Source organism: Phalacrocorax aristotelis, chromosome 1 (assembly GCF_949628215.1).
Source record: "Phalacrocorax aristotelis chromosome 1, bGulAri2.1, whole genome shotgun sequence".
In the NCBI taxonomy this organism is placed as follows: Eukaryota; Metazoa; Chordata; class Aves; order Suliformes; family Phalacrocoracidae; genus Phalacrocorax; species Phalacrocorax aristotelis.
In genome coordinates, this window is record NC_134276.1 from 12,223,953 (window position 1) to 12,361,338 (window position 137,386).

At 43.4% G+C, this 137,386-nt stretch overlaps 4 protein-coding genes across 4 annotated transcripts; 2 read left to right on the forward strand and 2 right to left on the reverse strand.

The window, feature by feature from the left end:
- Positions 1–835: 835 nt before the first annotated feature.
- Positions 836–9,322, reverse strand: LOC142051804 (high affinity choline transporter 1-like). Its single transcript, XM_075081360.1, has 8 exons — positions 9,057–9,322; positions 7,916–8,029; positions 6,183–6,338; positions 5,587–5,735; positions 4,928–5,071; positions 3,783–3,936; positions 2,682–2,899; positions 836–2,241 (listed from the first exon to the last, which is right to left on the reverse strand). The coding sequence occupies exons 1-8, from the start codon at positions 9,232–9,234 to the stop codon at positions 1,720–1,722; spliced, it is 1,635 nt and encodes a 544-aa protein (XP_074937461.1). The 5' UTR covers positions 9,235–9,322; the 3' UTR covers positions 836–1,719.
- Positions 9,323–14,126: 4,804 nt separating this feature from the next.
- On the reverse strand, positions 14,127–31,087 carry LOC142051812 (transmembrane 4 L6 family member 1-like). The gene is made up of 6 exons (XM_075081373.1): positions 30,987–31,087; positions 27,781–27,963; positions 23,061–23,126; positions 17,543–17,688; positions 16,599–16,785; positions 14,127–16,097 (listed from the first exon to the last, which is right to left on the reverse strand). Exons 2-6 carry the CDS (start codon positions 27,949–27,951, stop codon positions 16,077–16,079), a joined length of 591 nt encoding a protein of 196 aa, XP_074937474.1. The 5' UTR covers positions 27,952–27,963; positions 30,987–31,087; the 3' UTR covers positions 14,127–16,076.
- Positions 31,088–48,263: 17,176 nt separating this feature from the next.
- On the forward strand, positions 48,264–81,266 carry HEPHL1 (hephaestin like 1). The gene is made up of 20 exons (XM_075081897.1): positions 48,264–48,433; positions 57,583–57,827; positions 58,626–58,838; positions 60,677–60,856; positions 61,861–62,115; positions 63,147–63,315; positions 64,040–64,179; positions 64,348–64,479; positions 67,157–67,368; positions 67,811–67,961; positions 69,171–69,383; positions 71,046–71,259; positions 72,876–73,015; positions 73,725–73,865; positions 77,191–77,297; positions 77,745–77,967; positions 78,702–78,841; positions 79,461–79,620; positions 80,905–80,985; positions 81,064–81,266. Exons 1-20 carry the CDS (start codon positions 48,264–48,266, stop codon positions 81,264–81,266), a joined length of 3,489 nt encoding a protein of 1,162 aa, XP_074937998.1.
- A 3,573-nt stretch (positions 81,267–84,839) lies between these two features.
- On the forward strand, positions 84,840–110,977 carry PANX1 (pannexin 1). Its single transcript, XM_075081387.1, has 5 exons — positions 84,840–85,114; positions 95,227–95,366; positions 104,682–104,905; positions 105,914–106,584; positions 108,618–110,977. The coding sequence occupies exons 1-5, from the start codon at positions 84,934–84,936 to the stop codon at positions 108,701–108,703; spliced, it is 1,302 nt and encodes a 433-aa protein (XP_074937488.1). The 5' UTR covers positions 84,840–84,933; the 3' UTR covers positions 108,704–110,977.
- The last annotated feature ends 26,409 nt before the right edge of the window (positions 110,978–137,386 follow it).

A 137,386-nucleotide genomic window follows, 5' to 3' on the forward strand; every position in this document is an offset into this window, starting at 1 on the left:
CATCCCACTGTGGAACGGTCTTGGTCCACCAGACTTCAGGCTAGAGGCCAAACTCACTAGTTAGCTTTTCTTCTGATGCATTGAACATTTATGCCAACAAGGTATCAGAGGCTTCTCTGTACAGACCTGGTGGCTGGAATCTTTTGGGATCTTGCCCTCAGGATTTCATGTTCCTGCAGGCAGGTTCAGGATCTGTTTCCAGCACCTTTCTGTCATTACACTCCTCTGAGTTCTCACACACCAGTTTGTGTATGTGTCCCACACCATTCCACCACTGTGCTTGGGTAATACCTTCACATGAATTATTTAACCAGGTCTTTTAGAGAAGACTCATTCAAGAGTGTCTCTGGCACCTCCATTTTTCCAGCTGGTTGAGTTTTTGTAAATAGTGGCTGTGTAAAACTTTCTTATCCAGTAATTAAGGCCTCCTGCTTCATCTTGGTCATCTGCTTCTGCCCTACCAAGTCATACGAGAGGGGATGCCCTCTCTTCAGCCACGTGGCTGCAGACTGGCTGTGTGGCCTGAGACCATGATTGGGGGAGGCATATACAAAAGTTTTTTGTGGTATCAAGGAAAGCTTTGTAAAGCATACAAAGAATGGTGCAGAACTGATGTTACTGCTGGATTGCTGTGGTGGTTGCACTACATTCAGTAATCTGTGTTTTTATAGGTTTGATGCACTCCCCAGGAACAATCATGCTAAAATTCTAGCTTTTGTAATGGTGTCGTGGTTTAACCTCAGCAACTAAGCTCCACACAGCCACTCACTCGCTCCCCCCCTGCCAGTGGGCTGGGGGAGAGAATCAGAAGAGTAAAAGTGAGAAAACTCAGGGGTTGAGATAAAGACAGTTTAATAGGTAAAGCAAAAGCTGCACATGCAAGCAAAGCAAAACAAGGAATTCATTCACTCCTTCCCATGGGCAGGCAGGTGTTCAGCCATCCCCAGGAAAGCAGGGCTCCATCACGCGTAGTGGTTACTGGGGAAGACAAACACCATCACTCCAAACGTCCCCCCCTTCCTTTTTCTTCCCCGAACTTTATATATTTAGCATGATGTCATATGGTGTGGAATATCCCTATGGTCAGTTGGGGTCAGCTGTCCCGGCTCTGTCCCCTCCCAACTCCTTGTGCACCCCCAGTCCACTCACTGGTGGGGTGGGGTGAGAGGCAGAAAAGGCCTTGACTCTGTGTAAGCCCTGCTCAGCAGTAACTAAAACATCCCTGTGTTATCAACACTGTTTTCACACAAATCCAAAACAGCTCCCCACTAGCTACTCTGAAGACAATTAACTCTACCCCAGCCAAGACCATCACAAATGGGAGCAGGTTTGCTCACCTTTTTTTTTTTCTTTAATCAAGAATACCCAATCTATTAAATATTAGTTTGTCTCCTTTGTGGTGAGAAAAGTATTTGGCTTGAGAATGTCATAAATGTTGGAGCATGATTTGTAGTCTTGCTTTCGGGTGGGGTACCAGGGGCACCCTGAAGCAAACACTGCTGGGGCCCAAGGTGCCCCATGGTCATGACCACAAGATCATGCTCCATCACCACGCGCCTTTAATCACTGGAGACTTCGAGCTCACACATTCTCCTTGGATGAACAGAGTGCGTCTTTATTACCCTGTGTGGACTTTAAATAATTCATTACTGAAGAAAGCAAAGGGAAGAGCAATGCTGTTTGTGCCGTACGCTAATTGCTGAAATGCACCGTGACCTTTCAAATGAGGCTATTCAAGCTATTCTTTTCTAGAGCAACTGTTGGCGAACCCATCTGCTGCAGGGGGATGAGGGTGCTGGTTACCCCCATGATATTGCAAACATCCCACCTGCGGGCAAGGAGGTTTCTCTGAAACAAAACCACAGGCAGGTAAGAAACAACAACAATCGTCCCCAAGGTGAGAAGCATGGTGAATGTTTTAAAGGGGAAGAGCTGACTGTAGGTCCCGTTCACCAGGGAGCAGGATGAGTAGCAGATGATGGGGGTGATGTTCAGGGCAGGCTCCCCTGCCAGCAGTCTCAGGAGGAGCCCAACCAAGAAGCCAGCAGCCGAGCCATAGGTGTTGGTGCTGGGAATGAAAAGGGCACAGCAGAGCTGGGGGAAGAGCAGGGCATATACCAGCTCCCCACTGAGGAACCAGAGGTCATAGACAGAGCTGGAGTAAAAAGCCAGACCAGCAGCCCCGGCCCCAAACACCAGCATGGAGGTCCTCATAGCCCATAAGACTTCCATCTCCATAGCCTGTAAAAGAGAGATCATAATATTACAGACAGGGCGTTTACTGGTGGGGTAACCAGCACTTCCCTGTCCTGGGCTGGTTCTCACCAAGCCCTCACTGCCTTCAGGCAGTGCTTGCCACCAGCAGCTGTCCAAGCCAGGCACCCCTGGAGATGGAGCTGCCCTCTGTAATTTTAAGGGTTATGGGTTTATGCTGTTTCCGTTAATATCCTAGTCCAAATTTTACACCAGTCATTTTATAAAGAGTAAAGTTCACCAGTGTGGGTATTTGTATCCCTACCAAGGATATGAACACCCCTGACCTATGTTTGAAGCTCTGGCTCCAGGACTCAGTTCAGCAGCTGAAGGGCAGACACCTCTAATCACAGAACTGGAATTGAAACAGTCTTGAAACAAAAGCACCTTTTCTGACACCAAAACTACTGAATGCTGTAACCAAGTACCTTTTTCCTCAGGATTTTCCTGTAGATATTGTGAGTGAACATGGAACTGGCAGAGAGAAGAGCTGAATCTGCAGAAGACATTGTGGCAGCAGCGATAGCTCCCAAACCAGCAATGGAGATGTATGCTGGGCAGAGATAGTGTAAAACAAGTGGCAGTATCATCGCTGATTCCCCTCTCTCGAGTGGACTTGGAAGACCATAGCTTGTCTGGTTCCAGTCTTTAAAACAGAACAACAAAAAGTCACAACAAACCCTTCATTGACATCTCTGCTGTCTTTGAAGCTGCCTTTCCACAGGGAGCAGTCACAGCAGGGCTAAGGACTGAGATCCACTTGGTATTTTAGGACTTGGATTAATTTTTTGGATTCTCTTATGGTCTCTTGTGATTCCCCTTAGCATGCTGCAGCTCTCACTAGATGAAAGATTTTCCTTTTCTCCAGTAGCATCTATAGAAATAGCTGTGCTTTGTGTGTTTCCAGAACTGTGACAGTTAAAGGTCAACCTTCTAGACCCTGCTTGTGAGAAGGGAGTTTTGCTGTGATGCCCCTAGTGACAGATGAATTAATGAGTTCAACTGATTTCTTTAAACGTTCAGTGATCTGGCTGCTCTTTAACCCTTGCTCACAGCCAACACAGGACTGATCCCTGGGCAGGGCTTCTGAGTTTACAGAACTGAACTTCTTGATTCCTTCAAGCAGGTTTTCTTCAGAGTCTTATTAACAATCTGTAGTAATATTGCTAGGTCTTACATGCAGAAGGCATTAACAGAAGCAAGCATAAGATTTATTGGAAAACAGGATTATACAGGGTTTTACAAGTCTGCCTTTGTCTTTTCTCAACACTAGGTCCATGAAAAGCCATTTCATCATAATGAAAGAGCTTTAAACAGGTTTGGGGTTGTTTAAATGTCTCTAGGTAGTTATGCACTGAACTTGAGAGGGCTCCACATTTCTGGTACAGACCACCTAGCTTGGTGGCCAGGGCTACGCTTTTAGGCACACAGGGCCAGGTAATTTGAAGTCTAAATCAGGACTTCTTTAGATCCCATTTTAATCACCTTTGACAAAAAAATCTTCATTATTCAGAGACAAACAGTTTTACCTGTTGATGCTGCAACTGCACCAATGAGCACAGACGGGATGGCCATTGAAAAGCACCCAAGTCCAGAGAGGTAGGAGATGAGCCTTGCCTGTCCTGGCGAGGCAGCGGAGAGCACTCTTTGGAAGTAAGTTTGCCACGGGATGCTCCCAAGCACCTGAAACATTCAGATGTTACCAGTGGTACCCACCAGGCTGCTCGCTGCTGTAGGGCATCATCCATCCATTCAGATGGATGGTAATCTTTACTGTAATAAAACTCTCATCTCAAGTGCATAAACGTAGCCCAGTTTTAACTATTGAGGATGATATTTCTGATGGTTGAGGGTGTCCTTTTCCTTGACTTTTATTGTGATGGATGTGAAATGTTGAGCAAAACAGGTTAATGATTTGGCAGACTGAGAAAGGTGAAAAAGTTTACTTGGCATAGTTAAACAGGCACAGAAGAAGGAAAAGAGAATAGAGTTTTCCAGGGATGCAACTTTTGTAAAAAATCTACCCCAACTTAGCTAGAGTATAATCTAAAATTAAAATTAAAGACACCATGCCCATTTTCTTTTCAGGCAAATTTCATCAGATAAAATCTGAATTCTGTCCTCACCAAACAAGATTAAGCTTCCTTGTGTCCCTATTACCAGTCTAGCAAGAGCATAACAACCTCCTGTAGTCTTGGCTGTGTTGATAGCTCAAAAGTTGAGTTGTGCAGTGGAGCCAATGGCACCATGCTTGCTGATGACCTGCAGGTGAGTAATTTTAAATTTTTTTTCAAATAGGGGGAATTTTACATAAGTATGTTAAGAACACACTATTGAGGCTGCAAGACCGACCTCTCAAAAGGTAGGAGATGCCTCATTTAGGTGCCAGGAGTGGAACTAGTTGCCTGGATGGTCTTAACTCAAGAGGTACATTCCTTCATGTGGGTAAAGGATGGAGTGTCCCTACTGCTTCTTTCCATCCCACAGCTGAGCCCTGGATCTCCCTGGTCCATTCAGTGTGCTGCAGAGTGGTTGAGAGAAGGCTTTACACATCATCCTCCCCTGCCAACTGTGCAATGTAGGGCTCCTAGCTGAAAGAACCCGCAAGTTTTCCAGACAGGAAGTCCCTGCACAATCCCTTCTCCCAGCCACCTGTCCAAGAAATACTCCATACCAGGTAGAAGAAGTCATCCAGCCACCTTCCAAGAAATTGGTTTTCTATCTTCCCAGTCCAAGGGTCTTGGTAAGACTGATGAGTTGCAGTGTAATAAATGCTTTCCGTTGCAGAGTTCACCAGGGCAAAGGGGATACAGACCCACTAGGATAGAAACGGAAATAATTAACCATTTCCCCAAGGTCCTTGTTCTTGGAGATTTTATTCATATATCAAAATTAAGGTAGATATAGAACATAAGATTAAACATAAGATTAAACCCAGACTAAGAGTCTTCCTTTCCCCCCTTCCTTACTCTAAATCTACATGTTTCTGGTTCATGGCATCATCAAGAACACGAGTCTGTAATTTAGGTCAGTTGGTGCTTTCAGTAGACAGATCTCTCTTCTTTCCAGCCAAGATTGTTCTGGACAGGTTCTGCAGACCTTACTTTTAAGCAGCCACATTCAGCCAGCAAGGGCAATAGCTTGTGTAAGCTCTGCCTGAAATGCATAAGGACTGTAAGATGTTTCAGGAGACCTGTTCTCATGAAGAGGAACTGGAGGGCAAGGGCCAGTATTAGTGGAGTTATTTTTGGTCTGAGACATACTGAAAAGAAAAGCAGGATTATTTTTCCCTGTAGTTAGGAAATTGGTAACAAAGAAATGCACAGAACTTGCCAGGCTGAGGGTAATGAAAACCAGCTGGATGACATCTGTGTAGGCAACAGAGTAGAGGCCTCCCAGTAGAGTGTAGAGTATGACAGTGCATGCTGAGATGATGATAGCCAAAGAACCTCCAATATCCAAGATGACCCTCATTGTTGCTCCTGCAGACAAGGACAGTGGTCAAGTATTTTGAGACAGATTTCATATGTGGAGAATACAGAATAAATAAGGATGGTCTACAGAGAGTGAGCAGAGTGAGGACTCAGGAGAGCCCATGTTCCCTTTCTGCTCTTGCTGCTACCTTGCTGCATGGCCTTTGCTGAGGCACTTTGCCTTTTTACAGCTGCTCCTGCACAGGCAAGGGTAAGGTACTAACTCATATTGCCAGACCTCTCTATTATAACATCATGAATATATACCACTGTAATTTGTTTTAAACCTAAAAACCTGTTTTCCAGAAATAACAAATGCTTGTGTATCTCTCACAAGAGCAGACGTGAAGCACAACTTTCCACAGTTTAGTCCAACACAGTTCCCAAAAGTGTATTATACTCTGATAGTTGTGCCACATGACCTTTAACAAATATAACAGCAAAGTAAGTATTTACCCAGGGATGCCAGTATAGCTGCAAACCAGAACACCTCTCCCAGTAGCAGTGGAATGAAGAGTAAGCTTCCCATCACGTTTCCATAAGTTTCTTGAAGGGGATCCATCACTGTCACATAATTCTTGGATCTCATTGGATTTACAAAGAAGAAACCACCTATCAGAAGTGATGACATTTTGGTAGAATTTTACATGTATTATATTCCAGGAAAAATGTAAGAATACTATGGTATTTGGGTATCAGACCCATACAGTGAGTGTGGAATTCATTCATAATGGATCCTAGAGAATGATGCAGCCAACAAGACACCAAGGCCTCAATTCACTTGCCTAAATATGGGGTTTAATCCATCTGAGAGGTCCCAGGTTATAAAGGGCATCTGCCTACAGCTGACAGATATGACCCTCCACTTTCGGCATACTTGCATGTTTCTGGAGTGGCTATTGGAGGCCAGGTAGGACCCCCTAGGGCACCCCCAAAGGCATAAGATACCTGTCTGACTGTAACAGGAACTTAGCTCAGAGGACACCCACATATAGTCTCCTGTCCAGCTCCAATGACCTACCAAACTAAGACACAAAGTTTTCTGAAATGCTTCCTGTGGAAAAAATCAGTAGGCAGAGTGAGGCATTGAAGACAAATATTTGGCTAAAGAAGAGACAAATTTTTGTTGTGGTGCAACATGTTGATATAAGTTCCTTTTCTGGTTACATTTTCTTTTTGGTGGCTTCTTTGTCTCTTCCCGGAACTATATTGTTTTAATCTGCACATCGAGCTGAGTCCCACCCACCTTCATCTAAATATTAGACTCCAGACGTACAGTCGTCTCATTAAAACCAAAGAATACGTATTGTGCCTAACCCTGAAACCAACAGGACTGCTTGTCTGGGCACTGCTGACCTGAGTAAAGATTGCAGGATCAGACCTGCACTCCTCAGTTTCATTAGTAAGAATTACTCACATAAGAAATGCTGGCAGTATATTTCCAAGCCTGATTCATATTCATGTCAGTTTGACTCTTTTCTCTGACTTGGGAATAAAGTTTATCGTTCTTTTAGAAATTCCTGTGCAAGGTCTGCACAGTTCTCCTTGCTTTAGTCATCCTGTATCCCTAGAGAGTTATGGTATAACTCAGTGTCAACTGGAAGAAGCTTTGGTCTTGGCAAGACTGCTGAACTGTGTGTGTCCAATAATTCTTGGAATTAGAAGTGGCAACTTAGGTATAGGACAGGGCAAACTTAGCTTAGTTTCAATAAAATAGGGACCAGCTGTAAAGTGGGATAAGCTGGATGCACTACAAATTCATCCTGAGATGACACTACTCAAAAGAATGCAATTTGGTGGAAAAATCAAGATAGTATTATTTCAACACACAGAAATGTTAAAGAAAATATTAAGATGATACTAATACTTTCAATAGTCTGTGAATAAGAGATCATGGTAAAAAAAAAAAGCAACATGCACAGAGCCACATGCTTCTAAAATTCTCAGATAAGACTTTTGTCCTATAAATTGCACCAAGCAGGCAAAACTCTACACGAGCTCCAAGCTACCCCAATTTCTTATGTTCCAGTTTAGAGGACAGCATTCTAAATGCTTATTCTGGATCTATGGGAGACTGAAGAAACAAAAACACCTTTAAAATGTACTCTATACTCTGTTACTCATCTTAATATACTCATATGATTTATTTTTTTTAAAGCTTATGTGTCCTGATTACGTGAATTATTTACCAATAGCAAGGGACAAGGCAAATCCCACAGGTGCCTGGACCCACAGTAGTCCTTTTGAAGGCAGGTAGACGATTTCAGCTGTGCCATTGATATATGCTCCTCCGACCCAGGTGGCTATAAACATGGAAAATGGAAAGGTAAGAACTGCGATACATACTCTCAACGAGTCTTGTAGAACACTCTGAGAGCTTGTAAACCTTTTTCTCGTATAAATATTTAATCACACTTCTATTTTCTTTACAGAGTTTTCTCCCATACTGAGATGTGCTGCTGTGTACAGGTAACAGAATTTCACCCTAAATGATTTCCCAGATTCAAGAATGAATATCTGTGTGTGCATGGAAAACCTCAATATTTAAACATTTAGAGGCAATTTGAATATACTAGTTTTTAATGTCATTTTTCTCAGTGGAAGACTTTTGCTAGAGCAAACAGACTTGCCTTTTTTATTCTGCCGTGGCTGATAGACCACCCTTCATGAGCACCACTTACACAGTCTAAGAAAATAGACAGTAGGAAAAAAACCTACAAGCAGGCATTGCAGTCAGAATACAAACCTGCAACACAGGCTTAAGTGTCTTAGCCAGGCAAATACCACTTGGGGAAGTCTTCACAAAAAAACAGGACAGGGGAGCAAATTTCAGATGGTGCCAGGCAGCAAGGACAGAAAAGGGGAGCAGAGGGCAGCAGTCATTGGGGAAACATTTTCTCTTTGGATAGAGGACAATTCTCACCATGAGTAGCAAGTAATTCCACAAAGAACTGGCTTGTTCCAGGAGTAAAATTTTTCTGTTATGCTGGATAACAGAAACTGGCTCAAGATTAAGACCACAGTCCTCTAATGAAAAGTGTTATATTCTTCAGTCACTCTTAAATTAAACTCTTTAACTCTTAACTAAACTCTTAAATTAATCTCTTTAATTTAAAAGAATCTACATAAACATTACGTTCTGCTCATTGTGAAGAGGTTTGGAAGAATCCATCCCAAAATGATTCATGAAACCATACTCCTTTAAAGCCACACTTAGGTAAATCTGCCCTGACATTAAAGGAGTGCACCTGCTTTGAAAGACAAGTCCCCAGATTTATGTAATGCATGCATTTTAAGTGGAATTTTTAAAAGTCCTTTGAGAAAACTTACCTGTTGCAGTAAACAGTCCAATGAAAACATTTATATTCCTGCCTCCAACTATGGCCATTTCAGTTGGGTTTCTGTTCTGCTGGTCCTTTTTGCTTTTCCAAGAAGCCCAAATTCCAGTCGCTAAAGTTAATGTAAAAAACACAACCAAAGATACTAAGCCTGGTACATTTAAAGCCATTTTCTGTTGCTTAATTTAGATCATAGAGAGGAATAATGGCTTGATGATAATATTCTTTAATCAAGTCCACAATCAGAAAAAAAATAGAAAAAAATCAGAAAAAGTAGTGCCGCCTTGTAAAGAAACTATTAGTTTGCTCTACTTTGTAAGGAAAGGTGCCGTATGAGACAGACCCATAAACACAAAAGTCTTGAGAATTGGATGCAGAGTCTGTCTTTGGAGGACTACTGGAAATTCTTCAGTCTTCCCCTTCTTCAGAACATATATAAACTTGTTTTTCTGGGGAGCAGAGATTAAGACATTAGGAATTAGTGTTGATAAGAGCAATGGAGCACTGGTGTGAGGGGTAATACTAGCTTGGCTTAAAGGAGGGGAAATGTTATATTTTGTCTGATATGCAATGGTATGAAAATAATCTGTATTTCTCTAGGTTCTAGGCACAAGGCTAATGCAGAAGATAGGACTAAGAATTTGTCTGTTTAAAGTTGACTGAACTAAACCCACAGTAATAATCAAAATAAACCTAGGAAACAGTAAAAGATTTACCACTGATCAGCTGAAGGAGCTGCACGCTGATATTCAAAGCAAGTGCATAATCATTTCACTGCTGGAAACAGGCAGGAGAGCAAGGTGTTGTTAGACTCTGCAATAAAATTACAGGAAAGATACAGACTTTTTTAAACTGCTTTGTGAAGCTCCCTTTAAACAGACATAATTCTGAGAAAAACTCATATATTTGTTAGGGAATTAAGTCAGTTATATTTATTATAGAGTTGCCATACTGATATCTTTTTAGTTGCCCTGTGAATCTTTTTCATCTGTCCAACCAACTATGTAAAAACTGCCTGATTCAGGACACATGTTTGGCTTTCCTGGATACTCACATTCATCTGTGAAGCCGGTAGCTCCTTTCCATGTGGAAATCACAGATTTCTTCTTCACAGATGCACTATGAGCAGGAGTTTAAAAGCCCAAATCTTTAGGAAGGGTTTCTGCAGTGTGCTGTCTCCTGCAGACAGCCAGGAGTAGCTGTCCATGGAAATGACAGTGCCACAGGTTAAGCATGTCCAACGGGCAGGTCATGGTAGGAACACAAGGGCACATGGGCAATGGCCATGGGAAGAAGCAGGGAGAGGTGCAGGAACCCCATGTTTTCTGTGTCACCTCTCTGCACAAGGGAAAATAAAGTTTTTGGTAAGTTATGCAGTGGTTTGGTGGGAAGGCTGTATAAGAAGTGTTTAAAAAAACGTGAAAATTTAAAGATTAAAAAGTGTGACATCCAGATGATTATTTATCCTGCCTTAGGAGAAATATTTGTTTTATATTTAAAATCAAAAGCTATTTTGACTGAGTAAGGGGTTTTAACTTTGACCCATTTATTTATGTACAACAAGGGACACTGCATTTTAAAGGCACTTTTTCTGGGTGGTAATTAGAAGCACTGCCTTCCATCTTAAATGTACCTGCTACACAGTTGTAAGAACTGCAGCTACTACTTGGCACCACTGGTTTCTCTGGGTTGCCTTCCTGCTCAAAATGGGATGTTTCAAAAACTTTTAAAAGACTGTTTACACAAGGACACACACTTAAGCTGTTTTCTGTGAACAAATGTTTTGCAGCACGTTTCCTAGGCAGGAACAGAACAGAAGGTGCATGTGGCTGAAGGTGCATGCAGCTGGGTCTCAGCCTGCTCTGCAGCCAGGCACTCCTGGGAGAAAATGCCTGGCGTTGCATCCTTTATGTGGGGTCAGCTAAATTCAACATGCCCAAAGCAAGATTTGAATTTGTTCTTTGACATCTGGAGACACCGTCTGGACTGACTGCTTTTTATCACCTCTTGAAAAAAAACACCCAGTAAAAAGCAGCAGGCATAAAAATCTGCAGGGAAACTTCATTTAGAGACCCAGAGGGATGGAGGGCAGATGTGATAGGACAAAAAGTAAATGAAAACATCACATGATGGGATGAAGGAGACTTAGAGAAAAAGTATGTGTAAGGTAGTTTATCTAAAGCTGGAGTGGTTTTAATGATATACAGTGCATGGAAGAAGGATTGTAAAAGCATGAGGTTGTATCAAGACCAATTCCTCACTGAAACTGTTGTGCTCTTTTGCCACCGGATGACTCTCAGCTAAAGCATCAATTTAAAAAAAAAAAAAAAAAAGATGAAATCTCACTAATGGAGGGATGTTTGAGGTGGGCTTCACCTCCCCATCCATGATGGAGGGCTGCATCTTTGGATGCCAGCTGCTGCACTGCTCTCTTCAACGTCCCTGCGTAACCCATGGGGAGAAATATATCATTTTAGGAGGTGATTCACTGACCTAGTTTAGGTCCTGTGGGGCAGGACAGGGTGAGGGTAGATCTCAGTCTGCTGGACTCAGGGCTTCTTTTAAGAGTAGTGTCACTGTACCCAGTAGATGTTTCAGGGCTTGATTCTGATGCTCACATAGAGATGGCTGGTGCCACCTGAGATGCTCTAAAGACTCTGAGATGTCCACAAGGGCAAGCAGACATTACAGAGCCCCTGTGGGAGACACTTTCCCTTCTGGAGAAGTAGCCAGGATATTCTAGTATATCTCCAATGGTTCTGAGTATCTACTTGGGGGATACTCAGCTGAGCTCTTACTCTCCTTATTACTTCACCTTGATGGAAAAAACTCTGACATGGATGCTTGATAAAAATAGAGGAGTGCCTGGAAGAAAGTGAGGAGTGCTGTGTACCAGGCAGGTTTTCTATCTATGGTGGAAATTATCTGCACCATGGTGAGCTCATACAGCTACCTAGCTTTGAAACTAACTGACAGGAAGAAATAAAGATGGACAAAACAGTGACCTCTGATCCTAAGATAAAGCTCTTGCCCTGCCTTTCTGGGTTAAATGTGCTACATTATTGATGACAATCTTTAGACGGCCCTCTGTGGTTCGTGGGCTCAGGAGGAAAGGGGGCTGTGAGGTAAGAGAGGTCCAGCAGGGAAGGGTGCTTCTGAAGGTGGTGGTCCCCTGTCAATCCTCTGGAAAGGGACAAGCACAGTGAGCTGGTGCTCTGTAGGAAATGAAAGAAAGTTCTCTGAGAATCTGGAAAGGTAGTTTTTGGTTGTTTTTTTTGTTTTTGTTTTTTTTTTAATTATTATTTCCTTTGGGATTTTTTTAAAGTTTCTTTGCAAAGAAGTGGTTGCCTGTGAGGAGCTGGTGATACGGCAGTAAAGCAGAGGCTGTGGCACAGGGAAGTCTGCGGGGACCAACCTGTCACTGGTTTGCTTTGCTCTGCTCACCAAGAAAAACCAAGCACTGGGGCCTGAGGCATCTGAGCTATTTGCATCAAAATGATCTGTCAGTTCCTCTTGAAATGAGACGGTATGAAGTAGTCTGTGGTTTCCAGCCCAGGTATTTGAATCATGTCCTTGATCCTGGCAGCTGAAACATCATGCCATTTGTCTCCAAACATTTACAACTTTTCACATGGAGTACTTGGTCTAAAGTTTGATTCCTATTCCAAGTCAATCCCAGGAACACTTTTTCCTCACGTTATAAGTATTATCTCTTCCAGCCAACACAGATGTGCAAGTTGCTGAGCTGCTTGAGTTTCAAATGCAAAAGAGAGAGGGATAATTTGATTAGGAAGTAACACATTTTTACTCTTAAGAGAACCTGTGTGGTGAGACTGCACAGTGAGTAACAAATATAAAATTAAACAAAGATTTTGTCATTATCCTGTGTGAGGTTTTGACCATTATTTAAGATTGGTAGATTTAGAGAAGAAAGATTGGTAGGTAGGTAGGTAGGTAGGTAGGTAGGTAGGTAGATAGATAGATAGATGGATGGATGGATGGAGGATGGTTGGATGGATGGATGGATGGATGGATGGATGGATGGATGGATGGATGGATGGATGAATAGAGATAAAAGATAGGTATAGAAGAATATTATGAGTTCCTTAGTTTTACTAAATTCTTCCTGTATACAATACGTAAAACATTTCAGAGACAGATTGGCTCTTTTCCTTTGTTAGGAGATTTCACTGAATTAATTCTTCTCATTTTGGAAAAATCCAAATTAAAATCCATGGTAATACTAATTCTGAAACATGATATTTTATCTTTAGTCAAGCCAACTCTCTGTCCAAACTAAAATGATTGCTATTAGTATTATGGAGCCATTTTCTTACAAGTCTCTCTGTAGCGCTTGGTGTGAGGAGCTGCCCCTGTTGCAGTGTGCCAGCCTGCTCCCAGAGAAGGCTCTGGTGACACTTCTGAGAGCTCAGGCTTTGACACACTTGTAAAGGCAATTTGGGGGATCAGAAAAGCCATGAGCTGAAATGATTTCACCTAATTTTAGCCACCTTTAGGTATCTTGGCTAAATTAATTTTTAGCATCCTTGTGTTTGCAGGAGACAGGTGTTTGCTTTGGTCACCCACACCTCCGTGTTTCTACCTCCAGCTGAGCTACTTGGGTGTCTAAAGATCTGTGAGGGGTTCTCAGGTGTGACACAAGACACATGGGAGATTCTTGCCACCTTGACAGGCATCTGGAGGCTGATCAGGATGCTTGTTGCACTTCAGATGGCACCAGATGCTCCTGTCTAGGGTGGACAACTGAATCTTGCCTAGAGGAGCTATTCCTCCTGCCTGCTTTAGGCATCTCTTTCAGTATGGGCTGGGGAAAGGCTGCCCCTGTCCATGGACTATGTGGCTTGATGCCTATCCCAGAAAAGGCTTCTTTTCAGTGGTTCACATTAGAAAAGATGAGTTTCACTCCACTTTCTGTGTTAGTCCATGTCTTTTCCTACCAGAGCTAGTCTGAAGTCACAAGTCCTTTAGGTCACACAAATTGAGCCAGAAAATAACTTCAGAATAATGATATTTAATATTTACATATATCAGTGAGGCCAGTGATTGCACAGTTGACAGGACAGAGACACTAAACTTTCCCAGGGCAGGTCAGCTTGGAATGAGCAGATGGCAGCAGTACAGTGCATTTACCTCCCTTGCTGGAGGTGGTGTGTGCCAGTGGGTACCTCTCCCTCTGCTGGTGCTGGCACAGCCTAAACTGGCTTTATCATAGAGACGAGAGTCAGGGAGGCAAAACTAAGGGATGAGAGTAGGGCTGATTGATATTTAGGGGTTGCGAAGAGCTCATAGAGACCCTCTGCTGATGAAGGGGTCTTGGTCTGGCTACATGCTGAATATCCTTCCTTGTAGCTGCCTCCTTGACTCTTCTTGGTTGGCTTTATTTTGATGTCCACTTTTTATTATAGTAGCACTGTCCAGGCTTCAGTGCTGACAATGAACATGAGCTTTTGAAGCCACCTGGCAGGTTTGGATGCACCTAGTCATGATTGCAGACTTCAACAAATCTTCTGCTTTTTTTACAGAATGTACTTTTAAGTTTTATGGTCGAATTTCCTGCCTCTAGGGGTGAAGCTATGCTCCAAGGAAGTGTATATATGCTCCTCACCTCAGCACAACTGGGATTTTCTTCCCCATTTTGTATAAAGGGGTTTGTGTGCTGCATTAGAGGACAGCACAACCAACCATGTGTATCTGCAACAATTGTGTTCAAATACCTTGCTCCCATGCTACAATGCAGAAATAGGAACAACTTTTGACGGATAAAACATAAATGTTTCTCTTTGAAAAATACATTCAAATATTCATAACTGCATTCATGCCTTCAGGATGGATAAAGACTATCTTAAAGTTTGGCTGACTCAAGGAATTCAGTGGCATGTCCAAGAATTAACCTTTGAGGAAGTCACCGAAATGATGGAGTTTCTGAAATTTGCCAATCAGGGACTTTAGCATCAAGGGCTTGATCTTGAGCGATGATGGGGAGTTACGCAGTTCCTTGCTGGGATTACTGTTGCTGTAACACTAAGACTGATGCAATTTGTTGCCTTTTAGATTACATCTCTTATTTGTTACTAAGCTGCACATAATTACTACCTTTATTTATTTAATATTTATCTTTGCCAGTTAATTGCTTGTCCATGTGATCTATTCTAGAACAGCCCTGCAAACCTGTGTGGAAATTGGTGAGACTCATATGCAGTCTCGTGAGGGAAAAACTGGTGCTGAGGTTTTTCTCCTTTTAGTTAAACTGGACATTGTTGAACTCTTGCTCCAAACCCTACTGTCTATATTGACCCAAATGGCCCTCCAGGGCTATGATGTCTCTCAGATGCACCTGAAGAACTGATGTAAAAGTGCGCTGGACTTTGTCGAACAGGATAGCAATCTACCAAATGAGCACAAGGGGTTTTGGCTCCAGGGTGGTTGAGGGAGGCTGAAAAGCTGTGTGCTTCTGTTGCCTCTGCAGTATCACAAATGCGGCTTGATAAACTCTCTACACATCCTAATTTAAAACTGGCAGTGCCTAGGTAGCAAGTTAATAGGAACAGACAGGTGAGATCAAGGTGGTATTTGGAGGGGATGGGAGGTTATTTACATCCAGCCAGAGAGACCCTGCTTTGAGCAGCTGATAAATGCATATATTAACAACAGTTCAATTTCCCATATACACAAGGGGGCAAGTGGTGAGCTTTGATCTGGGGACGTTTGTGTTTTATGCACAAGTACAGCAGTCAGGACCAGATAGAGTACTGTTTTTGCCAGTACCTGAGATTTAGTAAGAATATTTAGAGAGAAAAATTTGGAGTTTCAGATCTAAATGATCTCGTCTTTTTCCACTTTGATTTCTTTATAAAATATTCATTTGCCTCATGAAACTCCTGAACATTTTGGGCTTTCTTTGTCATCGCCCCATAAATATAGCACAGCGCACTATCCTTATTGTGTATGAATCGGAAGCTTGGGGCTTGTTCTGGCATTCCCTGTAGATCATTCACATTCCAGAAATATTTGTCTGAAAGGCAATGAATGAAAGATGATTAATTAATATTCCAGAGGGATATCAGACTTACTGCAAGCATCCCATACAATGAAAATGAAGAAGTGGTGACAAATGAAACTTGAAAGAGGTTTTTTTCTATTTTGTAAAATGACATTTTTACTACTGTTGACCAACTAAAATGACCTCTACTTCTCATCTCTCTCACTTACAGATGCTGGGGGGTCATTGCACTTTATCAGAAAGACTACTTGAATGGGAACACAACCATACAACTGAGTATGTCAGTGCATCACACTCCTCCACTGTTTTGAAACATCTAAGGACCAGGTTATCCCTGACTACAATGTCAGGGAGAGAGAGAGAGTATGCAAATGCATCTATACTGCCTCAGCTCCCTGGAGGAGCTTATTCAGGGGCAGTGCAGATCTCTCTGATCATGTACCATTCCCAGATCCTGACAAATAAAAGTGGTAAGAATGTAAAGCACTCTGATATCTTTTACTGCATACCAACCTTTCTTTTCCTCATACATGAGCCACATATGAAGCTGGTGAGTCCACTGATGAGTTGAATAAAACAAAGAATAGCTTCAATTACACCAATGGCCAGGAGAATAGAAAAAAGGATGGTATTCCAAAGGACAATGTTTTCAGGTTCTTTGCAAATGCTCCACATTGTCTGGTTGAACAAATAATTGTCTCTGTGGTAGAGAAAAATAATTGGCAATGAATTAGAAAATAAAAATTCAAGAATGCTTTCTGTGTTTTCTGGTATTACCTTTTCTGAAGTTGATTGCACAAAGTGAGTCTCAAATTCTACTATAATTGGTAAAAGCTGGTGATTCTCTTCATAATTGCCATTGCAGAGGTGCAACTGATGTCTAGGGAAGAGACCCACATCTGCACTTTGTTGCATGCACAAGAATCCCCTTTTTGTTTTATGGCAGTGCTAATAACTAAAGGGAAAGAACCCTAATGGTTTTAAAATATGTCTCCATATTCTCCATTCCTGCTGTAGTATCTCAGCCTAGTCCATCCATCATCTCTGGCTCTGGCTTGAATAGTGTGGTTGCCAAGGTTAACTTTAAAGAGTTAGAAAAGATTTTTGCTTTGCTTTTCAGAATTAGGTAAAGTAGACTCAGCAGATTTATGTGGCATACTGATTGCACATTTCCTTCTGACTCCAGTGGGAGTCACAGCTCAGCAGCCTTTTGAAAGCGTAGTGCAACTTGCACAAGGGGCTGCTGACAAGCATAACAAAAGCAACTTGGAAAGCTTGCCCAAAGATGATCCTTGGTCAAAGAGCTGACCAGCCCGAACATGCTGGCTCAGAGAAATGTGAATTTCTTTGTAGACCAGGTGGACCATCAGTTCACTTTGGAAGAATTCAAATTTCCTATAGAAAGAAGGGGGGGATTAGGAAAAGCAAAGTTGGAGGAGCCTGTAAGTCATACTCACTCCAGAGTATCATTCCTGAAAGGGTAGAGGTATTCTCCATCACCTGTGTCGCACAGAGGGCCCCCTATCAGCCCCAGTGAGGAGATGACCGCACAATACACTCCTCCTGTGAATCCCAGCACAGCCAGGACCACTGACAGCAGCATCTGAAAGGGAAAAGACCTTCAACATCATATGCACAGAGGCATTGAACAACATGTAAAGCTTACACTTAATAGGGAAGGAAACGATCTTTATTTCTTACTATATGCTGAAACTCATAATAATAGTATAATATTTGTGGGAATAAAAAATAGTTTACTTTTTCTGACTAGTGCAGCTATCTTAGATGTGAAAGGATTTCAGACTGTATTTGTTTTGCTTTTAGAAGCAGGTAAGCCCAGAGCTTTAATTATTCAGAGTTTTATACTTGACAAATCAATTATGAAAAATCTTGTGGTCTTCTTTCAAGAAGTCAATAGGAAGCCAGTACTGGCTTCATGTGGTCCACATCATGTGCCTTGGCATTTCCACCTCTTCACCAAGAGCACCTTTCTCAGCCTTTGTATCAACAGAAACTAGCAAGCAACTACTGAACCAGGTATGAAAGCAACAGAAGATGCATTAGTTGCTTTTGCTAATTGATGAGGAATGAAATAGAGCCTTTCTTCTTGCTGCTTTCCTTCATTTTGCAACAGCATGATATGTGGTTACCACTGCTCATGTTGAGAATTGTAACTGTGCTGCATGTGGCAACAAACCAGTGGTGACTTCAAATTATATGTAATGCACCTGTACGTTTTACATTGGCCACTCCCACAGAAACGTTACCTTTACTCTGTTTTGGGGTAGTTTTCTATTAATGGCTGGAATGTATCTGGTTGCTGCTTGTATATAGAAACAAGAATTTCAGGTGGGTGCTACTGGTGGTGTATCTGAGACAGGATTCCCACTAGCCTTGTTAAGAGTCCCTGCCAGTGGTTGTTCACAACTCTGCCAAGAAGGAGAAGAGAAAGGGAAACTCTGGAGCAGACTGAGAGAGCCAAGGGAAGACCTGGGCTAGGGGCAAGGCAGCAAGACTGCCTCGGAAGCAGGGCAGAGGCATGGCTGAGGAAGCACATGGGAAACACTCCCATCCAAGACTTGGGTTTGAAGCCAAATACCTCTGGCAACGTTTCCCTGTTGCCAGCAAATAACAGTGAAACCTAAGAGCCCATAAGGAAGGTAGAAGCCTTCTCCTAATGCCAGCTGCTTCACAGAGTGCTGCATTACAGAGTCAAATGGAAATATCCACCATCCACATTGAAGATTTGTGACATAATCTTGAAAAATATTCACTGTCCAAACTTGTTCAAGCTGGTGAATGCAGTTTCCAACTTGCCAGCCAATTACATTACTGCTTTCCATACAACATTGCACGCTGCCAGTGTGTATGAATTGACTCATTTTGTGGATCCTTTTGCCTCTAAAGCAATCCTTGACTTAAAAGTTGCTGGGATTTCTCATGAGATTTATTTCATCATAACTGATTAATAACTCTGTCTTTTTGCAAAGCTGGACACTCTTTTTTGTCTTTATCTGCATGTTGGCTGAGTTGCCTCTCAGCAGAGCTTCATTGTCAGCAAAATGTAGGTAATTTAGTATATTGTCTCAGACCAAAGCAGTGCTGGGTTGTAGCTGATGCACTGTCTCTCAAAATAAGATCACCAGCCATGCTTCACGGTGAAGGTGAGTGACTGATACTCTGTCTGACACTCCTACCTATGCTGAACCACTTCTCCCCACCTATTTTCTCATTTACTTCAACTGTGCATTCTCCAACTTGGTTGAAGGATCTTAATTATGCTAATGATTAGTTTTAGCACAGTATGGGTATCCCAAAAACAATTACAATAGAAAAAGTCAAATGGTCTTTTGCTACTACTATGCTTTATGATAGTGATTAGTACTAGTAGTACTCATCAGTGCTATCTTTGATGACTATTCTTTGACACATGATTTTCTCATTTGAAATCTGCTGGCTGTGTGGCTAGCTTCATCTCAGCTATTTCCTTTACTGTGCACACGTTTATATAGACAAAGACTACTTGTCACTGAAAGGGGAGTCTGAAGTTGCTTCAGCTGTTAAACTGGCTTTCCTGGGCAGTTTCCAGACACACAGTGGCATTTCCCCATTGTATTTACTCTTCTGGAAGCTTGTCCCATATTCTATGGAAAAACAACAATTTTATTAACTATCACATAACCTCAACCTTTCAGATTTTCCCTAGCTGTACCATCTTCATGTATCACTTCTTTCTGAAATTTTTTATTTCCCAATTTGTATCTTCAGTTGCAACATGAGGTCTAAGGTGGGATGCCTGAGTTTGTTGAAATTAGTTACCCATGGTGTTGTCCTGTTTTCTACCTCTTGCAAAGGTTTAGCTGATTATTTTTGCTGATTTTCTTTTAATGTTTTCCCTGCTTTATCCTTCACACAATTGGATTGTCTCTGGTGAGCTGATGAAGACTTTTAGCATTCATTCTTTGAGAGTTTGCATCAGCTGCTTTAATGAAATTACCAAGTTCCTCCTGTCCCAGCTTGTGCTGCTCTTTATCGCTGTGGTTCTTGTTTCATGCACATTTCTTCCTTCTCTGTTTCTTTCTTTGGAGGTGTTGGTGTTTTGTTTTGTTTTGTTTTGTTTTGTTTTTTAAATGAATATCCTGTCTGGCTATCCAGATATCTTTGCTTATCTAAGTTTGTTTGTCTGGAAAGCAGCTATGGCTATTTTTGTTCTACTAGTAACTGTTAAGGAAGGCTTAGGGATAAGTACTAGAGTCTGTTTGCTGATGCAGCGACAGAAGCTGTATTTGGGGAGGTCTTTTTTCCTCGTTGTGCCAGTGCAGTAGATACCTTCAGATGTGTACATGCTAAGCTGCAAGGCATGGAAGCTTTCTAAATCTGTTACTTTCCAAAATCATTACCCCATAGTGCAAGGACAAGAAGCCATTTAGGTATGTTTGCAGGCAACAATTTAAAATGGATTAATGAAAAAGCTTACTCAATGCAGCACATAATCACTGTGAACTGGAGAACTCAATCAGGTGAATAAAAGGACGAGAAATTTAGTAATTATTTTTACTGTTGTTGATACTTCAGCAGCGTGTAAAAGCCATGATGAAGGCTGAAACTATTAAACCAGGGATTGAACAAAATATAAAAGAACAGAGTCCCTACCCTGAGGAAGATGGCTATGTTCTGATTGAATAATAATTCTGAACAGTATTAGTTCTCTAGCCGTTTTTTTTTCCTTATGAAAAGCAATGCTGAGTATTCAGTGTAAATTATAATTTTATACCTAAGGACCCCAAAGCAAAAAGGTAGACAAACTAACCTTTGGATTACAGAGGCTCCTGAATAGCTCCAATGTGGGCTATTTCTCTGCCAGTAGGTAGAAGTTGGTGGACAAGCCACCAAGAGCTGGGGACCCCATATCAGGTCCCCCCAGACCCACTTTGCAAGGAGATCTGGGACCTTGGGAAGCTGCTGCCATCATGCATGTTTGAACCAGTCCCAGGGCTCCCCTGCTATCCTCTGGGATAACATACTTAAGAAGAAGAAAAAAACACCAAACCCTGTGCAAGAGCAGCCAGGAGAGAGCAGTGAGAATATGTGAGAGGAACAACTCTGCAGACACCAAGGTCAGTAGAGAAGGAGGGGAAGGAGGTGCTCCAGGCGCCAGAGCAGAGATTCCCCTGCAGCCCCTGGTGAAGACCATGGTGATGCAGGCTGTCCCCCTGCAGCCCATGGAGGTTAGCGGTGGAACAGATAGCCACCTGCAGATTGTGGGGGACCCCACGGCAGAGCAGGTGGACATGCCCCAATAGAGGCTGTGATCCCATGGGAAGCGTGTGCTGAAGCAGGGTCCTGGCGGGACCTGTGGCCTTGTGGAGGAGGAGCCCACAGTGGAGCAGGTTTGCTGGCAGGACTTGTGACCCCGTGGGGTACCTGCACTGGAGCAGTCTGTTCCTGAAGGACTGCGCCCATGGAAGGGACCACACTGGAGCAGTTAATGAAGAACTGCAGCCCGTGGGAAGGACCCACATTGGAGAAGATCCTGGAAGACTGTTTCCCATGGGAGGGACCCCATGCAGGAGCAGGGGAAGTCTGTGAGGAGTCCTCCCCCTGAGAAGGAAGGAGCAGCAGTGAGAGTGTGTGATGAACTGACCGCGACCCCATTTTCCTGTCCCCCTGTTCCACTTGGCGGGGAGGAGGTAGAGAAAATTAGGAGTGAAGTTGAGCCTGGGAAGAAGGGAGGGGTGGGGGAAGGTGTTTTAAGATTTAGTTTTTATTTCTCATTACCCTACTCTCATTTGATTGGCAATAAATTAAACTAATTTCCCCAAGTCAAATCTGTTTTGCCCATGGCAGTAATTGGTGAGTGACCTCCCTGTCTTTATCTCAGCCCATGAGCCTTTTATAATATTTTGTCTCCCCTGTCCAGCTGAGGAGGGGAGTGACAGAGCAGCTTTGGTGGGCACCTGGCATCCAGCCAAGGTCAGCCCACCACACATGTCCCTTGGGATGTTAACATACTAATGAAGAATGTTATTTTGGTATTATGAATAATTAACTTAAATAAAACATCTTGAAGAGGTAAAAGGCTTCTCATGGATCAAACTAAACATTAATAGAAGAGTACAGAAGAGACATGCTTTATTGTATGGAAGCTCTCATTCCAGGGTGCTTCTGGGAAGGAAGATAAGTCAGTTTCTAATTCAGTTTATTCTTGCTAATAATGATAGCCACATAGAAGTCTGTGCCCAGGGCTTGAGGTTTAATGGAGATGCCTGTATTACATGTTGCTTTATAATATTCTTAATTATCAAGGGAAAAAGTCTGTCTGGCCTTTCTTTGGATGACAAAAAGCCCAAATTGCCTTTGCACCTTTCATGTGCATAATGCTTGGGCAAATGCTATGGGGTCAAAGCCTTCTATGGGGAGCAGCCTCCAGGAAACAGAGCTTGGTCCTTAGTGCCAGCAGCAGCTCAGGCTTATAGCATGGGCCTGCAAAGTAGGGGACCTATCTGCCCATGCAAAGGTAAGCAGGGATGAACCTGTGGAAAAGCAAATTGCCATGGAAGGGTATGGAGGAAACAGGACCAGATGAAAGCATAAGGAATAGGGAGCTGTCTCTATCTTTAGGATAGCCTTGAGCAGGAGGAAGCTGGAGCTGCACTTTATGTTGGGTGAAGTAGCTTTGTCCCCCTCTGCCCTCAGTGATGTGGCTAAATGCTCCAGTACCTGCCCTGGCTGAGTATGATTTCCCTCATATCAGTGGCTGTAATATCATAACATTCTGGTTGGCTAACTGAGCTCTGAGCTCTCAGCCCCAGCCCAGGGACGCTGTAGATCAAGCTCTTCTTCTGCATTTCCCTGACAGGGCTGTTGATGGTGATGTGGTGGTTTGTCATTGTATGTTCCCACCTGCCGAATAGCCATTTAAGAGCTATTGTGCAAACCCTATAGTGCCATTTCAACACATAAATATCCACTTACCCCACATCTGTTAGCGCAACATCCTGCTCTGCCTGCTCCCAGCATCATGAATGCAGGCAAAATAACCTGTGAGAAAAGCACAAGCTTATTTGGTGTGCAGTACTTCTGTTGGGGTGGTTTTAAAGTCTAGGAGCTGGGGCATCATATTCCTCAAATGCAAGCCACCTTCTGCCTTTTCTCTGTGAGTTACAGCTGCTTAGATGTTGGTGCTTGCTGAAAAGTAACTCAGGAAGAAACGTGGGATTACAGCTAGAGCTGGCTGGCAAGTTTCTGGTAGAGTAATTCTGTCTGCTAAAGCTATACTGCTTCTTTTCAGCAGGGGTTTGTTGTTTTTTTTTTTCAGGAACAAACATGTCAGTTTGAGAAAACAGAATTTCTGCTCAGGAAAGAGGCACCACTGGAGTAAGAATTATGCCAGTTTAAATCTTCTGAGCATCCTGCTCTGGATTATAATTGGGAAATCAGTCTTAAACTTCCTGAAATACATCTGACACTGGCTCTTTTATGCTAAGCTTCTGGAAAACCTACAAAATAGACTTCACTCAACAGGGAACTCCCAGGACACATCAGCTTTCTCTATGGTAATTATCAGGTGGAGTTGGACTGATACGATGGAGTCAAAAATCATCTGTGTCTCAGGATATGATACCACCTTACAGAGGCACTCTGAAGATAGGAAAAGCTGCATTTAGTTTGGTAGCTAGAGGGCAAGAAAGTTTTTGTGGGTCTAGCTGTGCAGCCAGAGCACTCCTGCTGCCTTATGTCTGCCCACCACTGCTTGTGCAGTGCACTGAAAGAGCAACACAAGAAAATGAGTATTTGAGAAAGTAGGAAATTATCCCAATGAAGTTAATGAAAGGAGAACCCCCTAAACAAACAAATAAACAAAAAATGTAAAAGCTGTAAAAACAGCCTGGCTAGATGTTGGAGAGATATTGTCACATGTAGGGTAGAAAGAGCAGAATGTCCACAGTGAATGAAGCCCGGGTAATTTATGTGTGCAGTATGAATATCTCTGTTAGACTGTATAGGACAGTGTTGTGAAACCTGTTTAGATTTGCAGGCTCCTAAATATTTTTCAGCAGATTTTCTCTCCGTTGCCCTTTATGTACACTCCAGAGGCAGCCTCCAGCACCTGCAGTTGTTAACGGACCACAGCTGGAGGCCTGCTGATGTAACGTATTGAGGTTAAAAAGATATTCCTTTTCCTGGAAAGAAGTCAGCTTTTAAATAATTCAGGTGGTCCCCAAGGCAGCTTCAGCCCCAGCATGCCACTCTCTGGCACTCAGAAGGAGAGCTAATACTTCTGCCCATCAAATCAACACTCCCTTTCCTCCAGGGCCATCTTTCTTCTTTGGAGGTTTCCCATCTAAGCTGTGAACACCTTTGTGTTGTTTATTAGCCTGGCTCAGGATGAAGGGTTTGCTTGGCAGCTTTCCTTATTTGCAGTGCCTGATTATTTGGGCCCAATGTTATTCAATATCTTTATAAGTGATCTGGATAACGGCATCAATTGTAGCCTGATGAAGTTTGCTGATGACACCAAGTTGAGTGGGGAAGTAGACACTCCAGAAGGGAGAGCTGCTCTGCAGGAAGATCTGGATAGGCTGGAAGAGTGGGCCAGCAAGACCCTTATGAAGTTCAACAAGGACAAGTGTAAGGTCATGCACCTGGGAAAACATAATCCAGGAGTGCAGCACAGGTTGGGATCCACCTGGCTGGAGAGCAGCTCTGTGGAAAGGGACCTGGGGGTGCTGGTGGACAGGAAGCTCAGCATGAGCGAACAGTGTGCTGCTGCGGCCAAGAAGGCCAACAGGATGCTGAGTTGCATCAAAAAGGGCATCGCCAGCAGAGATAAAGTCATTACCCTGCTCTACTCAGCGCTTGTCAGGCCACACCTGGAGTACTGTGTACAGTTCTGGTCCCTGCTATAAAAAAAGGATGTGGCCAGGCTGGAAGGGGTCCAGAGAAGGGCTACCAAGATGATCAGAGGACTGGGAAGCTGCCATATGAGGATAGGCTGGGAGAACTGGGTTTGTTCAGCCTTGAGAAAAGGAGTCTCAGAGGGGATCTCATCACCATGTACCAGTACTTAAGGGGCAGCTACGAAGAAGATGGAGACTCCCTTTTTGCAAAGAGTCACATGGAGAAGGACAAGGGGGAATGGACACAAGTTGCTCTTGGGGAGATTCTGACTGGACATGAGAGGGAAGTTTTTCACAGTGAGGACAGTCACCCATTGGAATAATCTCCCCAGGGAAGTGGTTGACTCAGCCACGTTGGACACTTTCAAGAGTCGTCTGGACAGGGTGCTGGGCCATCTTGTCTAGACTGTGCTCTTCCCAGAAAGGTTGGACTAGATGATCCCTGAGGTCCCTTCCAACCTGGGATTCTGGAATTCTGTGATTATAAACACCTGTCTTTTGACATGGGAATGAGAATTTGCTAGATTTGGCTGTCGTCAGTAAAATGAGGGCTGCACATGAGCCATGGCTCAGTTAAGCACTTCCCAGTGTGGCACATAGGCTTTCCATCAGGAAAGACGTTACTATGAGGCACAGAGCCAGTCTTCCTCTCTTTACACCCTAAACTTTTGAAAGAAGGAAATTGAGAGGTTTTCAAGTCAAAATTCCATTAGAGAATCAGCAGAGGAGGAGGAAAGGGTGGGGTTGGCTGATCAGCCAAAGAGTGCACTGATGACCTAGGTATCAGCCTATGGATGAAGTTCCAATGTAGAGGCAGGTTTTCTGGCTTGCAGAGCCAGGCCAGGCTGTTATGAAATTAATCCCACAGTCCTGGCTCCAGAGGCTATGTCTTGGCTACAGGCAGGTTCTCCAAGGTTGGGCAACCTGTTGGCATGACTTTCCTGAGTTTCCTTTGGGGAGAAGCTGGGTGTATGGGGGAACACAGTGCAGCCCAGTCTGGCCTCACTGCAGAGTCAGGGTATGGCCCAGGCTCCAGTCATGGGGCGCTCTTGCTCATTGCTTAGCTCCCTAGGAGGCCCATAAGCCGGTCTCATTTTTCCATGCTTCCAGCACCTGGAAAATGGAGCTGATGATAATACTTTCTTTCCTCTTCTCTTCACCTGTGGGCATTTGTCATGCTGTTTTCTGGAAAACATGTACACCGAGCAGCATTGTTTGTGGATCAATACTTCTAATGCTGTGTTTTGAAGGTCAATGCAAATTTCTCCTCCCTCTCCATACATTTTTGATGTATGTAGTGCTGGCCAGAGGCAAGCCTCTGTGGAAGCTTTAAAAGAAGGCACATTTTCAATGAGCCTGTGACATCTCATTCCTAACATCTGCCTTTCCTTTCATTGAACGCCAATGACTCCTGGGCTTGCAGTGATATGAATTTTCCATAGGTCTCTCATGCAGTTCCACTTTTTCCTTTAGGGTTCCTTCCACAAACGCATGCTTACGTTCAAGCTCAGCATGAGTAATAGGCCCAAGTGGTAGCTGGAAGAAGAAGCAGGCAAGCTGCTGGTGGAGAACAATTTATTGAATGACCTTATACCGTGTTTCTGCTTTGGGAAATATGAGTCTGAACCACATCCATTGTAGCTTTTTCATAGACATAAGTGGTAGCTGCATCATTGCCTGACTGTGAATGAGATTTGCTTTTCTCTAAGTTAATTATTCTTAAACATTCTTTTTATTGTTTTTTTTTTTGACGTGCAGGTGGCCAGCTCTGTGCCAGTTTACTGTCTGCCTAGGCTGCATAACAGCCAGTACTTGTCATATGCATGTTATTTGCTTGGCTTTTTATCTGCACTTGGGTGAATAATTGGAAGAGTGTAAAGGGAGCAAGATTTCTAATGAATTGGAAAGATCCATATTCCCAAACATGTTCATTTCTAGTTATGGGTATTCATATAAAAGTGATCTTTCCTGAGTAGTGGAATGGAGAACTGGCTACAGAAGAGCACATACAAACCAGATCAAACCCAAAAGGAGGTAGGTGGGTGTGTGGGAACACAGGGGCGTTTGAGATTTAAGCCATCTGCAGCTCCACACTCATTGAGTGTTAGCTGGGTCTCTAATGAACACCTACTGAAACACATTTCTATCCCCCCCCCCTTTTTTGTGAATTATGTGAGCACAAAATCACTTAGAGGAGTATCAAGGAGGTGCAGCCAATAGTGAAAAGTTTACCACCTCCAACTGAGATTAGGTCCTCATCTTTGCTTTGACTCATGGAGACATGAACACCCATGTGTCCCTTCTCCATAGTGAGAATTCAGCCTTGTTGCTTCCACCTGACTTGGAGTCCTGACATTTATTTCAGGAATAGCTCGTATTCCTATGATTAGGGACTTTTCAGTCTTGAATGTACTTTCTCAGTGCTGATCCCCAACTTCCAGGGGGAAATTTTTCACACTGAGGACAGTCAACCATTGGAATAATCTCCCCAGGGAAGTGGTTGACTTGGCCACGTTGGACACCTTCAAGAGTTGTCTGGACAGGGTACCGGGCCATCTTGTTTAGACTCTGCTCTTCCTAGAAAGGCTGGACTAGATGATCCCTGAGGTCCCTTTCCAACCTGGGATTCTGTGATTCTGTGATTCCATGATTCCCAGTTAAGCTGCTCACATGTTTATGCAAAAAACACTACTATGACTTTTTCTTTGTTAATAGAGGTTTTCTTAGCCCTGAATTTGAAACAAAACAAAGCAAAAAACACCCCATAAGAAACAGTAGCAACACTCCTTTCTTACCAGTATCCCAGCTCCCAGAATGCCATGGAAAAACCAGACCAGGTCGGTTATCTCACTGAGCTGCAGAACTCGTCTGTTGGGGAAGTACAGGAGGATGTTGGAGACTATGGCACATGCCGCCAGTGGGAACAGGGTGATCCCAATGCATCTCGAACACTTCCTTGTGCACATGGTAGCTCTCTGCTGAGGAAAGATGGAGGGAGGTTTGGATTACTGCAGCACAGGGAGCATGGGATTTCAGCAGTTTTCTTCTTTAATGAAAGAAGAATAGGTTTTGAAGCAAGGAATGTTCCAGTTACACAGATGTTCATGTTACACAGATAATCCTGTTCTACAGAGCCTGTTCCCTTCAGAGACTTTATTTAAAACAGAATGATTAAAAACTGGAATGTTTGACTATATTTATTTAAAATCCCCAGGACTAAACGTGTTGGTATGAAATGAACAGAGTATTTCATTTTAGTTGTTAATGGACAATTGTCTGTCTATTTGGAACATCAGTAACACAACCACAGCCACACAAACTGATACCCTGGCTGGCAGACTTCATGGTAGGACTAAGGCCTTGGGTGGAAGGGGAGGTGGCTGCACTGGATTGTCTGGGACCACTGTCTTTGGAAGCTGATTTGAAATCTTTTGCAGTGAAGGTCGAGAAGAGCAGGAAATGACTACCAGGAAGGCCATAGAAATATTTAACACTGCCTTGGTACTGGGGCAGACTGGGAAGCCTCACCAGGGCCCCTGCCAGCTGCATTTTCTCTATTTCAGTCTAAACTACACCGTCAGCAAGAATTGGAGAAACTTTCATTACTGTTTCCTGTGACGTGCTTATTCTGCAGATAAGGGTAGATAAGGCTGTGAGTTACAGGGCTGTTTGGCACCCATGCAAAAATATCTGAAAAACTGGAAGCACATCTAATCCTGTGGCTATTTGCTTAACAGCAGGTCACAAAGCCATCCCACATAATTTTCAGAGATCTGCCATAACGTGCAAAACAGCAGTTTAATATTTCACAGTGGACAGGCCCTACTTTTAAAATCAAAGTATTGTAATTTAAAATCAAAGAATCAACATAAATGAAGCACCGGTTGAAAGGGATCTCTGCAGGTCACCAGTCCAACCTCCTGCTGAAAACAGGATGACCATCAACACTAGGTTGCTGTGTCAGCCATGGCTTTGCATAGCTGAACCTTGAAGCCCCCCAGGGATGAAGCTACCAACATCTCTGTGGGTGACCTGTTGTACGGCTGCCTCAAACTCTTGGTGAAAAGGTCTTTCCTCCCAAGCCGTAAATGTGACTATTTCTCCTCATTATATCCTCTCCCATCACTCCATCACCTCTGTCACTCCCTTACAAACTTGATGTAGGCTGCTATTAGGTCCCCCTTCAAAGTGAGCAACCCCAGCTCATAACGCACTCACGCTGTGATCTCTAGCTGAAGAGAAAAGGCTGATCAATAAAAAAGTGGATCCACAAAAATTTCTCCACGTCAGGTTGGAAATTCCAGACTATTTTAACTGAGATTATTGAACTTTCACACTGCCATTAACTTTATGGCATAAACTAACCACAGCTTCTTAATGATGTTTTATCATAGCTTCACTCCAGCTCAAGGCTTTCAAATGCATAAAAATACAAAATGTCAATCTGCAGGTTTCTGTTCTCAGAGAAAGCTGACAGTTCATGACAAAGGTGCTGTTGCTTTACCATGAGCAAATTATAAAATGTAAGAGAAGGAAGATAATCTGGATACACACCATTTCAGTACACAAGCACACCCATGCATGTGCACATGCCTACGCTTGCTACATGCAAGTAGTTTTTGTAATAACCAAGGCAGTAAACAGTGAAATGTCCCTCAATTTAGTCATGTACATTGGCTAACCTGAAAGTTTTGTGACAGAAATTGGTGTGGAGAAGGTATTAAGCGGGCTAGGACTACAGAAATCAGTTGAGGTTGGGCTCCCAAGCAAAAAAGCCCAGGTGAAAGACAGTATGAAGATATTTGAGAAAGCCAGAGGCAGGCTGAAACCAGCTTCATTGACAGAACGAAGACAGCAAAGAGGTGAGGTAAGGCACACAGACAGACCGATGTCCTCAGACCTCTGTAACTGAGAGGGAAAACACTGGCTTTATGGGGTGCCATATATTGCTGTGAGGTAGCTGTGACTGCCAGAGATTTCTTCTGTGTTGCATTTCAACAGAAAAAAAATTTGCATTGTTCTCTGCTGGTAAGAGTTTATTAAGGGCACTGTGTTTATATGCCTTATTTTCTGAGCACTCTACAATCATGTTATACTTTTTAATACAGGTTTAAAACAAGTTAACTGGCATTAAGTTATTCCAGAAGGGAGTGTTTTTAACGGAGGTTCTTCTTGGTTTACAGTAATTTCCTATTGTTTATATAGTGCTCAAAATTGGGCAGGGCATTTGCAAGCCCCAGCTCAAAGAGATAAAAATCTAAGCAGACTAAAAATGTGCAAATGAAAGATGAAGCAGGGAGGGAGTGGAGGGAAATGGAAAGAATATTGGCTATTTCACCCATCTTTCTCTCAAATGCCCGATGGATTTGCTATTTTTTCATGCTGTGTTCTGCCTGTCTGCTTTCCCATCCCATTCCAGCTTTTGCTTTTCCATACATTTGCCCAACTTCACCTACTTTCCCCCTCCGCTTCCCAGAGAGAGGCAAACAAGCACAGGCACAGCCTGGCCTCCTTCTATAAAAGCTAAGTCTAGTAGGTGAGTTATAAATTCTCTTCTGCATCTTTCACACATAGCTGGAGGGCCCAATTCTTGCCCGATGTGAAGGAACATGAAGTTTCTTTGCCTGGAAGAACTGGGGTTTACAGCCCATTCTCTCTGACCTATCTCAATACCACTTCAAACCGCAAGGAGAACTTACCTAAACATCAATCACCAGACCTAGTGAGAGCCTCTACCATCAAAATCAATGGCACTTTGCTGCCTGTGTACATCAGAGAATCTGACTGTGTTATTACAGCTTAGGAAAACACTCTGGATTGCCAGAAACACTCAAAACACATTATTAATTCAGCAAACAAAAGCACTTTCTACAGTTTCATTAAGCAAGGCAGCCACATTATTATTTATTATTAAATTAGAGCACGCTTCTAATTTTTAACTTGGGTTTTAGAAAGTTTTGCTTTTTAATGCTGAGGGAAGCAGGTAAATACCTTTGCTTACCTTCTATTCAGGGCTAAGATCGCCTCCAGTCTCCAGAGGTCCCCACAGCCAGCTTCAGGCTTTCCAGTTCCCCTCTCCTGGAGCGTGTGGACTGAGGGAGACACAACAATGTTTTCGGGCAACAGTGCCTATTAAACAAATAGCTGTTTCTCTCTGGAGAATGAGGAAATACCCCAAGTTATCCCTGGTTGGCCAGTGCGAGGTTGGCGTGCTACCCAGTGTTATTGATTATTTTAAGGCAGTGTTCCAGTGGTCAATGCCTCGCCCCCCTGGGACATACAGATCCAAGAGTTGTAGGCCTTGTTACTGCCACAACCATTTCAGCCATGCACAGTTTGGCAGAAGAGGAAAGGCAGGACACTGCAGGAGTACAAGCAAGTGAAGAGGAGCAACAAGCACGTGGCACAGCAAAGTATGGCAGTCCGTGTGGAGTCATCTGCACAAAAGTTGGTACTGGCTTTGCTCCAAAGCGTGCTGCTGGGAGAACTGGGTGGGGAGACTGGGGACGAGAAGGGAAGGAAAAAAATTCTCAATAAGACCAGGGAAAAAAGAGGGAGAAGGGCAGAAAGGCTGGAGAGAAAGGAGAGGTGTGACCAAGAGAAGAAAGAAGGAAAGAAAAACAGAGTTCCAAGGATGAAAGCATGGAAATACGGAAGAGAAACTGAAGACCCACCTTGGCAAAGGAGAAGAGAAAGGTAGAAAAGACAGTAGCGATGGGCCAGAAAATGAAAAACACAGCAAAGTGTTTGAAGAAATGTTAAAATTAAGCTGGGAGAAGATTCATACTGAGAAAAGAGGGATGTAGCCATGTTCTTTTGTAGAAAATGTAATAGTAATAACTGTTAAAACAGGTTGAAACACTAAAACATATAAATACATAAGTTACTCAGTAGGTTAGATTTGTCCCCAGTCATGCTGGGAATATGTTCAGCTCTCTCTTCAACTGAAAACATCCACTCTGGCAGGCACCTGCTGTTGCTTTGTTCTCAACATCCAGATGGAAGGGTGACGTAATCACAGAAACATCAACAAAAGGGGCATGGAGTAAAAGCAAAGATGCAAAATATTCTACCCTCCACCCCAACATTTCTCATCATCATTCACATCTTTGGAGAAAATTTTTAACTATGAAAGAATGGTTGTGTAGGGTGGAATTAATCTCACATCACTGTAGTTGTCCATGAGGTAGATGTTACCCTAGACTGCCTTTTTTCCTAGAGAGAGAAACAGACACTTTTAAGGAAAAATTAGCCAGACCTATTTTAGGAGCTACTGTAGGGTTACAATAAATCATTAAATGGTGAAAGAATCTCAACATTTGTTCAGACCTAAATGTTGGCATCTGTGGTCAGATGAATCCCACCCATGAGGACTACCAGTGTGGCAGGGTGGCTGGAAAAGCACAAGGAAAAGCCTGGGACTTCAGTCCCCAGGTTGCATATTTAATACCACCAGCATCAGAGGACGCAGGGGAGGTTGTCTTCATCACTGACTCACAGCTAGTGAAAATCTTAAAAAGCCCATACAGCAGTCTCAGGCAAATGAACTTCATTACAGTACAAATGGCAAAAAGGAGGGAAATTGAACTGAACCCACTGAACACAACGCCCCAAACTTCGACTAACATTTCACCATGTTTTAGGTTGTGGTGCTTCAACCCCAAGAAAAAGAAACAAAGTAAGTCTCAGACAATCTTCAGAAAGGGCAAAGGCTCAAGGTCTAATGGCATTTAAAGAATTTAAAGAAATAAATTTAGAACAACTTGAAAACTATCAGCAATTTGCACTGACAGATGGGGCACCTAGGGGGTACCTGCCAGGCACCGCCTTTCCCATCCTCACATAGCTAACTCTCTCCTTTGGGCTCAGCATCCTTGATTCTAATTCGGCTTTCCTCTGATTTTGCCCAGCTCATAGCCCTTCAGGGCAATGTGCAAGGCTCACCTCTGTAGTTTCTCATCTGTACTGTGTTCCCAGCACTATACATTCCTTTACTGACCTTTTTAAGTTTCTTCTCTTCACCTTCCAAAGCCTATCCCATAGGCCTACCATACTTGATTTATCACTTATCATTTAGTCTCTAGACTGGATACCTAGACTTGACTGTCTTAATCTCAAATACCTCTTAGTGCCCTTCTCCACTGTATGCTTAGTAGTTTTTCAAGCAAGTGCACAATGAGCAGAACTGATATTATATTAGTTTTATGCTTTTCTGTTTGCCTACAGCAATCTGTTGTCTTTTATTATACTACATAGTTTTTAAGCTCTTTGGGACAAATTCAGTGTTTCAACATACGTTTGTGCAACACTCTGCACTCAGGGGCTTAACCAATGACTAGTGCTTCTAGACATTACAGAAAAATAAAAATAGTGGTAAGCTATATTAAACACATTTCTCCTACTGCTTCAAGAATATGTTTAGATTCGCTGTTGCTGAGTAGGATCTAGATGCAGTTTTTGATGAGAACTGACCTAAATTCTTTTGAAGAGTGCAGAGGTCTTCAGTACTTGTGAGATTTAATGAGATTTCACAGTACTATAAAATTATGACCAAGGGAAAAACTTATTTCTCATTCCTGAACAGGATCTTGGTGGTTCATTCTGAAATGCAGACCTCTGAGTGCAAATGATGCCACTCAGTCTCTGCGATTTTGAACCAGTGCTCTGGCCTGAAATACTGCTCATCGTGGGCTACAGAGGGAATGACAAGAAGAAGAGCACAATAAAAGCCTGTATTAACTCCAGAGAGCCTGACTCCTATCTGTTTTTCTGAAGTGAAGTCCTAAAGAAATGAAAAAAACCCAGAAGCAATAAAATACTTAGGAAAACTGAATTTTGACTCTGAAGTGTTTAGTGGCAGAGTGTATACAATTGTGTACATCTATTTTTCCCCCTGCAATATTGATTCTGAAGGCAATTAAAGCATTTTGTGTTCCACTGATCAATGCCTTCTGATTATATTGACTTACTGTACATCATGTCTGGTCGTCCTTTTATTTCTATCTTTTTAGCCATAAACTCTTTATTAATTTTCCATTTACACATAGCAGCATGGGTACTGAGAGAAGAAATGTAAATATGTGAAAAGTCCTGTTCAACATGCTAGAAATGAAAAGCATTCCAGCCTTACAATTTCCCTGGGTGGTGCAACATGTGAGTTAGAAAATGAAGAATTACAGCCCCGTGCAGGTTTTTGAAGGGCATATCTGACTGCCCACTTACTCTATTAATAGATCTGCGCCATTTGGAGTGCAGCTGCAGCGCACTGATGAGAAAATGCCCTTTTTGCTGTTGATACAGTGTGAAAAAAGGAGCCAGGCAGCTCTGCTCTCATTTATTCCAGTACAAATCTTAAGTGGTTCCTCTGAAGTCAAAGCTTTATTCCAGTACACAGTGATCCTCCACTCAGTTTAATTTATTCCACTTTGGCACCATGACACAAATTATCTCTTGCTGTTGTTTCATATTACACTTTGCTGTTAATGTTCTCTTCAACTGAGGGAAAGGGAGGTTGATTTTCCTAAGGAAGGATCAGGAAGCAAACTGCTGTTAAAGAGGCTTTTTCTAAGATGTACTGGCTCTGAGAAGGTTCATGAGCTTGGGCATTGCAGATAACACTCCCTGCTCTTGCAGCAGGTACCCAGGTTAACATGCCTGCCTGTGTCCAGGAGTGTGCGGATGCCCTGTTAAGGTAGAAGCAGCAAAGTGAAAACAGCAGTACCATTGTTATTCAGGTTTTCCTTTATCCAGAGTATCCAGACCCATATAATCCCAGCCAACAAAGAGCTGATCACATGGCAAGAGCACCGAGGAAGATGAGGAACAGCTCAGTGCAAAAAAGGCTCAAGTCTTGAATCTGATCAGAGATGGCCATAAAAAATAACATTGAATAATTGAGTGGTGCAGGTTATGGTGCTTATATTAAGAATATGTATGAGTCTGAAGAGGTGGAATGGAAATTGTTCTGGATCGAGTTTGAAATAGGCTCTCTGCACTCTTTGGGGGTATGTTCACTGCATGGTACCATCACACACATGTAGTCCTAACACACAGCTTGTTCTGGATGTGCACTTCACAGAAACAACAGATTAAATATCACATAGATGGATCTTCTCTTCTATTTTACCCATTTTTCTGATTTTTTTTCCTTCTTCCTTTCCCCTTGTGTCTCCTTTTTATGCCCAACTCCTCCTACATACTTAGACTCTCTCACCTCCCTGAGATGACATCCAGAGTTTTTGCTAAGCAGTTTTCCTCTGATGATGGTGCACACATCATTGACTCTGGGACAGCAGTGCCACCATAAATAGACAGTCCTTTACGAATAAACCCCATGGTTATCAGTGACTCTGTGAGCCCGGGGCACCCCAGGGTTGCACAGCCAACATTCTACAGAAGTACCTTCTGGGAGGAGGGTGAAGGTGCCAAAACAAGACCTAGTGAGCTCTGCCCATCCAGGAAAGTATTATCCACTGCTTGCTTGTGTGTATTAATGTATGTTAATCTGATTTATCATGAAGCTCATTTTTTAAATACCTGAGTGTCTTGTCCAGGGACATCATTGTGCCAGCCTGTTTACTAAAATAGCAGTGAACCATGACCTGTGGCCAAGGGTTGTTTGTGCTCCTAACACAGAACAATACTGTCACTACCCAATATTAAAATAATTAGAGGTTTGTGCTTTCATTTTGCTGGTCTCATGCAACACTTCTTTCTGGCTTTGGCTGAAAGGCATTTCTTGTATTTTGTCACTGGGGTTCGTCCAAGTGTGTGCTCAGGGTGCAGGTGAATTAGGAGGTAAAAGCAGCACCCGCTGGAAAATGCCCCTATTTACCTGACCAAATGGGAGAGATGTTACTTCTTCTGGTGATCCTTCTCCTTTCCTCCTAACTTGCCTCTCAGCTGCCCTAGGTCTCTCAGAATGCCTTCAGTAATGAAAAGCAAATATTGGGAATATATTGAAGAAATATGTTTGGGTTGTTTTTTTTTAATGCTCATTGCATGTTTTAGAACTGTTTGACATTGTCAGGAGTGAAGCTTTCTGTAGTCCAGGGTGGTGGTTTTGGTTAGACTGAGAGACACAAGGCTCGGCCAGGTAACTTGTGAAGGATTAAAAATTCCCATGCAAGGCTGAGGCACCTGGAGTAGTGACTCCCACTACAATGAAAGAGGACAGTAACAGCCAAGAGGCTAGAAGTGATCATTAAGTGTTTTGGTTTATAAGGGGGACCACCTCTTGTTAACCATCCCCATCTGGTTTTGTGCCAAAACAAAAACAAAAAAAAGAAAAATCAATACTAGTTTTGTGTGTTCAGCTGTAATATTTCAAATGTGTACATGAGGCTAGGTTTGTAGCCCAAATTACTTCCTGCTAGTAAAAGTACTTGCTACTTACTTTGCCTGTATCAGAGAAATTGATATATGTGGAAAAATTGGATAACCTTAGGAGATACAGCTAGTCTTCAGCTCCTGAGGTCAGTCTGTTTTGTCTAGGTAGTGCTGGCTGGTTGAAGAAAGGACAATCCATCCCCTTGCTGACCCTGAAGTTGTTAGTTTGGGCCCACTGTGGGACAGAATAGTATTTTAAATCTCCACATATCTTATGTAGCAGAAGGGCCCAAGGCAATTAGGGCAATATTTCCCAAAATGGGAAGTGCTTTTGGAGATTTCTTAGCACTGCTTGGGTTTTCTGAAAGCTTGCACAGACAACCACATCAGAAAATTTCCCTAGAAGTGAAGCAATCTCCATCTTCAAGCTATTTACACTTTTCTGCTCATATGTTCACTGGAAGGCAGTTTCAAGGCTTTTTTTGGGGGTAGGGCGTTGTTGAGGAAGGTGGACTGCAAGCATTTTTGTTTGTTTAAAAGTAGGTACCAAAAGGAGACATAATTAAAGGTCCTTTCTGAAAAGGTGTGAGCTGTCTGCCTCTATCCTTGGAGATATATCATCTCTGTCCTGGGAAATATTCAAAAAGCGTCTGGGCGTGGTCCTGGGCAGCCTTCTCCAGATGGCCTTTCTTGAGCGGGGGGGTTGGACAAGATAACCTCTGGAGGTCCTGTCAACCTCAGTTGCTCTGTGATTGTGTGTCTCTGTGAAGGACTGTGAATCATCAGAGAGGGATAGCAGCACAGTGCTGGTGTGGCTCAGGGCCAGCTGCACTGCCCTTTGCACTGAGCACCATGGTCACATTAGTAGAGCTGGCTTGAGTCTGCAGCTCCTCCACAGCTGGCACAAAGAAGACATCAAAAAGCTGGACTTAAAACTGTCTGGCATATGCTGCTGTCTTTCCTTGGTGGTGTAATCCATTTGTTATATTAGGGTGTGTGCCCAAATTGAGGTAAGAGCAGGATGTGCATTAACTCTGCAATGACAGCAGGTCTCCAGAGGCTGGGGAGAAAGGTAAGAACCTAGGAAAGTATTAAGAGGGAAGATACTGGGTGGAAGCAGGATCATAAAAGAACCAGGTGAGAGGTGAACCCACACACATTAAAAAAAATAAAAACCTGGAGGGCCTCCTCCAGTGGGCACATCTTGCCATGTGCAACACCAGGGCTTCGTGCCTATGTCTTGCCTGGCAGACAGCACAGGGAAGCAATGAAACACGATGTCTGTGGCCATTAGAGGGAGCTTGGTGAAAGCCCAAGGATGAAATGCAGACCTGAAAAGTTGAAAAAGTGCATGGAGGACAACTGAATCAGCCTTTAAACCTATTTTCAATATCCTTATGATGCTTGTAGTACTGTATATAGTTATTATGAGATAAGGATGCACTTCCTTATGACCTGCCAGAAATGTTACTGCCTTTTCCTCACAAGAATTGCTTTTTGAAGGAGGCTGATATTCTTTTAAGAGTAGTTTAATAGTTTTATATCAGCTTGCATCAGGCATCCTCATCTTACCATGAGCTCACCAAAAAATGCAACTGATGTTGTCCCAAGCCTGTTCACCAGCTGATATTGAATGAACAAGATACTTTTACGTGGGAAAAAGCAAACAAGAAAACCATATGGATTCATATAGCAGTCAGAGGAAGGCTCAGTGGCTGCTGGATTCACCGAGGACATTGTGGATCCAGATACAAACTTGTTCCACAGATGAGCTGAAACTGCCTCTACTGGAGGCGAGGGATGCAGATGCCAGATTGCTGGGCTAGCCTGGTACTCCCTGGCCCAGGATCTGCCTCCGTACCTTTCACGCTCTGAAGGAAAGGTGGGATGGCTCAGACTGGTGAGTCTCACCCCAAAGCATCCTGGTCATGCCTCCCACCCGCTCCACGAAGCTGGCACCAGCCCTTTTGCAGCCACTTGTGGGAGGTTTCAGCATCTGGCTGGGAGCCACTTGGGTTTTTTGCTCCTCTATCCATCTGCCTGTCTAGTCAGGCATCTGATAAAGGAACAAATTATTGTAGGGCATCTCATCACTTCATGTAAACTCCTCTGTGGTGTGCACCCAGCCCCTGGCACCCTGGGAAGAATGAAAACTAATTCTGAGAGACTCACTGGGCACCTGGGAGGGAAGAGACATGAGCTGCCACAAAGCCCATGCTCACTCCTTCCTGCTAAGCAGCTGATTGACAGCTATCTGTTACCACCAGGAATTTGTCTCACATCTACAAATACTTTAACTTGTTCTTTGAGAATTCTGACCTTTTTTTTTAACGAGTGAAATATTTTCAGTCCTCATGGCTGCAAAGAAAAACTTCAAAGCTTGATCTGCTCAAAAATCAGAGGCCAAATAAGGAGAATTAGTGTTTACCATCTTTGGTAAAAAAACTTTTCCGTTTCTGGGAGCCTGACTTGTGATTTTTAAATACGCCAGAATAGTGATATTGTGTGTTTTGGCTAACAGGGCACTTTTGAAAAGCAGCTGTGGCAAAAAAATGCTCTGTGGTAAGTCGCTACATGCATCGCTTTTCTCTGGGTTTGTGCTCCTTTCCTCACTCTTTGTCTGGTTTATCTGGCTGGTAAGATTAGGAGCACTGCAGGGCAGGGAGGGTCCCTGTCTGTGTATTTGCACTGTGTCTTGCCACTTGTAAAGGAAGCAAGTAATCATCACCCTTGCTGCTTTCATGTCTACTTGCACAATAGAAATAATTAATGGTAATAGTAATGTTTTGCCTATCTGCGGCTCCTTTCATCTGAAAACCTTAAAGTGCTTGACAAGCATTAACTAAATTAGCTTCTAAATACCTGGAGAGAGAGTCAGATATAATGATCCCCACTTTGCAGATGAACACACATGAGAAGCAAATGCTAACTGAGTGCTTACAGTTAGTCAGCTGAAACCAAGTTTTCTCCACTGAGAGAGGTTGCTCAGCACTTCTTGAATCTCAAGCTCTTTCTCAGGTGCCCAAAGGTGGGTTTTGATGTCCACTTTTTTACTTCCAAATCATACAGACTGTGGACCTGCGTGATCTGCCCCAGGACAGAGACAGAGAGGTAGAGTCACTTGGTAGGCAGTCCTGAGGGGCAAAGAGGTCCAGGAAGGCTGGACATTCTTCAAGGAGGAAATCTTAAAAGCGCAGGAGCAAGCCCTCCCATGTGCCGGAAAACAAGTCATTGGGGAGGAAGACTGGCCTGGTTGAACAGAGAGCTTTGTCTGGAACTCAGGAGAAAAAGGAGAGTTTAAGAACTTTGGAAGAAGTGGGAGGCGAGTCAGGAAGACTACAAGGATGTCGTGAGGTTAGGCAGAGAGAAAATTAGAAGGGTCAAAGCCTGGCTAGAACTTTATCTGGCTACTGCCGTAAAAGACAATTAAAAATGTTTCTGTCAGTACATTAGCAACAAAGAGAGGGCCAAGGAGAATCTTCAGCCTTTACTGAATGTGGGGGGAAGCATAGTGACAAAGGATGCGGAAAAGGCTGAGGTACTTAACGCCTTTTTTTGCTCTGTCTTTAATACTAAGACCAGCAGTTCTCCAGGTACCCAGCCTGCTGAGCTGGAAGAGAGGGATGAAGAGCAGAACGAAGTCCTCATAATCCCAGGGGAAATGGTTAGTAACCTGCTACACTACTTAGGCACACACACAAGTGTATGGGGCTGGATGGGATCCACCCAAGGGTACTGAGGGAGCTGGTGGCAGTACTCACCAAGCCACTTTCCATCATTTATTGGCAGTCCTGTCTAACCAGGGAGGTCCCAGTTGACTGGAGGTTAGCAAATGTGACGCCCATCTACATGGAAGATCTGGGGTACTACAGGCCTGTCAGCATGACTTTGGTGCCAGGGAAGGTTATGGAGCAGACCATCTTGAGTGTCGTCATGTGGCATGTACAGGACAACCAAGTGATCAGGCCCAGTCAGCATGGCTTCATGAAAGGCAGGTCCTTCTTGACTAACCTGATCTCCTTCTATGACAAGGTGACCCGCATAGTGGATGAGGGAAAGGCTGTAAAGATTGTCTACCTAGACTTTAGTAAAGCCTTTGACACCATTTCCCACAACATTTTCCTGGAGAAACTGGCTGCTCGTAGCTTGGACAGGTGTACTCTTCATTGGGTAAAAGACTGGCTGGATGGCCAGGCCCAGAGAGTTGTGGTGAATGGAAATCCAGCTGGCAGCCAGTCACACATGGTGTTCCCCAGGGCTCAGTATTGGGGCAATCCTGTTTAATATCTTTATCAACGATCTGGATGAGGGGGTTGAGTGCACCCTCAGTAAGTTTGCAGATGACACCAAGTTGGGCGGGAGTGTCGATCTGCTCGAGGGTAGGAAGGCTCTGCAGAGGGACCTGGACAGGCTGGATTACTGGGCTGAGGCCAACTGTATGAGGTTTAACAAGGCCAAGTGCCGGGTCCTGCACTTGGGTCACAACAACCCCATGCAGCGCTACAGGCTTGGGGAAGAGTGGCTGGAAAGTTGCCCAGCGGAGAAGGACCTGAGGGTTCTGGCTGACAGCTGGCTGAACATGAGCCAGCAGTGTGCCCAGGTGGCCAAGAAGGCCAACAGCATCCTGGCTTGTATCAGAACTAGTGTGGCCAGCAGGACTAGGGAAGTGATTGTGCCCCTGTACACGGCACTGGTGAGGCTGCACCTCAAATAATGTGTTCAGTTTTGCGCCTCTCAGTACAGGAAGGTCATCAAGTGCATGGAGTGTGTCCAGAGAAGGGCAATGAAGTTGGCGAAGGGTCTAGAGAATGTGTCTTATAAGGAGCGGCTGAGGAAACTGGGGTTGTTTGGCCTGGAGAAAAGGAGGCTGAGGGGAGACCTTATCGCTCTCTACAACTACCATAAAGTAGGTTGTAGCAAGGTGGGTGTTGGTCTCTTTTCCCAAGTAGCAAGTGACAGGATGAGAGAAAATGGCCTGAAGTTACATCAGGGGAGGTTTAGATTGGATATTAGGGAAAATTTCTTCAATGAAAGTGATGTCAAACATTGGAACAAGCTGCCGGGGAAGTGGTTGAGTCACCGTTCCTGGAGGTATTGAGAAGATGTGTAGATGTGGTGCTTAGGAACATTGTTTAGTGCTGGACTTGGCATTGCTAGGTTAATGGTTGGACTTAAAGGATCTTAAAGGTCTTTTCCAACCTGAATGATTTTATGATTCTATGATCTTGTGAAGTCCTGTAGGAGCTGGAGGAGGCATTGCAGGCACTGTGATTCATGAAGTTTCCCATTTAAACTACTAGTCTGGCCTGGGAAAGGAGGAAGCTCTGCTTACACCATGTTGGTATTGCTGTGAGCAGGCAAAGCCAGGGTGACTCTATCTGAGTTAGTCCTGATTTCAGGTGGACTCCAGAGCAGAAACACTCCAGCTCAGACCCAGGTGTGGCGCAGCCACATTTGCATCATGCTGCCTTTCTCTTCATAACCCTTTTGGGGAGGGAACTGCCTGTTTGGAGGCAAGTTTGGAGTTGGCAAACTTGCTCAGTCTCGTATGTATGGTGTGGGCTTACCAGGCTGCATCCCTGCCACAGTGTTCAGAAGCCTGTACTTGCAAAGAAAGATGCCAAGAGCGTAGACTCAACTCCAGGGTATTAATCCACAGTCATTTCATCTCCTGCAAGTCTCTGTTAAACCAAGGGTGCTCTGGATTATACCCAGCAGGGGAAAGGAAAGACTAGGCAAGAGCTGGGCAGAGGACAGAAGAAATCCTCAGTAAGGGCTCTGTAAAACTCAGTTCTAATTTGGAATGATAGAAGGAAGGCAAATGATGTTTTGGAAGACCACAGCAAGCTCTTAAAGGTGATAACTGGGTTGGTGGAATGGACAGTGTTTTTTCCATAGACTGTGGAATTTCTAATTCTGTAGAAATTATTTTCCTTTTTAATACCAGGCCTGAAAAGTTTCTGCTCCATCCAATGGTACTCTGGCTGTAACACAGACTTCTTCAAATAGGAAGCAACAGAGTCACTGAAGAGCAGTAGGGCTGCTCTTTATTACAAATCTTTGTAGACACAGATGAAAGACACTAAAAGTGTTGGCAGCCATCTGTAGATCCCATAAATCACATCATTTCACTGTGGGCAGCCATCCAGGCTTCCACAAGATCATCACATTTTCCCCACTTGCTCCTTTTCAGGCAGAGAAACTGGACAGAAGTTGTCTGGACAGCAGGTAACTTCTGCTAGTTCCTCCACCTCACACAACACCCTCCCATTTAATCAGCAGACCCCAAGCAAAGTGGCAGAAGTCTGCTGGGAATTTGGAGGTTTATGACACTCTTGGGGATGGCTTGCAAGGCAGAGGTGAGTTTGGAAGCCACTTGTGCAGACACAATAACATCACTTCTTTCTTTTCTACCTGCAATGCTTGATACCTTCCTTTCTGTTACCTGCTTTAAATAGCCCTGGTTAGTTTTCCAGTGCTGGGGTTTCTTACCACAACTCCCCTATTTACCCAGACAGAAAATGGGGCAATGAGCTCATAGGAAGAAAACAAAAGGGCCACATTTCCTCTAGAGTTAGTAAGTAGGTCAGTGCCATGAGACATAATGGGACAGGATCCCATGATTCCCACGGGGCAGCTGAAGGAGGTTGGGCAGGCAGCAGAGCTGCTCAGGAGACAGCCAAGGCGGCCCTCTGCACTGGCACTCTTGCAAACAGGCAGAAAAGGTGGGTATAAAAGGGTTTCAGCAGGAAACCAGGTCACAGAATCACTCCCACAAAGAGAGAAAGTCCGATGAGACCCCAGTCTCCACCACCCTTGTGCACAGAGGGCTCTCGCTTTGCTTCCACTGCTGGATGGGAAATGAGGAGACTGACCTGCCTTCATGCATGAGTGCCTGGAAGTTACCTAGTCTTCCTCTTTCCTCATTTGTATAATAGGGTTAATGAACAGGCTCTACCCCACAGTGATGACGTAAAATTAAGCTCTTTCATGTTTGTTAGTTGCTACAATGGGCAGCACTATAGAAACCCATAAATAATGTACCTTGAAGTTCTGTTGAGGTATTAGCCTTGTTTTAACCGTGGAGATATTACATGAGTTACCACATGCAAGAAGCTTCTCTTAATTAGGATCAAAACTTGCTTTTTTTAGCCTTGCTGTAATGGCTTTTGAGGCTGAACACGTTACACTTGCCCAGTCTATTTGGCAATTTATTATAATCTCTTCAAACTTGCAGCTCCTTTCAGCACACTGTTAAACGCCTTCCTTCTCACTCTTGCATCCCTTTACAATCTTTGAATTTAAGTATCTTTTTCTCCAATGTATACTTAATTTCTCTAAATTCAGCTAAATTTGTCTAAATTCAGTCTAAGTTCAACTACGGTATCATCCTTTGTCATCAGTGTGGCAGATACAGGATTTGGCTCAAACCCATGATAGAAAAGAAAGGCCCTGTGGACTGTTTCTGATATAACAGGAGCCCTCTTTTCCATTTCATACCCTGGGTCAAGACTTGTCCACAGCTGGTAATACACCAAAGCAACTGTTCTGCAAGGAGAGCGTCTGCACAGAGATGTACACAGGAAATTATTCTGCCCTAGTGGTCTCCAGACAACCATTGTGGTAAATGCCAAGTGTGACCCTGAGCTGGGTGCATGGAGTGGGCCCAAATGGCTGGAGGGCAATACTGGGAAGCCATGCGGATGCTGACATGGGAATCTGGTGGGCTGGGTTCAGTCTCTGTCCTGCCACGAGGATTTATGGGCAGACATGAGTCAGGGCCACACTGGGCCACGTGTAATATGGGCTACAGCTGCCTTTCTAATATCCTCACTGTTCACAGATCCTTGTAACTATTCTTGACAGCAGCTTTTTTTGTCCGTCTCCAGCTATTTTAGTGCTCAGACTTGGAGTGGTCCTGGGAAGTGCTGTGTATGACAAGGAAACCTTTCTCACCAAATAGAAGTGGTGGAAGCCTTCAGGCCAGATGGTTTTTGAGATTTCAAATCTACCAACGTGAACTCAAAAGATTCCACTAATTCAGATACAATTGGTGTGACAACCCAAGACTATAATATGAGGTTTACCTTCTGCTCACTACTTCTGCAACTCAGAAAATTATTAGAAAGCACAAGTGAAATTGTTTTTCACAGATATACTATGAGGCTTTTGTATTTAATATGTGTTCTTGGCTGGAGAGTGTGGGAAAACCCAGGAAGGGGAAGGATGGCTTGGTTAAAAGGGTGGTGTGAAACTTCCGAGGGTGTAACTCAGTTCCCAGCTTTACCACAGACACTCTTTGTCGCCTTGGGGTGGTCACCAGAGGCACAGAGCTCCAGGTTTGGTGGCAATAGCAGCTGAGGGTAGTCTTATGCTGGAAAGAGGGAGACTAATTCCCGAACCTGGATTGCAATGCAGACACAAGCCAACATAGCAGAGGGACCAGGAACAAGTGTGTATGAATGGGAACTCTACTGCTATCAAGAAGCAGCAGAGGGAAGAGGGTAGTCAATCTGCTTGAACATCAGCTCATTATCTGCTCAGTGAAGAATGCAAGCTGGGTTTCAGTAGTAGGCAGTCGGAATGCAGTGCTTATCTCTGAACTCCTGTCACCTAATTTCAAGGAACTGAGGTATAGTCAATGCAGAAGGTCAGCACATCCAACATTGCTCTTCATTGACCTTGTAGCCATCACCAGGTTAATTTAGGTATTCTAGTTAATTCACTAACATTAGTTGGCACAAGTCTGAGCTTTAGTGGATTAAATTAAACTAATTATTGCAATCATTCCTAATGTACTCAAAAAGAAAGCTCCACTGATGATGTTTCAGGGCTCATTCACAAACTGGTGCTCAAGATGTTCGCCCTTCAGACCTGTGAACATTGTTCCTCATTACAAAACTTCGAAACCCAGCCATGCACTAATTTTAGCCTTCAGAGGGACAGAAAGTATCAGAGGAACCATGATCCAACCCTTTTGCTGAAAGGATCCTGAACAAAGGGACAAACTTAATCCCATTACCTCACTGCCAGAGGGGAGCTTCCCCGAAATTTTCCTGATGCAAGGGCAAGACAGATGTTCTTTCATCTTTTTCTGAGTCATGCCCACAGCACCTCTCCGGAATGTGAATGTGCCTGGTTTTAATGATGTGACAAGGTAATTAAGTGTTAATATGTGCATGCAAAGGGTATACAAGTTGCCAGATCTAGTAAATGCTGAAGCCAAGCTAAGGCGTTTACCAGACTTACAACACATTGCTGATATAGGGTGCTAATGCCCACACATTATTTCTGTTACACAAATAATTTTTATGGTAATAGACAAATAAATTAACTTCCTATTTGAATTTTGAATAGTTATTCTAGCAAGAAAGAAACCAGGGCCCAATCCTGGGCACATGAGAAGCAATAGAAAAACTAGGACATAGCACTCTTATTATTTAAATGACTATAGAGCTGTCAGGTGCCAGCTCAGAATTGGACACTCCCCCTTCCTATTCCCCATTAGCTCAATGCACTTGAGTTATATTAGTCCACATATATAAAGATTTATGTTACACATATAACAGAATTCTTCAGTTACAAAAAAAGCAAATAATCAGAAGGTCATAGCAAAACTATACCTGTTCTTTAAATATGTCTAATACCATGCAAATGGCTGATTTAAGCAATTGAGCTCTACACAATCACATTCAAATCACGTCACCTCCTAAACAAACATATTTCATTTTCAAATGCAAATGTCCATATGTTATAACAATGAACGTTTGCATAACAGCCACCCAGTTCTGTAAACTCAGGTGCTTGAGTGACAGCAGATGAAGCTCCTAGTTTGCCTTGGCTCAGGACAGCTACTCTAGTCAAGGGAAGTGTTCTCTGCAGGAGGCCTCAGGATCCCAGGCATTTGCAAAGATCACAGTGGGAATCTGCTGACTTGTTAAAAAGCCACCTTGGCCTTTTTACAGCTTCATAGCCCACCAGCTGGCTTTTCAGTACCACCACAGTTGCATGTTTGACAGCTGTGCCACCGGCTGGCAGAACCTCTGCCTGTTCTGCAGTTGTTGTCTTCTTTTGCTTTCTAATTATGCCTTTTAGAATGACACTACTATTAGTTGGCATCGTCTAAGTAACTGAGTGACACAACAAAGCAATGGAAAAGGAAGATGATTTTTAACTATTGGTATTTTGGAAGGGAGGACATACATCGACATGAGATGCCAAGAGTTGGCAGCCTATGGTTTGCAGCAGGAGAATGCAGAGATGAGCAAGGTCTTCGAGGTTATCAGGAAGTCTGTGGGTGCTGCTTCTGAGGATCAGGATCTCTGTACATCATCTATATTGTCCTATCATTTCTCCTTCTCATTGTTCATCTATTAATTGACTTGAGAAAAAGAACATCAACATGTATCAGAGAACAGCTTACAGCTGAGGGACTCTTGTTTTTACAGCTATGTTAAGCTGACCATTTGCAACTGTCTGACTGTGTCCTTACCCAGGTATACTGGGCTTTCAGTCCTCGCAGCTAAAGAGATGCAATGAACAGACTAAAGAAAATGGAAGCTTCTTTAGCAAAATACTCTGTGTGTCTGTGTGTTTTGTGTCTAAATTTAGATAAGACTCACCATGGTCCAGGTGGCTGGAGGTGGCAATGCTGTGAACCCCACCTGCTTTTTGAATCCTCTGTGTGACTTCAGAGCCACCGGCACACCAGTGATGGTGAGAAGCATTCAGCCCACTGACCATATGTGCAGCTGTCGCTGTCGCATGCCAGAGGGTGAACCTCGTGTAACTGCCACATAAAACATTCACATCACTGAGCTAGGTTTTGATTGATGAAGTTAAACCTGTGGCTACAAAATTCATTTGAGAGGCCTCTTACACCCCCAGCCACGAGTAGCTATTAGCTTCAATGGGGAGAGGTCAGATGGTTCTGGACCTGAAAGGGAAATTTCACAACTGTTAAACCTGGCAATGAGTCCCAAATGTAATGCTGTATTCCAGAACTTCAACTTTTTAATGTCTTTAGTCAGTTAAAAATGAGTAAGGGAGCAGTATGATTTTGCAGAGTGTCTTGCCATGTAGGTGATGTTACCTAATGCTTTAGAATATCGTATCAATTAATATTCATATAGGTTTACACTTTGCTTTGCCAAGATGGTAATAGAGATGTCCTCTCAGAGGAAGTTAAGCTATAAAGGGAGGGACTGATTTTCTAGAGAGCTACGTAGGCACATTAATTACCAAGTTTAATAAAAGGGTGATCTTTGCGTGCCTCAATTCTTAGGTGTCCAAATGGAAAGACTTTACAAGGGCTCTAATTTCCAGAAATGTTTGTAAAAAGGGGCCTCATTTTGGGCTCTCTAAAAATGAACGCATTCAGATCACTTGCCATATTAATAAATGGGTCAGAAAATCCTAGAAATTGGAGAGGTACTGAAGAATTCTCTCTCTCTGATAATGCTGGATTGTAAACTACTGTTATGCCGTTGAAAAAACCGAATGAAGGCATCAAGATGCTAGCTTTAGAAATCTCAGACATGACAAAGCAGTTAAATTAAAAGTAAAATAAAAGTGCTCTGACAGGGATGGCAAAAAGACCAACAAAAAAGCTGCTCTAATATGCCATACCACCTAGTCCGGAAAAGGAAGGATAACAAAGCATCCAAGCTTCCAAACAAACACCGACTGGCTCTAGCCTGGACAGGTAAGTGAGCAATTTATGCATTCACTGAAGGACTGGCAAAAGTCCTCCCATGGCAGCAACCGCCTCCCTAGCCCTGCTCTGCATAGCCAGGCTCTCTACCTATCCCAGTCGTGCCTGCTGAAAAGGAGGAGCTTTGCTCTGTCCATTCCTTATTTATAACTTGTTGAGAGCTGGGAGGGAGGGGTGAGCTCTCTGGTGCATCCTGCTGCTGCCTGCCTGGTGCCAGCCTTGCAATCACCACTACAAATGCCTCCCGCACAGCGCGGTGGCTGCCTTCATGCTCTTGGGTTCCTCTGGCTATTTGCAGTGGTGGAAGCAAAGACCAGAACCTATTACCTAGGGATTGTGGAAGAGAACTGGGACTATGCACCATCTGGGAAAAATCTGATCACAGGACAAAGTCTCTTAGAGGACAAGTAAGTCACTGGGGTCTCTGCTAATTAGAGGTGCATTGACAGCTCCAAAGAAAATTGACTAGCATGGTTAATATTGTCGTAAATGTCTTAAGGTGTTCTTTTTCTTGTTTTTCTTCCGATGATGTTGTCATAGGCAGGATTTCAGCTTCAAGGCAAGAGTAGACTTTGCTTGACTTCTCTTCCATTGTAGTTGATTAAGCAAGGTGATAGCGTGTATTTGAATGTGACGTTAAGGGACTGATATTTCTCAAAAAGGTGTCAAGTAGCGGGTTCAAAATCCCCTGTGTATGTTTCATGGAGATGCAGGTATTTCTAGGACTTGTTGTCCAAAGGCAATTTGCAACTTTGCCATAATCAAGCACAGTCTTTGCAATAAGACATAGAAGTCTTTTTAACTGGCAAAAGATTGTAGGTTTTCTCCCTGTGAGATGATAAAATTTGGTATGACATTGTAGAATTCAGATGTGTATAGTACCTACGAATGAGATACAAGTAGATGGTCCATATGTCCCTGCAATATATGCAACTGTGGAGACTTCCATTTAGGAAATTTATTTAGATAAGTGCTTAAATATACAATGGTGAATGGTCATGCTGAAGTCCCGGTGATCACCCGTGCTACAACTGCAGGGCGTAGGTAAGCACTGTGATGGATTGTGCCTTGGCCAGTGGAAAACAGGTGTCCATTCTCCTTCCCACACTGCTGGGGTTGGTTGTGTGTCCCTCCCACACCAGGAGACCTGTCCTGGAAATTGGATGGGGATGGCACAGACCCTTGGTGCCTCCCTACAGTGTGGGCTTCAAACATGCGTGGGAATATTTTTAAGATTTTGTTGATATCTTTGACACCCTAGAAATAGTTTGGGGATCCTTCCTCTGAGTCTAGGCTTGGGGTTGGTGTGGAGCTGTGAGCAAGTGAGGAGGTTCTGGTGTTCATACCAGATCTGGAGGCACTCTGGGAGCTGGATGCTGTGTCCTAGCAGTTAGAAATAGAAATGCCCTTTCTGACTTTTCAGGAAATCCCAAGCAATGATGGACTTTTCTTTAGTGGCTGGTAATTTCAGAATCACTTTCAGTTGGATTTCATAATGGAAATTATTTTGCCACAAGCAGAAGGCAAGAAAAGGTTTTATTTTTCCACACAAACTTATGCTTATACTTTTAACAACTGGAGGTCCCAGAGAGCATCCAAGTCAATAGGTGTGACTTTTATAGGTAAAATTCAGGGTAACAGTTTGTTCCCAGCCCATGAAAACAGGCTTTGCTGGGAAGGTTATTCTTCATTTGTGTTAAACGCTTGAATTTCTCACTTCCCTTTTCTTTTTAGCAGAGGATAACTTCCTCCACTCCCTAAACTGGAAGACCTCTCACTAAAAATAGTTCAGCTTTAAGTGAAGGGCAAGTGCCTGTAAATCCACCCTGATATCACGGAGATTTGGAATCTGTTCTGTAAATTGTACTTTTAAGGCTGTTTGCACTGTGTGTTCCCTGAACATCAAGTGGCACATTTACTTTAAAGTCTGTGACATAAATGTGATGCATTTTACATGGCATGACAGGGAAGGATGATAGCTTCTGTCTTCAGTCAGTGCTGTAATGTAATAATTGCAAATTGTTAATAATTCCAATGGGTTTACCAACAGAGGAAATGTAATTTGGATTTTGAGGTAGACTATACATTCAAAGCTGGGGAGCTGTTTGTAATCAGCTCCCTGCATGAAGGCCTCTACTGCAGAATAATGAAGTGATTTACTCTATTTTCAAACTGTAGTAAGCATGTGGACTAAATAGTGAACTAGTAATAGCTATTTTGACTATTTAGCTCTTCAGGATAAGCTCTAATGTAAATTTTAAGCAGCACACTAATGGGTTACTTTTCAACTAATTAATTGTTTTTCATGGATATTATAAAAAACATAGTTCCATAATATAAGTTTAAGGATTCCTAGGTAGACACAAGAATGCATTTCGAGCCAGCTGTGTTCTGCAAGCAGCAACGCTTGGGCTCGCTGAGCCTAGCACTTCCCCCCTTGAGATGCATCCTCACAGCACCTGTCTGATGGGGCATTATCCCAGTTTTATTGATAGGGAAGTAGAGATAAAGATGTTGCAGACAAACTGATTATCTTTAAAAGAGTTGGTGCATACATGTAAAGGAATGCTCCCTTTGATTCCAGCTAGCCCACAGAGATATAATCAAAACCACTTATTCTTCACAACTTAATAAAAATGCTGAATTAGCAAGTGTGTAATGGAGAGTGTTACAGTACCTGGATCAGATAGTGAGATTTAAGAGATGATTTTCAATGTGCTGTGCCAAAGTCAATAATACCTTCCTCTACCTTTAGTTTTTACCACTAAAGAGGCAAAAGGAGACTTTGGTAGCTGAAGCATAGGGCTGGAAATTAGGTGAGCTGGTTCTGGCACCAGGCACTGCTACGCTGCTCAGTTCGTGCTGTGCTGGTGCTGAGTGTGCTGCCTCCCGAGCCAGGAGCTGTAGAGCTGCATCAGCACCTCCCTGGGTGTGAGCTAAAAAGGCTGCCTCTTGTCAGAGCTGATTAACCCAAACACAGCCCTGTATTAACATAGCTATTCTGCTTGGATGCTAATTTTTATTACACCTTGTGCTGCTGCAGTGCTCAAGGGCCAGCCTGCTGCTTGCACAGAGCAAGTATCTTGCTGTGCATCAGTGTTTCTTATATAAAGAGAGTAATGAGGCTGTTCACCTCTGCCATTTGTCTTGTCTACTTGAAGCCTTGAGCTGTTCCACTAATTCTCATAATCTGGAATGTTATGAGTGAAACCAAGATATTTCACTCTCAATTCTCCCTTCAAAAATTAAGCTGACATTTTCTGAAGCACACAGGACTTTGGAAATCACAGATCCAAATTATGGCCACTGAGTATAGGTGAGCTGGGAAGGTGTTCAGCACCCCCTCTCACCTGATATAACTAGTGAAAGAGTTGACATCATTAAACCATGGTGGACTGGACACACAGGGTGCCAGGTGTTGTCAGTGCTGCTGGACTTGCTGCAGATTCCAGTGAGATTTTGTGGGTTAGGGCATTAATATTGCTGCAGTAAGCAGGTGAGCTCAGACATTGCTGCTCCCTTTAATGGTCACATAGGCCTTTCAAGAGAAAAATACACCTAGGTGTTGTGGCTTGACATACATCAGTCTTTCCCTCCCTACTGTGGCTCAGCCCTCAGGATTAGAATTTGGTTGAGAATGTGTTTAAATTAATTTGGTACTAGTTTATATGATGGACACTTAAATCTTGCTCTGCTGGTGGCAGGTGTTATTAAGTTTTGCCTGATATAACAGCTCATCCCTTCTCTTTAGGCCACCAATCCTACATTTATCTGGGCCAAGTCTTGCACCAACCAACACTAACGGGTGTTTTTTGTTACCACAGGATCAAACACGGTTTGTGCAATTTGCCTATGAAGAGATCCCACCCAGATAAATGACAGTGAAACTGTCGTCACAGATGCTAAACTAGTGGCCGAGTCATCATGTGGCCAAATGACCCAATTGCATCAGTGGAGATGATCATTGTGAGAAGGGTCAACATCAAAAGGTCATTTGAGGTGAAATCCTGGCTCTAATGAAGCCTGAGAGGAGTTTTGTTATTGACTTCAGGGGAAGCAGAAGTTTATTCTGGGAGAGAAACCATTATAGCCACACTTAACCATTGACACCTCAGAGCTTCATTTAAGATTTTATGGGTTTGATTGACCTCTTCCTTGGCTCATGTGGGTCAGTAAAGGCCTATGACATCCTTTGACGACATTCTTTCCCTCTTTTTTTGAAGACACGCAACTTTTTGTTGTTTGATGCTTTGTGGTCAGGGCACCATCTACAAATGTGAGCTGGCCCCACAGATCCCCCTCCACTGGCCATCCCTCTAACGCAAACATTGCATTGGCCTTAGCACGAGTCACAGTTTGCCACAGGGTGACCCTGAACATGTTACATGACCCAGGGGTTCGAATGATTGGGGCAGGCTGGAGCCATGGGCACTGTCCTGGCTTACTCCAGCCACAGGAAAAATGGGGAACTCTGAGGAAAAATATCTGTCATAAACCCAACCACAGAGTGTGTGAAGAGGGTAGAGAGTAAGGAAGGTTTCACCACCAACAGATTTGGGGGAACAAACCCATAAATATAATTGTGAAAATGGTTGTCAGTGTAAAATCTCTGGGACTTCGGTGGAACAATGGTGATAAAAGAAAGTCTGCATTTGCCTACAGTTGTACCCAGGAGTGTACAGAGGCTATTGGGCATGTTAACCGCTGGAGAAAATTTGGGACTCCACGTCTGGTAGTTATTCAATGTGCTGACTTTTCAGTGGTGATTACAGTGGCAAACAAACTCAGCAAACTTCAAAATTGTATCAGCGAGGAATCCAGCTCCAGTCCACTGAGGAGCTGTTTGTTTGGCCATGTACAATGTTTAGCTCTTTCCATTTCTTACTGCACGCTGTAGCATAGTACTCATGTACGCACCTCTTGAAAAAAATAACCGCTGTTAGGTTGTAGCTCTGTTTAAGATCAAAGGTAACATAAACATGATAAAAATGTTGGCAAAATACTGTTTGTGTTTGATAAAAGAAATAGGTGTAGAAATTGCACTTAACTCATGGTCCTACCCTAACTTGTGGCCCTACCCTGAGATGGCAAATTATCTACATGTCTAGTCTTCATCTGAAGTAGAATCTATACAACACACTTCTTTTACTCTTTCTCTCATTTAGAAAAGTTGTAGTGCTCATCATTGCAGTGGATGGGTGTCGATAATTATGTTAATACTTATTTTAAGGAATTAGAATTATTTCCCTATTAATAACTCCCTGTCCCACTCAAGTGCATTGCCAAATTTTCTTGGAGCTTAAGGACTGCTGAGAGTGGTCAACTGGCAAATGAAATCAGGCACAGAAATAAAGGCAGGATTTGCATGGTTTTCTTGGTCTAAGCAAGATTTTTTATGCCCTGATTCACAAGCCTGCTTACCTCTATATGTAATCTCAAACTGGCCTTACTGGAGGAATGTGAGGGAGGGAATTTAGGAAGTTTTCACAGGGACAGCTCTAGAGGATGGAGTATTTCCCTTTTCTTTAAGAAGTGGATCATGATTTTCCGCACATGAAGTGCAGGCTGACAATTGAGTTGGAGGAAGATAGTCAAGATTTAGAAGAGCAGCTCTTACATCTGCACAAGACCAGAAAGATGGAAGAGGTTCAGGCAGTGATATCACAAAGCCACGAGGAGGATGAAGCAGTTTGAAATGAGCAGGGGAGCATGAAGAAGCAGGGACAAAGTTTGTCTTCTTGTGACAAGAGAGGAATGACAGATAGGAGACATTTTGGCAGGCAGGTGCCCAGTAGAATAGGTACATTATGACCACTGGAAGAAAGAGGCAAAGGCAGATTCAGAGAACTGGATGTGTTTAACCATTACAGCATTTGGAGAAGCCGCTGCTGCAATAACATATTGGAAAGTCAGTGGGTGGGAAAGAACGAAACAAAAGATGCAGCTGAAGGGGATGTTTGACTCTGAAAATGCAGAGTGTTTCCCAAGGAAGCAGATACCATCAAAAGAAGACAGGGAATGCTGTTTGATAACTGTTGTCAAAGGCAGGAGATTAAAAGTTAGCAAGACACTCTCCTGAAGCCAAGAAAATATCCAAGGCACTCTGGAGATGGGTGGTAAGAAACTGCTGGATGAGGGATGCACTGGTACGAATGGCACTGGCAGGAGAGACTTCAGGGAGCACTGAGAAGATCTCACTGAAAGAAGAGGGGCGGGGGAAACCTCTGTGTCCCACTGATGGAGCAGCAGGGGCTGTGGCACTGAGCCTGTGCCACCTCCCTCTGACACATCCACTGGCTGCACTGTGGCACTAGGTAGAGGTACCAGCCCCAGAGTGTGGCCACATGCCCATGATCCAGGCATCTGGGAGTGCAGAGAAGTCACTTACACCCATGAATCCTTTCTATGAGTTTCCTATAGCTGATACTACTAGTTCCAGTGTGGGTAGGTTTTCTGCAAAGAGCTTCAAGCACTGTAATGTGCTGCACAGCAACACCTGTAAAGAGGCACAGAGCTACCAGCTACTTGCAAGGCTGAGCTGGGCACCCAAGCATCCTCCTGGAGGAAATGGGGCAGCCTGGACACCTAGAGTGGAACAACTAGTGTGGTCCCTTCTCATGTACAGAGGGCAACCAAAAGGACATGCTGAAAAAACATGTCTCTGTATAGGTAGAAGAACTGGACTCTACCCCTCCCAGACAGAAGAAGGAGTGAGGCTGAAGTCTGCACTCCAAGATACTTCCAGACATCAGAGAATTTTGGGTAGGAAGCTCTTCTTCTCATTGGAGAGTGTGGATCTAGAACGAAAGAGCCTGAGCCTGTAACACAACAGCAAGGGCATCAATGGCATGTAGGATTTATCTCCCAGAGTTGATTGGTTGTTTTCTTTTGGACAATGATTAAACAAACCCCATAATTAACCAGTGCCAGGAAGCCAGGATGCTCCTTTCATGCTGTGATCCCCTTCTGGCTCCATGATTCTTACATTGCTTGATGTCCTGCATAGAAGAGCATCACTTACATTGTGTCTGGCTGCAGCTGATACCGATTGCACTGAAAGTGGGCTCTGCAGCTCTGAATGGGTGGAGGATTTGAATGGGCCTCCTTTCAGAAAGCTGGCACTAAAAAGACTTATTTTCCTGGCTCCTAGATGACTTTAAATAGGAGACAGGAACAGATCTAGCCCACAGAGAAGCTACAGCATGACTTTAGGCACTGAGGAGATCTCTGGTGCCCAAATCTACAAGGTTTCCTCCAGGTGATTTCTTGAACCTCAGTACATAGCTGGATTTTGGGATCCCTGACCTATTCATTTAAAGGAGATGGGCTCATGTCAAACATTTGACAAAGCATGATCAAGGAGCGCATTCTTCTGGGGAGAGTGTACAATGTTGGCTAGTCAGAAAGCCAAGGGTGTAAGGACACTGTCATCATGGGAAAAGTACAGGCAGCACCTCATTTAAAATATTTGGTGGCTGATGAAAATGGAAAAAGTTCTGCAGAAAAATAATCTCCTGAGAATAAGTAACTTCTGAAAAAAAAGTTTTTATTTTTTTCCTAGAGAAAATGTCTTATAAACCAATTTAAAAATAAGTTTATAATTCATATTAGGGCATAACCGCATGAATAAATTGCCATGAGATAAAGAAGCATGTGCATTTACACTGCACATCTACTGACACCACCTACTACTCTGTGGTAAGGGCTCTTGTAGCAGCTCTTCCCCCCAGGCAGTGGAAGGTATCTTCTCTTCAGTGAGCATGGTGTGACTCGCCAGGTCTTGCTGTGCACACAGACAGTTACTGCAGACCTGCTAATTCACTGAAAATCCAGACTTCTTGGCAACTCCTTCCTTAACCACACTTTTGGGGTATATTTATCTGACATATGTTATTCTGTGAAGAAGCATACTGAGAAGCTTCTGTCCTTTCCCCTTCATCCTAGCCAACTGTTTCTGCCACAGCAGTATCATTGGCAATGTTTTCATTTGTGCCAAAATAGCTCTTGGCTTGTTATAAAGCACAATTTTCAAATAAAAGTGCATTCTTTTTGGCAGCTTTTATATCTGGATCACTTCAGAGGTCTGGTTTAGGCAGTGGCCATGGAGGTGTAATGACCAGAGGTGGGGGATGTTCTGAGATATGGTGTCAAGCAGAGATGGCTTGAAAATGGGGAGTAGTGGATCTTATGGTGAAGAAATCATAGCAAATCACACCTTTCAACTCATGAAATCCAACACTTAGGTTTCTGGCACTGCACAAAAACACCTAAACAAAATGGGTTTAAGCAGGTGAACTGGCCAGTCACAAAAACTATAAATATTAAATTGCTATATTTCTGTCAGTGATACTTCAGGAAAATTTAGCTCAGCTTTTTTATGAGTTTATTAGGTAGCATGAAAGTTCAAACAATCTTCAGGGGATGCAAAAACTCATGCAACAGTCAACCATGGTGGAGTTGGTCATACAGTCCACTGCTGGTTGTGTAGCAAAGGGGTTCATTTTTACCCATTTTGTGTGGGATATTTAGGGATGAAGAACAGGTATTATACTTGTCAGCAGTAACCTGGAGAGAAGTAAAAAAATATTTTATATCATAACAGATGGGATGAACATGGGTTGCCAGTATGATGTTGTAGTTAAAAGGGCAAAACTAGTTCCCAGTTGTGTAAGAAATATTGACTGGAGCACCTCTGGCTTTAGCTGGAATATTACTTGCCTATTGTGTGAAGTTCTTGTGTTCAGACTTCAAAAGATATAGAGAAATATTGGAAGGCTTTCAGAAAAGAGCTTTGGGAAAGATTTGTGGCATAAAGAATGTCAGTGTACTTAGTTTGTCCAGAGGAAGGGTAGGAGGCAATTTAGTCAATTAATTAAAACTTTTGCAAGTGCCTGCATAGAAAAGCAGCTTTTGATGGTATGTGGCTTCTTTGATCTGAGAGAGGGCTTGATGGGAACCAGTGGCTGGAGTGTGGAGCTAGGTGATATTAGACTACAAATGCAGTTCAGAATTTGAAGGGAGCAGGTATTAAATAGCTATAATATGTCAACCACTGACCATATGGTGGGTTCTCCATCACTTGAAATTGCTATAAACATAAACTGGAATGTAGAAATTATGCATTTCATGCAAAGAATATTTCGTACTTCTCTTCTGGGGTGTCAAACTAGACAATTAGAATTGCTTTTATTGGCTTTTGAAAAAACTTAGTTTGGTTTTCTTTTTCTTTTGAACAGACACACTTTCAGATGTAAGGTTCCAAACCTTCAAAAATGGGAGAAGCTGCTAAAACTGTATAGAAAGGCCTAAGTGGCTGGTCCTAAAGTAAAGACTTGTGGTGACCATGCTAAAGACCAGAACTGCAAGTGGGATGACTTACTGTACAGAAAGGGGCTTGGACCCTGCTAGCACTGTCCAGGTTTACTCCTCAGCTTTTACTCCACCAGCTATGTGATATGTCCCAGAGAACTATTTATCTGCACTGCAAGCACCAGTTATTTGATCAACTCTTAAAGGAGTTTTTTGTCTCTAAATTACATTTCCTTCCCAACACTAGGTTTGCAAGTGTGTATGCAACAAGAGGAGCCAACCGGATAGGACGTGTGTACAAAAAGGCTATTTTTAGGCAATACACAGATGACACTTACTCGCAGGAGATCCCCAAAGCAGCCTGGCTGGGGTTCCTCGGGCCAGTCCTGAAGGCAGAAGAAGAGGATGTGTTCATCATCCATCTGAAAAACTTTGCTTCCCGCCCATACTCTGTGCATCCGCATGGTGTATTCTATGACAAAGACTCTGAAGGTAGAAGCTGGTTTGCCCTTTCTCTTTTCTCTTTTCCTCTCCTTTTCCCCTGGAGTAGCTAATATCATGACTACAAGTTTGCCCAAGTATTTATTGTTCTGGCCATTGGCATCAGAGGACTTTAGATCACCCTCTCATAAACCCATCAGTAATTGCAGCTGATGACTAAAGCCAGGAATAGCCTCATCTCTTAAAACTTTTTGCCACAAACCTTCAACGCCAAGGATAAATCCAGTACTGAAACAGGTTGGGTGGGGTTTTTTTCCTGAACTATTTTCCTGAATTATAAGTCACTGAAGCATCTTGCCTCCTTCCTTCTACTTGTACCCTGTTTGAATGGACGGAATTCTTGTAAGTATATATTTTCCTTTCTATAAGGCTATAACAGTCATGATTAATTTTTTAGAATTCCAAACCTATGCATGTGTATTTTGGTTAGAGGACTATATGGATTTGCCTACATTAATTACTCTCATCAGTTTTGTGTGAGAAGATACACAGTGTTAGCTGACAAACTGTGTAGATGGCTGATGAAAGTAAAGAGCCAAGGGAAAATGAGAGCCTGTTAATGCATTTTGAAAGCTTTGTCCACTGATAAATAATGGATTTTAACTCTCAATGTTTTTGATGGTTTTAGCAGAACTTCTGAATTTTTTCACAATTTCTCAGTGATTCTGTGTTTGTGAGTGCTGTTATTATTTTTATAAATTTGTGATAAAATAGAAGAAATTACACATTTATTTAAGGAAAACAGTTAAGGGGAGGCTAAAACCTTCCTTTTTCCTTTTAATGTATTAGGAGCACTTTATCCTGATGGAACTGGTGGTAAAAGCAAAGAGGACGACTTTGTTGTTCCCGGTGGAAATTACACGTACACATGGCCAGTAAGGAAAGATTATTCCCCAACTTTGACAGACTCAAACTGCTTGACTTGGATTTACCATTCTCACATTGACACACCAAGAGATATTGCATCTGGTTTAATTGGGCCACTGCTGGTTTGTAAAAAAGGTACTGAGCTAGAAACACTGATAGAGCAAGCCCCTCTGCCAAGCTTGGCATCTTAACAGTCATTTTTGCTTACAGGTATAAACATGATGGTCTAGAGTCTATCCCTACATAGCCCATAAAAAGGGGCAAGGAATAGCTGGGCCATTCCAGGAGCATCCCAGGGTAGGTATTGTAGCTCTGGGCCAACCCCCTTCCTGCTCCCCTTTGGTTTCATGAGAGATTTCCCTTGGCTGGTGGAGGGACTGCACCATGCTGCATGCTCTATGGCCAGCCAGCTGTGGCCAAGACCAAAAATAAATGTCCCCAAACTGGGATCATTTCAGGGTAAGCAAAGGACAGGACTCATTGCCCAGGAAATAGAATTAGGGCTGGGTGGGTGACTCCAGCACTGCCATTTACATATTTGAAACTTCAGTGTTCTTTGTCATTTTTTCCCCTATATGGATTATAAATTTATTTTTGCTCACAAGTTGTATATCACAACCATACGGGAATGTGCACTGAGCAGCTGAGGTGACAGTCTGTCCCATGTACTTCATAGACTGCTAATTTTGTACTGGTTCCCCATCAAGGACCATGTACCAGCCCTCTCCCCTCTGCCAGCTGAGCCGTCACCCCCACTCCCCCTAAGACATGTGTAACTCTGCCACCTCATCCCAGCACCTCCTGCAGTACAAAACCAGCCCTGATTTTATATAGAGAACATAAAAGAGAAGCAGGTTCTATATATGAAGAAAAGAAAGACTTCAACACGGAAAGGACAGGCCTGGTCTCCAGCTGAACTCACACAATTAAAATGTCTCAGACTTTTATCCTTCTGGAGAGCTTTTGTAATCTGCAGAACTCCCTGAATATGTGAAACCAAGCTGATAGCTATGGAATAATACATGAAGCTAGGAGATAGCATGTTCAAAACAATCCTAGCCTGGAAGGCCAGGTTATCTGCATGTTTGATCTTGAATTCATCAAGGTGGATATCCGCATGATGCTACTGCTGTAGTCCTCTGTCCGACGGTGGTGGGTGGCTCCTTACAGGACTGACAGCAAGGCTCTGGGGCTCCCTCCCATAGGATACAGGGGAAACAAAAGTTTTCATGGGTTCAGAAGTAGACTGTACAATTAGATGAAGTCTAAACATGCTAACAGTTAATAAAAGACTACTTGATATTGCCACTCCTGTAGTCTCAGGTTGTTCCCTAAATGGTTACTCAGATAATGATACTGAACCTAGCCTGAATACATTATATCCATCCTGCCTTCAGCCTTTTTATATTTAAGTATCCAGGCCTAGGTAATTGTCAAGGCTTCCCTGTTAGTCCGTGGAGAGTGAGCGGCATTTAGATGGCCGTTCTGAGGGTATGGTTCACCAGTTGCTTCAATGCAATAGAAATGCAGGCTCCCACTTGCCTGTCCTTAATTCCTGGTCACAAAAAAGTCACTGGTGTCTGGCTGGATCAGGCCCATGACCTGGCTTACTGTGTAGGCACACTGATGCTAACACTGACTAAAAGGCAGGGCTGGGTGCAGTAAGCTGAAGATGGGGAAAATGGGACCACAGATATTGGCAGGTACTTGTGCATATGTCAAATCAAAGAGATCCTGAAATATCAGCTTGACTTAGATGAGATGAACTGCCTTCTGGAGGCACTCATACATTCAAAAGCTGTTGGAGGGGGATCAAGATGTCTTAGAAGAGCAAGATTAGGTGAGATTTATCCTGCCCTATAGATCACGGGCAGAGCACTGTATTTCCTCGAGTGCTCCAAAGTTACTGTCACTTTTAAATTCTATCCCCTCCAAGGCTTTTTTTATCACTTTCCTTTTCGTTTGCAATTTAGGAACTGCAGATGAGACTTCAATAGAAGGGACTGGTGCTGCTAATGCTTTTGCCCTGATGTTTAGCATTGTAGATGAAAACTTCAGCTGGTACCTCGACGAGAATATAAACACCTTCTGCTTAGAACCAGCCACAGTTGACAAAGAGGATGCAGGTTTCCAGACCAGCAACAGAATGCATGGTGAGCAAGACTCTTGAGCAAATGGTGACCTAGAGCAGCGACCAGGCTCTTTTCATTTCAGTAGGACTTTCTGTCCCTTGGGATGTCTTCGCTTTATCTGCATCAGCAAGGATGGGTCAGGATGTTGAAGTACCGTGTTGATAAAAAGCCTCTCCCTAAATACAGCACAATGCACTGGTTTGCAGAAAAGAGAGTTGGCTTTCACGCCCAGCTGTGCCACTTGTTTAGCATTTTTTCTTAGGCAACAGATTAAAGCCATTTGGTAACTGTTTGACCAGCTGTGAAAAGAGAAAAGCAAGCTGCAGAGCGCTTTGAGATGTGTGTATTAGAAAAGTCCAGCATTTCTCAAAGGGCCTTATGGATGATGGTCTGGCTGGTACAACCACTCCTGCCCTTCAGAAATCCATTGGCCAACAGTACTTTGTGCCATTTGGAGATCCAGTGTAAGAAGTTAAATCCAGATATTCTTCTGTATTTCGGTTGTTCCATGGAGCCTAGGAGCTAAAATACTTTGCAAAATATGAGTCTCATTCTCCTAGTGTCCTGATACATTATTAGGTGTGGAAACTGAGGAAGAGATAGATGACTAGACTGATTTGATGGATATCATAATTTTCAAATCTAAATTGCTTAAGCTTGGCATATAATGGTATATTTATGACTCAGAATAAGATGAAATAGATTTCAGACATGCTAAATAGCTGCAGGACAAGTGAACTTCATTATCAGGCCTTTTTGGTGATCACTTGGCCTTTGATAAATTCTGGTATCACCCAGGAAGTTTTTCACAGACCCAGCCAGAGAATTTGGGCCATTTGATCATCCAAAGCTGTAAGCCATATGTTCAAAATTTTACTCTTCATCAAGGAGCCCATGAGGGCCTTATTCAGTGTGGATATTCAGTTTCTTTTCTGAGCCTGGAAAGGATCATCCTTAGGAATGGGGTCAGAGGGACTTGATACTTCTCTTTCACCTCTCATGAAGTCTCATACTTTTGTTTTTAGCTATTAATGGTTATATTTATGGCAATCTCCCTGGATTGGAGATGTGTGCTGACACTTCCATGTCCTGGCATTTGTTTGGCATGGGGAGTGAGATAGATATCCACGCTGCGTATTTCTACGGCCACACGTTCACTAGCAGAGACCAGAGGGCAGATGTCATCGGTCTGTTCCCAGCAACGTTCATCACAGCAGAGATGATACCTGGGAACCCCGGAAGGTGGCTGATAACATGCCAGGTTAACGAGCACTTACGAGGTAGGCTGCTATAGAACTCCCTGATCCTTTCAGAAGTTCCAGCCTCTGTTATGCTTGGAAAAGAAAGCTGAGAGATATTTCCAGGGGAAGCAGGTTTTGACACTTTTTTGATGACTAACTGAACACTTTGGAACTATTTCACTAGATAAACATCATGAATATGAGTTTAGTCAGCACTGGAAATTATACATGTTGGGCCAAATCTTCAGCTCATATGAATGACTTAGCTCTCATATAAGGAAGGCTTCCTAGACCCAGTGCTGACACCACGCTTTCTATGTAAACCAGAGATTTTGATAAACAATGAGAGAGGTCTTCATCATCACTTTTTGTTGTAGATAAGTACTTACACATAAAGAAAAATCATGCCAGCTGAGCACTTCATAGCTTTTTCCTTCACAGAAATCAGACAAAAATTGGCAGTGTTTTCAGAAACCTTTACGTGAAGGATTTTGATGGTGATGTTGTGATATTTGTGTGGTGCCAGAGCCTGAAAGCACATATCATAAACTAGGTCTCATGACAGCAGGTAATGTATAATTATCATATCAGAGACAAGTTGGGAGAATTTTTACTTTTAAGCACTTGCACATTGATTTCAGTGGGATTTGCATCAGGCAAACTAGACTTGGTTCTGGCAAGCAACAAATACCTTTAGTGCGGTAATAACCAGCCTCTCTATTTCAATGAAAGTCAAAGGGAGACAATGCCATTTTACACACTTCAGGAGGCACTCCAACCCCCAAAATCATTCTACCATCCTTACCCAGATTGAGGAGTTGAGCAAATAAGCCCACTAAAGAGTGTAATTGATGTCAGTGGGTTTCACCTGTGGCATAAAGTACCGCCTTGCAAAAGGTGCTAGCATCTGGCCCTGTTTAGGCAGAGGAAGTTTTTAAAAAAAGAAATTTACCCAGCAATTGTTTCCAATCCATGTAGCTCCTAGAGAGTTTTGAATGTGCATTTGTATCCATAAGATTGCTGACTCTGCAGCTCGCCAAGGACTGTGTCCAGACTCTTTCTCCTCCCAGGTGGCATGGAGGCACTGTATGATGTTCAGATCTGCCAAAAAAAACTGTCTCGGCCTTCACCACTCAGTCACAAGAGAAGATATTATATTGCTGCTGAAGAAGTGCTCTGGAATTATGGACCTGACGGTTATGATAAATTCACTGGGCAGGGTTTAAATGCCACTGGCAGGTAAGCTTTCTTGTCCTCTCCTGTTGTGTTTTAATTTCAAGAGTCTCTGTGAGACTTCCCTAGTGATTCACCAGGGCTGGGCCCTGCACTCTTATTAATTTTAATTGAAAGGAGCAGGGAGGAATGCATTTAAACAACCTTGTTGGGAAGTTAGATTAGTAACTGCAATACTTGGAGTTGCCTTCTGGAAGCACTTATCTTGCTCCATTATGTTGATGGAGAAAGTGAGCCCAGGTGAGGTATGCAAAGTTCAGCAGAGTTAATGACCCTACATTGAGACTCCTTGGGGAGCTTTCACCCTTAAAATCGGTGTCCCTCAGAGGTGCCATAGTGGTAGATTTTTTTTCCCCTGTTATTACTGATGAAGATGAATTGTATTACAGTATCTCCCAGGAAAGCTAATGAGGATTAGAGACACATTGTGCACAGGTAATGGCACATGACTTGCCCTAAGGTAGTTAGAGTTAAGTTGACACAGATGTCTCCCTAAGTAAATTGGCATTAAGCACATGAAAGTGTAATGCACAATGAATGCCCATTTGTTAACTAAGTTATAACTGTAATTCAAACCAGTAATATCTCCCTTTGTCTGCTAGAAAAGCGTATGCAACCTAATAACTTGGGGGACCATTTCCCCTGTGTCTGGAGTAATAACTTTAGCCGAAATGAAGGGTTCTGCCTGAACCTCCAATTATTTAATCAGTCAAATTTTTTAATTCCACAGTGAATCTGCAATTTATTTCACACAAGGGACTGACAGAATAGGAGGGCAATATTGGAAAGTTCGTTATGTGGAATATACTGATGCAACATTCAGTAAGAAGAAGATTTTGTCAGAGGACATGAAGCACCTGGGAATACTTGGTATAGTGAATATTTCCCCCTCCTGTCATTACATCAAGTTTGAATGCAGATCCTCTTGGATCCAGAGGGGCATTTTGTGCATGCAGCTGCCAGTCAGCCCTCTCTTGTTTAGATGGAAATATGTTAGAGGGTAGTTTTTCTAATACCTTCCCTCACTCTTTTTTTAAGGCCCTGTTATAAAAGCTGAAGTGGGAGATACAGTGCTAGTTACTTTTGCCAACAAAGCCAAAAGAAGCTATAGCATTATGGCCCATGGCGTAAGCTTCAGCAAGCTGTCAGAAGGTGCTCCCTACTTAGATGGTAAGTTTTGACTGTACTACTGTATCATCACATCCAGAATACCTGAGAGTGAAGATCTTCTGTTGCTCTGCAGGTTTGCCTTTCATGGATGCTAAGGCACAGAAGGGATGATTTGATTAGTTTGTATCCACCCTACATGTCACAACTAATGGGACTCCCCAGCCTGCCAATGTGCTTGTTCGGAAGATGTTGGAGATATGCCAGACAAGGTGTCTAAAACTAGCTGAGGTCCATGTTGAGCAAAAGTCACAAGCACAATCCAATTTATATTAGTTCTAATATAATATTGCTTAACTTCAGGCAGTGGATCTCCTCTGGACATGCTCCAGAATTATGAAGCTTAGGATCTGGCATGATGCGCCTGCTGAGTCTTTGGATATAGCTGTCGACATGGTCTGGGTTGTTCCATTCTCTAATCCAAGTTGGGCATTGCCCTTGCTTCGTTGTCAGGATAGTCAGTGTTAGAGGCAGCTTTCATTTGATTGACCAGGAATGTGAAGCAGCCATAATCCTTATTAATCCTCATAAATATGTAAATGCTGAAACAGAGTATTTACCAAAGGCTTCCTCTCATTTTGTGAAAGGACAGGATCTTTATCACCTAAGTTTAACCATTAAATGTTAAATGTTATGTTTAATTAGTGGGCACCTTTTTCAGTCAGTGACAAGAAATAAACCCTTCAGAAGGTGAGAAGTCCCATTTACTTTGAACACTTATTTTAGGAGGCAGTAGGTCACCCTCTGGAGATGTGTTTCCGTCTCCATCAACTACAGAAGCAGCCTAGAGTTTGGGTTAGGGAGTAAGTTTTGTATGGCTCACGTAAGGTGAGCTGAATCCCATACACAGTGTCTCCAGGGAAAATATTGTGGTGTCTGGAAAAGTTTTTGCTGCATTTGCAGCACTGAAAAGAAAGGTAGGTTTCTTGTTGTCTAAATTGCTTTGTTTCTGCTACAACACATCAGAAAGAAACCCATGGGACATAATCCCTCTTTTGAGAACTGTGCTAAGAGAATTAGGTCAACGTGTAAAACTCAAAACATCATACAATAAAATCAATACAAAAGACTTTATTAAAGTCTGTTGTCTCTAGTTGCTGACCTTGCAACACAATAAATTTGCCAGCAGGCCCCAATGCATGAAACAACTGGCTTGAGTTCAGCCTTCAAGTTATCTGCATGCACCCTAATGCCACCCATGTCAGATGTAGTTCCTTGATGGAAGAGCACCTTCCCTCTTCTCCCAGTCCTGTCATGCTTTCATTTAATGCTCCCCAGTAATAGCACCCATCAGCATTGCACGCTTTGGTGCGGAGCAAAATCAAGCCAAATCCTACAATTCAGCAGGAGCGTGCACTGCGCACCTCTGGGTCTTTGGAGAGAAACCTGACTCCATACTCATCATCAGTCTTTCTGCCCCTTGTCGTCTTGCAACTCTTGTGTCTTGGATTTCCGTCATATCTATCTACAGGTATATACATGCAGAGGCCCTACAGGGGCATTGTCTGAATGCAGCTTATTCATGTGAAAATAAACATACCTGCAGACGTCTTTTTTCAATTGTGCCTTCAGGAAATACTCTTCCATGTTGTGTTTGATAGTTGTCCAATCTCAGATGGTTTTTAACTCCAAATCAATGTTCTCCTTATTGAGCACTGTTGCAGGATTAATCTCATAGTATCAGGCACTGTTGAAGCAATTTTCTGCTTTGTATTGCAGTTTGCAGCAAAAAACCTGTGTTCATATGTAATACTGATATTTTCACTTGTGTCTAAGTTTTCAAGAGGGTTCTTTTGGACTATTAGAGAGAAGTATTAGATCAGTGCTGTCTGCTGCTGCCACATACATCTGACTGTGCTGAGAAAATCCAGCCAATGGATGCCTAAGCATTAAACAAAATTTCTGATTTGATCTTCCTCATAGCAAAGACCAGAAAGGCCACTTAGCACTTTTTTCTAAAAAGGGTGCAGGGCTGACTCCTTTGCCCAACTTTCCTTTCAAGTCCCTTTTGTAAGTCCTCTCTGAGTGGATACCAACACTCTTTTACAGTGGCTAAATTACACGGGTGGTGCTACATCTACCTTGTGCAGACAATGGCCCAAATCCTTTAAAGGTGGCTTCCAAAAAAAGTAATAACAACTGCCCTCTGGAGACTCTGGCAGAGGTTCCTGTGAATTGCTACAAAATCAAACAGAAACAATTACCAGGATCAGATTTGGTTTGAATTTCTCAAAAGCCACAGCTGCAGCTCCACTTACTGATATAATTGCCTTGTTGGTGCTTAATGAAAAGCCAGAGCCTGCATTCGAGCCACAGATGAATTTCACGATAGGGCAGGTAAGTTACAAACATCAGAGGAAGCCATTTAAGCACAAGAATAAGCTCTGCATATCTTGTCTGACTGAATCCAGCTACTCTGGATAGCGTTGGAAGGTGTCTGGGGGAAGCAGCTAAACTTGTTCTACAGAGAACGGGCTTGGTTGCCTCCACGGCACAGGACTCCAGTGAGATGTCTCCATGGCATAAGTGCCCAGACTATGGGAAGGTGTGCAAGATTGTGGCTACAAGAGGGAGCTTGTCCACAGAAATCATCAACTATGTCTGACTGCCAGCTAATGCTTGTATTCAGGAAGACGAAACCTTCCTGTAACCTTGGTGCTTCTCAATTTTCTCTCTGCAGGCTATCTGAAGCCAGGAGCCCATGTTAAGCCAGGTGAAACTTTCACATACAAATGGAGGGTGCCTGAAAATGGAGGTCCAACAGAGAGCGACACCCCATGCCTGACCTATCTGTACTATTCAGCCACTGATGCAGTGAAGGACACCAACTCTGGCCTTGTGGGGCCTTTGCTGGTCTGTCGGAAGAACACGCTGAATCACGATGGGTCGCAGGTGCTCAACGTGGACATTTGCTTGTTCCTAACAGCAGGCTGGTGTTCTGAGGGGGAGGTCCCATATGGGCCAATTTGCCCAGTTCCCAGCTCAGTTTTAAGGGATTAGATAAATGTCATTTCTCAGGGTAAAAGCTGACCCAAGGGGATGGTTAGGAAGATGAAACTGTCATTGCCCAGTATTCTGGCTCACCCCTACGTTTTCCATCTTTTCGATACACTTATTAACAATAAATGCATTCTTCTACCCTAAGTAAGTAATGAACACTTTATTTATCCTTCTGGCTGATGGAAGAGAGCCAATCCCTGTCTCTAGAAGAACACAGTAAGAAGGCAGCTGCAATTTTTTGGGGAAAGAAAACTTTGTTAAAAAAAAAAAATTTTTACTTGGGTAATTCTGCACACACTTTTAAAAAATATCTTGGCTTCCTTCTTGACTACAGAAAGGAATAGACAGAGAATTTTACCTCCTCTTTTCAATCTTTGATGAGAATGACAGCTGGTATCTGAACAAGAATATTGAAGCATTTACTGGAGACCCTTCAAAAGTAGATGAAAATGATGCAGATTTCAAGGAATCCAACAAAATGCATGGTATGAAATATCTAATATCTGTTAATGATACCTTTTCTTCAATCATAATAGGAAGATGAGTTGGCAGATTTGATCATAATTCATAGCCAACTACACTGCACTGGAGGGTGAGGTGGAAAGCTGTCAGTCAGCTTATGGCCAGCTCCTGATGCCCTCAGAGTGCATGTTGAAACCCCAGTCATATTAACAATGAATGCAGCCCCTACCAACTACACCTGGAGAAAAGGAACAGTGTAGCTTTTAGATACAACACTTGGGTCTATAAAAAGGCATAATGCCAGAGTCAGGCACCAATTGCAGAAGAGGCCAATGTTCGCTGGTGATTTAAATTTCACTGGTGGCCTTGGCACTGACTGAGACAATGAAGGTCCACCTGCTCTACTAGCTCCCACTTGGGCAGTGACCACTTCTGGAAGAGGAGGGGCAAAGACTAGGGGAATGGCTGGTGATATTTGAGAACATCACTTCTGGATGTAAGTATCTGACTTCAGCATGGACCTTCTTCAGGATATTCCTGTCATGACAGACTTGAGCAAATCACATAACTTCTCTTTGCTTTAGTTTTCTGAAGGGCACTGAGAATATATATTGTTAGAGAACCTCTGGGCTTCCTGGACCCATCTATTTTACCGTTCTGTTATGAGGTGGTATCTCATACTAAAGTTTTGTTGTTCCATAATATCTTTCACCCAGTGATCACAGAGAGCATTTGGGGATTAGGGAATATAGCCTCATAACACCCATGTGAAAGGAAGAGATGCATTTTGGAAGTAGAAGTGGAAATCAAATGTCAAAATCACATAAAAAAGCCCCATCAGAACTGAATTTATAACTTGCACTCTTTATGGCCCACTCCATGGCCTTAATGATCCAGTTAGACATTCTCCAGGCTGAAAGGAGGGACCTAATTTATACACTTAACTGGTGTCTGTGAGGCACCCTGAAAAGCTCAGAGAAGTGCTACATCATTGCAAAGGGCTACTGCAAGATTTTGCAGGCTTAAAAAATAGGTAGAAGCTCAGAGTTTATAGGAATAGCATTTAGATATTAATTTGATGTCAGCCAGTGCTACCTTTGCATCACAAAATGCTCTTTTAATTAATGCCCTGACTTGCTGAGTCACTAGTCTCTTGCCAGGAAGGAGACAGGAAGCTCTGTGATGAGTTTCCATTGACCTGCTGCCAACCAGGCTCTTTCCTTCTCCTCCAGCTGTCAACGGCTACTTGTTTGGTAATCTGCCTGGCCTGGCCATGTGCAAGGATGACAAAGTCTCCTGGCACCTCATCGGGCTGGGCAGTCACTACGACATGCACGGGATTCATTTTCAAGGAAACACCATTGACCTGAGAGGGACAACGAGGGATGGGCTGGCTTTATTTCCTCATCTATCGGCGACAGCGCTGATGCAGCCAGACCGCATAGGTATGTTCATTAAGTTATCTTGGTGGTGTGGCATGCACAGAGATCAGGCGGCCAAAAGAACAGTTCATGAGATGCTCTGCTTTGCACAAGGGAGCCTGAAACCATGGAAACCTTGTGGACCTGGTGTAGCTGAGAATTCAGGCTGGGCTACTTTTCTAGGAAGGTGCTATAAATCAAATATGTATGTGCACCGAAAAGTGGAGGCTTCAATGATCCTGAGATAGGCAGAGCAGCAAGCAGAGAGATAGCTCACAGAATTTCCATAACTCTCAAAACAAACTTTTTTAGCAAAGATAAAATTCACTCTATGTAGGTGGTCAGCATCATGTAAGGTAGTTTAGGACTTCAATAACAGATTGTCAGTAATAATCTTTAGGAGTTTCTTCAGAAGCTTATACATTAAAGATACTTTTAATTCTCATGTATAAGCCAGTGATACATTCTTCAAACTCGGAGGAGGTGAATTGTTTGTTGGAGACATCAGATAAGCTTCATGACAAAGAGAGCAACGTTACTTTTCTTTACATTGGTGCAATTCTGTTTTAATTAACAGAGTCATCAGAATTGTACAAGGCTATGTCAAGGGCCATTCTTAGCCAGAGCATCTGGTGGAAATATCTGTTGGCCTTGTGTACAAGCCAGGTTAAACCTCTGGCACTGGTGTCTTTAAGACAGCAGATTCTTTTCTTGTGGATATCCCATATATTTCCACCATCTGTCGTGAAACTGCACTGCAGGACTCACACTAAACAATATATTCTGGGAGATTATTAATTTTTGCCAGCTAATCTTCTCTGGCAATAGGGGAAATTGAATGAATTATCAGATCTTTTCAATCACCAACACATGTGATTTTCCGTTCTCCATTAGCCTGATTACACCAGACAACTGCAGGGGCTCAGTGGACAGTCTCATGCACCCAAGGCTGGCACAGTGGCTCTGTGCTCAGGGACAAGGAAACAGCATCTCTGAAACACACACCCTGTTTCTCTATGCCTTTATCAGTGTTTGCAGTGCACACTCCTCCTATGTCTTCTCCTGCTCCCTGTGGGCGTACCTGCAGCGTTGGCAACACTGGTGGAGGCTTACTGGCAAGTTCGTGTCTGCTGCCAAACATCTAATTGCTTTTCAGAGCTCCCTTGGCTAAGCTAATCTAGCTCAAATAGTTAGAAGTAGTTTATGGAGATTTCTGAGTGAAGATGGAGCAGGCTAGTGTTTCCTATGGAGCAAAAAGTTACTTGCTGACTTATGGATCTCCATTTGTGTCTGTATTCACATTTTGCTTTTAGTTAAGAGCCTGTTGTAATGTAGGAGTTATAGGCCACAACCCTGCAGTGTCTTATGTGCATGTTTACTCTTGAGTGTGTGAAGGTCAGCCTGAATGCACATCCTCTTACATCTTGGGACCACAGAGCACGTGGTGACTAAAGATGAGTGGTGCATATCCATTTCATCAACTAGTTTCTCCTTCAATCCCCTTCATTTTTCAAAGCCAGTGAGCTCTATGTGATATAAGAATCCCCTCTCTTGGCCTTCCATACAGCATCATGGATTAGGTTTGTTTCAGGACAGACGAGAGATGTACAAGGCACAGGACCTAATTTCCAAGCTGCTTTTAAAATTTTTTTGAATTGCCTAATTCTCATATGCTTTCCTTTCCAGGCACATTCAAAGTGGTTTGCAGGACTTTTGATCACTTTGTCGGTGGAATGAAACATCTCTACGAGGTCAGCAGCTGCCGTAATAACACCCGAGCCCAGCAGTGGCACGGAGCCATGAGGCTGTACTACATCGCTGCGGAGGAGGTGGAGTGGGATTATGCCTCAAATAAGAGCTCAGTACCGAAGATATATAACATCAGCAGCAATGAGGAAAGGTACCCACAACAAAAAATGCTTGTGTGCATGGGTCAAACTCATAGCAGAGGGGGGACTTTGAAGCATCCTTTCACGAAGCCAGCCTCAAACATTTTAGGAGGCATTCTTCACCAAACAAAATAAGAGGAAATGTATTTATAAAGTGACAGCCTCTCAGACTAGACTAGTTCATAGGCAGTATTTTCAAATGCCTTCATCTCAGAGTGTCTTGTGATACTGTTGAGCCCAAGAAGGCTTCCAAATCCCTAAACCCATGTGTACATTCCCACCTGTGGCTTAACCCTAAAATGATGTTCCTCAACCCCCTCCTCTCCCTTCCTCACTCTCCCCAGTCTCTCCCTCCCAGTGCTCTGGTTTTCACCAAGAAGAAACCCAGGTACCTGACCCAGATGTGAGACCCTGCAAGCAGGCAGATGTATTAGAGAGGAGCAGAGCCTGCTTCACTTCAGTGTGGTAGCCCCTGGCAACCCCAGGAAAAGTCTACACTGTGCTGTGCTAAGGAATAAAAAGCATGTGCAGAGGATATGTGTTCCAGATCATATTGCTTAGGGATGTCTCTGGGACCACTTTGGTGAACACAGAAAGGAACAAGGAACATATTTCAAAAATAAACCTTAGAAAAGTGGCTGGGAAACTGCACCCTGTAAAAATGAGGAGTATGGTGAAGTCAGTAGAAAATATACCTGAAAAGTCACAGGTGATGAAGCATGTTTAAAGAAAATATTAACTCCAGTATTGTCAAAGGCTGCTGTTGCACACAGAGTATATTATACAGTAAGCAGTATTCCTGGGGCACTTTTTGTTTTTATGTAGTACGATGTGAGCCAACCTGGAAACTCCCCTGCCAGAGGCACCTTGGAGATGAGCTGCCAGGAGACAGAGCTGCTCTCAGAAGAGGGTGAATGCTCTCCTCCAGAGCTGGTGCCGAGTGTCCTCTGCTGGTGACTCAGCCCTCTGGGATCCCACAGGAGCAGCAGCAAACTGTGGGTGACTGCATCAACCTGGAGGCCACAAAAAAGCATCCTCTGCCAGATGCAGAACGGGAAATAAATTTCTCACTTCATCTTCATGCTGTGAAAGCATCCAGCCCTGTGCAGTAGACAGCAGCAGGAGGGCAGGATAAAGCAGCCCCCTCTTATCTCAGATGACGGCATTTTCTTTTGCAAGGTTAGGCTTTAGTTATCATCTCCCTGTGGCTGATTAATAGCCAAGATAGTGAAAGCAGCCATTGTGATGAAGGATTCAGGTTTTCAGGGACAAACAGTATCTTTTATTGGAGCAGAGGATGCAGTTGGAGAAAGTGGCGAACCCGCTCTTAGCTTGAACTTTATCTCTGCTCCAACAGGTCTGGTGAAGGATTTGTGTTCCCAAAAGTTTGTGGTGAGTGCAACATATACTCAGCTTTACCTGCTTGAAGAGGGTGTGCATTTAGTCAGGATTATCAGTGTTGTTATTTGCCGTTTAAAATCTCTTGCAGCATGCAGGGCTTCACATCAATCAGCACATTGGACCAAGCCATATATTCTTATAATGTCTATCATGAATTAAACGACAGTTACTAGCCTTTAGATGTGCAAGGTTTAGAGCTTTTCATTTTTGCCTTTTTATTTTGCAGCTATGGGCATGTTTTCCTGAGTCAAGCAGAAGATCTGATCGGTTCAAAATACAAGAAGGTGGTTTACAGGGAGTACACAAACAGCAACTTCACTCAGCGCAAAGTGAGGACAGAGGAGGAGGAACACTTGGAAATCCTGGGCAAGTAGCTCTCATGGCTCACAGACCGAGCCTGATAAGTGAGAAGATTGCTTTCCAAAACCAGACTCCAAAAGAGTTTTCCCAGCTTTGTTAAAATGGAATAAGGAGTTCCTTAAGGAGTAATAACAGGGAGGATGCAAAACTGACAATTCCAGGAGTTGCCTTAACATCAGAGCCATGTAACATGGTAGAGGCTCTTGTATGTAAAGTCAATATTAAGGGGCTGGATTTATATCTGAAATTGGGCAAGACAAAATGTTGCACCTGTCATAAAATAACCATCAACTCGTGTTTTTTATGTGATGAGAAGTGAGCAACAACTAGCCATAAAGTAGTCAACACTCTAGGAATTTCCTTTTTCGCAGTGCAAAATTAAAATAGTAAAAAAAAAAAGCCATTACTAGTTTAAGAAATACAATTTTGAGATACAAAAAACATCCACAAAAGTTTTCCTTAAAAACAAGCTGTCCAAAGACCTGTCTCCAAAGTGAACATTTCTTCTCTTTGACTGAAAAGAAAAAGATTATTTATATATATGGAGCTTCCCATCAGCTGACAAAGCAGGCCAGTTTTGAAGGCTTCACTGAAAGAACAGAAATGCCTGAGGATTTTGAGAAAGACCATGGCTCCTTTCCTGGCACAAGCTACTGGAAGTCTGTAAAATTCAGAAAAGCAACATTAATCACCAACATTTTCTGTTTTAATTTAGGGCCATTGCTCCATGCTGAGGTTGGTGACTCTGTTCTGATCATATTTAAGAACAAAGCCAACAGGCCTTATTCAATAAGTGCACATGGTGTAGAAGAAGTGGGTTGTGAAGAGCAACCTGAGACACCAATTACCCTCCCTGGTAAGGATGTTCGGGGTTTTGTGGTGGTTGTTTGTTTTTTTTTTTTTAATATGTGCTACAAAAGCCATATAGAAAAGCATTTTAACACATGAATGCTAATCCCTCTTTCAAGCTAACACATACCTATATGTTCTTCCAGACATAATATGGTTAGCATTTATTCGGATACCATTCTGTGTTGTTATACATGTAGGTTCTTCATCAACTGAGCATGTCTGGGCAGAGAACTAATCCTTGATCTATCAGGGATAGAAACAGGAATGTAATATCACTGGACAACCTCCAAAAAAGGCAGAAGCAGACCCACAAACATGGCAAGAGAAGTGTAAGCCAGCGCTGCATTTGCTCCAGATTGACACTCTAACAACATTTTAAAAACAGAGAAATTCAGTGGTAGAGTTACAGTTGGCAATGTTAACTCTGCCTCTCTCTTAATGTATGCAGAATTGGCATGTGCATTCAAAGCTGACCCATAACATACAAAATATCACTGTCATGTGATTTGAAGAAGTGTACCAAAATGCCTCAGTTTCTAGTGAGGAAATAGTAGAAAATAGTACACACAGCATTGAAATTTTTCATATAGAACAATATCTGTTAAAATTTTTGTACTTCAATTTTTATCTTGGGTCTTATGTTCTAGTAGGAAGCCAAACTCAAAACCGGGCGTTATAGTCAATCCAAAATGTACATACCTTTTTTGTTTTTACTCATGCAACCTTTTTCACAGTATTTGTGAACTTCAGTGTGAAAATAAATGAAAAGAAGTTCTGATGTACTAAACCTTTCTGGAAGCTGAAATCTCTTTCCTGTAGGTACCTGTATCGATACAGTCCAATCACACACGAATTCATGGCCAAATGTGAGCCAGTGTCTGCCTGCTTGATTTTGATGAATGAATACCTGTGGTTAATATATTAGGAAAACCCTAAACCTGGAGCTGATTTATATGATTCCCTTGTTTTGTTATTTGCTCCATGATGTTGATGCAATTTTGTCGTCAGTTGAGGTGTAACTGGAAACTTTACTGTCATGTCTCCTGTGTCCACATGGGAGCAGGCTCGGTATGAGTTAGATGGGGGAAGATGCCTGCATTTGACAGCAAATCAAAGGAAAGGGCTCTTCAGCAAGATCTAAGGAAAGCCCTTTCCTTAGGAGTTTGGAAGCAGCAATTAACACGGAAAACAAGTCCCTCAAAACAAGAATAATTCCTGGGCACTCCCCATCTAGGAAATTCCAAGATAATTAGCAGACAGTATGACAGTATGCTCCTGATTTTAAACTACTTAGTAAATTTCACTTTGATTGATGTGGCGTTTCAGACAGAAAACTGCATGAAAAAGTTGAGGTAGTGCAAAAAAGAGCACTTTAAGCAGAGTAAATTACCTCTGATGGAAGCCACCAGTATCATCTTGAAATCCTCGCTGTCTGTCTTCCTAGGTCAGGCTGGACTGCTCACCCCAAGTTCCTCAGAGCCCATCTAGTTCTACTAAATCCTGAAACAGTCATCAGGCAGATTTATGTCCTGCTAAACTTTGCTCCTGACAGCACTTCCAGCTCCTAAAGAGACTGTGGGTGGCATGGTAAACACATGCCAGGAGCAGATCCATAGCAGCCTGAGCCAAAACAGCTCTCAGTTGCCACAGCTTTGCCCTCTCCCTGCCCATTCCTCCATTTACCAGGCAGCAAAGAGGAGAAAATATTCATTCTTCTTTTGTTTATCAGCCTTCTCAGGGGTTATGCTTCTTTTGCACTTCAAAGATGGGTCTTTGATGCCATCTGAAGTGTCTCAGGTTTTAAGTAGAGTGGAGATTTTTCCAACTACAACCTCCAATCATCCTGAAGTGAGGAGTAAAAAAAGCAAGGAAGTAGTGAAGGACCATGGCCAGGCTTTCTTCTCACATCACTCATACATCACAGGTGATGATATGTAGGTGAGATAAAGGTGGATGACAAACTGTTCACTGGTGTATATCTCCAAGGCATGAATACCTGTGAGATTGATGGGCTTCTCATCAATGTTTTCTGCCCTATTAGTGTAGTGTTGTGTCTTGAATGCCTTTCTGATCTCTGCTGAAGGACATAAACCCATGCTACAATGAACAGAAGGTGCTTATCCTGTAAGATTAAATGATATTGCAACATTTACATGAGACTCAACTCATTAAGTATGATATTTGAGAGTCACCATTTCTTTTTTTGTAGTTACTGCCATAAAGTAAAACCCACTACTGCATGATCCATCAAACTGGTGTAGTGGCTCAGTGACATAAAACTAGGCTCAGTCACTTCATAACTATTTAAGCTTGAAAATTCTCCTTTGCCCTGATGCCCATGGCTGTTGACAGCTGTTGGGCTGTGGCTGTACTAAGACCATGGCCAAGAGTTCTTTGATTTCCTTGTTTTCTCCTGACTCATAGCATGTCCCCAGCTGTTCTTGGCTTTTGTCACCCTGGAAGACTTTTGGGCCAGAGACGGCCTAGTTCAAATTTTCTTCACCACTGAAAACGGCAAGCTGTTGACCACATCTTGGTCTCCTACACTCCCCTGCAGTACCAACAAAAAAACAAAGCAGGGAAACACAGCACAGGCCGTTCATCTGAACTTGTGTTTGTGTTCAGTGTAGAGAACTGATTTTCACCCAAATAGACAATTTCCTCATCAGACTCTTTTTTTTTAAATCAAATCAGAGGTCAGGAAATCTCTGCTCAGGGAGGACATGGCAGAAGTGATGGCTTTCAGGAAGGGACAGGGGTTCTCCAGTAACTGCTGAGGAGAGGGGGCTTAGCTGGAGGAGGGAAAGACTCCCTTGTTGCTCTCAGTCAGAAGGTTGGTACATACTCACCTCTCCTGGCCCAGAGCTGATACACTGCTGCAGCACCGTCTGCAAAATCCCAGGGGCAACTGCAACAATTCGGTGCCCTTTTCAACCAAGAAAGTCCAGGAAATATTTTCTGGAGCTTGGCTCCTTACTCCTTCAACTGACCTCAAGCATTGGCATCCAAGATCATTGATCTGCTACAAGTTTTGCCCATGGAGAAAGATGAAAAGTCGTATCTCCAAACGTCCCTCTGGGAGATGCCACTGTTGCCAGCATCATTTGCAGACCTCCTTTCCTGGGGGCTATCTGCCTTTGTTTACGCCATTGGAACCTCACTGACCTCCTGGAAGGCAGAATCATGTCTGCATTCCCATTGCTGCATGCTTACACAGATAGTTTTGATACAGATCATTTTCTGATGAGGAGGGAGCAGATCTCGGTTACATACTATTCAAAGCCTCTAATACCCAGCTGCCCTTGGTAAAATTGTTCTCTCTGTTTCAGGGGAAATAAACACCTACAGGTGGAACGTTCCAGAACGATCTGGCCCTGGTAAAACAGACCCAAACTGTATCACATGGGTTTATTATTCAACAGTGAATTTTGTAAAGGTAACCAAGGAATGGTCATTAAAGATTACATTGCTCTGGATAAAGCATGCTGCCTTGCATAATGTTTCTGAAAGGATCCTGCTTCTCATTTATGTGAGGACCACAGGGTAGAGGAATGATTTAGAGTTAGATGCTTTGTCATCTTTGGTAACAGTTGCACATGCCTGGGTAATCTAATCCACTGAAATCCCCAGGGATGCACCATGGTAATGTGATTCCCGCCCTAAAGAATAGTTGAAGGGATTTTGGGTGAAGGCAAAACATTGGTTTGTACATTAACACAGGGACATGGAGAGAAAGATACCTCTAATCAGACAGAATCACGATTTTTTTCTCATCTGATAGGAAAATGGAATTTCATCTTTCTTTAATCTGTAGTTCATCTGTACCTATTTCATAGCTGAATGAACTAGAATATTTGTAACACATATATTTTTTTTATTTCAGGATACATACAGCGGTCTGATTGGGCCTCTCGTAGTCTGCAGAAAAGGAATTCTAGATGAAAGAGGTCTAAGAAAAGACATTGATCGTGAATTTACCCTTCTGTTTATGGTGTTCGATGAAAATGAATCCTGGTATTTGAAAGAAAATATTGAAACATACCTTCATAAGAATCCTGATGATTTTAATTCCACTGAGAACTTTGTAGAAGGCAACAGCATGCATGGTATGTAGGACTCAGTAGCAGCAGCCAAGAGGACAGAGGTTTCTTTTTCACAGCCCTTTTAGGAAGGCATTGGGCTTAGCCTGCAATTACCCAACTTCATATGCTGCAACTCTGGAAACAAAAAGATTTAATGAGGCCCAGCCAACACATTTTTCTAACAAGATAGTTTAATCTTATACTCATGGGAAGAGGCTGCCCTGCCAGACTTCCCTTGTCATTTGGGACCTGCGTTCCTTGTGAGCTTGTTTAGTAGGAGCATAAGGATGACATTTCAAAATAGTGGCTGTAGTAGCAGCCAGACCAGGAGCCGGGCAGAACAGACTGGATGGGGCAGGAACAGCACTGGCAAAGTAAACTTCTCTTTCTACAGCTGGTACCCATTTTAGGCAACAATTCTGTTGCCTCTTTTTCCATGTAGCTTCTCAGCATAAATCCTGTTTGTTAAGGAGTTTGATCTCGGCCTGTAAAAAACCTACCTGATGCTTTTCAAGGCAGAAAAATGGTTGCTGCTGGGCACTTAGATGATTTGAAAACTGAAACAAAAACGTGACTGTCTCCCTGCAGTGGCAGTGGTCACTATGGAGAGCCCTTGCCCAGGCCACACATGCCTGTCCCCTCTCTGCCTGGGCAGCTGGTCACCCTAGAGAGAAAGTGTAAAATGTGCCTGAAGTGGAGGTTATCATCACCCACACCACGGCCAGTTATTAATCCATCCTATTTTGTCATTCTTCCAGCAATCAATGGGAAGATTTATAACAGCCTCCTGGGTCTAACAATGAATGAAGGTGACAGGACAAACTGGTATTTGATAGGAATGGGCAATGAAGTGGATATACATACAGTTCATTTCCACGCACAGACCTTCATCTTTAAGGTTGGTAAAATTATTCAAAGTAAAACCTTTACAGTGTGATGAGAAATTTCTGCAAAAAAGTCCGTGTTCTAGCCTGTTTTTTCAGCTTTGGCACAGAGCCCTGGGCTGACGATGAAGTCAGCGGGAGTTTTGCATGTGAAGGAAATAGAAAATGAATGTGATCCTTGCAAAGCTTCTACCATTCTGAACCTGTTATGAAATATGAATAAAGGTCACTATTAGAGGAAATTATTAGGTGGGTAAAAATATATATTTACCCACAAGTGTAAGGGAAGATACAGGGAGGAAATCAGGGAGAGTTATGCCTGCTTACATTATTGTTTTATGTTGTGATACCTTGACACTGGCAGGACTATCTGAAAAATCTGTCTTTCAAAGAAACGCCCGTGCTCAGCCAGCACTTGAAGTCCTCAGGAGGAGTGTCCTGTTGTTAATTAATTAATTGATTAAACGAGGGCTGTACACAGACCTCAGTTTCCCTGCACGAGGCATACTAGAAACATATAACAAGAAGCATTTGGTCTGTGTTGAGGAGCTGAAAGTCTAACTGGAATATTTCAGTACCCATTGGGGGTCTTCGAGGCAAGACTTTTACGATGCTGGTTTTGCCTTCCCACAGACAGATAAGGACCACAGAGGAGACGTGTATGACCTTTTTCCTGGGACCTTCCAGACAGTCGAACTTGTAGCAGAAAACCCTGGAACATGGCTTCTGCACTGCCACGTAGCTGATCACATCCACGCTGGCATGGAGACAACCTACACCATCAATAAATCAGGTGCAGTATCAGAAACATGTCCTAGGACTTGGAGGTGGTATTGCAGTGGATTGGATGGAAGGCAGGGAGGAAAGGAAGAGAACTAATGTCAATGCTGCACCCTGGATGCTGGTGGGAAACACCTGTATGTTACTGCCATTTAGCAATTAGCATTGCCTAGGGACAGGACAAACACCCCTAACAACATGACACTCCGCAACTTAAAACAGTTGGTGCTTCACAAGAGCCCTTCTAAGACAGTGGCAGCCATCAGTCACCCGCAGCTGGTGCAGAAAACAACTGCAAACATATTTTTTAGCCTTGCTGCCACGTGATGTGCAGGAGGGCCCGCAGACTGGCGTGGTGCTGTTCCTCCCTGCAATCGCTTCTGGGTCATGGGGCTATTCAACCTTTTTGCTCCAGCAGAGACCAGCTGAAATAGATGCAAGATGCTCCAGAAAATGATTGTTCATCCTGTCCGTCCTTACGTGATCCTAAGAAAATTTTTTGAGTGGTGCTGGTCCCTTCCATCACTTGTGAGTGAACTCAGAAGTGCTTTGTGAGCCTCTCCACGTCACATAATATCATTCAACGTCTGGGTCCAGCATCTCCTGCCTGGGTCCCCACTGGGCTTGCTAAACTCCTCTGCAGGGGCTGTAATAGCACCAGCAGGCACACCTCGTACCTGTAACTGTGTAGCAGCAGAATGACAAATGTAGTGCCAAACATAGCCAAAATACTCCTTCCTTGGAAATGGTGAATTTATTTTATAACACATATTTTGTTCAGGACATGAAAATTTAAATGAACAAGTAAATGCAAAACTGAATCATAGAATGGTTTGGGTTGGAAGGGACCTTTAAAGATCGTCTAGTCCAAACCCCCCTACCATGGGCAGGGACACCTTCCATTAGATCAGGTTGCTCAGAGCCCTGTCCAGCCTGGCCTTGAACACTTCCAATGGTGGGACATCCACAACTGCTCTGGACAACCTGTTCCAATGTTTCACCACCCGCATCATAAAAAATTTCTTCCTTATGTCTAATCTAAATCTACCCTCTTACAGTTTAAAACCATTACCCCTTGTCCTATCACTACAGTAAGTAGTGAAGTAACAAAGATGCCTATAGAGAAGGGGGACGTTGCCATGAAGCTGCCCAGAACAATAGCTGTGCTGATCTAATAATGATTTCTGTCCAGATCAACAAGGTAGAAGTAATTAAATTAAGTCAAGGCTACTTTTCCAGGAGACAGAAAAGTGTTTAAGGTTTTCAACTTAACTATGGTTTCTCTCTCTTCTCACAGAGTGGGAAGCTCCTTCAGAAGGCAGACTCACAACTGGAGCAGACAATACAACTACTGCAAAAAATAAGACCACTGTAAAGGGTAAGGTTTTCTTAAAATGTCATTTAAAACTCTTCAGATTAACGCATAGATTTCTAATAACTACTTGTCTTTTAACAGATTATGACAGCAAAGAGGGCAATTTTTTTGGCAAAACTTTGAGTCCTGGAGAAGCCAGCCTGATACTCGCAGCCTTTTTGTTCATTGGACTTGTTCTGCTGTCAACAGTATTAACCTTCTTCTGCCTCGTCACCCGCCAAGGAAGCAGGATCCATTACATGGCTCTGCATGACAAAAGTGCACTTCTAAGAGATTCCCTGTAAATCCCTGCTTTTAGCATTGTTCACAGAGCTGCACTGGATTTCATGATGTGCTGCTAATATAACTGGAGCAAGATATATGCTGATAGTCCTACCCCATAGCCAGCGCTCACAGGAATGAACATAGCTGTAGGGTTCAGCTCCGAGAGGCATATACCACCCATCACCGTTGCCACTCCTCTGGAGTTCAGATGAGCTTTGCCCAAGATCAAATTTGGCAGACGAGCCGAGCAGCACACCTCTCAGCATCCACACCAGCTGTAAAGAATTTATCCACGGGAGTAAGGAGCACGCAGCATGGCATCCATGCACTCTGTGCAGAAACACAGGGTTCATGCTAGGGAATAAAAATCACCAGGGGCTGTTTTAAGCATGCCAGCTTCGGAAGGAGCAGGTGTCAATGTGGAAGTCCCTGCAGTTTCCCGAAGTCTGGCTCAGTTAATTCACTGTCTTTTAAGCAATTATTATTTTGCCCTGTTAAATTAGGAAACTGTGCACTGGGGACAGATTTTTAAAGGCATTTAGGGACCCTCCAATAGATTTTAGCACCTGATGGATTTCAGCAGTGCCCCTGCTGTTAGTTTCTAACAGTTTTTGCTAATCCCTTTAAAAATCTAGCCCCAAGCAACCTCCAAAAAAGTTAGTTGACTTTGTAATTACTGCTTGTTGTGGTCCTGATTCTGTGCCTCATCTTTGCACGGAGTAGCACCTCACTCAGCTGTAATGAAGCCATCAGGAGGCTGATCTCTGTGCTTGCAAGGAAGACAGGCAGAATCGGGCCATGTTTAGTGATACTTTAATGTTCATAGCTCATTTTGAATTAGACAGTGCTCACTCTTGCCCACTCACATCAGCTACAGCTCTTGCAGAGCTGTAACAGAACACACACATCTGTGAAACTGTTTATCCAAATTTGATTTTGAATGTAAATTCAAGTTGCTGGTGTTCTCAAAATTTTATTTTTTCCACTTCTGTATTTTGAAGTACATTCAAATGTAGGAAACTTTACTGCCCATCACTCTCGTTGTAGCTTAATGGTGTCCTGGACTGATGTCCGGTTAACTGATATGTTGAAGTTTCTTGGATGTTTCTCAGTTATTTCTTGATTCTTTGTTTTCCCCAGTCATTTAAGAGTATACATGTGAGCTAGAACTGCAGGACTGAGCCCACATAGGGGTTACACCATAGCAATAAACACTTCCAGACTCCTCTAAATCTTCCCTTTGAGCTGACAAAAACAAATACTCTAAGCCTTCTGTGTTGTAAACATTAAAACTGAGGTCTCCTGTTCTGTGCAAAACCCTGCCTGTGCAGAACATTTGCTTTCTGTATACATAAAAATTAAAGCCTTTCACCTAAACATACACCATTAATAAAGGAAATTATTTGGTACTTTCCTTTTAGAGTAGCTAACGCATCTGACCTTTTAGGAACAGAATCATCAGTATATTTTGACCATAGAATCTAGCCAGCCAAAGTGATTACAACAATAATAAAAATGTAGTTATTTGTATGAACCTTCTGGCACAGTTCTTTTCATCTGGCATGCTTCTCAGCTGCATGGCGGCTGGGAAACAGGAATGAAGCCTCCAAAGGTCCTCAGGGCCTCAGGACGTCACCGCTGCTTGCCCAGGTGACACAGCCTGCCACAGAGAGCGAGATGCACCACGGAAAGTGTAAAGCATGGCATTTAACATTGCCTGCCTGGTGCAGGCAGCCCCGTGGCCAGCTGTGCCCCGACACCTGCGCTGAAGCACAGCATCTGCATTGGGCTGAGAGCAAAGCAACAAAATGAACAAAGGAAGAAAATGAAAAAGTCACCAGGACAGGTGTGCTCTCCAGAGAGTGCTACAGGCCATCAGGGGTGAATAATCTGGATTATGAATTTGGGTAGCAGTTGGTACCTGTCCTAGCACCAAAACCTCACAAGGTGATAAATGCAAGATCAACCTTTCAAAACTTTCCAGAGTAGTAAGCAGCTCTGACATCCACACAACACAAGCTGGTAGAAACTGTTCTAAAAAAAAAAACCCAGAAAAGTGGTCAGAGGAACACAATAGATCACGGAAGAATCAATACTGGTTTTTTTTTCTTAAAGAAAATTGTGCCTCAGTGGGGTTTTGAAGGATCTAGATAAGAGACCTGGATGAAGATAGCCTGCTTACATTTCCATAAGACTTTAATTAAAGCTTCTTAAAGAAATGAAGTCATGATGGGATGAGAGGAAGGGTCCACAGAGACTAAATAACTGGTCAAAAGACAGAAATAAGTGGCCAGGTTTCACAGTGGAAGTCACTCATGGGGTGCTGCAAGGACCCTTGCTCTTCACTGTTTTCTGTAAGTGGTGTGAAAAAGGGTGACCAAGTTGAGTGACAACCATAAGTACTTGTAGCACAAGAAAATGAGTGATAAAAAGATAAAATTTAGTACTGACACATTTACAGTAATACTTGTGGAAAAAATCAATCCTAGCCCTATGTGCATCATACTCTGTAAGCAACCCAGAATTGGGATCTTATTTGTAATAGTTTAATGACAACGTTAGCTCAAGGGCTTTTTAGCTGGCAGAAAGGCACCTGAATATTAGGAATCAGTAGGCATTAAGGACAGAGCAAACCAGAAACAGCTTAGTACTACTACACAGATGTCTGGGGCACCTGGATCTTGAATGCAGCGTGAGTCACATCCCCCAGCCCCAGCCAGGAGAGGACACAGAAACACGAGAACAGCACAGAAAAAGCGAGAAAGGGAATCAGTGTTGTAGAACAGTTTCCATATGAGGAAGGATTTCCTTGGATGGGGGCTTGTAAAAATATACAGGACAATTGAAAGCAGGTAGGATACAGGTTTAATAAAGGGAGAGGTGAGTGGAGAAGGGAACAATTTGTCCCTCTTGGCAGAAGCAGTATGAGCTAGGGGAGTGCTACGTGCACAGCGCAGCAGAGGGGGTGGCTCTTTGCGGGGTGGTCACCTCTGTAACTCCTGGTCTGAGGATGCTCTGAGCTTACAGGGATTCAGAGAGCAACTGGAAAAATATAAAGGGGAAAATGAATTAAGGGTTATTAAAGGTGAAGGCACCCCACTGACTCCCACAAAAAGTGACTTGAGATGTGGCGGTGGCTACCAAACACTTTGAAATGCCACAGCACGCCGTGTTAGCTAGATCAAAGGCTTGGAGCATCTGCTAGACAAGGTGTGGGGGGGAGAGGGCTGGGGCTGTTCTGCCTGGAGACGAGATGACTCAGGTGGATTTTAGCCATGGGTGCAAACACCTGATGGGGGTGCAGCACCCACGGAGCCAGGCTTTCCTCAGCGGGGCCCAGAGGCGGCGGGCGCAGACGGCACTACAAGAAGTCTCCATCCTTAGGGACACCCCCGGGCGACCGGCGCGGCCCAGAGCCCCCTCCTCCGGGCGGTGGGGGGAGGGGGGGAGGGTGCACGACCCCACCTCCTGCTCTCCCGCTCCGTGCTGGGAGGGGGGAGAGGCCCAGCCCCCGCCCCCGCCCGGCACAGCCCCCACGCCCCGCCGGGCGGGCGGAGCCGCGCGGGGCCGGGCCGGGCCGGGCCGGGCTGCGGGGGCGCTGCTGAGCCGCGCCGGGCGGAGCCGAGCCGAGCCGAGCCCAACCGAGCTGAGCTCAGCCGAGCCGAGCTCAGCGGAGCCGGGCCCGCCATGGCCATCGCGCACATCGCCACCGAGTACGTGTTCTCCGACTTCTTGCTGAAGGAGCCGCCGGAGACGCGGTACAAGGGGCTGCGGCTGGAGCTGGCGCTGGACAAGATCGTCACTTGCATCGTCGTGGGGCTGCCGCTGCTCCTCATCTCCCTCGCTTTCGCCCAGGAGGTCTCCATCGGTAACCGGCCGCCCCGAAGTCGTCCGTGTGTCTCCCCCCGGCGCCTCCCGCGGCGGACAAAGGGCTCGGCGGGGCGGGGGCGGGAGCGGTGCGGAGCTCCGGCGGGGGGGGGCGGGGGCAGCGCTCCGTGGGGGCTCAGCTGGGAGCTGCCCGGAGGGGTTTCCACTCGGGGGTAGGGAGGAAGGCGCCTTGGGGCCGCGGGGGGGGCGCAGGAGGGAGAGCAGCTCCCTGGGAGAGCATCCCTGGCAGCAGGCGGGGCCGCCGTGCAATCTTGCCCAGGTATGCTGGGCATCCTGGCTGGCCTTCCCGCTCTTGCCCACGCCTCCCTGGGATATTCCCTAACCGCTGTCATTCTCTTAATGTCAGTCTCAACCTTCTGAGCAAGAGCCCTCCCAGCTCAGCTGCTGCATCTTCTCCTGTGGGTGTGATTTAAGGAGAGCAGTGGAGCCATGCCGCTGCTCTTTTGTTTCCCAACGCCTTGAGCATGAGCGACCTGCCGAGCTCTGCCTCAAAAACCGCCCGTGTGTGGCGATTCCCGGCGCCTGGAGTGCTCTGCAATAAGATCTCGCTATCATTCAGCAGGTGTCAGGGATCTGTGACAAGGAAAGGGGCTCTCGGACCTCAGCATTTGGACTGTGGGTGGCTCAGTTGCATATTGAGGCTGGTCACCTGCTCCTCGGATGCGAGGCAGGATGGGCAGTGGAAGTGCTCTCCAAAGCTTTCCCCTGCTTTGCTTTTGCAGCTCTTCCAGTTCAACTTCTGGTGTGACGCAGTAGGTGAAGCTATGCTTTACCGGAGAATGGCCAAGTTCCCTAATTATTTTGCTATCTTCTTTTTTCCCCATCCCCAAGTTACAGCAGTGCTTGTGCAGCAGTCTAGTAGCCATCCCCTCTCAGAGTCTGAAACGGTGAGGAGACTTTTAAATCCAAAAAACAAGGACTTGTAACTCGGGGGCTCACTTATAAAATCTGTTTGCTTATAAGAATTGTTCTGCATTTAAATAACACTATGTGAACAAGGGTTTCAAAGATAAATAAGCAGGACTGACCATTTTGAGACAGGAGTGAATCACAGGACTTCAACCCTTTCAGAAACAGTTTGATTTGCTGCATGTACCTGTTTATTGGCATTCAGTATTGTATACCTGAGATACATCACCTATAGGTTTGAGTCAAGTGAATGTCAAGAGAGTGGAAGCTGGAATGGGACTGTGAATTAGTGGTGAATCTGTGCAAAAACGTCATGCATAGCATTAATCAGATAGCAGACTGCTTAAGAGAGAAGGTGCCCCAGACTGCTGTATTCACATCTAGCTACACACCTATTGCAGCAGATGTGGTTTTGACCCAAAGCGCTGTGGCCTGCAATAATCGTGCAGAGGAGTCAAGGGCGATGGGGCTGGGAATACCAAGACCAGATCCAAGCCCTGTGGCAGCTCTGGTCAATCAGAGCCTGGATGGATACAGCAGTATTTCTGTCATCTAACCTGCTGCTTTTTGTTTTAGATCTACTGATATGTGCACATTTCTTCCTCTTAAAGCAATGAAAAAGAGGGCTTGCACTTACTGGCTTGTATATGGGCCCCTTAGTACTTCTTCCTTCTGCTTCTCCTCTAAAAGTGCTGGATCCAGTTTGAAACAGCATCTGTGTATCAAGGTCTCTTTTATGAGCTCTACCAGGAGTATTTCTTTCATTTTTCTTCTTTACATAAAGCTCCAACATGCAGTTGAATTGCAGTCTGGTAAAGTGTGCCTTTCTTTTGGATGACTTAAGTTCTCATCTTTGCTAATCAAACATCTGGGCCTCAGTGCATGCTATATATAACATATTTAAGTACTAAACTAATTCAAACTGAATCAGTGACTGCAGTAGATTCATAAAGCAAGAACTAGAATGCATGCTACATCTTGCATGTGCTTTATTTTGGTATGATCCTGAGACCTTTTAGAAGAAATCATGTGGTTTAAAACCAAGCTTTTTTATTTGAAAAACAAATATGAAAATAACTATGAGAAATATGCCAGGCGCCCGGCATGAGTAAAACTACACCACGTGGTTTGAATACAGAAAGTGATACTATATCAGCTGTGCTGCTGTTATGGCTGTCACCTATTTGCTGCACAGTCCTGCAGTTAGCAGGCTGGCAGTTTATGGGAGATCCTGATTTCCTGTTTTCATTAGGGCTTTTTGGGGGATAGAAAGGGTCTTGGGGGCTGGATATGCCTGGTTCTGTGAGCACTAATGTTCAGCCAGTGATATCAAATAGAAAGCAAGTATTGTTTTCAAACACTTCCTGTTACAATTGTGCTTGGAAAAAGCTCAGGAGTGCTAAACTGAGAGAAAATGGTAGGGTCCCTTTTTGGACTGAAGAGGAACAACACGGAATCAGAAGTGGTTGTGAAAGTGGTAGGTGAGTCACAACATGGAAATATTTCTGCCTCCAGGTATGAAAATTGAACACTGTTTCCAAAAATGAATGGGCAGATCCTATTTCTGTTGGGAAAATTGCATTCTTCCCACCTGAAATTCTCTTGGCTCCTTGGGCTGTCACCTTCCTTCCCTTCCCACTCTGCTTTGCTGGTTCATTGCAGCGCGGTGTCAGATAACTGCAGTTTTCCTCCTACATGCGGTTGCTTTAATTGTGCAAAATTATGAAGATGTTTATGAAGGCCATGGAGGTTTTCTGAAGCTGCCAAATAACTTTTACTTTTGATAAAAGTTTCAGGAAATAAATGATATTCCAGTTGGGTATCACAGAGGATTTGTCTGCAGGAGGCATGGAAAACACAGCTGCTGTGCTCAGCCAGCGATCACTGCTGAAACTCTCGGGGTTAGTGTCTGCAACACAGCTCGGCATCCTTCAGAGGCAAGAGGACAACTAATCTAAGTTTCTTCTTGGTTATATTCTTGGTTATTCATGGTCAGCTGCAGGTTTGTGATGATTTTAGGCTGGTTCTGATAGTGCTTAGCTGTGATTGAGCTGTTCTCTGCCAGCCCTGGGAAGCTTTGCTGCTTGAAATCCTGCACCTGTTATCTCTTTACAGCTAGACCTTGCTATATGTATTTTTCTTATCATTTTATACTGGGAAGTTGAAAATGGAAATAACAACAGGTTTGTGAGGATTTGAACAGTGTTGTGTATGGTTCTATTACTTATATTATGGCCTTGTTTTATTTCCCAGTATTACTTAGCAGTTCTTAGGGTAAAGGTAGTACAGTAAGAGAAACCATACAAATAAGGCTATATCACCCATCCCTCTTAGAAAAAGGGGGAAAAAAAAAAGATAGGGGCACCCTCAGCACTGTATGAAACTTCTACTGATTCTGTGGTTATCTGTGTCATTTTTCCTTAACCGTGTTTTTAATAAAGGTAGCTTTGAGCCAGGATTGAGGTTCCAGTTTTTAAACTCTGTGTGTATATATTATGAGATATGCTTTCTTATCATAAACAGCTGAAAACATAAATATTTTTTACCAAGACACTGCTTGTTGCAGGATACTGGACCCCTAAGCAGGTACAGACAGTTGAGCAGAGATGAAATCAAAACAAGCTGCTTAATTTTTGCGGAGGCTTGTTTCCAAGGTAGTTCTGGGAAAGAGTGGCTGCCTTGGGCTGTAGCTGAAAGAACAGCAGATGTGAGACCTGTCCAGTCGACATCAAGTATTTGCATCTTTTCCCATAGGAAGGGAACAGGGAATTGCTCATACATGCTTGAGCCCAGCGGCTGCTTGTCACCAAATGGTATTGTTTGACCTTCTCTATACCGCAGGCTTTCCGGCACCGCTGTGCAGCGGGCAGCGTGTGCCAGCTGCATTCACCATGGCTTCGCGTGGGAGGTGATGGCTGGGAAGGGAGATGGTGACAAAGGGAGAGAGCTGGAGTGGGAAGAAGGCAATCATGTGGTGGTGACCAACAGTCCTTACTACAGGCTAGGTCTGGGCACTGGCTGTATACGGCTCAGACGTTGCTAGTATAGAATCATGGAATGATGGAATGGTTTGGGTTGGAAGGGACCTTCAAAGATCTTGTAGTTCCAACCCCCTGCCATGGGCAGGGACACCTTCCACTAGATCAGGTTGCTCAAATCTCTATCCAGCCTGGCCTTGAACACTTCCAGGGAGGGGGCATCCAGAACTTCTCGGGGCAACCTGTTCCAGTATCTCACCACCCTCACAGTAAAGAATTTCTTCCTAATATCTAATCTAAATCTACCCTTTCTCAGTTTAAAATTGTTACCCCTTGTCCTATCAGTACACTCCCTGATAAAGATGAATTAATTAATCTTGGTTTAGCATCTCTGTTTATTTTGTGATATTACAAATCACCTTGGAAACCAGAAACCATCATGTGTTAAGTAAAGACACCTAAGAAACTTGCGTGTAATCAACGTGAAGGTCTGGGTAGTGCTATTGGCTTGTCAGTTGTGGCAGGATGGTGGGTTAGGAAGTGCCTGATCACGGACCAACCCACAGCATCTGCATGAATCTGTCAAAATGAAGATTTGCTGCACTAAAAAAAGTCTTATTTCTCTCTGATGGTCTGTGATGCATCTTACCTCCTTGCTAGAGGGTGCACAAAGATGGGAAAGTAGAGTCTTGCCCTATGTTCTACACACCATGGGGTTAATGTCCCCATTGACTACTTTGGGCTTTCCCAGTGGTGACAACCCTCCCCTGCCCTGCTCAATTTCCACCTAATTCCTGGGAGGGCTTTTCCCCAATTTGTTTGTTTTAGTTCCCACCCTGAGCGGGCTGCCTGTGGGATTGGAGGTGCTTTGGCCAGCAGAAAACACAGGGTGAAGGGTGTTAGTGGGGAACTCTGGGTGCTGCACCCGAACAGCTTCTGTGGGTGCCACGGGGGCAGCAGTACCTACCTGCAGCATACCTTATTTTACATCCAGCTGGGCCCATATCTCTCTGTACAGGTTAATCATGTTTCTCAGTCATGAGAATCAAATGGGGGAATAAAACCCAATTGTGAGACTAAATAATAACAAATATACCAAGAAATAGTTTTAACTCTTGGATAATGGGCTTTTCCTCTCCTGCTACGCTGTCGCTGGCCCTCCCTGCTGATGTCCCTCTCCCTTCGCATTCACAAGTTGCTGGGGAGGCTTTTGGGAAATAATCCTGTCTTGTGACTTCCGCAAGGCTGGGGGCTAAAGTTAAGTTGGGTGTAATTAGGCCAAAGACTATTACTATGGCAGCTGCTAGCTGAGAGCTTGAAAAGCATCTCCAAGGTCTGCTGAAGCAGGCAGTGTGCTAATAGTCGATGTTTGCACATATTACATGGTACTCTGAAAAACGGGGCATTAATGACAGGATAGGATCAGTCTGGAGCAGCCAGACAAGCTGAGAACTTCAAAGCATCTTTCGTTAGGGGTGCAGACCCTGGAGAACAGCACATATGATGTGCTGCTCTTTGGCATATAAGGAGTACTCAGTAAATAGCAGAAATTACCAGCATCAGGAACAGGCCTGCCTGGGGAGCCAGGACAAACTTGTAAAAACACTTTAATGTCAAGTCTAAATTGTCTTTGGGTGAACTTCTTTAGCTGTTGGTGAAGAGAGTTTTTTTCCATTTAACTTCTACAGAGCCTACAAACGTAGGTTTACATTTACTACAGAAATGATGGTAGGCTGCTTTTGGTGCCAGAATTAATTTAAAAAGCATCATGGCCCTCTGGTGTTGCCTGAGATTTGGGGTACCATCAACCTTGGCAGTGGAGCCAGATGGTCATCGCCACTGTCTTGAGATGTTTCTTCTTCAGGTGAAGGGAAACTTTTTTTTTGTTTTCCTTAAATCTCACTGGTGGGAATTTCATTCACAAGATTTTTTCCTGTGAATCAAAAACCCTATTCCTCTGAAGGCAATGCTTGATAAATATCCAGCTGTTTTCCCGCTGCATGATTTTGAGACTTCTCTGAGGGATAACTGGCAGCCCCACGGAGAGGGAAAGGTACTTGCTGGCTTCTCTGACCCACTCCATTTAAACATTGCATCACCTGAGCTTTACACTCTGCTACTACTCCATTGCCAAAGTAAACCTCAGGAAACAGGTTCTTTTCTCCAGTGCACCCATTTGTGCCTCTCCATACCTCCTTCTTAAACATAGTGTTTATTCTGTTTCACCCAACCTGCAATTTTGGTCCATGAGAAGCATCCATAAATCTCATAATATCACTCCTTCTGGTCTGCTTTTAATGCATGTTTGCACACCCACACATACAGTTGCTTCTTCTTTGGCATGCATTGAGACATCTTTTTTCATATTTTAAAGTCTCTTTTAATGTTGGGGTGGAGGATGCGCATTGGATGGTGCCTGGCAGTCTGTATATTGTGTATGTGTGCCTTGATTTTCTTGTTTGTGGGTTTTTCTTTAGTGACTGCTAGTGTGGATAATTCTTGCTAGATAAAATCAGGTGTTTGGGTAGTGTGGCTAGTTCATTTTTCCCTGTGGAAAATTATAGTAGTAATTAATGGCTAAGTTTTCATCCAAGCTTATGCAAATCTTTTTCCAGCTATTGCAGTGTATTAGAAACCAAATATTTACTTACTGAAGGTTTAATCTTGTCAACTTCAACCACCTGATCCTGGTTAAGGAAAAATGGTTCAGTGTATGATTAACATTGATTTGTGAAGTACTCTCTGTTAGTTGTTGTTTCTTAATTAGATGTTTAAGTCAGAAAAGGGGTGTTAAGCCACTGGGGAGGAAACCAGTCCAGCTTGCTGGGTTTATGCTCTCTCTGGTAAGGGATGCAGCCAGAGGATGCTGAGCCCTCTGCTTGTCCCAGCTTGTGCCCCAGCAAAGCAGCTGGGTACTGAACAGGGACTCTCTCCTTCAGACTTGAGGTTTTCCTTGGGATTCTGGGAGTTTATTTTTGTAGGTAGGCTTCTTTTTTGGAAGGCGTCTACAGGGGCACTAGGGTGGGAATCGCAGAAGTGACTTGTATCTTGCTCATTTAGCATCAATACCAAAATTTCTACTTCCGTTTGGGCAAAATGAGCTGGAGTAGGCCCACTGCTTGTATCTCAACCCTGAGAAGTCCCAGCTGGGATTGGGGCATTTTCTTTTAGATACCTGATGACAGATCCTTCCTAAAAGAGCTTGCAAGACTTAGGCAAAGTCAGTGAAAAGGTGTTACCAGGGCACAGGATCTCCACCTGTGGGCAGCCCCATGCCAGTTTTTACAGTGCTGTATAGTAGCTGCAGAGAAGCCAGTTGCAGAAGAAAAGGATTTTCCTGGTACAGACATGGAGGAGATAGCTGGGGGCTTGTTGGCAGAGCACGCGTGAAGACATGCCGCAGCTGGGTGGGGTGACAGCTCAGCCTTGCTGCTTGGTGGCTGTGGTGACTTGGGCTTTACTCTTCAATCGGTTGCATACCTGCAAGTAATTCCTGCCATCAGCGACCAACTCCATCTGATAATCTTAATTCACTTGCAAAAGTGAGTTTTTATCATACATACACACCTGTTGCTGCCTTAAGTTTCTGCAGCTCTTTTGGGTGGTCTCTCTTTAGGGCAACCACAGTAAGTAACATTTTTTTAATCCTTATTTGTATGCAAAAGTGTAAGTCAAATCCCCATCACTCCCCCTCCGAAGTTGATGTAATACCAGGGAATGTTTTAAAAAAAAATGCATTGCCAAGTGTAATGATAACTTGGCCAAAGACTGTTGTGGCAACTGCTTAATGAATACAGTAGTTTATTTTTCCTCATCCTCTCACTGTCTATTTTATCTCCCTGTTGTTATGGGCTTGGCTGATGCTTGTCTTTCCCCTTCTATTACTTGTGGGAGCAAAGGAAGAGGAATGGTTTCATGTCATGAGAGGCTGTTCCTTTGATACAAGAAAACTATTAGGCTTTCATAAACTAGACATGTGCATGTATGTGTGCACAGTGGGTCTGTGGAAGGTGTTTGGCCCTTTGCCTAATTTCTCCTCTAATAGAAATTACAGATTTTCTTTTTAACTTCCTCCAGAATAGCCCAACATAAAGTAAATTATCTATATAGCTTTATTACCATTACTTCTTTGGAGGGGGGAAGGAAGGAAAAAACCACGGAAGATTGTGACCGTTTTCAGATGCATTTAATAATCTGTGTTCTGTGTAGATTATGCACAAAACCAACCTCTCCATTTAAGCTTTAACATTACCACGGTTAGTGAAGAGTTGTGATTTACATTAACAAGTGTTTAAAACCAAGACTGCAAAAAGCTAATTAAAAAGCAGTGCAATAACCTGAGCATCCTCAGCTTCTGCTTGATGTCAAGTTCTATCTGCTTGACTCCCAAGTCAAGTTGTCAAAGGTTTCCAACATCCCTGCTGAAACCCCGGGGGTAAGAAGAGCCAGGTTCACTGCTCTGCTGCCCCACTGGCATTGCTGTAGCTATTCTGGTATGCAGTTGTGCACGTAACTGTTCGGAGAAGGAGACTGTCTTTTTCCTCACGAATTTAAACACTTCACCTTCAGTGTTTTCCCACCTGTTAGCAAGAATGAACACATGGAATGTGTTTCTTGTTGCAGACCCACAGTTATCAATAGGACAAAGAATCTTTCTGAACACTCCTATTGCTCACCCTTTGAGAGGGTTGTTTGTTTGCTGCTTCACACTGGGCATAGCCAGCAGCAGATTTGTTAAGTGATGAGAGCAGAGCATAAATGGTCCCTATCCAGTGGAGAACAGACACTCCAATTGCCTGCTCTCTCTTTTTTTTCCTGCAGTGTATTATTTCTTGAGCTTCCACAGCTAATGGAAATTCTCTAGAGAGCAGAAATTCCCAAAGCTTTGGGAGAGAGCAAGTGCTTGTCTGGTGCCAACTTTGCTAAATCATGTGAGCTTTCGTTTGATAAACAGTAATTTGTTTTCCATAAGGGAGGCTTGTGAGAGGTCAAACCATGTATTTATGATACTAGCCTTAGAAATAATTATAACAGTGACTCATAAGGAAAGGCTTTTATTCATAATGCTCCTTGACTATGCTATGTTGTTGAAAGGCTATACAAGTTACAAGGCAAAGGTGGTCGACTCCTTTTACAAAGGTTACAAAGGAAGTTTTTCTCTAAAAGCTAAACCAGCAAAAAGGCATGAATGATACAATCTTATACAAAATACTTTTTCCCCTGTAAAGCACACAGCGATGCCATTAGCACTACTTTTGATTAGCATATTATGAAAAAAAAAAAGTAGCAATATTTTGTCCCTCTTGCTATTTCGATATTGGTGTTGTGTTGGAGGAAGTGTTGGAGGTTGCTCGTGGAAGAGGGATGAGGGAAGAGCCATCTCCACTTTGTGTAATCATTTGGTGAAACAGCTAACCTGTTTCAAATTTAGGAAATGTTGAAACACTGGAAATGTGTGGGGTTTTTTTGCTTTCACTACCAAAGCTTCAGAAAGAAAATCAAAACCCCTTGTCCTGTTTTAGTAGCTTTCATCCAAGGAGCCACTGATACTCCACATCCAAAAACCACTCTTTGTCATTGAGGTGTGCTGCAGAAAGACTCAACTGGTGCCTGTAGAGCAGGATATTACTAAAAGCTCATGTGCAGTCTCAGAGGCAGATGAAACAGCAGTACCAAACTGAGCCAAACTTGCACTTTCATCACTGTAAGGGTAGCAGGAATGGTGTCTGGGTCTTGTTTCAATAAGTGTGTAAGTGGTAGGTTGTGCATTTGGGAAACACAGCAGCATGACAGTATGTGATGGTAGATGTTTCCTCGGGAAACCAGCCTTATCTGATCACACTTTATATCTGCTGGTTCCCCTTTGGCCAACCTGAATCAAGTGCAAGCAAGAGAGACAGGTCTTGGAGGTCATGTTTCCCCCCAAAACTTAAGAAAATTGGCCTAAAAGGCAGGTGCTTCTAATACACTGTCTCAACTCTTAGGAGACATCAGAGAATCCCTGTGGGAGATTAACTGTTTGAGTGCAGTGGGAATTCTGTGACTCTCCTCCCTGCAGAGCTACTGTGTCTCATTTGTTTGCTTAACCTAATAGCTTTGGATACCACGAAATCCCAAGTGTAAGCTCTTCTTCCTAAACTTGATTTCTTTTTTTTTTTTTTTCTGATCTTCTGAGGACATGATAACTTTTGCTTTGTTTTCCCAGGTGCTCAGATTAGCTGTTTTGCACCCAGCTCCTTCTCCTGGCGACAGGCTGCTTACGTGGAGTCCTACTGCTGGGCGGCTGTGCAGCAGAAGCAACCATCCCAGAGCAACTTAGAAAACATTCCCCTGTGGCTGCATAAAGTATGTACAAATCTGCAGAAATTATCCCCATGTAGAAGCCTGCCTTTGCCTTGCTTTTCTTGCTGCTCTCCTCTGTTATAGTCTTTGGCTTTGACTTAACTCTCTATTTTTAAAGAGAATGTTTTCTTTCCTTTATTTCCAAAGAGGGTAGTACTAGAGAAGGTATTTTCTGCTTTTAAATAAAGGGTCTGTTGTACTATAACAACAAATATCACCAGTTATCTGATACAAGAGGAATGTTAATGTTGCTGTGTTGCCCTGGAGCTGAGTGCCTCACCTGGCTTTAGCCAGGAACTATTTTAAAATCAGGATACAAGATAGAACAACTGCCAGATACAAAGCTTGTATCAAAAGATTACTTTAGGAAAACAGGATAGTAAAAACATTTCGGTTTTTTTATTGTATTACACTTGGCCAATTTTGCATGGAGAGGAACTCACGGCAGATAGGCATTTTGGGAGAGATGAAATTCATTGCTGGTACCAACAGGTTTCCCATGTCTTCAGTGTGCTCTTCTGAGCTTCCAGAGGCAGAAGATTTGCTCCCTTGCAAACTGTGAGCTGGCTTTCGCTGCTCCAGGTAAAGCATCATCATACTGAATGCACAGTGAGAGGCTTATTTTATGGTTAAAAAAATGCAGTAGGTACTAAGATACTTGAGCTGTCTCAAAACAGTTAGCTGAGGTTTGGCAGGAGTTACAAACTCTGAGTAAATGCCATGCCAGTGCCTCAAGCTGACTCAACGCGAGAGGCAGCGTCACCCTGCTTGGGCAGTGCTGATACCAAAGAAAGAAATGTTGTTGGAGTGCTGCAGATTTAGGGTGTTGTGTGCTGCCTTCCCCAGCCCTTTCACTACTTGCCGCAGCAAATAAGCCCCCTGGCACCTGGGAGCAGAGGAGAACCTGGTATTAGAGGGAGCTCAGGTCTGGGACCTGCAGCATCTGTATTTCTGAGTTTTGCTGGTGTATCCCATATCCTCAGCTTTTATTATTCAGTCAGCTTGTGGTATCTCCTCTGAAAGACTATTCAGGGCTGTCTTTGATTCACTTGCTGACTCAAATCACTAACAGTAAGTATTTACTGCTGCCTTCTCCAGTTAGCTCCACTCATAACCTTGAGCCAACAGTCTTGCGTTTCATGAATATTAAAGCCAGACTTGTTGGTTTCTAGCCTGAACTCTTCCATGCTCAGTTAGTGCTCCACTCCACTTCAGCCAGACCTTCTACAGAGGCCAGTCGAAGCTGCTGGGACATTTCGCAATGCAGGCAGCTTGCATGCGTGGAAACTCCACCTGCAAACCTGGATACGTTGCTGCCCTTTTCTCTTGAGGGAATCAGTTCTTGTTACCCTGTTTCTTTATGTTGAATTTTATGCCATAGTCACCTGCTGATAGCTGTAAGTCTCCTAGTTTGCCAGCCATGACTAATAGCTTAAGTAGTCATGCTTTTATGATGCAACCCATGTTAATTTGCTGACTGGTGCTGTCTCAGGAACTGATACAGGGCCCTTCTTCCCACAGTTCCTCTATGATAGCTTAATGGCATGTGATATTTCCTTGTAAATGCCCTGCAGACTGGCTGCAAGAAGTGTGTCTGAACAGTTGAGTCAGAGCTTGTAGCAGAGGGTGCGTGCCTCGTCTTAACCTCCTAAATCCATGCTTAAGTTTCCTGCCCTTCCACTGAGCTGGGCACTAGGAGCTGCAGATGCTGTTTGGAGGCCAGATTAATTAATATCCTTCTGCTGGTTGTTCATCAACTTCCATGTTAACAAGTTTCCAGGACAAGGAGCGGTGTTACAGCTATTAACACTGACCATTAGTTCCCACTGTGGTGGGAACACCTGAAGGTGTTTCGCTGTTGTTTGCAGGCGGGGCCAACAGCTGTTGGCTGCACTGCTGGGTCCCTTGCCATGGGGGCTGATTGCTTCTGCAGGAACCAGGCTTCGTTGTCTCTCTGTTCAGGCTGTGTGCTGCAAGGTACGTACAACCTCATTGCTCTGCAGGTTTTGGCTAGATAACAGTTTTTAAAATGGGCAGAGCAGAGCCTTTGTGTGAGCACACTGAAGTTAATGAGACAAGGGAGCCTTCCTGAGCTCAGGTGAGAGAAGACTTGACTCTGTAGTGCAGAGGCAGTGATGCATGTAGAGGGACAGCAGGGATCGTTAGGCCCAGTTTTTCTTAAGACAGCATTTGAGGCTTTTTTCCTGCTTTCTGAGCAGCAGTACATTTATTTGCAAAGCATCTCAGGTGCTTTCTTACACTGTGACTTAGTATCTCACTATATTGGCATGCTAGGATGCTCCATAAGAAATGCTTAAGTTGGCATTAGGTTATGATTTTGGGGGGATTGAAGTTGTAGGCCCCAGTTCCTGATTGAAATGGATGGATTTCCTTATGGCATGTTTCCTGTGCTCTGTCAGAAGTGCTGACAAAGATTTGTATCCTAGGACAGTGCTCATCATGGTATAGAGTGGAAGTAGGACTGTGTAGCTCTTGGTGAAAAAGCCAACTTGAAGCAACTTGCCCTGGTTTTGTTCTAGGCATCTGTTTGCTCTGAAGGATTATCAAATCCAGGTTGCATTACAGAAGAACTGAAACCTTCCAGTTTCCCTCCTATTTCAGAGTACAAGTTTGCACTGGGACTTTTGGTTTTTTGATCAGTACAGTGTATGTTTAATTTTGGGCAACCCCAGAAGTTTGAGCACCTTTGCCTGTTGTCCTTTCTGCTCTGGGAAATCTCTCCCAACACTTGAATTTATCAGTTTGGAAACTTTTTTTGGAGTGGAGAGGAGGAGCGTGCTTCAACTTTCTGGGTTCCCTGCCTCTCTAGTGGTCTTTGCACTCTGAGAGGGTGCCCAGGGCCTCGCTCCTTGGGGAACAGGATTTCTGAAATTTCCAGTGATCCTGGAATAACTCTTCGCACCCTTAGCAGAAAGCAAAGTGAGTTGTGTACTCAAGTGCACAATTCAAAAAACAAACTACCTGCAGATAGATAAATGGAAAGAAACGACATTGGTATGTCCTGCATATATTCTTAGTTTAATGCTCAGATTTCCTCTTTGTCAGTGAAAAAGCTAACAAAATGCTTATATGGTTGAGTCCTCTGACAAGACTTGTCTTCAAGTTTGTCACTGATGAAACGTAGTCTGGTTGGGCTTTGCTCTTCTGTTGTCTCTGTTTTCTTCTGGGGTTTTCCATTCAGGCTTAATTCCTTCAAGAGGTTTCTTGTATCTGAAGTGTCAGATCAAAGATATTGGTTTCTAAAGATGAGTGGGAAAGAGAGACAAACAGTGCTGCTGTGGGATGGAAGAGTCATATATGTGCTTGCTCTGTGCAGATAGTTTGCTGCTTGTCCCTAAAGATGAGTGCTCCACCTGACCACTTATTTTGACAAAAACTTAGCTTGATCCTTAACTGGAATAGAAACAGTCTTTTGGCCATTGTGAGTGGGCAGTTCTTGCAGTCCACTGGAAGAAGAGACTGCACTGCAAAGCCTTTTTAATCCATAGTGCAGAGAAATTTTTTAAGCTGTATCAAACCAAAGTAACAGGTGGGGTAAAAAAGGTCACGTATGGTTTGAGATTCACTTTCAGATCTGGAGGCAGGATAATATCTCAACTACATGGCAACCTTCAGAATGATGAGTCATTTATAGCTCACATTTCTGCTCTGAAAACCAATGAAACATCTCCCATCAACAAAAACAGGAATAGGATCATATCCAGAGGGAGCTTAATACCTTTGCTTCTGGAAACATGTCATTGCTGTCGTTAGCCTGTTTGGGGGCTGGTGCCTTTGCTTAGGCTCTTCATGGTGCCATATAGAAATTTGGAACTGAAGTAGTAGTTACATGATCTTACTTTTTAATGAGAAACATTTTCATCCCGAGTGAAGACACTTCAGTGCTTCCTTCTTTGTTGACTACTGTATGCCACTGAATTTTTTATCTGAATGTAGATGTTTACAAATTCTGATAAGACGGAGTTGTTTTGGAAAATACACATTCAGTTTGTGCAAGTAATCTTCATGAGGGAAGCAAATGCAGGGGCTTGAATAAATGTTCATGACTTCCAAAGAGTTCAGTGTGTTAAATAGCTTTCTAGAGTTTGGATTGCATGCATGCAGGTTATTTTTCTGGTCCTCTTTTCATCTTTGACTGCCCTATGGGATGGTTTTGGCTGGGATAGAGTTATTTTCTTCACTGTAGCTGGTATACTGTGTTTTGGATTTTAGTATGAGAATGTTTTTCATTCTATTATTGTTGTTATTATTATTATTACTACTATTACTGGTTTGTTGTTTGTTGGGTTTTTTTTTTTAAATTATTAGACTGTTCTTATCTCAACCCACGTGCTTTCTTACTTTTGCTCTTCTGACTCTCTCCCCCATCCCACTGGGGTGGGGAGAGTGAGCGAGCGGCTTTGCGGTGCTTAGTTGCTGACTGAGGCTAAACCATGACAGGAGTACAGCCATGAGATACAGAGAAGCACTAATTCTACAGTTCCCATTTCAGTTACTTGTTGCAGAGCAGTGGTGTTGAACACCCACAACTTTAGCCTGGAGGAAGGAATCCTTCTCTGCACAGACTTCTGCTCAGATATAGGCGTGGATCTCAGTGCCTCATCAATACTTGTTAACATGGGCTTCAGCGGTTTCTCATGTTGAATTGTCAGACATACCCTGCTGAGGAATCAGGTGCTCTTGGCTCTCAGGAGTAAGAGTATAGCCTGTAACGCCTGTCAAGCGAAATGACCTGCAGGAGTATAGAACAAGGGGCAGTTGACCTCTTGGATTCCTAGTGCTCTGTTTCCTTGGGAGCTTGCTGTCCCACCCAGTGTGCCATCAGACTAAGGGACAAGTGAACCTGCTTCTATCATCTTTAGCTTTCAGGAGCTCAGTAATACTTAGCAGAAAACATACAGGGGACTCTAGTTTGAGTCCCTGGTACGTATGCTACTAGTTTGTCTGTCTCATGCTGAATACTAATCTTACCTAGATACCTATGCCTAGTACCTTCCAAAAACTTGGATTAGCCTAGCTGAAGCTTTGCTATTCTGTTTTTGAGTGGGAGACTCATTGGGTCTTTGTCCTTTTCTCCTTGCAGCTGGGTGGAAATGAAGACATCCAGGTTGAAGCATGGTATTATACCCCTGAATGCATTTTCACTAATAAAGTTCAGAAAGAAGCATTTTGCACCGTAGGATTTTCTATCTGTTCTAATATATCTGTTCTAATCTGCTTTCAGAGGACCTTTCTTCAGTTATGTAGTCTCATACCATCTTAAATCCAACATTATGAACTTGCTCTTGAAAAAGGACTTGATAACTAGACAGCAAAGGAAAAACTGAGTTTTACTTGTAGGGCAATATCTTCCTCTGGCTTATCTTTGACAGTATAGTTCTTGAAGTCAGTGACACTTCCCATTTAACTTAAATACTACTAACTATCCAAGACTGAAGTAGCATTTCCTCCTTGTGTATTTGGTGCCTTGGAAGTAAATACATAAAAAATAAAAGAAAGGCGCATGGCACATGCTCATCTGTGTATGAATACCATGGAGTCCTCTTCTTAGAATGGGAAATCATGATGTGTGACTGTAAAATGTAGTCAGATGAGCTGGATAATCCGAGTCTATTGCTCAGAAACCTAGGACTCATGCCAGATGACTTTGCATTTTCACTTCTGCCTGTTGGTTCAAGGCCTTAAATTTTAGTGATTCAGAACAATCTGCTAGTTATCTAAGCCTACTGTTAACAAATAGAACAAGCGTATCTTTCATTTTTAAAAAAGCCAGAATCCGAGAAGGATGGAGTCGTGCATCAAGTGCTGTGGAAGGGCTGACAAATACAGGCTTTTGTTTCCAAACAAAAAGAGCTGGACTAATGGTCACGCTGCTGCTCTGGTTTTGAGACCATTCAGAAAAGAGCTGCATAGTGTTTTCTCATGCTGCTATAAGCTACAGCTTTGGGAGTGATGAGAGCTTGGTGAGGGCAAGCCCAGTAAACGCATGGCAAATGTGCCTTTGCCCCAGAGTTGTGATGCTGCTGGGTGAAAAGGCAGTGGTAAAGGAGTCGGGGAGAGGAGAAAGGTGGAAGGGAAGATGGCAGAGTCTGGTCTTCATAAGACAATGGTCTTTAATGAGGCAGGGGAGATGGCTGGGATTGGAGGAGGTCTGGGGCAGAGCAACAGGGCTGATGCTAATGTGCTACACAAATGCAGAACATGCCCACAGTCTTTTTCTAGGTATAAAGGAAGAGATGGGGACTGGGACAACGGAGTTTTTGGGCTGTGACTTCAGTGTGTCAACTTGTCTCTTGCCACATGTCTTGTAGGCCTCAGGGTAAAGAGATCTGAAGGATTAATTGGATACTGCTGGTGGTGTTTCCAGTTTTGAGGGTCAGAAAGGGAATTAATAAATCCTCTGACGCCTGTAAAATTTCAAATGAGTGAGTAGTAAAGCCAAATGGTATAAACCAACGTAAGAATCTTTGGCCACTCCTTACTAAATCAGATGTTTCTTTGTTGATCTTTCTGCTCCTGGCATCAGTGGAAAGGTGCTAAGAGGTGTATGACACAGAAGGATGTGAGGTCAAACAGGCTTTGCAGCAATCTTGTACAAGCTGGCATTTGTTAAGGCCTATGGAAAAGGTGTTGCAGCAGCTTAGAGGAGCTTAGATAAATTTAAGCTGTGTTTGTAGATAGGTAATTTCTGCATAGTACAGAATTCGGAGGACTGAGAGGGCCTGGCTGTGAAACATAAAGCTTTGGGTAGACCAAGGCATCCAGGACTTTGACCTGAGAGACTCAGTGGCATTGTCCACGGAGATAAATATGAAGGGCAGGTTCTTGAGCTGTTGGGTTTGAGTTGATGAGATGTCTATGAAAACACATGGGACATACCAGAGCTTTATATCTCAATTGGAAAGGATAGATCTGGAAAAAACCCAGATAATCTGAGGTTTTCTGCTGTGTAGAAAGAGGGAAGAGAGGAGGTAGCAAAGGCGGAGCTCTGCACAGTTTCTACAGACTGCTGGGGGTAGGGGAAAGATCATATCAAGGGTGCAGCAAGTAGAGCTGAGAGCTGGGAGGTGACAGCCATTAAGGGAGTGTGTTTGAGAGAATCGACTTGCTCAATTTGGTCAAAAGCAGTTAGCAGTTCAGAGGGAAGAGCATCACCCATACTGAAGGGATGTCTTGGCAGCTGGCGTAGGTAAGAGTTCTGGAAGGAAGGAATTCCTGGTGGTGACTATAGACAATCCATTTGGTGAGCATGGTTTAGTGATGCAGAAGTTAGATTTGGTGGCAGAAGAGCAGTCCCCAGCAATTCCAGGAGATCAGAAGGAATCCCCTGGATCCCTCTGGCTTGTGAAGTCAGTCCCCCGCAGTTGAGAGGGGACAGGCCACAGCTATGACACAGCAACAGGGGTTGATGCTTGTTCCTTGCTGATGAGGAAGAGCTACCTCTAGTGGGATGTACGGTATAATTACAGTCAACTCTGTTAACTAGGTTTATGAAACAATCTTGTTACTGGTTAGCCCATTCCTGCAGGATTTGTTTCACTTTTAAAGGTGAGCCTTTCTTGAAGTTTTCTTCCTTGAGGACTTACCTAGAGATTGAAGTGATTTTGGCCAAGTTCGGTTGTGTTGCTACTGAGCAGAAATGGTTAAAGTATGAAATTATAAGAAGGGTTGCAAGGGAAAGCTGACATTTAAATACAGCATTCTCTGTCTTCTGTAGCTATTTAGTGCTTTTCATGGCTGTCTTACTGTGTGTTCACAAATTTCTGCTGTGACTCCTATGTAGAGAATGTGCACATCCAGAATTATGGTTTGTATCACATCAATTACTGATGCAGTTCCTTTAAGAAATCAGATTTTTATTATGTGTTAATACGTCATATGCATTCCTAGTATTAAAAATAATGTAGGATTTGCTTTAATGGTAGGTGATCTTTAGAAGCAGCTTTCCAAATGAAATGTTCAATAACATCAAATTATTTATTTTGTGCATACAAAACTTAAGTCTCCCTTCATTAATGCAAACACAGGTTAACATGTTAATATTGGGTCCAAACTGTCATCTTGTTAAATACCTACAGATGTAAGTGGAGCTGTTCCACTTGCATTGATTAATGACTTCAGTCCAAGTTTCCTCTAAAATTCTCCATTGGGTTTTTCGAAGAATGTGCACGTGTGCATGGCTGTAACATTTAAGATGCCTTAAATCTGTTTCAAGTTTGTTCACCACAACTAATTTAAACTTCCATAGGAACTGATGCTGGATTTAAGTGTGCTTACTATCAGAAGTTGAATGTAATGAGTTAGAGATCAGCCAAATTTGCAGTACATTTTGTTAACTAGTTGCTTGTCTAACTAGATCTTACATCATGTGTCTGTAAGGGTAATGTTATGTATGAATGTACACCTTGAATATAACGTCACAGTAGATAGAAAATGCATTCTTTCCAGCAGCAGAGGGAATCAGAGATTAAATCTCATAGTGAAAAAATCCTACTCGTCGATGACTAGAAGATGGATGGAAAGGCTTCAAGCTGTTGTGTTTTATACCTGCTTCAGCCCTTTCCCTAAGCAACTGGGCCTGTGTAAGGACTCAACTCCTCAGCGCTGCATTAATACCAGACCATCCTGATGTCACGTGTTGGTTTCCATTTAGGAGTTATCTAAAAATATTTAAATACCCTTAAATATTACATCCCTTACAGTCTCTGTATGTCAGGTACTCTGAACACACGTGTGTCTTTGCAGGCAGATGCACTGCTATAAATGGTCTATTCATTAACCTCCTGACAACTAATGGAGAGCAGGAGAGATTTTGCTGGTGTTTGGAACATTTTAGTTGCTATAACCAGTGTTGACATATTTGGGAGGGAAAGTAATATGACACTACCCTCTTCTTCCACTCAGCCACTCAGATAGCTGCTTTGGTTGCCTTTGCTATTTGTTGTTCCCCAGGTTAATGCTGCTTCTCTCAATTCCAGCTCCAGCAGTATGGTTTTGAATATGCAATGAAAATGTTATCAGGATCCTGGTAACTTTAGCCCGCTTTTGTTTTGTTGCTGTTGTTGCAAAGCTCGAAGCAGTAGCAAGGTTACTGGAGCTGTCTGAAAAGAGAATTTGCTTCCCTGCATATCCCCAATAACCACAAAAGTGGGTTTTCCTAAAAGCCAGATTTATAAATAAAATTATATGGAATTTAATAGGCTTATAGGGAACCTAACAGTCTATAGGGAACAACGGTGACTGGCAGCACATTTTATATACAGGTAGAGCCTAATCTGAATTTTTTTCTCCCTTCAGTTCTTCCCATACATCCTTCTGCTCGTCGCTATCCTGCTGTATCTACCATGTTTGTTCTGGCGCTTCACTGCAGCACCTCACCTTTCTTCAGACCTGAAATTTATTATGGAAGAACTTGACAAAGCCTATAACAGGGCAATCAAAGCTGCTAATAGCATCCGTAGTGGAGACCCCAAGGACCCTACTGACCTGGTTCCAGCTGTTAATGAGAACTTCACACAGAGGTAAGATGCTGGGTCTTGGCTTTCTTTGCTCTTTTCCTTAAGCTGTTGACAGTTGTGACACCTGCACTCTCTTAAAAATTTACTGCAAAGGTTTGAATGGTGACCTGACACGCTTTTAAATTCGGTTTAAAAAAAAGAAGACATGGAAATCATTACTGTGGGCACTTGGAGCTGGAACTTATAACTTTCTTTTTTCGAAGAAAACGTTTGATGAGCTCTTCAGATTACTAATTACCTGAGATGTCCTGATTACTTTAGTTTTAGTAGGTGTTAATTAGTTTTACCCACCACAGCATAAGAAAATGGTGGTGGCTACACTCTTCATTTCTCAATGTTCTTGACAGTTGCTTGCATGCTGTGAGCAAAGCCTGTTACTTGTCTTCTCCTGTCCTTTCAGATCTAGGTCTGCAAAGCTTCTGTTTAAAGAAAAACCCAGTAAAAACCAAACGCCAAACCGAACAAAAACAAAAGCCCTTTCTCTCATCAAATTAGTGCACTGTTCTAAACAGATCCAGTTTCTGCTTCATCTAGGTCAGGGTGACTTTCTCCTTGCACATGGGGTTACAAACAATGCAATGGGGATTTAGGTCTGTTCTTTAAAATGCAGAGCTAGGTCTTGACAACTAAAAATCCTTCCAGTGTGCTGTTACTGAACAAATCATTGGGAAGTCTGCTTTTCCTCATGGATTTGCTTACTATACCTGTTTTGTATTGGAAAATAACAACTTTTTTTTTGCTGCAAGGGCAATACTTTTTTTTCCATTTTCCAGTGTTTGAGCTCTTTTGTCTCTTGAGTGGCTTTTCTGTATTTAAGCGTCAATATTCCTCATTTATCTGCTATTCTGTTGCTTTTCTATTCCCTTCAGTAAAACTACCCTTAATTTACCCCAGTAATAGCAAATCCAATCTTGTGTCTATTTTAGAGTACTAAGTTTCTTTGAAATTTGTGGTAGGTGAGTGCTGCAGCATCTGCTTTATGTGATTTGGGGTTTATTTTTTCTCTTTCAGTTTGTGGGAAATATCTGAAAGCTACTTTAAATACCCAATTGTGGAGCAGTACCTGAAGACAAAGAAGAATTCCAAATGCCTAATAATGAAATACATTATCTGCCGTTTAGTCACTCTAGTAATTATTTTCATTGCATGCCTCTACCTGGGCTACTACATTAGCCTCTCATCTTTGAGTGATGAGTTTCTCTGCACTATCAAAACTGGGATCTTAAAGAATGACACAACTGTTCCAGAAGTGGTTCAGTGCAAGCTTATTGCTGTTGGTGTCTTCAAGGTACTCAGCTATATTAACCTGCTAGTCTATCTTCTAGTGATGCCACCAGTAGTGTATGCAATGTTTGTTCCGTGGAGATGGAATTCAGGTATTCTCAAAGTGTATGAAATCCTGCCAACTTTTGATGTTCTGAAACTCAAGTCAAAGTGTTTTGATGACTTAAGCCTTTACCTCCTCTTTCTTGAGGAAAACGTGAGTGAACTTAAATCATTTAAATGCCTCAAAGTGCTGGAGAATATTGCAGCTTCTGAGAAGTTTGATGTCATGCAACTTTTGGTTAACCTTGGTACTATTAAGACAGATACTGTGGATGGGAAGCCAGGGACAGCTGTGTTGAAGAAACCTGTAGAAACAACTACAGAAGACCCGGAAAATAACGCAACAGAGCTACAAGGTAAGGTAACCTGCTCTTTCTTTAAAAAGAAGTGAAGAAATAAACACCACAACAGCACCACATCCAAACCTGCTGGTACAGAAAGATAAGGAATCCATTAAGTCAAAACTTCTTTCATGCAAAACAAAGCACATTTCATCTAGATGTGTATTCCTACCAAAAACATTTAAATATTCTACAAGAAAATGGACCTGCTTAGACCTTGCTATGTTGTCTGCAGTATAACTGCTATAACTTCACATATGTGCCAGAAGATTGTGATGTTGCAAGTCAGTAGCACAGGCTAGACACTGAAGTGTCTTAAGTTGGTGGTCCTTGCTGACACCTCTGCTCCAGCAGTAAGAGGCTTCAGCTGTCTGAACTTGAACTCCTGAAGACCACATGCACAGTAGAAGAGCACTAGATTGGTCTACAGCAGGTTGTGCTTGAAGGAGCTCCAGTGAGAAAGCAGTGATTTCAGGACATTTGTTTTTCAGAGATTAGCTCAAGAGTGTAGTAACTGCTGCTTCTGCTTTTCATTCAGGCTTTGGCAGAAATCTCAGATGAATGTAAAAATAAGTCTGATGCTCAGAAATGCTGCAGGCGGAGGAACAGAAAATGACAGAAGAAGGGAAGTGGGACTGGGACAGTGAATATGCTCCTGTTCCTTCTTAGACAGAGAGAAAGGAAGATTGACTGTGAAATGATTTTTGCCAAAATGGTCTGAATTGATCTGGATTGGTACACCTGTTCTCTGAATATTCCCATCAGTTCCTGGACATGGTTGGCTCTGAGGAATTGCTGTTATATGAGATGTAGTCTTAGATTCTGTGCCAAAAAAAAGTGGTATATCTTAAATGATTCCAATTCCCTCCTCAAGCACAGAATTAGAGAAAAGAAGCCAAATATCCAGGGAGAGGCATAAAGGGATGGAAAAGCTTTCTTCCCATTTGATGTGGGCATGGCTGCTGTCATCGCTGTCCCCAAGAAGCAGCAGGACACCAGTGCCTACATTCCCTGAGTGAAGTAGCTGAGACTCTGTGAGCTGCCTCTTCACAAAGTCCTTCACTCATGGAAGTGAAGATGCTTTAAAACCTTTAGCAGCTGACCTGATTAGGCAAGCACAATGCTGAGGGCAAGTTAAACAACTGTTTCAAAGGCAGGAAAAAAATTAAATCTACTTCCTCTTCAGAAAGCTATGTCCTTCAGAAAGCTCAATAAAAATGAAGCAGCAGCAACCAGAGGGTAACTGTTCCTCTGTACTTTGGTCAAGCAGTTCTGGTAGGCTGAGGTTTGGGGGAAAAGTCAATTTATACAACAAGGGAATTCAGAATAAACAAGCAGAATTATTTTCAAACTAGAAGAAGCACTTCTGGCAGCCAGCTCTAGTACAGTGGTTTGGAGTAATTCTGACAGAAAATAGTTTTGCTCTTAAATGTGTCCCTTTTTGAAATGACAGGTGGGTGGGTTTTGGTAGGAGAATTTAAGAGCCCAACGTGGAGGTCTGTGCTCAAGGAGCTGAAAAAAACTAATAGAAAATTTGACTAACTTTCATCTGAAAGCAGAACTTTTGAGACTGTTTTCATCTCACAAAAACACTTCAATGACTTGTTTTCCTCCAGAGCAGAACAAACTCACGCTTGAAGCTCTGTTAAAATGCGCTGCAGAAAGAATCTGGCATTTCATGACGAGCTCCAGCTGGTGCAGCTCTCTCCTTCTGCCTGGGTGCAGCTGCAGACTTCACTGCCCATCAGCAAAGCTTCGCCCGTGTCTCATTGTCTTTTCTTCTGTCACTAGTGGCATCAGCATGTTTTAATTAGTAACCATGTTAACAAACCAGGGGCAGATGCTGACTCTGGACTGTAAGGGCAGGAGAGGCTGCAGGGCATCCTGCTGCTGGGTGCTGCATCGGGACTGGAGGCTGCTCAGCTCCTCCAGCACAGCACAGGATGGCCGGACTTGCAGCACTGTCTTGGTGGCAGTTCCTTTGTAAACAAGAATATGTCGAGTGGTTTGACGGCCTTTTCACTTCTAAAGGTTTACTTTCTCTTTAGTTTTGACAGACCATGATGCAAGTGGCAGTGCGAGTCAGGGAGAAGATAAAAAACTTCGCCAAAGACTTATAGATTCTTCATGCTGATGCTTCCCTGCTGCAGCAGACAGGAGCTTCATACTGCAGCAGGGCTTCTCCTCTGCCTTCACTGAGGTCAACGCAAGGTGCTGCTCTTCGAATGCAACTGTCTCAATAGCCTGACAATTCTGCAGAGGCCAAACTGGTTTACAGACTACTTGTATTATCATCAGCGATCATGTACCTGAAAAAGCTTGTTGTAGACTTTCATTATTTATTAACAAAAAAACCCCACAAGGAACAGCAAGAACAAAACATTTCTATCGTGAGTAACACATGCCATGCATTGGATGCAATCAAAGCTGGCAACAGCAAAGAGCTAGCACTATACTATACAGGGATGGGAAACATAACCCATGGGTAACATAAAGAGATGGCCATGTTGCATTCTGAAGTGTTGCTCTGCTGGGAGCGGCCATCTCAGTTCTGGGGTTTAAGTGAGGCATCTTGGCACTCGCCCCTGGAGGAGTGTGTTGGGGTGGGTGGGTGTTGGTTTTTTTAATGAGTCTGGTTAATCTGTATCAGGTCATGGCTGGCCACTGATATTGGCTGTGTCTTCACAGGAGAGATATGTTCGGCCTGATGTGTCTTGGTTAGACATCTCAACATTGATGTCTGGGGTTAATTACTTGGCACTAGTGGAACAGAAACTACAAACGGGCTTAGTATAAGGGGGTACTGTAAATGTTAAGGAATTTGAATTTTCTATGTATTCATAAATTAATGATGTCTTAACACTTCTTTTTACAAAATGTAATGATATGTAAGCTAAATGTTAGTTTAATTTTTATTTCTCAACTGTTTTGGTCTTGGACTAACAAATCCGCCTTGGAGTTTGGACTGAAAATCAGTGAAGTTTTTGTAATAGTTTGTAGAAGTTGTATTGTAGTGTTTGCATGTGTGGCATTCGTTTCAAGATGTTTGTAGCATCAAATGCAATATTAGTTGCACTGTTTTCTAAACCCACTTGAGAAGACAGTCTTATTTGTATTACAGTAGCACCTGAGTGCCTCGGCAGAGCCAAGCACCGAATAGCCAAAGTGAGGTAGATATAAACACCGTGAAAGGTTGTTCCCCCCACACACCCCGTGACATAGTTTTAAAGATAAGATGCTGAAGTGGATTGGAACCAACAAAAGAAAGGGGAGCATTTGTAAATTGGAAAACTGTCCTGGTTTGTTATTGGACTGTTATGGGAGAGTAGCATTCAGCTTTAATGTCGTCCCTCCTGCCCAGGAGCTCTACCTTCAATGAACATTAAAATGACCTTTGTCTTGACTTTTAGGTAGAAGGTGAGGTGGGTGGGGGTTTAAGCACCCCAATGGCAGTGTGTATCTTTAGCAAACATTATATGCTCACTTGTTTTTCCATGTTGTCAATATAACTGAAATGTTTTGCTTGTCACCTCTTCTAAGTTGTCTTTTTAGACAAAGTAGGACCTCTGTGATAGGTAGGTAGGACTTCCATTTTCCTGTTCTTCTGTGTCACCCACTGTTGTGTTCTTGACTGTTAGCATTCTCCATATGGCTGAGGATGAGGGGGGAAAAAGAAGTCATTGGTGTTACCATCTTTGCACAGAACTGTTTATGTGCTGCAGCAGATTTCAAAGAGATAGTGCACCTACTTGAATTTGTCACGTGTTGTTAAACAAGTGGATCCTGAAGTGCTGCCATACTATACTTTGGGCTAGTATTACAAGAACTCTTCAGTTATTATATGGCTTTCAGCTAAGACAAGCCTTATTTAAAAGAAAGTCTTTAAAGCCATAGTATTATGCTACCTCTGCATAGGACAGTAGCACAGCTGCAGTCCTAACATCTGTTGCGTTACCAGCAAGAAACAGGGTTTGTGTTGGATACTGGTGATCCAAACGGCTCAATTTTACTGCCAAACTTCTCCCAGCAAACCTACAACCCCTCTGACCTTTTCTAGATTGTTTCTGTCTGGCTGTGATGATGTGTTGCTGATGGCCCTTTATCTGTGGGTAATGCAGATGCACTTTGTGCATTGTGTTTCGAACAAGGAGCTATAGTGCAATACTAAGATTTTGTGATGTGGATGTGTTTGAACTGTTTGATGTAAGTAGAGTTCCCAGTCTTTAAAACTCAAAGTTCCTGAAAGCAACACGTTCATGTTTCATGTTGGATCTGAACCCAACTTTTTACTAATTCCCCTTCTGTATTTAAAAATATGACCTGGTGCAGTAAATGTCTCGTCTTCTAAAGTGTCAACAAAATATGTATCAATTCTTCTTAGTTATTTAAATAAAATCAATTTTGTGAACTACGGCGGCGTAAGTGACTGAAGGTTCTAGGAGCAGTTGCATGTCGCCATCTGAAAATCTGTAGTGCAATACATGAGGTTTGGTGCTAAACCCTGAGGAAACTTTTTGGAAAGTAGTTAAAATTGTGCTCTTTTAACTTTTGTTAATTGTGTTTCTTTTATTTTTTTATCATAAAATCGTAACAGGAACGTGAATTAGTTAAAAAAAATCTATTTAGTCTTTAAAAACTGTTGAGAAAACATCAGCACATGATAAATGGCCTATTTTGTGAGTCACTATCTAAAAATTGGCCACAGTCTCAGCACGTTTGAGCTCTTCAGCTGTATCTTGCTGTTTTAAGATGTGTTTCTGCAGCTGCCCAGCTCAGTTCTACTTATATTTTAGTGGCCCTGCTCCTGATGTATTTTGCCATTTTCAAAAGATGGGTTAAATTCTAATTTAGGTCTTAAGGAAGAGAGTTCATCTTCAGCCTCTTCATCACTACACTCACTCTAGAAAAAGCTACATCCACCTGTCTTTTTTCAAATACCACAGAAAGTAAAATGGCAATGTTAAGATTCAGGTTTACACCATGCCTTACTTTGTCTGACCCTCCTCTCTCCATCACTTGAGTATTTGTAGTTGTCCAAATGCAGGAGAGTTGCAGCTGGCTCCTCTGCATGCTCTTTGCTTTCTAACACTGTTCAATGGCTCTTACCTACCTTGTGAGATTTAAAACTTGTGATATAAACTGCATTATACAGAGAGAGTAAAAATATTCCAGTAGAAGATGGGCTGACTCTAAAAGCAGCTGTACCCCACTGCTTTTCCTCCTCTGGATGTTGTCAGTCCCTTTCAGAATAAAGAGTATATTTTAGGTCCATGTTTTTTTTCCTCTTACTGGGAGTGGTGGGTGGTTGTTTTTTAGTAGGAGTTTTGATGACAAGTGTAGTGCCCAAGCCTAGGGCCCCATTTAATGTGCCTATGAGCAAAGGATGTTCTGGCTGCACTTTGTGAACATGAAGTTAGAAATCAGGTGGTGAGTGGTTTTCTGAAGATGGAGGTAGTAACAGAGTTTTAACCCCCACCTCCACCACCACCACTCTCTGTGGTGGCTTCTGTCTGTCTGAGTTAAAGCTTTCTAAGCCACTTGGTGGAAAGGTTGGAGTAGATGGTCCCTGAGGTCCCTTCCAACCTGGGATTCTGTGAAATCTTTATTTTCCAATAATGAGTGTCATGTTGCTGATATGAACAATCAAAATTATACTATTTTGCCCAATGAACTAATTAGTTATCTAACCTTATCATACCTGTATCAACTTCCTCAGCAGTGTGCACAAGCCACAGGAAGCTCATTGTTCATTGTTCTTCTTCACTGAGTTCCCAGTAAGAAATGTAGGCTGATTTTATGATGCTGGGTACTGGTTTGATTTTTAGATCGCCTGAAGGGAAAAGCACCAAAGCCATGCACAGCCACCCGCTCTTGAAGGAACAGCTGTAAAGCTGGGAATGGTGTAGCTCAGCACCACCACCTTGCCCACAGGCTGGGTGTGGATGGGGATACCAGCAGAAGCATGGAGATGTGTGCACGAGCGCAGGCAGGCTGTGCTGTGTGGGCATGGGAGGATACTGAGCTGGATATCCAGTCTCTACTGCTCTATTGAGCTTTGTGCATGTCTCTCAAGAAGGTGAATGCACCTTGTTAATACCTGCTCAGAAATGTGGAAGTGGCCTTTTTAGTGACTACACAAGCTGGCTGTGTGACCCAAAATGGTGGGAGGGGACTAAGGAAAGAATTGAAGAAGTCTTGCACAGGTGCTTTATCCCATGCTAACTGCTCTCAACTCACACTGTGCACAACTTCTGAACTTTCAGAGTGATATGATTGCTTCCCTGCCCAACTTAAGTCAAACTCTGCAGGCATCAAAATCTTAATTGTCAAAATTGTTGTAAGGGATTTTATTGATTATAATTTACGTGATCCAAAGAAATTGTATATCATATGTTCTAATAATTATCTTAAAGAAATCTCTATGCACTGTACATAAAAAGCAGATTCTCCACTGAACAGCTTCTGCTATCAAGGAAATGCAGTGCATTCTAATGCACTGAAGGAAATTAGGGATAGCTTGGACTTTACATACACTGAAAGGATTTTGTCAACCCACCTTTCAGGTTGGTTTTGGTGGTTTTTTTGCACCTAGGCTTGTACTGTAGACTTGGTTTCAAGGGCTCACAGGAACAGCCTTGTTTCTAACCTATGGATCAAAGCAATTATTTTATATTAAAAGGTAGACAAAGTATTATGTCTGTCTTAAGGAAATTTGTAATTCTGCTTTTATGAAATTTAGACTATATTCACCTCAATGGGTGGGTGTCATCACTACGCAGGTGTTTTCATGCTGCTGGACTGTTGCAAATGGAACACAAGCAGATGAAACAACTAGTTAGTAAGTACTCCCAATGTCTGTGTTGTGCTTAAGACTATCTTGCTCCCCTGAGGCTCATATTGAGGTCCCTGACATTTACTCCTGGAATAAGAGTTAAATAATATGCTAAGAGGAGTACAAGGTAACCCTCACACCATCTATGAAGTGAGCCAAAGAATTAGACTCTTATTCGGGAGTAATTTTTGTACTCAAAGGTTTGAAAAAGTCTGGGGTTTGGGGTTCTTTTTCTGCTGGTACCAAGAAGATGAGGAAACAAAACAGCATAGCTTCCTGCTAAGTACAAAGAAACACTACGGAAAGGACCTGCTAGAGGAATCCACCACAACCACTTGGCTTATGAAAAATTATTTTAAAATGATCTGTCTGAAGATTTTATGTAGCCAGTTTAGTCAGTGGCCAGGTCAGAAGACTTCTTGTCTCAGGGGGTGATGGGGTAGGGTCACGTAAGTGATGAAGAAGGCAAAATCCTGGTGGAAATCAGAATGGTGACAGCTGAGGCAACAGAAGTGCCCTAGAAAGGACAACACTGGAGAAAAGACAAAGCTTTTGTGGTAGCAGCATGTCCTAGATGTGTGCAGTTAGCAAAAGCCCTGGTCTATCGAATGGCCTAATACAGAATAAAATGTGAAGATGCTATTGTTCAGAAGCTCAGCCATCAGGAAGTAAATATCTGCATTAAAATCAAGGCCAACAACACTCCCGTGGCTCCTCTCATTCACCACTGAAGACCCCTTTCCCCACGGACCCACCATAGTCTTGCAGAGCAATATGCCCTTAGCTGAGCCATTTCCAGACACAATGGGGCCCTCAGATAGAAACTACTTCCAGAGGAGTCTCACGTGAGCCCTTTTACCAACCACAGTTCTTACAGCCCATGTTCTGGCAAATAGGCCTTACAGAAGACATCGTAAGCACAGTCAAGATAAAAACCATCTATTCTGGTATCTTGTCTTTCAAAGTGGTCAACAGTAGCTACCTAGGGGACAACAGTAGGTATAGGTCAAGCACTAGTAGCTAATGGCAAGCCTATAGACATGCTTTCCCAGAATAGTGTCACTACTAAGGACTTCCTTTATATATGGTAATTGCTGGTACAGTTTACTTCCAGAAGTCCCTCCAGATGCTTTTGGAACCTATGAAAAGGTTCAACAACTTGAATAAAAGTCATGCAAAGAATTACCTCCTTTGGTGTTTTCAGACTACCAGTTAACACCTTGGTGGCCTGAACTAAAATTGCTAAATTCCAATTTCTACCAATTCAAATCAGTAGCACCAAGAAAATTAGCCGAGGTCACCTTTCCTCATGCTGTAGTGTCCCAGAACACGCTACTCAGATACCTACAGCTACTTTCCACCAACAAGAGCCTTTTACACCTTTACTAAGCCCAACCAACACTGATATGCTAGCTCAGATATTCCCAGTCCCATGAAAAATGGACTAGGTTATTTCTTTGTGGATGTTGGATTATCACTCCCTGGTGGAACACCCTCAGCAGAAATTTCCAAGAATTCAAAGTCAGTACTTCTGCAGTAGGGTTACTAAAATGTTAACCTAATTTTATGGAAAATCCACCTGCTCCCAAAGACTGTTAAATTAAAGCTCAAATTTAAAATGGTTTGTACTTCATTCTAGCCAGCAGGGATATATAGTCAGAAATAAGAGCCTTTCAGTGCTCTTTTAACTCAAAGTCCTATGAATGTTCACATTGCAACACCAGCCCTCTCTGAAAACAGACAATATAGATTTCATTACCATTTGGAGAGGGACTCTGTTTCACTAGTAGTTTTGTTTTCATTTATTAACACTTCAGAGCTCCTCAAAAGCACACACAGTATCTGTATGGACACACCAGCTACCAAAAAGCACAGCCAGCCATGTCTAAGGCTGAATGTGAATCAACAGAAATTTAGGATATAGATGTAGAAAACCATATGAATGTTTAGTATTTTTAGGGTTTTTTTTTCAAACCTTTTCAGTCTTCAGATCCCCTCAGAAAGAAATTAATATTGAAAAAGTAGTTCATTACAAAGAATACAGGTTACTTGGTGACATAGGGATGGGACTTAGGAAGTAGCTCAAGCTAAACTAACCACTAAATACCCAATCACAGGCTTGCTAAATCTAAATCCTTTATTTTTATTTTGTTTCTTTACTAGCATTTTTTGGGTGTGATTCTGTATCTATGTACTGTTTGTTAGGCCAGATTTAATGGCACACTTCTGAAGAGGGAGAACTGTAGGTAGTGGTAACTCCTGTGTTCTTACGTGTTAGAGGAGGGAGATTAGGGAATTGTATGACTTTTCAGACTTACAGCGTTTCATTATTATGCAGCAGACATAGGCAGAGGACTAAATGAAGAACTCATCTCTTCAGAAAATGACCTAAATAAAATCAGTGGGTGAAGAGGCACAGAAACATATGCAGTACATATTGCCAAACACAGCCCTAGAAAGTGCTTCCCACAAGCGTTAGGTCTTTTCAGACCAGCATAGCTTCTTTACTTCTTTTTATATATATCTGTAAAGCCCTTACCTCCCTCTCATCGCAGCTATGCAATACTTGTTCTTTTTTGTACTTTCCAAAGGCTACCCAAGCAACATGATCCTCTGTTTTCTTCATGGAGAAAGAAGAGTTGAAGTGACTGGCCTGCAGGAGAAGAGTTGGGTCTCTGGATGTCTACTCCTGGGATCTGCAATGTTTTTAATACTATACTCCAGCTAACTAAGGGATTACAGTCAAAATTAATGAAAACTCCTGTGTTTTATTTCAGGGGAAGGCAAAATGCTGTTAATCCTGCTTATTTGATAAAAAGAAAGGCCACATTTTTAAGATACTTTTCTGTGATTCTGTGCTGCAGAAGTTTAATTGATCCTTGTTGCTGCTTATGAATTTAACTATTCTCGAGGACTGGACCATTCAAAAATTCAGTGCTCCCATGTAACCTTGCAATGTTTACATGACCCCAGGGAACTTCCACCTTTCAGCAGACACTAGGTGAGGAAATTACAAGTTCCACATGAAATTTATCATAGGATTTGATTAACATGCTGGCATATGCCATCTTTTATGACCCTTTTGCAACATGTCCATATTGCACCCAACAGCTCATGGAGCAGCACTGCACACAGCCCGGCACACTGGCTTCCTGCACATCTACGTTTGCAAAACAATCCCTGATCCTCAGAAAGAAGTGGAGCTACTGGCTGAATAAAATAATGCTCAAGGGAAAATGACAGATTCTGTGCTGGTGGCCAAGTCAGTGGGCCGGTTTAGTAAAGGCAGAGATGAGTCTGTGTCACGGAAGTAGGGGCAGAATCAGAGCTGTCTCTGCAGCAAACTTTTCCAGAAGTCTTTTCTTTGAGCACCACTTTGTACAGCCCACCTTAGAGTGGCACAAAAGAAAATCTAGCTGCCTGTTAGGGACAATTTGCATTTTGTGGGTTTCTGTCCTGCAGGCTGCAAGGCTAGAAGCTCTGGAAAAGTGTTGGAAAGGAACAGAGACCTCCCATCTTGTACTTCAAGGTGTTCCCAAAAGTTTAATTTCATTTCTTTCATTACAAAAACTAGGGAAATCTTGTACTGTCCATTCTGACCCTGCCTTTTTATGAGGATTGACATGCAGCAGAACTTGCCAGTTCAGAAAAATAGTCCTTGCAGCACTTGGCAATTATTGACAAGTAACCTAACTTGGGTGGTGAAAGTGCCTACCTCCAGGGTTATGTGCCCTGTTCCTGGATTGCTCCCAGGTCCCATGCCTGTCTGAGCCCTTCCCAGGTCCTACTTCAGTCCCCTCAGACTCATACTATGCTCTCCATGTGGGTCAGGAGGAGCATCTGAGAGACAATGGTCATTCCACATCTTTCCTTCAGCATGGCTGGACCTGTTTGCCTGCAGAGTACAGCTCTTCATCACCACAGTCCCAGGCTGGGCAAGGGAGCAGGTTTTAGACAGTACAGAACAGAACGCCCATTGCTCACTGTAGTAATCAAACACCTCTCAAATGTTTTATGATAAAAAGAACAGGGATTTTACTTCCCCCCCCAGTTCTTTTTCAGGCTTTTCCCAGTCAAGCCCCACTCTGAAGTTTAGCCAGGATAAAAATACATAGCCAGAACACCAGAATTGGCCTGAAGCTACTGTTGCAAACTTCAGAAAGCTAATCCTCATTTTGCTAGAAAACAAAACCCACAGTCTTCTTTGAGGAACTCAGGAATGTAATAAAGATCAAACTAAAAATGTCCCTTATCTTCGTCTCCACTGGCTATGCAAAAATAGAGGCAGCAGCAGAGATGCAGTAACCTACAGTGAAGTGAGATGATTCCTTTCTTAATTCCTGACTTTCTTCAGCACTCTCCATGTGGAATCCAAAGATGAGTACCTGTCTGAGACTGATGATCAGGAGAGATCACCCTGAGTCTTGTGATATTCTCTTTGGTCTTTTCCATAGAAGTTCCTTCTCTGAACCCAAAATATCCTCATCTGCACCTGCTTGTAATACACCTCTCAGATGAGCTTTACAAAGCTCATTGAAACAGGAGTTAAGTCATACTGTTCACTCACAGCATCAATGAAAATCTCAGTGTACTGGCTGATGTCTTTCAAAGTGTATCCAATGAACTCCAGCTCCCCTAGAATTTTTGCCAGTATTGCCATATTGTTACCCACAATTTCTTGTTGGAAGAAAGTTCACTCTCCCAGAAAATCAGAGGAAGGGGATGGAAGTCTCACTTTCTTAGGAAATTAGGCTTCATTGGATCCCAACACTGCTCAGGCCTCCATGCTTTTCTACCCCGCTGGCTGAAAAACAAAGCAAGCCTTAAACCTCTCCTCTACCTGTAAGCGTGCATCTAGGTCTCTTCAGGTCAACAGCTTTTCCAAAACCTCCCACAGAGCTTTGATATCCGCTGTCACAGAGACCTACATAGCCACAGGGTATCCAGGGGAGTATCTCATCTTGGTCATTTGAGACAAGTGTTGGACTTCCTCATGTTGATCCAAGACCTAGGAGATCTTGTCAAACACTTCATTGCTTTTGAAGGCAGTTCATCACAACTGCCACAGCCATAATGGTCTGTTTGAGCTGCAGAGAAGAAAGGGACATGTTCTTTTGCTCAGACTGAAGTTCCTCTTTCACAGAATCCTCTAGAGACAGGTGTCCCTGAAGAGAGAGATTTCCCTCATTCATCTGGTCTTTCTTTCTCTAGGGGAGAGAGAATATCCCCTTCCTTTCAAACCCTGGGGTTGAGCTACATCTCGGCATGAATTTCCCAGGCCCTGCCTGGGCTCACAGACTGATGAGAGGGATGAAAAGCTGGAATCCAGGCACACTGTCTACCAACCCACAGGGTTTTGATACTCCCATAGCAGCAGCAACAGTTTTCCAGCTTTAGATACTTCCTTAGACAAATTTCTTCCTGCTAAAGCGCATCTCCTCATGCACCATTACTACATACAAAAACAGATGAGCTCTGACATCTCAGAGCTTCTGCCAAAGACCCACAACACCAGCAGTTCTCACCTCTTCCTCGTCACAGATCAGACAGTGAACAGCCACAAAACTGGGTCTCCCTCATTCGAGGGAGAGAGTGTTGTTCCCACACTCTGAATGAAGTATTTATGTCTTTAGAACTGCATCACAAGATGGGGGCGAAAGGTAATGTAAAACGTATGTGCCAGAAAGGCTGTCTGGCATTAGCAACCAATGTAGTCATCCCAAGCTACAGCACTTGCTCCTTAGGGTTTAATCATGGATCAGTTTTGATTTCAAGGATAAGGCATGAAATATCCTCATATAGTTTCATTGAAATGCTGATCTGTTTCTTTCCTCCTATTTTTCCTCCCCACTACACCTTCTCCTTCCCCAAGGCTTGTTGCAGGAAGCCGAGTGGTATATATCCACTGATGTCCTTCCAGACCACAGTGGCCTCCCAAGCTTCAGACATTGTCTCTATGTTGTCAAGACTGTTCAGAGCAGTGAATGATGGGGCAGCCATGTTCTCTTAGCCCTTTGATTCAGCCCTGAGCACCAGTTCTCAGAGAGTGTAACAGCAAAGCAAGAGGTGGAGGTTGCTGGACCATTTCTGGTAGCAAGTTTACTGAAGTTAATGAAGACAAACTCCTCAGAGATTTCCTCTGGGGCCTTCGTATGACCTTGTAGCTCACAAATGACATATTTGAAGTGACAGTAGGCCAGAGACAGCAGGATGTCACTGAAGATCATCTTAATTCTTCACCTACAACAAGAGCCATGAAGGAAACAATAGACAGAAGAAAGACTGAGGCAGCAGGTCAGGTGGAACTAGCCATCAGTGACTGCTTGACTTGAGATCTTCATCTCCATGTCTGAGGTAACAGTGAGCCTAGCCTCCTCTCTCCTGAGAGACCCACTGGTTACAAATATTCCCTGAGCTGGTTAGGTGTCACCACTTTGACCCTTTGGTGAAGGAGAGCAGTTCAGTAATTAAATTGCTAGTTAATTTGCCCAATTTGCAGTTCTGTGGTATTCTCTTCCACGAAAGTTCAACCGGCAAACCCTCTCTAGAGGAGAGATCAGCTGATGCAGCAGGGGAGGGACTGAGAGTTTGCAGCCAGGTGGGAAAAAAAAAAAGGGAATGTAATGCCCGTCATTTAGGAGCAACTGAAATTACTTCCCCTGCATTGACCTGGTGTGCCCTTCAAGAAGGACTTGTTCACTGCAGAAACTTTGAGCCTGCTTGTCCCTGTTGCAGCAAAAGTGTTAAGCATGTTCTGCACATGCTCAAGAACTGTGCAGGGTACGGCCTTTTCTTCAAGGAGGAATCTTCACTGAGGAACAGTTACAGCAGGATCTGAGAGCCACTATCAATGCTTCATACTAGAGAGAAACCTTTGAAGACATTTTGTATTTTGCAAAAAAACCCAACTCCAAAACAGGGCTTTTTTAAATTCAAAGAATGCAAGGTCACCTGGACTGTTCTCATGCCCCTTTGAGGTTAATGTTATTAAGCTGCTGATATAAGCAACCTCTGCAGGGAGATGACAACCGTTTGGAGAACAATAAAGGAGGCCTGGGAGATACTCTGGCACATTTCTATTTGAAAAGCTCAAGTTGTTCTCCCTATTACTTTGAAGATGAAATTTGCTATAGATTCAGGAATGGACTTTGCAAGGGCTGTGTTTTTAAGCCTTTTAAAAAGATTATACTTTTCTTGTGCACAGGAACATCAGGGAAACAGGCAAAGAAATTCTATGAGCAAAACCAGCTTTTGCTGGATTAGGGTGAAATGAGCGTAACAGAGTCAGAGGAATGGAGAACTGGCCTGGAATGTAAAGGCAAAACCTGGGAGAAGGCAACCCCTGCAGAAGAAGATGGAAAAGATGTGACCCCTTCCAAGTACTGGGAGACTCCTAAGTCTCATAATTTCTCTGCTGTTACCAAACATTCAAATCCATAGGCAAAACTTCCCAATTTTGCCCTCTTTGTTAACTACATATGAAGGACATCATCCTGCCATTGTTGTCAGGATTAGAAAAGATGATGATAATGATTCAACGTTTCCAGCCTTTCTGAGAATATACCCAGGCATCAATGAAATGGCACGCAAAAGCATTTCTACTTGTTTCTGTGCATGTTTTTGAACCATGTTGCTCTCAGACTCTCAGTTCCAGGCATCCTGAATACAAGATGCATTTGTTCTTCTGTCTCTGTCTCAGTTCCCGTTTTATAAAATAGGGGTGATAACACCATTTCATCAGATGGGCATTCTAAAAAAATGTGAAGTGTCAGAATATGCAAATGTTTCCTCAACGTCATTAAGTGCTAGAAAAAGCACTGTGAAGAAAGTCCTCTGACAAAATTAATCCCATATTCGGAGCAGGGTTTGAAAAGGATACCTACCCATAGCTGATAGAAAGGAGAAAGAAAATATTCACACAGAATCACAGAATCCCAGGTTGGAAGGGACCTCAGGGATCATCTAGTCCAACCTTTCTAGGAAGAGCACAGTCTAGACAAGATGGCCCAGCACCCTGTCCGGACGACTCTTGAAAGTGTCCAACGTGGCCGAGTCAACCACTTCCCTGGGGGGATTATTCCAATGGGTGACTGTCCTCACTGTGAAAAATTTTCGTCTTATGTCCAATCGGAATCTCCCCAAGAGCAACTTGTGTCCATTCCCCCTTGTCCTCTCCATGTGACTCCGTGTATAAAGGGAGTCTCTGTCTTCTTTGTAGCTACCCCTTAAGTACCGGTACATGGTGATGAGATCCCCTCTGAGCCTCCTTTTCTCAAGGCTGAACAAACCCAGTTCTCCCAGCCTATCCTCATATGGCAGCTTCCCAGTCCTCTGATCATCTTGGTGGCCCTTCTCTGGACCCCCTCCAGCCTGTCCACATCCTTTTTGTATAGCGGGGACCAGAACTGTACACAGGACTCCAGGTGTGGCCTGACAAGCGCTGAGTAGAGCAGGGTAATGACTTCTTTCTCTCTGCTGGCGATGCCCTTTTTGATGCAACCCAGCATCCTGTTGGCCTTCTTGGCCGCAGCAGCACACTGTTCGCTCATGTTGAGCTTCCTGTCCACCAGGACCCCCAGGTCCCTTTCCACAGAGCTGCTCTCCAGCCAGGTGGATCCCAGCCTATGCTGCACTCCTGGATTATGTTTTCCCAGGTGCATGACCTTACACTTGTCCTTATTATATTAAGTAACTTATATTAAATAACTGCTTTTGAACACTGTCATCCTGTAAACCAGATAAGACAGGGCATCATGAAAAACTAACAGGTAACCCCATAACTGAAAGTTGTGTCATTCATGTACACAATGGGAAGCAAAATTAAGAAGGAAATGGTAGTTTCAATTTGTAATATAACTGTTCTTTTAAAAGCTGTGTTTGTTGTAATGTTACACAATACTGACTTTCCATCAGTATCAGAGTGTCGTGGTTTAGCCCCAGTCAGCAACCAAGCACCACGCAGCCGCTCGCTCACTCCCCCCTGGTGGGACGGGGGAGAGAATCGGAAGAGTAAAAGTGAGGTAACTCATGGTTTGAGATAAAGACAGTTTAACAGGTAAAGCAAAAGCTGCGCACAGAAGCAAAGCAAAACAAGGAATTCATTCACTCCTTCCCATGGGCAGGCAGGTGTTCAGTCATCCCCAGGAAAGCAGGGCTCCATCACATGTGACAGTTACTTGGGAAGACAAACACCATCACTCCCAATGTCCCCCTCTCCCCTTCTTCTTCCCCCAGCTTTATATACTGAGCATGACATCATATGGTATGGAATATCCCTCTGGTCAGTTGGGGTCAGCTGTCCCGCTGTGTCCCCTCCCAGTTTCTTGTGCACCCGGCAGGGCACGGGGAGCTGAAAAAGTCCTTGACCAGTGTAAGCGCTACTTAGCAACTACTAAAACATCTCCGCATTATCACCGCTGTTTCCAGCAAAACTCCAAAACATAGCCCTATACTAGCTACTATGAAGAAATTTAACTCTATCCCAGCTGAAACCAGGACACAGAAACATTAACTCCAGAAAAACATGAAAGAAATGTTCCTTTTTTCTAACCTTGTGTTAAAGTAATGGGAAACTGTAACAGAGCATGAGATTTAAGCAGGATACAGTTGCCAAAACATATCTGATTTTTAAGCTCAGATATAAGCTCCTCTATGGAAGTTTTCAAAAATATTTAATCCATGAGGTTTTTCTCAAAATACATCAACGTTGTTATAAATCCAGCCGGTTTTAGTGTATGTTTCATAAGTGAGTTAAAAAAAAAACTTCTGTTTTTAAAAAATCCATATATTTGAGTAGCTAAGACTTTTTTTTTTCAACCATATAAAAACAGAAAATAAAAGGTGAAAGGTGACTTTTCCTTTTATGTGATATTCTTCTCAAACAGGTCCAGAGAGCTCCAAGGCTGACCAGTCTGGAGAAACATGACTGCAGATTCATTATCATATTCTGAGGAATATCCTATTTGCTTATTTTGCTCTGTAGGTAGCAGAAGATCAAACAGCCAGCATGGGCTATGATATGCTGCCAACACAGGCAGAGATGCACAGAAAAGCAAATTTAAAAGTTATTAAGTCAGTAAGACTAACATTTTACTGATTTTATTTCCACTGTGGTTTATGCTACCCACACCTCCTTTCTCCAGCTTGTCATTTGGGGATTAATCCGCATATTGTGAAGAGTTAAGACACTTGCAACCAGCTGCACAACGCAAGGCAGTGGATCCAGAGGAGGCAGGACACTGTGACTGGATGCTTCTGGGTAGCGTTCGTCTGCTCTAACGGTGAATGCTGCTTAAAGTCATATGGTAAAACATGAAACTTGGTCTGTGGTTCCTCCAGGAACATCTGCAACATCATGGTTTTCACATTGCAAGTAAATTCCTGGCATTTGTTTAAATACTGTTTCCTAAGGGAATTCTTTAAGTGTTTTGAGGATTGTTATCCTTGCACACAAATGGTTTCCTTATTGTTTTATCATTGCCCTGCGAAGTAACTAACACTTAGTCACCTGTCAGGAGTTTATCTGGTTTGGGAAGTGTGCAACCCGTAGGGTTACTTGATCTAGCTAGTACAATGATCAGGCACCAAGACTACGACATCTGGAAACGTAATTGCTGGTGGTAAAACTGTGCAAAAGTTAGTTATTTCCCTCAAATTTCCTCTAGAAGGAGATGCTCTTTGGGAAAGAACTGAGCAGGTTTGGGGGTGAGGCAGGATTTGGGAAACAAAGTGTGCTCTTTAGAGGAATATAATAGTGAAGATGATACTAGATAGTTTGAGGAAGCAGAGATCTTCTGGACATCATTGCAATTATAAGGCAATCACATTGCAGCCAACTGGGTGGCTGGGAGAGAAGTTATCAACACATTAGATCAGAATTTGGCTGGATTTTCCTCAGAATGGAATATTCAATGGAATATACTAAATTTTTAAAAGTAATTATTCTATTAAATACTAAATAAATATATTTCTGAAGTGACACAATGCAATGAAAAAAATAAATCTATTATGACTTTATATGGTTAAATATTCACACATTCATTTGCTTCAAAACAATTCATGTTATCAACCTTCCCCTGAAGGACTGTGACACAGAACTCGCAACACTTTATTTTTTTTTAGGTAGTAAAATTTGCATCCTTTCTTGCTTGCTTAGATTTTTTGATGTGAGTTGCCTTGCCTGTTTACAAACTCTTTATATCATCAAGATTAACCAAACACCTTCATGTAAACAAAATTCCTTACCTGTGAACAAACTCCCACCCCACTCAGATGTCTGCTGAATTAGTTCTCTAAAGTCAGAGCCTTGCTTCCCCACATAGTCCAGGAAAATTAGTAGGTGCTTTTGAAGGCATTTGAATGGGTAACCAGTCCAGGGACAAAAATAGCCTGGACTCACTGTATTTGAGCAACATTTGTAATTTCTTAGCTCTTGCACACTTAAAAACTTCATGTACCTAAAGCAAGGGAAGTGAAATCTCTCAAGCAGCAACAAGAAAATTGAGGGTTTTTTTGTTTGGTTTTTCCCTCTTGTGCTAAAATGGGATGAGAGACTTATGTGATGCTGCAGAGTTCAGAGCAACGCCTCTGTGCCAGGACTTTGAGCTGCGGGATGACAAACAGACCCAAGGCCTACTTGTCTTTTTGACATCTAGGAATGTGTTTGCACTGCTGAATAGGAGTGCCAGGAACCCAGCTGAAGGTTTTGGTCCCTGCTGTCCTCGTTGTTAAAATGTTAGCTCATTCCTGAGCCCTGTCTTGGGCTGTCTCCAAGACAAATTCTGGGCAAGCCTCCTGGAACAGTTCACTTCAAAAGCAGCTCCCAAAAGGCAGAAGGGATGAGACCATACCAATGTGGTTCCCACCACCCTACATGTCCCTCCAACATATCCCACCAGGCTTTGCACCTTCAGAGACCCTGTTGGCATGCTTTTAGGACATCCAATACAGGTCCTTAGCTTCACATTTTAAAAAATTATTCTGGTGGCCTCTGGCAAACCCATCACATTACAGTGCCCTCAGCTGAAAAGCATACAAAAAATGTAATTATATCTTAATACCCCTATATCCCTGTGACCCTACAGGCTCAGAGTCAAGGACTGTGCACCACGACACAGCTGGTCTGCTCTAGATGGAGCTAGCCCTACACATTGTGAAAACAAGAGAGTTGGCACCTTAGAGCCAGGAATGATTTGTAGACCTTCAGTTATTTAGTTGGATAGGCACACCTGTCTCATCCTAAAAAGCCCTGCCTGCCAGATACAGCCTGCGGGGAAAAGGTACACCTAGGATGTGGCTGAGAGACTGATCTGAACAAGGTGGAAATCTCCATGCATTTGTTTCGTAGATAAAGGCAATTTTTCTTCTGGTCAGGACATTGCAGTGTTGACTGGATTCATCCCTGCCTCTCAAAGTATCATTAAAAGGCTGTGAGCCTAAGGCAAGAGGTGGGAGTTTGACCCCACAGTGACTCACAGTGGCTCACAGAAATCCCTTCAAGCCTGCAAACCAGAGGACAGGTTGTGTGGGACATGGTTCCCAGAAGAAGAAAGAACAGGCCAAACAATTTCCCTGTTTCTGTTTCTCCAATGCCAGCCCAAACCTGCTCCGCAGCCCACCATGTTTCCCCCAGGAAGGAGGAGGGGCTGCCCTTCTGCTGAGCTGTGCAAGATGGAGAAAGCAGGCGAGAATCCCATCCTCATCTCCCTTTGGTGGTATAAGGAAGATCAGGAAATAAGAGAGCAAGATACCCAGTCATGACGTACCATACAAGCAGAGGCTGTGGGAAGGTATGACCTCTCTCAGCCAAGCCTCCAAGAGCTGTTATAACATGTGGGTGCCTCTGTGGATGCAGCTTGTCACAGCCCACTGGCTTCAATGCAAGGCTGGCAGACTGCGTCAGCAGAGCTGGCTACGTTCTTGCACCAGTACTCAAGAGATTTATAAGGCAGTTGTGAATAATAGTTAGTCTCCTGGGAAACTGCTATTTAAAGCTCTGTCTGTGTGTCCACATACAGTTTCTGGGTCAGTCTCTTTAGAGGGATAAGACATCTCTGAAACTCTTAAAACACTTTTCCACTACCTGACACTTTATAGTAGCTGTTTATGACTTCTTTTGAAGTCTGTGAAGGTCTAACAGTGGGGATACCTACCCATGGCCCTGTGACAGCTGTGTTTGCAGCACACAAGTACAGAAAACAGAGCTGAAACTTATCTGGTAAGTCCATGCAAGGGTCATAGCTCAGCGTTGTGCAGATGTATCCACTCACATCCAAGAGCTGCATAGCTTCATCCAACTGTTGCTGAGCTCAGCATGAGCTCCTAGCTCAGTAGGTTCACTGCACAAATGTAGCCTGCGTTTGGAGCAAGCTGGGGAGTCTCTGCTTTCACAGAGCAGATGAGTCCGTAGCTGGCAAAGACATTAGGGTATTGCACTGCAGACCGTTAATGACTTCTATGCAGGACACAGCCAGACTATTTTAAACGTGGTCAATTCAAAATACATCAAAAAACACCTTGAAGTTTCACATTCGATATGCAAATGTTTAAGATTCTCAGTAATTGAATGATGGGGATGAGTAACTGCTCTTTCTTTGTACTACCAAATGTAGACAAAGGTATCAACCTTTGTTAAGTGCTTTGGTACTTTGAGCCTCAGAGATAAAAATCACATTTGTATTAGATAGTAGTGGTTAGTTAAATACATTCATGAAAGAAATAAGGAGGAGATTTATGCTTATCAGAAAACTGTGATTTTGAAATCTTTGGAACCTCTCAGTATTTCTCCCATAAAAGCAGTGGAAGTAAAGATAGTTTGGAGATGGTACCTATACCCTTGGAAAACGCCTGTGAGACAGTGGCATTACTATTCCTGAAGTTCCAGGAAATTGCTATATTTTTAGCAGCCCTCTTCTCATCTCCATCAACTGAGAGGAGAACACATTCATCTCATGCTGACAGGAGAAGCGGTGAGCTGCCCTGCAGTCAGAGACAATCCCAACCAAAGCTGAGGTTCAGTTCTTTTGTGCAGGAGAAATCTGTCCTCTTTTCCTTGGGTAATGATTTCAGCACGCTTCAAGGAGTCTTGGCTTAGAGTCATAGAATCATAGAATCATTTACATTGGAAAAGACCTTTAAGATCATCAAGTCCAACCGTTAGCCAAACACCGCCAAGTCCACCACTAAATCATGTCCCTAAGCACCACATCTACACATCTTCTCAATACCTCCATGGACGGTGACTCAACTACTTCCCTCTGCATCCTGTTCCAATGTTTGACAACCCTTTTGCTGAAGAAATTTTTCCTAATGTCTAATCTAAATCTCCCCTGATGTAACTTGAGGCTGTTTCCTCTTGTCCTATCAGTTGTTACTTGGGAGAAGAAACCAACACCCACCTCACTACAACCTACTTTCAGGCAGTTGTAGAGAGTGATAAGGTCTCCCATCAGCTTTCTTTTCTCCAGGTTAAAAAACCCCAGCTCCCTCAGCCACTCCTCATAAGACTTGTGCTGTAGACCCTTCACCATCTTTGTTGCCCTTCTTTTTGCTTTGTTTTACATGTTATAGCAAGAGGCTTTGACTGTGTTATGTGCTGTCAGTTTTGCCTGTACTCTATGAAATATCCCTCTAATGGATGCAGGTACAATGCTTCAGCTATTTGTTGTTTTCCTTTGGATGAGACAGTCTCTGACTTGGCTTACTGCTAATTACAGCAGACATAGCAAAGCATGCATGAAGAAAAAAACCCTCCGTTTATCTCTACTAAGGAGCTGGCACTTGCTATTTTTCCGGCTGTGACAGGAATTTCTCTGTCACAGAAAAAACCCATGTGGTGGAATAAAGCAAGCTGTGGATTTTTCCTGCTGAGCACCAGTGTCTGATGGCAGGGGTAGCTGAGGCTCTGCTGCTAAACACTTTGAGATTGACATAGAACTGGCCAGCTCCCCATGAGACTATTGCTAGTGCATATTAAATACTATGATGAAGAGTCTGGAGAAGGTTTGAATTGAAAGATGTAATTGGGAAGATGATGTCAGTGGGGCCTTGCAGGCTTGCTCTGTTCAGTACTGATGTGGGTGATGGACTACTAAGCACAAGTCATTTGAGGAGTGGCCTGAACGCAGGTAGGTGAAATTAAAAAAAGGCAAATGCAAAATAACAACTACACTTAAGAGGGAGAAAATAAATGGGGAATAGTCAGCTAGGCATTAGAAGGAGATTTAAGATCACCAAATTATCTGTGAAGCTTTTGCAGTAAAACCCCCCAACTCCCCCATCCAAATCCCCCCATCACTCTGGACAACCACAGGTGGAATGCCAAGTGCAAGGCACAGGAGATGTCTCTCCTGTTCCACTTGAGACAGGACAGTGAGTATCACTTTTGGGCATCACTTTTCAGGAAAAATGTGTGCAGAAAGTCATAGAATCATGGAAAGGTTTGGGTTAGGAGGTACCTTTAAAGATCATCTAGGTCAAATTCCCTGCTATGAGCAGGGACATCTTTCACTAGACCGGGTTGCTCAAAGCCCCATCCAGCCTGACCCTGAACATTTCCAAAGATGGGGCATCCACAGCTTCTCTGGGCAACCTGCTCCAGTGCCTCACTGTCCTCAGCGTAAAAAATTTCTTCCTTATGTCTAATCTAAAAACGCTCTTTCAGTTTAAAACCATTACCCTTTGTCCATCACTACAGGTCCTGGTAATAAGTCTCTGTCAGTGTTTCTTATAAGCCCCTTTTAAGTACTGAAAGGCTGCAGTAAGGTATCCCTGGAGCCTTCGCTTCTTCAGGCTGAACAACCCCAACTCTCAGGATGGAGAGGTGCTCCATCCTGATCATTTTCATGGCCCTCCTCTGTACCTGCCTTAACAGGTTGGTGTCTTTCTTGTGCTGGGGGCTCCAGAGCTGGACGCAGCACTGCAGGTGGGGTCTTATGAGAGCGGGGTAGAGGGGCAGAATCATCTACTTTGACCTGATGGCCATGCTTCTTTTGATGCAGCCCAGGATACATTTGGCTTTCTGGGCTGTGAGCACATGTTGCCAGCTCAGGTCTAATTTTACATGCATTGGTACCCCAAGTCCTTCTCGGCAGGGCTTCTCTCAATCCCTTCATCTCTCAGCCTGTATTCATACTATGGGTTGCCCTGACCCTTGTGCAGGACCTTGCTCTTGGCCTTATCAATGGGCCTCATGAAGTTCACATGGCCCCACTTCTCGAGCTTGTCCAGGTCCCTCTGGATGGCATCCTGTCCGTTGGGTGTGTCAACTGCACCACTCAGATTGGTGTTGTCTGCAAGCTTGCTGAGGGTGCACTCAATCCTACTGTCTATGTCATTGATGAAGATATTAAATAGCACTGGTCCCAGAACCAATTCTTGTGGCATCTGCTGAATGCTTAGAAGATACATGTCAGTATCGTATTATTACCTACTTGTTCATTTCATGTTGAAAATTGGTGGCATTTGAGTTTCTAAATCAGCTTTTTTGCTTTTGAAAATCCTACACTTCTCTGTTCCCAGGTGGCAAAAACACAAGGGTGGTTGTTACTTAACAGAATTGTATTCAACATTTTATTCAGCCCAAACTTTAGGTTTAAAATGGCCCTGAGAGTTCTTTTTAATATCCATACTTGTCTTTTCTGATTAAATGCTTAGTTATTGCACCTCTGTCTTTCTCAGTCTTGAAATGATGGCAACTAATTCCTCTCTGCATTTTCTAGCTACTCTTCTACCATAACACCTTTTTAAAGAGATTTTCCCTACCTGCAAAGAATCTGTAAGCAAAGTGCTGGTGTAAAAAACACAGCACCAGCTGCATTTTCACTGGACCAATATTTGGAGGAAAGCTGCCTGAGAAGAAGATCCAACATTCAGTCTGTGGTAGGAGCTGCTTCTGCAGAGAAGAACAATCCCTCTGCAGCAGCTCCACAGGAGGACAATCTGCACCCACTAAGTCCACACCTATTGAGCCATTTGCCAAAGCAACTACCCAGATCAGAATTGCCCATGCACCTTTGTCACCACAGCCACAGCCTGGCTGACATCCAGAAGGCTGCTTCTGCTCCATCTACTACATCACACACCATGTTATACCTCCGGTACCAAACATTCTACACCAGGGCTAGGACTTCCCTCCTTTCCATTCATACATCTAGATTCATCAGCTATGCAGGCTCCCTGGGTGAGTGTGCTTCACATCTGTGACCCACAGCTTGCAATGGGTCACAGACGCTGTGACCTCTGCTGCTGCTCTGCCAAGGCTGCCTCACTGCCAAGCTCCAACATATGGTCATTGCCCTACTTGAACCTACCTTCCAAACAGTGCAGCTGCACGTGAATCAGTTGCACCCCAACATAGGGTATACTAGAGGAGGTATAAATGCTAGGTACCAAGAAAATAGAGTGTAACAGAGATAAAAGTAAATTATTATATAAATAAATAATAATAAATTATATATTATTCTCAATAATAAATCTTTTCCAATTTTCTTGTCCTGTCTTTACAGTGTCACAGTTACTGTATCTATGCTCCAGAGAGGTTGTCTTCAGGAAGACAACTTCCAGCCCAGGAAAGCCAAAGGTCCCAGATGCTAGTGGTGCATGCAACAAAACCTGGCAAAAGGGCAATGTATGGCTAATCCAGAAGCTGCACCAGCACCAAGGGCTTCTCAGACAACACCAATCATTCATAAGTCTTGGTGAGCCATTGCCCCCTTCCTCCCCTCAGGCCAGACATAAAGCAAGGGGTTGTGGGCTGCAGGGAACAGACTTGTGGTTCTTCTGTCCATCTTACATTTACATCTGGGGATAATTGCAGCATTTCATCTAGCAAATTTATAGATCTGCTCTACAGGAGTCACACATTGTACTTTCAGTCTCCATCATGACTAGATACGCTTTTATGACACACTGGAAATGACACATAAGAGGCCAGCACTGAGTGATCACTGTATGCTTGACACTGGCATCAACTGGTGCCCCTGGGATTCATAGGAAAGAGTAGTGTCAGCAAGCAATTCCCTTTCTCTTCCTTCCCTCCCTGTCCTGTTTTTTGAGTGGAATCCCAGATGGAGTTTATATTTCATCAGTCAAAACCAAAGTAGAAGCAACTGATCTACAGGTAATTCAGTGATTTTTTCATAATGATTAAGCTTAGAAGGCTTAGTGAATGCAAGGGAAAATTGGAAGAGCTCTGATTTTTGTAGAAGAGAGTGGGGAGAAGTACGAAAAGTCTTCTCAAAAGAAAAAAATAGTGAAAGACCGCTCTTCACAAAGGACGTGAAAAAGAAACCACCAAATTAATTTGTAAAAGGGATGATTTAGCTTAAGTGCTTAGAAAAGGCTTTGCTTGTGAAGTTGCAAAACCCTGGACTAAGGCTACATTTTATCTAGCACTGATGCTAGAAAGTGTCACAATACCAGTAGTGGTGCCATGGACCACAGGCCTAGGGACGAGAGCCTCAAAGGAGGGAGGGAGTGAAAAAGGGAGGGAATGAAAGCTGGAAGCTAAAAACCTCATCTTGCATCAATGAGTGCAAGAAAGGCTTCAAGGATTTGTTTTTTCCCATGGGCTATTCAGAACAGCACAAACTCCCAAATACAGCCTGGCATCGTCTTTGTTCCCTCTCAAGGCCTCTGCTTAATTCTACATGGAGAAAATCAATAAAACACTAGGAACATTGTTAGAAACAGAGAATCAACATTCATAAATTCACAGAACTTGTAAGTTAATTTTCATAGGACTGTTATGATATTTTTCAAGGAAATAGAAAAATAAGAAAACACTATTTTCTATACAAATAATTTCACTTTTGAATACAAAACCCACATCACTCTTTAAATCATGAAAGTTACAGAGCCAACCACTCAAGGTTTTGGAGACGCCAGCATTAACTTTAGCTATGTGACCTTGATTGAGTTCCCTTATTCATATGCCAGATGATACATTCTCTACATGCAGTTCAATTTTCCACAAAACGCCTGTGCTCAGGCTATGTGGATCTCCTACAATGAGCAGCTTTACAGTGCCTTGTGTACTTTTTGTTATCCGGTAGACACCGCACTGCCGCGTCCGCAGTCTGCTCCAGAGGCACGTGTGTGAAAGCTCCAGAGGAAACAACTGAGCCAGATTTAAAAGAATGACCTACGCTGATAACCAAGGACATGACCGATAGAGGTCAAACTGGTGAGCTCTGGGGAACACACTACCCCAGGTCCAGATAGCTATGCTCTGGTAAAGCTGTGAGCGGACCTGTGGTGTGATGACAGGAGGATGGCCACAAGGTCACAGCACATCACCTGTAGCATTGCTCTTCCTTCACCCCAACAGGAGAGTCTCTACCTATAAAGACACTGAAAAGGAAGGAAAAAAAACAGTGGCCTTACTAAGATTTATGGAAGCATAAGCAGGCCAGATTTTGAGGGAAAAGATAACAATAACGATTGTTGACTCTTAAAGAGTGTAAGACAAGCATCCAAAATCTAGTTAATTGTTGTCAACAAAAAGGAACCCAAAAGGCATAACAAGGAGTCAGCAGCCAGCATCCCCTGAGCTCTGTGTCGCGCAGGAGTCAGCCTGGCCAGGTCACTCAGACACACACATACAGATCTTGGTGCTTCTAAGGACATGGGTATGAGGGTGGGAGTGGGGACAGTTGACTTGCTTAGAAAGTCAGATAAAACAAAATTACCTTTCTTTCCCATAATGCCTCACATTTAGCTCTGATTCACTATATTGCCACAGGGGAAAGAAAGGTCTCCCAACAGCATGATCCTTACCATGCTCCATAGCAGCCAGTCCCTTCTCACACAAAAGTCACGCACAGGCTCGTTCTTGCAGATGTATTTTTCTAAGGCTAGCTACTAAACCACCTGTTTCAAAGCACTGCACAAGACCAAAATTCAAAAGGTAGCAAGAAGTCCAGCTGCAGAGGCAAACACGCACGTTTTCCATTCCTCAGGCCAGGTAAACCCAACCATAGCCCTGCTAATTGGTTTCCCTGAGTGAAGAAAGGATGTTTTTGGGAAGGGTCCCGTGATCTCTCACTCTTCTCCTTTTACCCTAGACAGGGAATCTGCTCTGTTCATTACAAGCTTAAGCTGAATAAAGACATTCTGAAATCCAAGCAAAGATTTTTATTAGTGACTACAAAATAACAAATATGTAGCCATCAAAACAGGTTTGCTCAACATTTACAAAATATGTGACAAAATTAGGGTAGGAAGAAGATGGTGTGGGCTCCCTGCATCTCCTTTCCTCACACCATCTCCTTGCTTTCTGTCCTGTCTCTGAGTCTCCTCTTCCTCCTGCTGCCATGACATGTCCCCTCCCCTCCCAGCTTCCTCCTCATTGCTCTTCTCCCTCCTCTTTGCTACCAGTGAGTGAACATTTGCTGCTAGACACTGCACGTAAGCACACATTGGTTTTCTTTCACCCAAAGGAACCAAATGTGGCAGCTAATTTGTTGCTTTATTCCTTGCTTATATGTGTACACACACATCTTTCATCTCCTGGGACAATATTTTAGTACCTGGCAGAAAATTTTCAATAGTTAAAATGTTATAAGGATGACTACAGGGGGTTATGAGGGACTCTGAAATTAAATCAGAGCTGCATAATTACCAGAAAGGAAGAGGTAAAGTGAAAAATTAAAAGATGATGTGCACTGAATGGACATTGGAAGGGTTGGGCTAACCTCCCAGACTCTCATGAAGAGGGCTCTCCAACATTACTATACCTCTTTCTCTTATAAAGCAGAAATGGGCTGAGGTCCCTGCTTCTCTCACATGCTTTGGCATGTTAATTTAAAATTTATTCTACTGAACATATAGGTCAGATCTTGACGAACAGAAATCAGGGAATAAGTCTGATTTCCTGCAGTTAAGAGTATGTCCAATGTTACAGTGATTCTAAAAAGACTCCATCACTGCTTTCCTCTTTTAAGAGCATAGTATTAGATTTTTAGGGACTCAGCATTCCCAAAGGTTTCTTTGCTGGTAAAGAGTTGGGATCAGCTGTCACTGGACTGGGGAGTGTGGTTCTTGGGCTCTGCACATTTGGCATCTCCAGCTGAATAGAATATAGAATAGAATACAGAGTAGAATATAGAATAATTTCAGTTGGAAAGGTCCTACAACTATCACGTAGTCTAACTGCCTGGCCACTTCAGGGCTGATGTTGCAAATGTTAAGGGAGGAAATGGGACTTGGCTTAAGGGGCCAAAGCAGGCAGGAGGAAAGGTTCGATTCTGTACATCAGTGATATGAAGTACTCTGACTTGTAGGGCCTTGATAAAAGTAGTAAAATAGCACTGGACTGAAAGTGAGAGACTGATAACACCTTGTGAAAGGACAGGTTAGCTGCAAGGAGTGGTAGGCATTTCAGTCTCTTCAACTACTCAGGTGTGGAAGACCTGAACAAGACTTAAAATTATTTCAGAAATGTAAGTTTATTACAGGAAAGTGGGAAAAAAAGTTTCTCTCTTTTTTGCCATTTATAGTCATTTATAAAAAGACTTTTCTCACTTCACTGCTGGCGGCTGCAAGCTGAATGTGGGATGGGGCACCCTGGTCTGACATTCAAGCTGATTTCCACAGCACAGGGAGAGTTGTTGCTTTCTTGTGCAATACAAGGTACAGGTTTTAGAATGCCCATTTTTTTCATTGTTCAAAATCAGATTTGATCACAGAGGCGATCAGCTCCAGTTCAGGCGTGTTCTGCAGTGGAGTGGAGGATTGCTGCGTACAGGAAGGTTTCCTGAGCTGGGGAAATCCCAGGGCAGCGCAGAGACCTGCCAGGAGCCAACAGCTCGCACGAGAATGAGAGCAGCTGGTGAGGCATGGGCAGGGCCAGGATTAATGGCAGCCACCCCCCTCTCCCACGAAAGGCAGCCCCAGGGAGATCGAGCGACCAGGAGCTCTGCGACCACGACATGGAGCAGCAGTTTGTGCACAAGGGTGCACAGGGAAGGTGCCTCTTCGAAGGAGGGGTGTTCCACTGGCCAAATGGGAGACCTGAAGTACACGTAACCCAACAATCAGGCACAGGCCAAGGGCACTCATCCTGCCCGACCCTCAAGGCAGAATGGTGGGCACTCATCTGAGAGCAGAGGCTGCAGCTCCAGCTGGGGGATCTGCACCATCTACCCCAGCGGTGGCCGATGTCTCTGCCCACATGGAGCTGCTGAAAGGGGAGGCTGCAGTGCAGACCTCAGACTGCAGGGAGTGCCCAGACCTTTCTCCTGCGGCAAGGACAGGCAGCAGACCTGCCTGCAAACGGTGTGCCCGGGCAGAGGACACCAGGAGCAATGTGAGGAGTATCAAGGATTACAGACCCCTGGGAGTGGCTCTGAGCACAACTAGTTTTTCCATCAATCCTCCTGGCCAAAGGGAAGGGATTTGAAAGGGCCAGTCGAATCTATCGAATCAACAAATGTTTACAGGACTAGTGCTACAGCCAGGGGTTCGGCTACTTAGACCATGGGACTTGCCTTGAGAAACCTGGCCTACCAGGGGCTGATGGGGTCCAACTGCCAGAGAAGGGGAAGAGCACCTTCAGTCGTAGGCTTGCCAAGCTGGTGAAGAGGGCTTTAAACTAAGGTTGCCAGAGGAGGGGAACCTCAATCCATCTCACTTCTACCAGTTTGATGCCAGTGCCAGCAACAGATGACCAAAGCCTGGAGAAGGATCACAGGTCAGCAGGAGAGCACCTGGTGAGCAGCACAAAGGAATTCCAGCCACTCTAGCCAGTAAGGCATCTTCATCAGGGGCCCAGCTTAAATACCTCTATGCAAATGCACGTAGCATGGGGAATAAACAAGAGGAGTTAGAGATGTGCACACACCTGAAGGGCTGTAATCTTACTGGCATCATGGAGACATAGTGGGATGGTGTTGTGGCTTAGCTGGCAACTCAGCCCCACACAGTCACTCTCTCACTCCCCCACCAGTGGGATGGGGGAGAGAATCAGAAGGGTAAAGCTCATGGGTTGAGATAAGAACAGTTTAATAATTAAAATAAAACAATAACAACAGCAACAATAACGCAAGGGAAAGGAAAACAATGAGAGGTGCACGAAACCTGGGCCGGGATGGAAGGGGGAATGAACAACCAAAACAAACCGCACGTGATGCAGCCGCTCACCACCCACCAACCCAACGCCACCAGTCCCCGAGCCAGAACCGCCCCCATGCGCCAACTGCCCCCGTTAATGTACTGGTCATGGCATCACATGGTATGGAATGAACATCCCACCGGCCAGTCGGGGTCAGCTGTCTTGGCTGTGGCCCCGCCTCTCCCAGCCTTTTGCCCACGTGGCAGAGCGTGGGAAGCTGGAAAGGCCCCTGACTACTACAGGCACTACAGTGAAGAGAATTAACCCTTTCTCAGCCAAAACCAGCACATTCTCCACCCCTTATACCATACCATTTACACCATGCCCAGGTCCCATACCATCCAATACAACCTTGCCAACCACCACCCCTCCCCTTCCCATCCTTTGACATAATATACAGACATCATTCCCTTAGTTCATGGGCCTTCCCTGTAAAATGTCCATAAAAATATCCATTGAGTTCACCCAGTCCATGACTCCGGGCTCCATCTGTCGTATCAGTCTTTCAGGGCAGGAGAGATGGTGTGTGTGGTGTTGGGTTGCTGCATATCAAGTCAGTCTTCGTTCCATCACTGCTGCACTTTGCTTGTTTCATCAAAGTTCATCTTTCATGGATTGGGAGATTTGTACTATGATATAATTGATATGGCGTATAGCAACCACAGAAGAGATGACATACAACATTATATAGCAGTTTGCATTGTGCCATTCAGTTCATTGGCTGTTTTCACCCAAGATCAAATCCCCTTGAGGCACACATCGGATTTCTCCATCATCCCGCATCACCCACCAAGGGCACCCAGGTCCTCAAGCAAAAGCGATCCCATGAATGGTTTTGCCTTTGCCCAAGGCAGGAATAACCCAGACTGTTTTGC

What these genes read in the sequence shown, in the direction of transcription:
- LOC142051812 (XM_075081373.1), bottom strand. Translation starts at nt 27,951, where the DNA reads ATGTGCACAAGGAAGTGTTCGAGATGCATTGGGATCACCCTGTTCCCA. An exon ending in TTCTGGGAGCTGGGATACTG is followed by an intron (nt 23,127 to 27,780) that starts GTAAGAAAGGAG and finishes CTTTTCTCACAG; the next exon opens with GTTATTTTGCCTGCATTCAT. An exon ending in TTCAGGAATGATACTCTGGA is followed by an intron (nt 16,786 to 17,542) that starts GTGAGTATGACT and finishes TCTCTACCACAG; the next exon opens with AGACAATTATTTGTTCAACC.
- HEPHL1 (XM_075081897.1), top strand. Translation starts at nt 48,264, where the DNA reads ATGCCTCCCGCACAGCGCGGTGGCTGCCTTCATGCTCTTGGGTTCCTC. An exon ending in GAAGCACCTGGGAATACTTG is followed by an intron (nt 64,180 to 64,347) that starts GTATAGTGAATA and finishes TCTTTTTTTAAG; the next exon opens with GCCCTGTTATAAAAGCTGAA. An exon ending in AAATAAGACCACTGTAAAGG is followed by an intron (nt 80,986 to 81,063) that starts GTAAGGTTTTCT and finishes GTCTTTTAACAG; the next exon opens with ATTATGACAGCAAAGAGGGC.
- LOC142051804 (XM_075081360.1), bottom strand. Translation starts at nt 9,234, where the DNA reads ATGGCTTTAAATGTACCAGGCTTAGTATCTTTGGTTGTGTTTTTTACA. An exon ending in TGCCTTGTCCCTTGCTATTG is followed by an intron (nt 6,339 to 7,915) that starts GTAAATAATTCA and finishes CACTTCTGATAG; the next exon opens with GTGGTTTCTTCTTTGTAAAT. An exon ending in AGCTATACTGGCATCCCTGG is followed by an intron (nt 5,736 to 6,182) that starts GTAAATACTTAC and finishes CCTTGTCTGCAG; the next exon opens with GAGCAACAATGAGGGTCATC.
- PANX1 (XM_075081387.1), top strand. Translation starts at nt 84,934, where the DNA reads ATGGCCATCGCGCACATCGCCACCGAGTACGTGTTCTCCGACTTCTTG. An exon ending in CGCCCAGGAGGTCTCCATCG is followed by an intron (nt 85,115 to 95,226) that starts GTAACCGGCCGC and finishes TTGTTTTCCCAG; the next exon opens with GTGCTCAGATTAGCTGTTTT. An exon ending in AATGAGAACTTCACACAGAG is followed by an intron (nt 104,906 to 105,913) that starts GTAAGATGCTGG and finishes TTTCTCTTTCAG; the next exon opens with TTTGTGGGAAATATCTGAAA.